This window comes from Lissotriton helveticus, chromosome 4_1 (genome assembly GCF_964261635.1).
Source record: "Lissotriton helveticus chromosome 4_1, aLisHel1.1, whole genome shotgun sequence".
Lineage (NCBI taxonomy): Eukaryota > Metazoa > Chordata > Amphibia > Caudata > Salamandridae > Lissotriton > Lissotriton helveticus.
Window position 1 is genome coordinate 2,084,265,701 of NC_136063.1, and position 144,179 is coordinate 2,084,409,879.

Below are 144,179 nucleotides of genomic sequence, written 5' to 3' on the forward strand. Positions count from 1 at the left end.
CATGACCAAAAAATGAAACAAACAACACGCCAAACGAGAGATCAATCACAAATTCTTGGGGTCTGCCACCAATAACCGGACACTACCCATGTTCAAACTGTAGTGTGTGCCATTTAACCAAACATACCAAGCAGCTTTCTCTGGAACCAGGCAGAGTATGGACCCAGAGAGCACATACAAACTGCAATTCCACAAATGTAGTTTACCTGATTACCTGCCCATGTCAAAAAAGATATGTGGGGATGACCACCCGCAAAATTAAACGTATTTGCGAGCACCGCAGCAACATCAGGTGTCGCAAAATAACAACCAAAATGAGCGAACATTTTCTTCTACAAAATCATACCCCAAATGATCTACATTGGACGATCATTGAGCAAATCTCCACCGGAAAAAGCATTACGAATGTGCTCTTTGAGAAAGAGCAACGATGGGTGTACAGATTGGGTACACACATCGATGGTTTAAATCACGGAATACCGTGGTCATCAGTACTAAAACACCAATGACTTTTATGTAACTAAGACCTTCCCGGCAGCGTAGTTTAGTCCCCCTACACAACGTTTATCTTTCCATGAACCCCCACGCTGAAGCTCTGACCCAATTTTTCTAAAAAAAAAACTTTAAAAAAAAACAACCTTTTTTTGTGGGTGAATGTAACTTAATCGCATGATTAATATTAAGCATGGGCGTAAAATCTGTTCCGCTCGCGGAATTTGCGGATTTTCGGTAAATTCGCAATCCGCGAACTCTAGCGAATTTGCAGAAAATCCGTCAATTCGCACGCGGCGGATTTTTTTGCTTGGTGATACAATATTGCGGCGCGCGGCATGGCGCACGGCGTTCACTTTCCGTCATTCAGCCTTTGCCGAGTTGTTTTTCTCGATATTTTGCGAGTGCTGCGCCATTTTGGATCTTGCTGCGGGATCCCGCGGGAGTTGGCGCCCGCGAATACGTAATCGCGGCTTGCCACCTTACCTTGCACAGCACGCATCGCGAGAGTTCCCAATTGCGAACACGTAGGTGTGGCGGGCAGGAACAATCTCGCACTCGCGAAATAGAGATTTTGCAATTCTGCACAAGAAATCCACCAGCAAACAGCATAAACCTTCAGAAAATGATGATTTTTATCAGAATCACTCCTCAGGTTGACATTTGCCTGCACTTTTTTGTTGCAAGGAGTCCATTTTTTTGGGGGGGGAGAGGAAGGTAGTGCCCCACAGTCTCCAACTTCCTGTTCCTGTCCAGCAGGCTCCTCCCAGTGCTTTCTTCATGTGCTGGTCACTTTCATTTGGACCTTGACCTGGAAGGATTACTTTTTGTGGGTGCTGCTGGATATTTGGATTTGAGGCCTTTTTGACTTTCTTTGGATCACTTTTGGATTAGAAATCAACTTTCACAAGTAAGTTTGTTGGGGCATTACAGTTGCTGCAACTACAATTTTGGAACTTTTTCAGAACATTAAATAAAATATATTGTGGGTAGCCACAGTATCCAGTAGGACCAGGGTTGGTTATGGGTGCATGCATTAGACAACTGTTTTGTTGAATTTAAACATCATTGAGGCCATGGATGGGCTGGGATTGTGCTTAATTTTGTATTTTTTGTCGATTTTTTGGGGCTGCTGTTGGGGCCTTTTGCCCAGGGGTAGTGAGTGGTGCATGGACTCAGTCTGATTGTGGGGTCTCACTCTCTTTAATGTAAACATCGTGGATGGCATTGGATTGTGGTGATTTTTGTGTGTTTTTCCTTTTTTTGGGGGTGCTACTGTTGATTTGGACTGGCCATGTGGGTGGTGGTGGTGGCCATCTTGAGTGCTGGTACAGGCAACATGTGCTTGGGGTGCAAGGGGCTATTTTGAAGAGAGGCAGTGTCTGAGGCCCGCACTTATTTTGCCTAGCTTTCTTCCATTATGCCCAGGGGTAGTGAGTGGTGCATGGGCCTAGTCTTTCTGTGGGGTGTCTTCTTGGATTTAAACAGCATTGAGGCCATGGATGGGCTGGGATTGTGCTGAATTTTGTGTTTTTTGTCGGTTTTTTGGGGCTGCTGGTGGGGCCTTTTGGCCAGGGGAAGTGAGTGGTGCATGGGCCTAGTCTTTCTGTGGGGTGTCTTCTTGGATTTAAACACCATTGAGGCCATGGATGGGCTGGGATTGTGCTGAATTTTGTGTTTTTTGTCAATTTTTTGGGGCTGCTGGTGGGGCCTTTTGGCCAGGGGTAGTGAGTGGTGCATGGACTGAGTCTGGCTGTGTGGTGGTCTCACTGTCTTTAATGTAAACATCCTGGATGGCATTGGATTGTGGTGATTTTTGTGTGTTTTTCCTTTTTTTGGGGGTGCTACCGTTGATTTGGACTGGCCATGTGGGTGGTGGTGGTGGCCATCTTGAGTGCTGGTACAGGCAACATGTGCTTGGGGTGCAAGGGGCCATTTTGAAGAGAGGCAGTGTCGGAGGCCTGCACTTATTTTGCCTAGCTTTCATCCATTATGCCCAGGGGTAGTGAGTGGTGCATGGGCCTAGTCTTTCTGTGGGGTGTCGTCTTGGATTTAAACACCATTGAGGCCATGGATGGGCTGGGATTGTGCTGAATTTTGTGTTTTTTGTCGTTTTTTTGGGGCTGCTGGTGGGGTCTTTTGGCCAGGGGTAGTGAGTGGTGCATGGACTGAGTCTGGCTGCGTGGTGGTCTCACTGTCTTTAATGTAAACATCCTGGATGGCATTGGATTGTGGTGATTTTTGTGTGTTTTTCCTTTTTTTGGGGGTGCTACTGTTGATTTGGACTGGCCATGTGGGTGGTGGTGGTGGCCATCTTGAGTGCTGGTACAGGCAACATGTGCTTGGGGTGCAAGGGGCTATTTTGAAGAGAGGCAGTGTCTGAGGCCTGCACTTATTTTGCCTAGCTTTCTTCCATTATGCCCAGGGGTAGTGAGTGGTGCATGGGCCTAGTCTTTCTGTGGGGTGTCTTCTTGGATTTAAACAGCATTGAGGCCATGGATGGGCTGGGATTGTGCTGAATTTTGTGTTTTTTGTCGTTTTTTTGGGGCTGCTGGTGGGGCCTTTTGGCCAGGGGAAGTGAGTGGTGCATGGGCCTAGTCTTTCTGTGGGGTGTCTTCTTGGATTTAAACACCATTGAGGCCATGGATGGGCTGGGATTGTGCTGAATTTTGTGTTTTTTGTCGATTTTTTGGGGCTGCTGGTGGGGCCTTTTGGCCAGGGGTAGTGAGTGGTGCATGGACTGAGTCTGGCTGTGTGGTGGTCTCACTGTCTTTAATGTAAACATCCTGGATGGCATTGGATTGTGGTGATTTTTGTGTGTTTTTCCTTTTTTTGGGGGTGCTACCGTTGATTTGGACTGGCCATGTGGGTGGTGGTGGTGGCCATCTTGAGTGCTGGTACAGGCAACATGTGCTTGGGGTGCAAGGGGCCATTTTGAAGAGAGGCAGTGTCGGAGGCCTGCACTTATTTTGCCTAGCTTTCATCCATTATGCCCAGGGGTAGTGAGTGGTGCATGGGCCTAGTCTTTCTGTGGGGTGTCGTCTTGGATTTAAACACCATTGAGGCCATGGATGGGCTGGGATTGTGCTGAATTTTGTGTTTTTTGTCGTTTTTTTGGGGCTGCTGGTGGGGCCTTTTGGCCAGGGGTAGTGAGTGGTGCATGGACTGAGTCTGGCTGTGTGGTGGTCTCACTGTCTTTAATGTAAACATCCTGGATGGCATTGGATTGTGGTGATTTTTGTGTGTTTTTCCTTTTTTTGGGGGTGCTACTGTTGATTTGGACTGGCCATGTGGGTGGTGGTAGTGGCCATCTTGAGTGCTGGTACAGGCAACATGTGCTTGGGGTGCAAGGGGCTATTTTGAAGAGAGGCAGTGTCTGAGGCCTGCACTTATTTTGCCTAGCTTTCATCCATTATGCCCAGGGGTAGTGAGTGGTGCATGGGCCTAGTCTTTCTGTGGGGTGTCTTCTTGGATTTAAACACCATTGAGGCCATGGATGGGCTGGGATTGTGCTGAATTTTGTGTTTTGTGTTGTTTTTTTGGGGCTGCTGGTGGGGCCTTTTTGCCAGGGGTAGTGAGTGGTGCATGGGCCTAGTCTTTCTGTGGGGTGTCTTCTTGGATTTAAACACCATTGAGGCCATGGATGGGCTGGAATTGTGCTGAATTTTGTGTTTTTTGTCGTTTTTTTGGGGCTGCTGGTGGGGCCTTTTGGCCAGGGGTAGTGAGTGGTGCATGGACTGAGTCTGGCCGTGTGGTGATCTCACTGTCTTTAATGTAAACATCCTGGATGGCATTGGATTGTGGTGATTTTTTTGTGTTTTTCCTTTTTTTGGGGGTGCTACTGTTGATTTGGACTGGCCATGTGGGTGGTGGTGGTGGCCATCTTGCGTGCTGGTACAGGCAACATGTGCTTGGGGTGCAAGGGGCCATTTTGAAGAGAGGCAGTGTCTGAGGCCTGCACTTATTTTGCCTAGCTTTCATCCATTATGCCCAGGGGTAGTGAGTGGTGCACGGGCCTAGTCTTTCTGTGGGGTGTCTTCTTGGATTTAAACACCATTGAGGCCATGGATGGGCTGGGATTGTGCTGAATTTTGTGTTTTTTGTCGTTTTTTTGGGGCTGCTGGTGGGGCCTTTTGGCCAGGGGTAGTGAGTGGTGCATGGACTGAGTCTGGCTGTGTGGTGGTCTCACTGTCTTTAATGTAAACATCCTGGATGGCATTGGATTGTGGTGATTTTTGTGTGTTTTTCCTTTTTTTGGGGGTGCTACTGTTGATTTGGACTGGCCATGTGGGTGGTGGTGGTGGCCATCTTGAGTGCTGGTACAGGCAACATGTGCTTGGGGTGCAAGGGGCCATTTTGAAGAGAGGCAGTGTCTGAGGCCTGCACTTATTTTGCCTAGCTTTCATCCATTATGCCCAGGGGTAGTGAGTGGTGCACGGGCCTAGTCTTTCTGTGGGGTGTCTTCTTGGATTTAAACACCATTGAGGCCATGGATGGGCTGGGATTGTGCTGAATTTTGTGTTTTTTGTCGTTTTTTTGGGGCTGCTGGTGGGGCCTTTTGGCCAGGGGTAGTGAGTGGTGCATGGACTGAGTCTGGCTGTGTGGTGGTCTCACTGTCTTTAATGTAAACATCCTGGATGGCATTGGATTGTGGTGATTTTTGTGTGTTTTTCCTTTTTTTGGGGGTGCTACTGTTGATTTGGACTGGCCATGTGGGTGGTGGTGGTGGCCATCTTGAGTGCTGGTACAGGCAACATGTGCTTGGGGTGCAAGGGGCCATTTTGAAGAGAGGCAGTGTCTGAGGCCTGCACTTATTTTGCCTAGCTTTCATCCATTATGCCCAGGGGTAGTGAGTGGTGCATGGGCCTAGTCTTTCTGTGGGGTGTCTTCTTGGATTTAAACACCATTGAGGCCATGGATGGGCTGGGATTGTGCTGAATTTTGTGTTTTTTGACGTTTTTTTGGGGCTGCTGGTGGGGCCTTTTGGCCAGGGGTAGTGAGTGGTGCATGGGCCTAGTCTTTCTGTGGGGTGTCTTCTTGGATTTAAACACCATTGAGGCCATGGATGGGCTGGGATTGTGCTGAATTTTGTGTTTTTTGTCGTTTTTTTGGGGCTGCTGGTGGGGCCTTTTGGCCAGGGGTAGTGAGTGGTGCATGGACTGAGTCTGGCTGTGTGGTGGTCTCACTGTCTTTAATGTAAACATCCTGGATGGCACTGGATTGTGGTGATTTTTGTGTGTTTTTCCTTTTTTTGGGGGTGCTACTGTTGATTTGGACTGGCCATGTGGGTGGTGGTGGTGGCCATCTTGAGTGCTGGTACAGGCAACATGTGCTTGGGGTGCAAGGGGCCATTTTGAAGAGAGGCAGTGTCTGAGGCCTGCACTTATTTTGCCTAGCTTTCATCCATTATGCCCAGGGGTAGTGAGTGGTGCATGGGCCTAGTCTTTCTGTGGGGTGTGTTCTTGGATTTAAACACCATTGAGGCCATGGATGGGCTGGGATTGTGCTGAATTTTGTGTTTTTTGTCGTTTTTTTGGGGCTGCTGGTGGGGCCTTTTGGCCAGGCGTAGTGAGTGGTGCATGGGCCTAGTCTTTCTGTGGGGTGTCTTCTTGGATTTAAACACCATTGAGGCCATGGATGGGCTGGGATTGTGCTGAATTTTGTGTTTTTTGTCGTTTTTTGGGGGTGTATAACTGATGTTCCTCTGTCTTCCATTGCTTGTAGGTACACAAGAGAACCACCAGTGCCAGGAAGAAGTCCTGCTGCTGTGTGTGCAGCACAACGTCACGTGTGGCCACAGACAACTCTGCAACTTGTGCAACTGCGGCCTGCTGTTCAGAGTGACATCTGAAGAAGATGGCCCCAAAAAAAGTTACCCGTAGCTCCTCTAGCAAGAAAGTTGCCAGTAAGGAGCAGAAGAAGCAAGTGGCGCCACTTGCCAAGGAGACTGGTGTGATGACGACCGCCACATTTTTTGGGAAAAAAAAAGTATGCCTGCTGCAGCAGCGGGGTCTGCTGGGGACCAAGCTGGGAGCAGCACCTCCGCTCCATTGGGCTCAGCACCACCACCACCACGCCAACTTAGGTCCAAGCCCTTGGGTGCTTCAGAGACAGCCAGTATAGTTCTTCAATCACCATCGACCAGTGATGTTGGCTCATTGCAAGAAAGCAGCAGCAATGTCCCTCAATCAACACAGGTTGTTGTAGCTCATCTGACGAGTGTTGAACAACCACAGCCGCAACAACAATCACATGTGCAAGTACAAGCCCAAGTACATGTGGAAGGAGAGGCGGCGCAAGGAGAGGAGCAAGCAGAGGTGCATGGAGGGGCACAACAAGTGGCCACAATAGTTGTTCCTCCAGAAGTAGGGGCACATCTGGAAATCGACAATCAAGCCGAGGTATCATTCGAGGAAGCCTCTCCTCCTGATGATCATTCATTGTCGTCCACATCCCGAGCAAGGAAAAGATCAAGGGTGTTGGTGTCTACATCTTCTTCAAGCCCACCTCCTTCTGATGATCTGGATCTTACTTGGGAACCAGCACCACTGCCGTCTGAGAGTGAGGTTGAGGAGGCACACCATGATCTGACAAAGGTATCTAAGCGTAAAAGGAACGTCGTCGAAACTCTCAAAGTTATGGAGTGTGATGACGCTCAACAAGAAGTGGCGTATACTCCTGCTGCTGAAGACTCTCACGACGACGATGCAGTCATCATCACTAACGTCACTGAAGCCCCAGCGGGCATGCAGCAAACAGACATTTTGACCCTAGCCCGACAGGCTGCTGAGCGTGATGATGAAGTCGACGAGGAGGCAATGGGAACACCAGAATCATTGATGTTAACTAGTACACCACAACGTACCGCTTCCATATTTCTTACTCGCCAGAAGGGACCTCCATCCACCTCGACCTCAATTAGTGGTGGTGAAAGTGCACAACATAGTAAAGTTCAGCAATACACATCCTCCACTTCATCTGGCATTAGCAGCACGGCCACCACCAGTATCGCCTCCTCCGGCCCCCACAGACATTTCAAGTCCGCAGTTTGGGACTTCTTTAGTGTTTCCACAAAAAGGGAAAACATAGCCATTTGTAGCATTTGTAAGCTTGCAGTTAGTCGTGGTAAGCTTGGTACCAACTATGGGACTGGAGGCCAGAGAGGTCATCTTAAGAGACAGCACACTGTCCAATGGTTGGCGCACCTAAAGCAGATCAAGGAAGCCCGAATTGCAAGTCGAGAAAACGTTGATGTTCCATCTGATGATGACGAGGAGGAAGAAGTGTCACACACTTCACTTACACCCAGTACCCCTGGGAGCCACACTAAGAAATGGTCCAGGGCAACGTTAAAACAATGTTGTTTTCAGACGCGCCATATGACCGCAACCACCCAATGGTGCGTCTGTATAACACTAAGCTGGCTAAAATGCTAGCGCTGGATCTTCTCCCTTTTTCTTTTGTCGAAGGGGTTGGTTTTCTCGAATTAGTGGCAGCGCTCTGCCCTAAATGGAAGGTTCCTAGCCGGTACTATTTTGCCGAGTTGCGGTTCCAGCACTACATGAAGATGTGCTGGAGGTGATTGGGGTAGCTTTGCAGAAGAGTGCTGTTCACACTATACATCTCACAACAGACATGTGGACCAGTGGCGCAGGCACTGATGACATGTGCATCACTTCACACTGGGTCTCTTTTTCAGGGGTTAAAGCAAAGCTAAACGCAGGTGCTGACCTGGACCAAGTTTTTAAAGCTGCTCGGAAACATGCAACACTAGCCATGTTTGGCTTGGAGAAACGTCATACAGCAGAAAACATTTTGAATGAGTTCAACACAAAGGTCTTTCACAGGCTGTCTCCCAAAAAATGCGGCATTGGTTATGTTTCCACGGATAATGGCGCCAATGTAGTTAAGGCCATGGAACTGGGTGACTATTTCAGAGTATCGTGTTTGGCGCACTGTATAAACCTGGTTGTTAAAAAATTCTTGGATAAAGAAAGTCCAGCATGCCAGTTAGTGGTCACCTGCCGAAAAATGTGCAACCATTTCAGCCATTCTTTTAAGGCCCGGAAGCATCTGAGGAGCCTGCTACATGAACGTCGAATGCCAGTGAAAGCACTCATCCAGGAGGTGCCAACACGTTGGAACTCAACCTTCTACATGCTTGAGCGTCTGTATGAGCAGTTTACGGTACTCGATCAGTATTTCTTAACAATGGGTACAGCTGTGAAGGAGGACCTGAGGTTAAATGCGGCGCAATGGGAGCTAGTTAAAAGCCTGACAGACATGCTTCGTCCTTTTGAGTTCTTCACGCGTGCAGTCAGCAGGGAGGACTGTAATTTGGGAAAAGCTATCCCATTGTTGCGCATGCTGGAGCACAAACTGAAGGCGGTGTCTTCAAAGTTTCAAAACGATGAAGAAAAGCAAGACGCTTTTCTTTTGGCGGAGAAATCATTAGATCGTCTACGTGGCGATGAACGTCTTCAAAAGATCCACTCAGAACAGCATTACATTTGTGCTACTATTCTGCATCCACGCTACAAAAAGGCGCTGGCAGGCTCTGCATTATTTCCTTTTAGTGATGAAGATGCTACAAAGCACAAACGTTGGGTAGCCTGGTCAGCCATCAGGTTTGAAAAAGAACGGAAGCAAATTGAAGGAAAAGGCAGTACATCAGGATCAGCAGGCCATCCCCAGTCAGAAGACTCCACTTCTGCACCTGTGGCTGTGGCACAAGTGACCTCTCAGCCGTTAAAGACACCGGCAACCGCATCATCTGCACCAGACACAACAGAAATATCGGGTGATGAAGACGATTGGCTAGCTGAGATTGGTTATGGTTCTGAAAAGGTCCAAGCAAAAATTCAGCAAAGTGGAGGAAACGTGGAGAACTTTCAGTCGATGGTGCAGGACTATCTGAATGACTCAACAGAGGTCTATGTTAATGCTGACCCATTGGCGTATTGGCATGGGAAAAAAGAATTGTGGCCAGAGATCTCCCGCCTGGCTATACATTACTTGTCTTGCCCACTCGCAAGTGTGTCTTCTGAACGTGTTTTCAGTGCTGCTGGTGGCATTGTAACTTGCAAACGGACCCGCCTCTCGCCCAAAAATGTAGAGATATTGACAATGATCAAGATGAATGAGCACCTCATACCACCAGATTTCAAAGTACCAGATCGCACGACGCAAGAAGACGAGGAGGACAGCAACTTAGATGAGGGAATATCTTCTGCGTTAGGTGACACTGACCTATTCCTGCCTGATCATTTCGCAGAGGATGAGGACGAACTCTTCTTCCCTGACACCGAGGCCTGAAAATGAGCCAATGAATTCAGACATTTTCTTTTTCGTACTTATTGACTTTTATTCCTGTGTTTCTGTCTTTCTTTGTTTTGCACAAGTTAATATAATTAAAACTTTAATCACCTGTACTTTTGCTTTTTGGCAGTTTGGGGGTCTTCTACTTGTTTTCGCCTGGGTTGACGGCTCTGGGGCCATTGCTGGGAAGGTCTAATACCGGATAAAACTGCTTTTAACAACATTCATGATGAAAAAGGTTTTGCATTTTCTGAGATTTTGCTCAATGTAGCGTTTTCGGGGGCCTGTTTGGGGGCCTTCCTGGTGTTTGTGGGTGGGTTTCGGGGTCTGGGAGCACTACTGGGTATGGATAGTTTAGATAGCAAGAGGTTTGAAGGAAATCCATGGCGGGAGAGGGGAGTTAGGGCCTAGCTGCAGAGCGCGCGCTGAGTGATTTGGCAAATTTTTAGAAAAGTGACTAAGTCCACATTTTTGTACTTTTGCATTTTGGCAGTTTGGGGGTCTTCTACTTGTTTTCGCCTGGGTTGACGGCTCTGGGGCCATTGCTGGGAAGGCCTAATACCGGATAAAACTGGTTTAAACAACATTCATGAGGAAAAAAGGTTTTGCCTTTTCTGACTTTTTGCTCAATGTAGCGTTTTTAGGGGTCTGTTTGGGGGGCTTCCTGGTGTTTGTGGGTGGGTTTCGGGGACTGGGAGCACTACTGGGTATGGATAGTTTAGATAGCAAGAGGTTTGAAGGAAATCCATGGAGGCAGAGGGGAGTTAGGGCCTAGCTGCAGAGCGCGCGCGGAGTGATTTGGCAAATTTTCACAAAAGTGACTAAGTCCACATTTTTGTACTTTTGCTTTTTGGCAGTTTGGGGGTCTTCTACTTGTTTTCGCCTGGGTTGACGGCTCTGGGGCCATTGCTGGGAAGGTCTAATACCGGATAAAACTGCTTTTAACAACATCCATGATGAAAAAGGTTTTGGTACTTTTTGTAACTTAGGGTTCGTTAGGGTTATCCCTAGCAGCAGGATTGCATGTGTTTCGGGGTGTTCTTGGTTTTTGCAACTGAGTTCTGGGGTTTTAGAGCACTCGTGAGAATGTGTAATTTTTGTTGCAAGCGACTTGAAGAAAATCCATGGTGGGAAAGGGGGAGGCACTTAGTGTTCAAAAGATTTAGCCATGTACCCAAAGATTTCTTTATCTTCAATTCTTGTTTGTCAATGTTGTGCTTTTTTTTTTTCTCTCAACAAAACCTACCCAAAAAGAAACCCCCATTCCCATCCATTTTCAAAACCCTAACCGTCTCCCCCCGGGCTGTGTGGTTTTGCTTGATGTGTGACTAAATGACATCAATAATTCCACACACTTGCTGGGGGGGATAAGGTCATAGCAACAGGCTGGTGAAGGAATCCGAGGATATATTCTAGACTTACTCAGCTAGCTTCAGTACTATTTCTTGTAGTAGTAGCCAATGTCAAAGAAATTCAACACAAGTACTAGTTATACTTTCTACTTTACCATTTGTTAGGCTCTGTGTGGCACTGTTCTAGTGAACTGTCACCTCCTATATTCTCTATCGTACCGTTGTAATGCTATAGTAAGGACAAACCAGGTTTCATTTTCTTTTTTTCCATATGCATGCAACTGCCACTGTGTCAAACCACTAGTACCACCGCAATGAGGACATTTAATCTGCCCAGGATTGCCAACCTTAATCGCCATTTCCTGTGGAGCCAGCCCTGGGACTAGCCCTACTTTCAAACACAAATTACAGGTAAGATAAGCGTTTGGTGGGAGGTAGTATAATGGAGTATTAGGAATAGACGAGAGATTGACGGTAGTACTACTAAAGTCCTAGGACTCCTCAGGAAAACAAACTTACTGTTAAACCCCCACCCACCAGACTCAAAAGCAGTAAAAAACAGGTATGGTCAGATAAAGTTTCAAAAAGTATATTTTAGTAGCCCTAACAAAATAATCTCCCGCAAGACCCTCCCTAACCCCAACGATTGTCCTTCAAAAGTCCCACAACCCAACTCCCAATTCCCACCCCCCAAAAGTCTCTAAAAAAGGGGCAAGGGACACTACACTACGGGAGGGTGCTGTTGACTTTAGCGGCCAGGGCATCATACTCCTTGCGGAGGGTGAATTGTTCGAAGCGGAGGCCCTCCACCAAGTTCTTGTAGGTATGGACCTCCTGCTCCAGGTAGGACACTCTTAGGGATAAGCGGCGCTGGCGTGCCTTGCAACTCCTGTGGGGGCCAGCTGGTGTCTTTGCTGCTCGGCGGTGGCGGTTGGCTTTGGTAGCCCGGCTCCGTACCGCTGGAGCACTGCGCTGGCTGGCAGCCCGAGGGGGCACGGAGGAGGATGCAGCTGTCCCAGTAGATGTTGTTGTTGTCGTACCGGTTGACTGCGTGTCCTCCTCCTCCAGGGCCACCAGCCGCCGATATTCGGCGACAGTGGCATCCAGCCTCCGTTGCCGGGCCACTCGAGCCTGCTCCCTCCGTGATGGTCCAGTTGATTTGGAAGGAGCAACTATATGAAGAAAGAAAGACATAGTCTGTAACCAATGCTCCTTAAGATTGATAACACAAAGTGATTGAGCACAAAGTTGTGTCACAGCACAAGTAGCAAATTGAAAGCACAGTACATAACTATTGAGCACAGTATCTATCTAACCTCCCACTTCTTCATCTTTGCTCTAACATTAGTGGGAGTTTAAGGAACTAATTCTACGAGCACTATGGACTTCCATTACAGTCGACTATAACAGTCCACCAGTCTTATTCTTCTTCTTCTCTCTTGTTTAGGAAAATTGGTCCGTTATCTTATGCAAGCCGGCATAATGCCAGCGCAGTGAACTTGCACCCGAGAAAAACAGACGCACACCATGATGAGTGAGACAGACTTGCGTTACTGTACCGGTCCAGTACATGCAGGTGGTGAAGCTCTTCCTTTTCTATTACGGGTGGCACTGAGAATACTCTGTTACAAGGGCTACTGCTTAATTAATTTAGCTTTCACCCTACAGTGCAAATGAATACTAGAAAAGGAAAATGAAGAAGCTAAATAATTTGATTATCTATCACTTCACATGGGATGTATTTGATGACATATGGGATGACTTTAGGTGCTTTGCTTATTATTGAGTGAACAGTGATACACCCACACATGAATGACGTACTACTACTAAACTTAAGTTATTAAGAGAGGTAGGGAGTGTCCACCGTAAGAACCGGATATATGCTGTGCTTGCAGTTGCAATACAAACTACTGCTACTATTCATGGTAGTATTTGGACAAAATTACAACTTCTTTTCCTTGCCTTTCCTACACTGGAACGGACTTGCGGGTGCGGTGTTACATGCTCTTCAAGGTAACACTTAGTTCATCCAGTGACCGTCTACTCTCTCTAGATACACATATGCTATCTAAGAGTCAGATAATACCATGATCCAGGCATCCATCCATTCAAAGTATATGCGCACACATACAGTTTCTGTTTCACCCACCCAGGCTGTTCTCCTTCCACCCATCCTTGCTTCATCATTCACCCAGCCATGCACCATACCATTTTCTTTCCTTCCCTGCCACCTCGGGGACCAAGCAAACACATATCATTCTTCTTTGCCAGCCATCATTACATTTCTCGTCCTTCCACACTTACTTACACCCTTCTTTCGCTTTTCATTCATCCCATCCATCAAGTTCATCTCAGATCTTATTGGGATTCTTCTCGCCAAAAACTTCACAGCTAAGTCGAAGTACATTTAGAGGAGGCTACTACCTGGTTGATTTATAATACACCCGTGCAGAAAGCACACTATGCAGTCTTCAATCTCAATAAGTAAGGAATATATAGCTTACCTCTTCCCGCCACCACCGTGTGAACCCTCACAGGAACGTCCGGCACTTGCACCGCCTCCTCCCCAGAGTCCTCGTCCAACACCACCACCTCCGCGCTGGCCCTGCCACCAGATGTCCCACCTACAAAGTACATTTAAGAATGTTAGAATACACCACTCACTACTATATAATATTTGGTCTAGGAGGAATAAAGAAATGTGAAAAAAACTAAATACAATGTAATAATTTATTGCATTATTTCGTGTCCATAGTTCTGTTTGTGCAGATTTGTCCCTGCAACAGTAGTAGAATGGATTGTCCTAGTATCCAAACCAAAAGTAAAGTAGTATCTTATTCTTTCTTGGTGGTCATTCACCTTTTTATTGTTGGCAATTGTCAAAGCATAAACATTTCGAAGACTTGAAAAGACATTATGGACTATCCCAGAGGACTGCACTCAGTGCATAGAGCTATTGCTGACTAGAAAGGGAGTCCAATGGAATTGCCAAATGTGCAATCTTAGTTAGCTACACAGACAGACTAATAAGAATAATCTAGTAATACCACAGGGAGTCATAGTCGAGGCAGGATAAGAATTTAGATCCAGTCTACAAGAAGATCAAAGACGATTTAGAAAAAATTAGAATGAGGAACGCTAGGAAAAAATAGGTACTCTATATTAAAATTAAAACTTACTGGGGCCAGCAAAGGAGCCCTCGCCTGCCCGATCCTGGCCTACATCCTGAACAGCACCCTCCTCCTCCTCCTGTGTCCTCTTGCCCCTGGGGGGAGCTGATGTACAACATGAAAGAAAGAAAGACCAGAAAACATGGATGATATTTGTCAACCAAATCAAACATTTCAAAATAACAATACAAAATATTTTGGCGAAATAGCAAATAGATAGACAACTATTCCACGGGTTATATTGACCGATCTCATGTGGTATACTACGTTATTAGTATTGCTTGATTTGCGGACCGTTGACTTTGAAAGTTCCTATGTAACTCACTAAACAGACTACTAAAAAGGTTTACCTTGGCCTGGCAGGCAGCAGTCCGCAGCACGCGAAGTGACAGACAAAGTCCATCGTGCTTGCAGATCACTGAATACTCAAACTATAAATCCACCGACCACCACCACTATTTCTTCTTATAGCCATGTGTCTAAAGGAAGGACTGGACTTGAGTCTGTAGGGGCTGATTTTGAAGCCCCTTGTGGCTCTTTTGCTCCATTGTTGCGTGGCTTTTGTGACGCAGCGGCAGAACAAAAGAGGCGCCATGGTGCGGCGTATATTAACAAAGTGACGCATATGGGAGATGCATCACGTTGTAAAGCCCTGCGCCATCAGGCGGCGTTCCGGCGCAAGGGAGGGCGTTCCTGTGCAGGAACGAATCCTAAAAGTGGCTGAGGGAAATCTACAAGATGTCAATCAGTCACTTTTAGGACAATGATGCGTGACTCAAACCCTGCGCCTGCTTGAAGCCGACGTACGGCTTGATGCAGCATTGGGGAGATCGGGAACCCCAGAGCATTGCTGGAGCTGCGCCATCGTTGGCACGCAACTCCAGCAATGCGCCGCCTTTACGGCACAGATGCGTAAGGCTTCTGTGACGTTTTGGGCCCATGGGTGGTGGTGGCATGGCGCACAATTACTGGCGCATCCCTGCTACTTTGCAGGGATGCGCCGGTAATTGAAAATATGACCCTTAGTGTCTAGCATTACGCAGTTCTTTACACTACACTCATACATAATTTCTCAGGCCAATGAAATGAACACAAAATACAAAACAAATAAGCATAGTAGCAAGGCTACTGAGAAGGAGAGCAGTGCGCCTGAAATGCACAGAAGATTTTCAAATATAATTTACCTACAATGTAATCGGCAGCATTATTGCTCTTGGTAAAAAACAAACATTTGCAAATAACAGAGCCGGATAAAACAGAGTAGTGATGAAATAGCTAGAAATAGCTACTACTACTCACCAAGCCCGGGGATCTCTACGCCAAGCACGTCCAGCAAGTCGCGTTCCCGGTCCATGACATCCGTCCAGCGGTGGGTGGCCTGGTTATAAGTGTGCCGGACCCCAGAGAGTTTAAACATGGCCCGGCACACCTTCTCCCACCGCTTCCGGCGCTCCTGGATGCCGTAGCCGGTTGCGATCTTGCCGCCTCCCATGATGGTCTTGGGGAGGCGGCGCTGGACGTGAAATATTAGTGCGGCCACCTCCTCCGCACTAAAAATCTCCCGAGCTATCACTGTCTCCCCCCTCAAACGCCCGCACGGGAGCCGGGCACGGGGTGCGGGACCCTTCCCCTTTGCGGGCTTCTTCCCGGCTCCCTTTGCCATGGTCTGGGCAGAAAGGAAGCAAAATAAGAAAGAAGAAATTGAACAGGGAAGAGGAAAAGAAAAGCGTTTAAAAAAGTAGTTCAAAATTAACAAAAAGTAGCAGAAAACACAAAAATATAGAGCTAGAAAAATAGAGGGATAGATAATAAGTAAAATAGATTAAAAAAAACTTCAAAAAAGCAAAGGATGGCAGAGATTAAGAAAGGATACAGAGAGCATGCCCAGAACCATAGCAATGAAGGAGAAACAAGATGGCCGCGCCCGTTCACGACCGCGTGGGTAAGTTCGCGCGAGATTTTCCTCGCGATCACGCGCGAAATTGTACTAGCGAGCCGCATACTTTGCGAGATTACACATAGCGGCCGGAAACGGAATTACGTCACGCAAACAAGATGGCCGCGCCCATGTACGACCGCTAGGGTAACTTCGCAAACGTAGCGCTACAAGCGCCTTGCGAACACGCACAAAATCACGCGAACATACACGCCGCAAAAAAAACAAATTGTGTATTCGCTCGAATTCGCGGCTTCCGAAATCGATCTCGCACGGATTCGCGCCCCGCAAATCGCGCGAAATTGCAGAAAAACGATTTTTGCAGAACTGAAAGCAATCAGCAGGTGCAAAAGTTCAATCTTAACATTAGTAACCATTCACTCTAGTGCTTCCTGAGGGGCCCCTCCAGAGTTCAGGTGCCTATTTGCAACTATTCTATGACCCTGCTCTGACCCAAACAGCAGGCTCATAGAATAGCTACAAGTAGGCCATAAAGGTCCTGTGAAAAAAAAATTGCACTGCAACAGAAAGCAAATTACAGATAAGGAAGGAAGCAGGTGCCTGCCAGACTGGAAGTTTCAAAATCACTGACACATTAATCAACCCAAATTAATTCATGGCAGTTGAAGCAGGGCAGGTGTGCTTGCTTTTTTTCACCCCCATAATTTACAGTGATAAACCAACCAGAGGGTGGCAGTGAGGATGTACCAGAGGGTGGCATGGGTGTACCAGAGGGTGGCAGTGGTGAAACAGACGGTGCTGTGAACCTGTGATGATGAACCAGACGTAGAAACAACATAGTCGCGGCCTTTGCGAGCCGACAAGTAAGTTCGCAATTGCGAACTGGCACACAAATCTTTGCGAACACTTGCGAACACAAAAAACACTAAAATCCGCAAATTCGCGAGAGTTCGCAGATTTTGCGGATTGCGAATCCGTAAATACGCAAGTTCGCGTACGCCAGATTCGCTAAATCTGCCCATGCTTAATTAATATGCGGACCCTAGCAGTTAATACGCTAATGCACAGGAGCATATGAGATACCCACATCATCCTGAGAACACAAGAACAATTCCCTACAAGGAACTGTCTGCGCCTTTTTGTTCTTAGTTTTTTTCCCACTCGTTCAGTCGTAATTTTACTTCTTTATATAAAAACACAGTTATTATATTTATGTACTCAGAACAGTACCGATCTGCCCTTTCTCTTTTCAATGCACCTTTGAGACTCTAGGCGAGTACTCTTTAACATGCAGCAGATTCTGTCAATAAAGTCTCAATCGGCTTGTGTTCCAAGCCTCTTTTTCATCCTTGCAGCCCATTGACTGCACGTGATACTCCTGACGCGAGAGCCTGAGTTTCAAGCCTCACTTTCAACCGCAGCCGCCCATTGGACGCGAAAACTTGAGTTCCAAGCCTCGCTTCCATCTACAGCCGCCCATTGGTTGCGCATCACTGTGACGACGCGAGGCACCGCGACCAGGCCGGCCCTCCTCCACCGGCAACTACTTTAGCGCTCATTCACCGGCCGAACCCCATCCACGAGGTCCGGTAGAGAGGCTGATCGTAGGTACCAAGAGGGTGCCAGGCGTTGCGGGCGTGAGTTTCGATCTACATTTCAACACTCAGTTAAGTGCTCCCCGATGCCGTGTGCATTCTAGCTTTTCTCATTTCTGTTTTCTGTTATTTTGCTATCTTCCCTCCTACAGGGTGTGCCATTTTTCGCCTTCACCCCCCTCCCGAGACCTATGGGGTTTGAATCATTTTATTAACAAGTGATATTCCTCACCGAACTTTAGTATAACGCTGGGTCATTTATTACGCACTGTACCTTCACTGGCCCCGCCTTTTGGCCCATTGATCTCTATGCACAAGTGTATATCTAGACGCCATTAACAGGCGTGGCGGGCCACCGGCTAAGCCTTTTTCTTCCAAGCATAGTGCATGTCCACGCATCTGCCTGCTTTGCAGACAGATGGATTAGGCACAACAATACTTACTATTACACCAAGGTCACGCAATTTTGATTAACCTCTAGTACGTTTACTCTGAGATCGGTCCTTTAGAGAACGCAAAAGACAGACTTCATTAACTCAGTGTTTGTCTTTCTATATGTCCGAATGTCTTTTTCTTTTTCAGACTATACAGGTTCCTCTGATTTGAGGTAAATCCCACAACTTGTTGGTTTGTTCTCTTTCACTGCACTTAATAGTTTTTACACAATTTTAACTTTCACGTCCTTAGGGTGGGCCTTAGCGCGTCCATACCGCCGAGGTACACTCCCCATGGTCCTGAAGAATGCCCAGTAAATCACACATAACGGGGTGAAACATGTCGACCCCACTATAAGTGGAAATATCCAATCAATCTACTAGGTAATTTCCCTACACATATGTTTTAATATGTCAGGCTGACCACTGATTAAAGTTTTTTTGTGTGTGGTATTCAACCTTGACATTTTAATTCACTTTTTTCACACTATCATCATAAAAAACCAGCTCCGCAGTATCCTGGAGTTGTAGCACACCAGGGAGGCATTCGGCTTCTCCTGGTGGGCCCAATGATGAAGCATGTCACCAACCAGGGTGGTGAGTGAGGGCTTCCTGAAAAATCCAATGTGATTTATCTTTCCCAACCTTTCTCACGTGTCTGTGCTTACACACATTAAAGACTGGCACTCTTTTGTTGTTTGAATACATTTACCTGGGGGACTGAGAGTGTCCTTTTTCCCTCTCTCTCCTGTTGTTGAAACGTCATCAGTAGAGTGGCAGGAATTGTTACTCACCCCTTTCGAAGACACATGTGATGAAGATGAGGTTCATTTAAACATAACCATAAACACCAGACACAAGCATGATTACAATGCATTGCTCTCCCCAATCAGACTCCAGAGCAAAAACGGCCTCACCATCTATAATAACACCCCTGAAGGTATGTCCTAAAACAACGAAATTCCAGCGACCAATGCCACCTCATTCACAACACAAAGCAAGTCAGCTTGGCCCTCTCCATCATCCTCATCACCCTGGTGGGCCCCATTTATAAACACAATGGAGGTGATTTTATTGGCTCTAACATTTAATTCAGAAACCTAGAAATCCAAAGGCAACAATGGACCTTAACCAGCGATTCAAATAGCTCTCCCTCAGAAACAAGTAATCGCAACCTCTGAGCACTCTCGTACACCTGTCTGCCCTGGAAGCCTACCCACTGGCAAAGTCTGGCTCCTGAGCATGGCCCCACAAGATCGTTGTATAATCCATCGTGAATCACTCCCCACAGTATCAGCCATAAGCCTGAGCAATGAAAACCTTCCACAGCAAATGCAAGAGGCACACAAATGGACCGGGGCACGGCTGAGACAATGGCCCATAAAGGTTAACCATACAACTCATTCTGAACCAAGTCTGTCCAGCATATCTCACCTGACTTGTTTAACCGCAACAGCACATGTCACAAGCCCAATCAATCAGAACTTCCTTGGACAATTGCCAGAGGCACAAAAAGGTGCTGGGGCCCGAAACAGCCAATTGGCTCACCCACTTTTTGAAGCTACCACGTCTGAACCCACCCAGTGCCTGCACCATTCAGAAGTACAAATCCGGGCAGGGGCCAGGGATAGTCCAGGGGCCATACACAACCACAAAGCTATCACGGGTGATGCCATACCGAGACTAGAAATGATTCCCTTCTATAGGTTCAAAGGACGCCAAGACACATTGAACAGAAATGCAATCCTGAACTTGTTATTAACACAATTGAAACCTTAAATCATGTAACAACTCACGAAATAGAAGTCATTGAGTTTGAATCCAAACGAGAAAGGGCAGGTCCTGAAGTAACGGTGATCACTTGGTCCAGCTCAAAAACAGCCACGGAGGTCTGGCAGCATGGAGGCTGCTTTCTAAATTGGGGTATTCTACTAAAAAGAATTGAGCCAGAGATGTATCCCAGCCCCCTACAGCCACAGCTGACCCATCCTTCAAAAACTGGCACAGTGTCAGCCAGTACCGTCAGGGGGCGCAATTGGCCCAGCAGGAAAATACCCCATTAGTCATGAAAATCTATGCATCATCCATACAGCAGCCGCCGGAGCTTCGAGGTCCATGAGACAGGTCTCCCTGCAAAGCTTACAGGGCCCTGCTCCTGTAAGAAGAGTGCCATGATTAAAACCCAGCACAACAGAAACATCTCCCAATCACCTTTTAAAATTCTGTTCTTGGAATGTGCATGGCCTTAGAAGCAAGGGGGGGAGTCAATTTTTATTTCTTTTCTTCATAACTTTGACATTCTCCTCCTTTTGGGAAACCAGGACCTAGTATCCCACAGCAATCATAGCCTTCAAGGAATATCAACAAGAAGCAACAAAAAAATCAAAAGAGGGCAGAGCTGCGGGAGGATGCTCAACTTATATAGCAACCCGTCTTTGGTGGCAACAAAACCAGGTAGGCCTCGGTGTGGCATGGATACAATGCACCAAACTATAATTATATCCAGATTTAGGACCCCAACTCAACACCTGCAACGCTAATCTGTTAATTTGCAATGGTTAAATCCATCCCAGCCAGAAGAGTAAACCTGATCACATTACCTCACTAGCAACAATCCTAAAATGACTCCCAAAAACATTTCCTTAACATAAAATGTTACCTTTGTGAGGCTCCAATATGCATTTTGTGAAAACAAATCCCCATCAACCTAATCAACAATACACTGCAACAGTCATGAAGTAATTACCCTCAATAATACCAAACTATTAAAAAACTGATCGCTATGGGAAATCTTGTACAACTGCCCTAGAGGAAATTGGCCTGTGCTCGCTCAATGGCGGCTTTCCACAAGGTCAACCAGCCACTTTCACAAGGATTTCAAACAAAACCAATTCCACCTTTGTCAACACATTCGTGGACTCAGGGATTTTCACCAATATCTTGAGTTACTGTATAAAACCGGGAGTTGAGAGTGACCACTTCCCCCAGCAAGTTGAGCTCCTATCACATCCCCTAAGAGCTCCTCAAAGCAACAATCTAATAGAACAACATAGAGCTTACAATATAAGATGCCTAGCTTGGAACGGAAGGATGGCAGATGCAATAATGAACCATATTATTATGTTCACTTCTCAAATAACCGCCATCCAACATGCAAAGTGGTTTAACTGGGAATCTCTCATTGCGATACATCCATTAAAGAGGCTCCTTGGTACCCCATAGCTCTTCGGTGAAAAAAGGAGAACTTAACAAGGAAATCAGGCAGCTGCGAAAAAAGGACCTAATGCCTAGCCATCCTACAAAGGTTTAAATTGCGACACTGAGGCACCCTTACAAAAAGGCAATTTGGTCAGCTAAAAAGACATATCAAGAAAAAATATATATAAAACTGCTGCACACAAGCAAAACAAGCATTTACAATGCAACGGTTTCGCCTTTGCAAAAGTTAAAGCTATTGGCATTGTAAATGACAACATTTTATTTATGTGTTGGTTTTGAAAACAGATAAATAAATGGCATTGTTATTTACAATGGCTTGGCTTAATCTCTCGCAAATGCCACCCACACACCCACAGAGAGCCCCTCCACACAGAGCCCCACCTAAACACACACACGGAGGCTCCCCACACACACCCACACAGAGCCTCCCACACATACCCACACAGAGCCCCCCACACACCTACACAGAGCCCCCCCCACACACCCACACAGAGCCCCCCCCCACACCCACACAGAGCCCCCACACACCCACACAGAGCCCCCACACACACTGCGAGCCCCGCCTCACCCACCCACACAGAGCCCTGCAGCGCTGCGCAGCCTTTCGGCGAACACCAGGGCTGTAAAGGTGTGTGAAATCTTCAATGCAGAGAGAATAGGGTTCATTGAATAGCCGCCAGCTCTGAGGGGCAGCGTCACGCAAAGAGCGCTGCCGGCGGTATTTAAACTTCTCAGCGGTACTGATAGGTCTGTGAGTAGTATTTAAGTGGCAGTAAAAGGATTCATGCCAACTGTTTGATATAAATTACAATTGTTGTAACGTGATCATCACCAAAAAGTAGTCCAAACACTGAAAAATAGCCGTGAATGGGTACCCCATGTAAATCAAAGTCCGAAACGACCGAGGTCATCAAAAATTCATGAAAACAAGAAGCTAGTAGTAACGTGGGGCAAACTACCAAATATGGCTAGTATTCGACCAAAGGTGTTAAAGAAGAAGCAAGCCAAAAACAACTCACCGTACTAAAGAAGTACATTTGAAATTGTCAGGAGGGTGCTTATCATTAACACGAGGAACAGTGGTATAAATCAGCGATAGAATAATAGTTAGTGGGATTCATGTAACCACCTCAGCACAGCGCATTGATAGATATAGGTGAGGCGTGCGTGTACCTACTTTGCTTACTGAACTTTTCATGCTGGTATCCCTCTCAAAAAACTTAAAATAACAAAAAAGAGAGTATGCATTACACTGTACATATAAAAAAAATGTAAGTACACTTGGATGCGAACAATATTTCCCCATTGATAGCGGGCGGGATAATTATTTGTTCCAGTTTATAAGATAACTTAAAAAGTAGAGCACCAAAAATAAACGAGTAAAAAGACCGATCTGTAAAGAACTGAACTTGAGCAGTCTACTATTGACATGCAGGGATGCTGAAGATTGCACTAAACGTGCTTTGGGGTTTTATGCACGCTCTAAAAAGTACAGAAATAGCACTAGTGGCCGGAGCCGTAAATATAGTTCTGCCCGGGCCGCAGCCGTTCTACTGTCCAAGAATACCACGAAACCTACCTTCAAATGATTCCCTTCTGGGTGTGAAATGTGCTGCAGGTTGGAACGAACGCTGCCCGACACCTTACACAAGAAGTAAAAAAAGTATTCTTTACCCGGCAAAGCAAAAAAATGCAGTCCCTATAAATAACGCTGGCTTGATGCCAGCTCACAGCCACTATATAACTCAAAACGACGTACACTCACTATGAATGTGTAAATATTTAAAACATATTCCACCAAGTATTGATCTGCCAGAGAAGGAAGTCATTTGCAAGTTGGAGCCACCAATTCAGGCAAAGTGTATATCCGACAAATAATTCGTTTTCTTTCCCAAAACCGCCGTGGCATGGTTTCCCCCTCTCGGTCTGAAAGATGTTTGCAACTTCTCTTCAGAATTTAAAAGGATGCGAAGAGCCCTTCCCGTACTGAATATTAAACGTTAACCAGTTTCATAAAAAACACCTTTCTTTTGGTACAGGTTCAGTAAACTTACCTGGGAAGAGGCGGGCGGAAAGGCAGTCTTTCTGTCGGGAAAGAGATGCGGTATCTTATTAACGGTTAAACAAAATTTGAAATGGAAAGCAATGAGGAACACAATTAATGAAATATATAGAGAGAACAATCAGCGCAATGTCCTAAAGTTCAGTATAACCATGACCAGCTGTCAGCGAGTAGGGCACGCGTCAGAGAGGCCAGGGGTCTGAAGCGTGGCTGCCGGTGCACCTGTACCCTCGATCCCTAGCACACTGTGAGCCCGAAGGCCCAGGAAAAGTGCGCAGCCCTGACCCCGGCCAGGCAGGCAAGGCTTCCCAGGGAGAGGCTACTGGGATATACGAGTGGTAGCTTCAGGAGCGAGTCCCACTGCAGGGGCTGCTGGTTGGGTGCGGAGAAGGCGAGACGGGGATGCCGGAGGCAGCAGACTAGCATCGGTCGCATTGGAGGGGGCTCTCTCGCCAAGCAATCTCAAGAAAGAAACACTAGCCATGAAGACTTGCGCATTCACAAGCCTCATAAAACGTGCCTGTTCGGATTGGCTGAAAGCCTGCAGTCTATTGGTTGCTGCTAAAAATGTAAAACGCGCGAGAAGCTTCACAAACACACCCATAAAAGTCAGGTCTCTGATGTGCGGTTTCGGTTTGTATTTCCTGACGTGTACCCTTGACTGTATCATTCGTTGTCGGCCTCAGAAGAGGTGAAATAGCTTTAAGCTTTAGCCTTGCGTTAGTGTGTATTTTTGCTGGGACGTGGTGAGACTAAGGCAGACAATTCAATAGGAAATGAAACAAGTCAGGTCCCGGGCCGTGCTGTGATTGGCTGACGTCACGGGGTGTCCCGGGCCGGCAGCCAATCACAGCGCGGCCCGGGAATGACGTCACGGGGGTGTCCCGGGCCGGCAGCCAATCGCAGCGCGGCCCGGGACAAAGGGGCGGGGCTTAAAAAAAGCACCAGAAACGCCCCCGAATCGCGTTTTCGAGAGAAAGCGCGATTGACAGCATCTGCCTCCCAATGGCTAGCCTCCATTTATGGAGCTAGCCAATGATAGGCAGAGGCGGGTCATCACCCCAGATAGAAATCAAGAGGTTTTGCTAGCGCATGCGTACTTCGTACGCATGGCTAAGGCAAAACCTAAAAACAATAGCAAACAATTCTGGGCAGAAATCAATTCACTCACAAATGGCAGTTTTTATCATCACAATGCCGCAATCTCAGAGTTAGACTGGATTACTTACATCAAAGCTGACCCGCCCAGGACAAGCTACAAACAGTGCAATTGAGAAAAGCATAATCCCACAGAGAACCCGCCAAAGGAAAAATGGTTGATAGGATCGCAAGTTAGGCAATTCCTGAAGAAACTAAGATCATATGGGGCACGGGACCAAATAGTCTCCCTAATGCCCTGTTCACGTACGACCAGGGCTTTTGAGTTTTGTGTCTTAATCCCTTACTTAATATGGCATTTACCACCAACATAATTCCAGCATCATGGAGAGTTAGCATTCTCCACCACATCTTCAAGTCAGGCTCAGGGACAAAGCCAGCGAATTACAGACTGATCGACCTGATCGATGTCAATCTAAACTCTACGCTACCAATCTTTTAACAGATCTAGAAGCATGGACAAAAGCCAAAAACGTCATCCCGGCTACTCAAATGGGATTTAGGGCCGACATGAGTGCAACCACCAATTGTCTGTCCCTCAGTCTCATGATAGAAAAGGCAAATTATCTATACACCTGCTTCATCGACTTAAAAGAACCATTCAACATGGTTCCAAGGGACCTCCATTGGGCAAAGATGGCTAGATGGGGTGCACCTCCAAATCTTCTCAAGGTCATTACCGAGTTACACTTAGACAACTGGGTGCAAATCAAAATAGGTAAGGGTGATAGAATACCTAGGAAGATCCCCACACTTATCGGCCTAAAGCAAGGATGTGTCCTCGCCCTTTAACATATACACAGCAGATATGGATGCCGTGCTATCTGAAGTCTCGAGTGATCCACTAAAACTTTCAAACAGACCAATGTGCAGTCTACAATATGCAGATAACATTGTTTTATGTAGCCAGACTCCCATCGGCCTTCAGAGCCAAATTACAGCCCTCCTCAGTTTTACTGAATCTTCAGGCTTGAAGTAAAATTACAGCAAAAAAAGTAATTTGCTTTCCACTGAAAAACAGCAGGCAAAGCACAAGGTTTAAATAGAAAGCAGTTGGAACAGGATCGACCGGGTCAGCACCTACAGATACTTAGGGGTGGAAATGGACTCCAGATTAAGTTTTGAAAGCATCTTGCACAAAGAAGGGACCTAGCCAATAAGTTATTCTTTGCCTTCAATCTGACAAAAAAAGAGATGGGGAGCTCCCCTCAACTATATTTACTGCAAATCATCAGCAATATTTCTACCCTCGCTGACCTCCAGTTCAGAACTCCTCAAAGGCAAAGATGCAACCATTCTCAACCTGTTCTGTTCAAATGCATTTTTCACCTTACCAACACATCCCTCAAGCTCAATTGCGCCTGGAATTCTGACTTTTTCACCAACCATGTTAAGAGTGGCCGTGATAACTAAATTGTATTGGAAGATGAGAGCTGCGCCACCTGAGTCACTGGATGCTTTGTGTTGGTCTGAAATGGAAAGCCAGTGTACAACCGGCTAACAGTGCTTCATCAAGCTTTGACAACCTTTAATCTATCTAACGCTTGGGAGTTAAACATCAGCTTCACAGCGTTTAAAACAATTGCCAACAAAGCAGCCAAGTTAAAATCTTGGGCACTTGACAAAGTTGAAATGGCCTGGAAAAAGTATGGCTGGACAGTCTTACAATCTTATAGTAACTGGGGGCCCCAAACATATCTTACGTGCCATATCTCTCGAACCATCCAGCAATGCTTTCTATTAATCCGCATGGGTGTTTTTGCCTCAAAAGATCAGGCCCCGTCCTGGAAACAAAGCTGGCCTAACTTCTTTTTCCATTTATGTGGATAATTTGACAAAAACCTATTACATTTTTATGTGTGTTTGTCCTGCACTTAATCAACTTACACAAAAATGACTCTACCCTGCCTTTCGGTCACTCAAGCTAAGATCCTGCCACTGTGTAGTGATGACATTATTGAATAGTAAATCAATCTAGCTTACTTGCAGGGCTGCCAACTTCCTATTGCAAGTGAACAAATTATTATCAGTACAATGTGCTACGTCAGACAAGAAATTTCCATCCCCAGGCATGGACACCATTGACTAATTAACTGGAACTCTCCAGCCAAATTTATACTGCCACACCTTGTTATTAGCTAATACATAGCCCTTATCCATCAAGGGACCCCTGGTCTTTAAAGTTTGGTTCTGACAAATCTATCTTTGCCCGGTTTGCAAATGTTGAGGACTCCTAACCAGCAGCTTGCACAAATACATCTAGAAACACAGGGTGCTACTGGCTATTGAGCACTATATTGGTCTATCGGTTTTTAACACATGAGGACATCTCTTTTGCACAGTATGATTTTTTTTAACCCCTTCGCTGCGGGGATTATTTACCTGCTGTGCTGGGGAGGGGGGGCGCACAGCGCCCGCATGCTCATGACGAGGCACGGCGCTCCTGTGCTCATGACGAGCTGAGCTCGTCACAGGTGCATTGGCTCCCGTGGAACGTTCAGCACAGGAGGGAAATTCTCCCCGCACCTGAGCGTTCCACGGGCCATGACGAGCTGAGCTCGTCATGAGCACCGGAGCGCCGTGGCTCATGACGAGCTCAGCTTGTCATGAGCATGGGAGGGGTTAACAAGTTTTCTATTTTATGATGTTTTTAGCAATTATTTCAATTGTCTTGCGTGGTTTTGCTTTGTAATGATTTTAATTAATCTGCAAATAAACCTATTTACTTACTGTTTGTATTTTTCCATTTGCATTTGTTGGTTTTTAAAGTCAACTCTGACAGGGTGAGTGAGAGATTGGGAGTTGAGCAACAACAGTGGTCAGAGGGCACATAGGAGCAGAACAGGATATGATACGTAGGGGCTAGTAGCTGGATGTAAAATCTTATGGAATTATATTAGAAATGTGAATAGGTACAGTAGTCTGCTATCAACTAAAAGCAACTTCAAGTGGTCAATGGCTAACGGGTAACCCACGAAACGTAGGGGATATAAGATATTACAGCAATATGTGAGCCATAATATTTGGTATCCCCATAGTAAAGGATGTTGGAAAGCAAAAGGAAGGGTGATAATTGACATAGAAATAGTGGTGGTTTAGCTGCACTTATTTCATTGTCTTCTAGGTTGATCTTAAAAAAATATTATACCAAATCGACAATTTCCATTTTTTATTGTTTTCAATACAAGGAACACAGGATATAATAGTTGTTCATTTTTATAATAATGTTTTTAATGTTTCACGACATGAGGTCATTGTATCCTTGGATAACGAGCTGAGGGACTTCATGAAGCATCTAGGCCGGGAGTGCTCCCTAATTTGGGCAGGGGATTGTAATCTAGAACCATGTGATCTTATAGCGGGAATTCAATGCGGTCATGAAGAAGAGCTAGGTAGTGCTTCTGCACACTTTCCACATAATAATTATGGGGAAAATATTAACCTCGTTATGTCTAAGTATAACCTGGAAATTAAGGAGAAATTCATAGAAGGGTGCAGAAGGGAAGATAGTGATAATATCGTTACCTTCGATGGAGCAAGGTCATCCTCCTGTATCGATCACTTTATTACATCAATACATTTAAGGACCTTAATATCAGAATGTCTTGTTTCCCCAAGCCTTTTGAGTGACCATCACCCGGTAGTAATAACTTTAAAAATTCCCCCCAGGAGACTTTCTCAAGCAGCTATCCATAATGTGGATATAAATACACAGGGGGAAAATGGGATCTCAATTAAATGGGCAGGTGTGGACCCAGAAGTTTTCACAAATAGAATTCTACTAAAAGTAAGAGATCATATTGGTATCTGTTTGGACGTTTCGACAAGTAGCACCAATATTGTCAAGGCCTTTCATTCTATCTCTACTGTAATTTCAGATAACTTACGACGGAAAAGTAAGAAAACTATATTGAATTCACCGAGATGGTTTGACAACCTTTGTTCTAGATTAAATAGAGAATTAAAAGCGGCACTTAAACTGATACCACGTAATAGGGAGGTGATTAGTACGCTATGAAAAGCATACAACGAAACCCTAAAGCAGAGAAAAATGGAGATAAGGGAAAATGCGTGGGAGTGTTTAATTAAAGCCGCTGAGCTCAAGGATTCGGTTCTCTTCTGGAAAACTCTGGATCAACCTTTCTTTAAAGAGGCAAATTCAGTAAAGATTGATACAGTAGTGTCCCCCGAGGACTGGCTAACCCATTTTGAATCAATTTCTAACGAATCCAAACAGGGTAATTTAGATATCCAGGATAACATCGTCATATGCATAAATAAAACAAATATAGGGTGTATTACCAAAGACTAAATCAGAATAGCCCTTAAGAATAGTTCAAGTGGTAAGGCTGCAGGCCCCGACGGCATCCCTATTGACTTATTTAAACATGACATGGACCTTTGGGTACCTGTTTTCTTTAAGTTCTTCAATGCAACAACAGATGGGGTGATACCGGTCACATGGGCCGAGAGCTTGATAGTCCCTATCTTTAAAAAGGGGGATAGAAGCAGTGCTATGCTATCGCCCAATATTCTTTCTCGACTCAACGTCTAAAGTCATGGGACGAATATTGTTGGCAAGATTAGAGCAGTGGTCAAATGATAACAACATTCTACCAAAGGCTCAGTATGGCTTTAGACGGGGGGGTTGGCACAATTGAGCAGTGTCTGAATTTGGACCTCATAATAGGGAAATAAACTCTCGCAATGAAGGGCTCATTACATCTTTGCTTTGTGGATTTATCAAGCACTTTCGACTTGGTGAACCACTCAAAGTTATGGGAGACACTAAGAGGTATGGGCACCCCGGAAGACATTGTTAATTTCCTGTCACAGATCTATTCCCAGTTATCCGCAAGGATACGATATGGAGTACATGGGGAATGCACAAAGCACTTTAAAATCACCTGTGGTGTAAGACAGGGCTGTACCCTTGCCCCCCTACTGTTTTCTCTTTACATAAATGGCGTCGATACCTTATTACAGAACAGTGGGGTAGATGTTCCAATGGCTGGTAAACGGGCAACACCCCTATTATTGTATGCCGATGACGCTGTACTGATTTCGAGGACAGCAAACGGCTTACAGACCCTGATGGACCATTTTAATAGTTTTATGACGGAGAAACACTTGAAAATCAACTTGAGTAAGACATTAGTTATGTCCTGTGGTATAGGGAATATCAAAACCAAACAGCATTTTATCAATGGGACGCGGATAGAGAGAACTTTTACATTTTCTTACCTAGGGATTCTTTTTAATAGTAAGGGGAATTGGAATAAGCAGATTACCCTGAGTAAGTTGAAATTTGTGAAAATCGTGAAGGCTATTTTTAGATTCTCCCAAAAGTTTGGGAATAAACCTGTCCGGGAGATTCTTAAATTGTACAGAGCAAAGTGTATTACAAGGGTGTTGTAATGGGGGTGCTCTATGGGGTCAGATTGAGACTTCTCCACTACAGATCCTTGAAAATAACTTCTTAAGACGCTTGCTAGCTGTCCCTGGTGCCACATCGCTGATTATTTTGCACAGGGAAACAGGAACTCCGTATATAAACGATCTAATTTGTGTGGCTGCATTAAAATTGTGGCATCGTATTTGGGTTAGGGATGAAACTCATTTTACGAGGGATATAATTTTAGATTGCATGTCCCAAGGTGGTTGTAAAAATAATTCCCTGGCTAGATTACATTGCTAGTCTTCTAGAGGAATGCAATTTAAACGTAAATGATTTTACCTCGGGTGATGTGCAATATATTAGTAAGGCGGAATTAAAAAATAGTTTTCTAAACGTAAGGGCCGTCCGCAGAGAAGAGGCTTCTGATTCTAAGAAATCAGTTATCTCTTACCTTGAGGGTCCCGTGGGCACGGGTTTACAACCATATCTTATTTATACTACCAATGTACCACATAGATTTTACCTAACCAGATTAAGATTGTGCACACTACACTTTTTATTTGCATTTCCTAAAAGGGGTAAGTTGTGCGCCATCATGCCAAATTGTCCGTGTGATGGCAGGTCCAAACAAAGCACCCTTCACTTTTTATTGTTTTGTAGGTTTTATACAGAAAGTAGAAAAACGTATCTCCGTCCAATTTTTAAAACTAATAGACTGTTTTCCTATGAAATTGCTTTTAATTACCTTCGGCTTCTGGATAATATTTCAGTATGTAATGCAGTTATCTGTTTTATAATGATGGCAATGAAACAAAGGACCGAACTTGTTCATCTAGTTTTGTGCCCATTCAAATTAAGTGATGAATTGAAGTTCTCTGATGTTTTTTTAACTTTGATTCGCTTGGTTTTTATTAACTATAAATTGATTTTAGATTTGTTTGTATAGTATGCTTTTGTGGACATTTTGTATGATCCGAATAAAGCTTGTTTGACTTGACTTGACTTGACATAGAAATACTGTGCTCACCCATCCACCACAAGACCATGTCAAGTTGAATCCTGGTAAGGTCAAACCAAAGAAACACAGAGCATACCAAATATTATAGGCAATTATATTTGGTATCCCCTAAGGGAACCAGATAAGAAGTCTTGGGGAATGATGTAAAAACATGTGAAAAGATTCTGTAGTTTGCTATCAAATACAAGGCAATTTCAAGTGGTCAAAGGCTAAAGGGTAACCCATAAAGCATACAGGATACAAGATATTACATCAATGCATGAGATATAGTATTTGGTATCCCCATAGTAAATATTGTCGTAAAGCAAAAGGAATGGCGCTATTTGGCATAGAAATACTGTGCTTATTCACCCAACATAAGACCATGTCAAATTGAATACTGGTAAATTCTAACTCGAGAAACACATGGGATGCCAAATTATAGGCGGAATAGGCCATTATATGTGGTATCCCCCAAGGGAACCAGATTTTAAATATTGTGGAATGATGTAAAAAATGTTAAAATATACTGTAGTCTGCTATCAAATAAGAGTCAACTTCAAGTGGTCAATGTCTAAAGGGTAACCTATGAACCTTAGGGGACACAAGATATTACAGCAGTGCATGAGCCATAATATTTGGTATTCCCATAGTAATCGATGTTGGAAAGTAAAAGGAAGGGTAACATTTGGTTTAGAAATACTGTGCTCACCTATCCAACATAAAACCATGTCAAACTGAATACTGGTAAGTTCTAACCCGAGAAACACAGAGATACCAAATATTATCAGCCGTATAGGCTATTATATTTGCTTTACCCTAAGGGAACCCGATGCAAAATCTTGTGGAATGATGTAAAAAATGTGACAAGATACTCTAAAAGGCAATTTCAACTGGTCAATGGTTAAAGTATAACCCATGAAACATAAGGAATACGAGGTATTAGAGCAATATCCCCATATTAAATGATGTTGGAAAGCAAAAGAAAGGGTGCGATTTGGTATAGAAATACTGTGCTCTTCCATCCAACATAAGGCAATGTCAAATTGAATCCTGATTACTTCTACCCCAAGAAACACTGGGGATACCAAATATTATAGGTCGTATAGGCAATTATATTTGGTATCTCCTAAAGGTACCGGATGCAAAATCGTGTGGAATGATTTATAAAATGTGAAAAGATACTGTAGTCTGCTATATAATAAAAGGCAATTTCAACTGGTCAATGGCTAAAGCGTAACCAATGAAACATAGTGGATAAAAGATATTACAGCAATGCATGAGCAATAATATTTGGTATCCCCATAGTAAATGATGTTGGAAAGCAAAAAGAAGGATGCTATTTGGTATAGAAATACGGTGCTCTCCCATCCAACATAAGGCAATGTCAAATTGAATCCTGGTAACTTCTAACCCAAGAAACACTGGGGATACCAAATATTATAGGCTATGTAGGCTATTATATTTGGTATCTCCTAAGGGTACCGGAACCAAAATCTTGTGTAATAATTTACAAAATGTGAAAAGATACCGTAGTCTGCTTTGTAATAAAAGGCAATGAAAACTGCTCAATGGCTAAAGGTTATCGAATAAAGCATAGGGGATACGAGATATTACAGCAATGTGTGAGCCATAATATTTGGTATCCCCATAGTAAATGACGTTGGAAAGCAAAAAGAAGGATGCTATTTGGTATAGAAATACTTTGCTCTCCCATCCAATATAAGGCAGTGTCAAATTGATTCCTGGGAACTTCCAACCCAAGAAACACTGGGGATACCATATATTATAGGCCATACAAGCTATTATATTTGGTATCCCCTAAGGGTAGTGGATGTAAAATCTTGTGAAATGATGTATAAAATGTGGAAAGATACTGTAGTCTGCTATCAAATAAAAGGCAATTTCAAATGGTCAGTGGCTAAAGGGCTACCCAGGAAAAATAGGGGATACGAGATATTACAGCAATGCGTGAGCCATAATATTTGTTATGCCCATAGTAAATGACGTTGGAAGCAAAAAGAAGGATGCTATTTGGTATAGAAATACTGTGCTCCCCCATCCAACGTAAGGCGACGTCATATTGAATCCTTGTAAGTTCTAACCCGAGAAACACAGGGGATACCAAATATTATAGGCTGTATAGACTATTATATTTGGTATCTCCTAAGGGTACCGGATGCAAAATCTTGTGGAATGATTCACAAAATGTGAAAAGATACTGTAGTCTGCTATGTAATAAAAGGCAATTTCAACTGGTCAATGACTAAAGCGTAACCAATGAAACATAGGGGATACGAGATATTACCGCAATGCGAGAGCCATAATATTTGGTATCCCCATAGTAAATGATGTTGGAAAGCGAAAGGAAGGGTGCTATTTTGGAAAGAAATACAGTGCTTCCCCATCCAACATAAGGCAATGTCAAATTGAATCCTGGTAACTTCTAATGCAAGAAACATTAGGGATACCAAATCTTATAGGCAGTGTAGGCAATTCTATTTGGTATCCCCTAAGGGAACCAGATGAGAAGTCTTGGGGAATGATGTAAAAAAAAAAGTGAAAAGACCCTGCAGTCTGCTATCAAATACAAGGCAATTTCAAGTGGTCAAAGGCTGAAGGGTAACCCGTAAAACGTACGCGATACAAGATATGACATCAATGCATGATATAATGTATTTGGTATCCCCATAGTAAATGATGTTGTAAAGCAAAAGGAATGGTGCTATTTGGCAAAGAAATACTGTGGTTATCCATCCAACATAAGACCATGTCAAATTGAATACTGGTAAATTCTAACTCGAGAAACACACGGAATACCAAATATTATAGGCGGAATAGGCCATTATATGTGGTATCCCCTAAGGGAACCAGTTGTAAAATCTTGTGGAATGATGTAAAAAATGTGAAAAGACACAGTAGTCTGCTATCAAATAAGAGGCAACTTCAAGTGGTCAATGTCTAACGGGTAACCTATGAACCTTAGGGGATACGAGATATTACACCAATTCATGAGCCATAATATTTGGTATTCCCATAGTAAATGATGTTTGAAAGCAAAAGGAAGGTTAAAATTTGGCATAAAAATACTGTGATCCCCCATCCAACAATAGGCGATGTCAAATTGAATCCTGGTAACTTCTAACCCGAGAAACACTAGGGATACCAAATATTATAGGACGTATAGGCTATTATATCTGGTATCCCCTAAGGGTTCCAGATGTAAAATCTTGTAGAATGATTTACAAAATGTGAAAAGATACTGTAGTCTGCTTTCAAATGAAAGGCAGTTTCAAGTGGTCAATGGCTAAAGGATAACCCATGAAACATAGGGATACAAAATATTACAGCAATGCATGAGCCATAATATTTGGTATCCCCATAGTAAATGATGTTTGAAAGCAAAAGGAAGATGCTATTTGGTATTGAAATACTGTGCTCTCTCATCCAACATAAGGCAATGTCAAATTGAATCCTGGTAACTTCTAACCCAAGAAACACTGGGGATACCAAATATTATAGGCTGTCTAGGATATTTATATTTGGTATCTCCTAAGGGTACCGGGTGCAAAATCTTGTGCAATCATTTACAAAATGTGAAAAGATACCGTAGTCTGCTATGTAATAAAAGGCAATGAGAACTGCATAATGGCTAAAGGGTAACGGATAAAACATAGGGGATACAAGATATTACAGCAATGCGTGAAGCATAACAGTTGGTATTCCCAAAGTAAATGACGTTGCAAAGCAAAAAGAAGGATGCTATTTGGTACAGAAATACTGTGCTCTCCCATCCAACATAAGGCAATTTCAAATTGAATCCTGGTAACTTGTAACCCAAGAAATACTTGGGATAACATATATTATAGGCTGTATACGCTATTATATTTGGTATCTCCTAAGGGTACCAGATGCAAAAGCTTGTGGAATTATTTACCAAATGGGAAAACATACTGTAGTTTGCTATGTAATAAAAGGCAATGAGAACTGCTCAACCAGAAACCAGATCTTATAGCAATGCGTAAGCCATAATATTTGGTAACCCCATGGTAAATGATGTTGGAAAGCAAAAGGAAGGATGCTATTTGGTATAGAAATACTGTGCTCTCCCATCCAACATAAGGCAATGTCAAATTGAATCCTGGTAACTTCTAACCCGAAAAACACAGGGGATACCAAATATTATAGGCTGTGTAGGCTATTATATTTGGTATCATGTAAGGGTACCTTATGCAAAATCTTGTGGAATCATTTACAAAATGTGAAAAGATACTGTAGTCTCCTATGTAATAAAAGGCAATTAGAACTTGTCAATGGCTAAAGGGTAACTACTGAAACATAGGGGATACAAGATATTACAGCAATACGTAAGCTATAATATTTGGTATCCCCATAGTAAATGATGATGGGAAGTAAAAGGAAGGGTGATATTCATCATAGAAAAACTGTAGTCAGCCATCCAACATAAGACCATGTCAAATTGAATCCTGGTAACTCCTAACCCAAGAAACGAAGGGGATACCAAATATTATAGGCGGTAAAGGCCATTATGTTTGGTATTCCCTAAGGGTACTGGATGTACAATCTTGTGGAATGATGTAAAAAATTTGAAAAGTTACTGTAGTCTGCTTTCAAAGAAAAGACAACTTCAAGTGGCCAATGGCTAATGGGTAACCCACGTAACGTAGGGGATTCGAGATATTACAGCAATACTTGAGCCATAATATTTGGTATCCCCATAATAAACAATATTGGAAAGCAAAAGGAAGGCTCCTATTTGGCATACAAGTACTGTGCTCACTCATCCAACATAAGACTATATCAAACTGAATCCTGGTAAGTTCTCACCCAGGAAACACAGGGGATACCAATTACTATAGCCGGTATAGGCCATTATATTTGGTAGCCACTAAGGGAACCGTACGTACTGTCTTGTGGAATTATGACATTTTTTTAAAGGTTACTGTAGTTTGCTGTCAAATAAAAGGCAACTTCAAGTGTCAATGGCTTAAGGGTAACCCATGAAACATAGGGGAAACGAGATATTACAGCAATGCGTGAGCCATGATATTTAGTATCCCCCAAGCGAACCGGATTTAAAATCTTGTGGAATGATGCAAAACATCTGAAAAGATACTGTAGCCTGCAATTCCACTTCCCCCCAAACTACGATCCATGTCATTTTATTCTGTAAATGTTATTCTATTGAAAGGCGGATGTTTTTAGTTCCTATTTTAAAGAGATCTGGATTACGTCAATGTCGCCCGGCATTACTGTCTTTACAGTTACTAGTCAATGAAAACAGTGTTCTAAGAATCTTAGCCTTTTTGAAAAAAGTGTTTTATCAAAGGAAACTAAGGGTCACTTGAATGCTCACTTTGCACAATAATGATGGTTGTAATTTTATGATTGTCATACTATAATTTTTTTATGTAATTACGCGTAATGTTTCTATCATGGTTTTTCTTATGAAATTGTCTTTGTATGTTATATTTGTGTGCTTTTATGATTGCTTTTAACAATCGAATAAAGCTTTTCTTGAACTTGAACTAATGTAGCCTAATATCAAATAAAAGACAACTTAAAGTAGTCAATGGCTAAAGAGTAACCCATTAAACGTAGCGGATATAAGATATTACAACAAGGCGTGAGCCATAATAGTTGGTATCCTGATAGTAAACAGTGTTGGAATGCAAAATAAAGGTAGCTATTTGGCAAGGAATTACTGTGCTTACCCATCCAACATAAGACCATGTCAATTTGAATACTGGTAAGGTCTAACACCAGAAACACAGGGGATACCAGATATTATAGCTGGTAAAGGCCATATTATATGGTATCCCCTAAGGGAACCGGATGTAAAATCTTGTTGAATGATGTACAAAATCTGAAAAGATACTATAATCTGCTATATAATAGAAGGTAACTTGAACTGGTGAATGGCTAAAGGGTAATCTATGAAACAGGAGATATGAGATATTACATCAATGTGTGAGCCATAGCATTTGGTATCCCCATAGTAAACGATGTTGGAAAACAAAAGGAAGGGTTATAATCAGTATAGAAATACTGTGCTCAACTATCCAACATAAGAGCATGTCAAATTGAATCCTGGTAAGTTGTAACCCAAGAGACACAGGGGATACAAAATATTATAGGCGGCCATAATAATTAGTATCCCCTAGGGGAACCGGATGTAAAATCTTGTGGAATGATGTAAAACATCTGAAAAGATACTGTAGCCTGCTATCAAATAAAAGACAACTTCAAGTGGCCAATGGCTAAAGGGCAACCCATGAATCGGGGGGATACGAGATATTACAGCATTGCGTAAGCCATAATATTTGGTATCCCCATAGTAAACGATGTTGGAAAGCAAAAGGAGGCCTCTATTCGACACAAAAATACTATGCTCACCAATCCAACATAAGACTATTTCAAATTGAATCCTGGTAAGTTTTAACCCAAGAAACACAGGGGATACCAAATATTGTAGACGGTATAAACCATTATATATGGTATCCCCTAAGGGAACCGGATGTACAATTTTGTGGAATGATGTAAAAAATGTGAAAAGATACTGGAGTCTGCCATCATATAAAAGACAACTTCAAGTGGCCAATGGCTAAAGGGCAACCCATGAAATGTGGGGGAAACGAGATATTACAGCAATAAATGAGCCATAATATTTAGTATCCCCTAAGGGAACCGGATGTAAAATCTAGTAGGAATGATGTAAAACATCTGAAATATACTGTAGTCTGCCATCATATAAAAGACAACTTCAAGTGGCCAATGGCTAAAGGGAAACCCATGAAACGTGGGGGATACGAGAACTTACAGCATTGCGTGAACCATAATATTTGGTTTCCCCATAGTAAACGATGTTGGAAAGCAAAAGGAAGGCCTCTATTCGACACAGAAGTACTGTGCTCACCCATCCAACATAAGACTATGTCAAATTGAACCCTGGTAAGTTCTAAACCAAGAAACACAGAGGATACCAAATTTTGTAGATGGTATGGGCCATTATATATGTTGTCCCCTAAGGGAACCGGGCATACAATCTTGTGGAATGATGTAAAAAATGTGAAAAGATACTGTTGTCTGCTATCAAATAAAAGACAACTTCAAGTGGCCGATGGTTAAAGGGCAACCCATGAAACGTGGGGGATACGAGCTATTACAGCAATGCGTGAGCAATAATATTTAGTATCCCGTAAGGGAACCGGATGTAAAATCTTGTGGAATGATGTAAAACATCTGAAAGATACTGTAGCCTGCTATCAAATAAAAGACAACTTCAAGTGGCCAATGGCTAAAGGGCAACCCATGAAACGGGGGGGATACGAGATATTACAGCATTGACAGAGCCATAATATTTGGTATCCCCATAGTAAACGATGTTGGAAAGCAAAAGGAAGGCCTCTCTTCGACACAGAAGTACTGTGCTCACCCGTCCAACATGACTATATCAAATTGAATCTTGGTAAGTTCTAACCCAAGAAACACAGGGGATACCAAATATTGTAGATGGTATGGGCCATTATATACGGTGTCCCCTAAGGGAACCGGGCGTACAATCTTGTGGAATGATGTAAAAAATGTGAAAAGATACTGTTGTCTGCTATCAAATAAAAGACAACTTCAAGTGGCCGATGGCTAAAGGGCAACCCATGAAACGTGGGGGATACAAGATATTACAGTAATGGGTGAGCCATAATATCTGGTATCCCTATAGTAAACGATGTTGGAAAGCAAAAGGAAGGCCTCTATTTGACACAGAAGTACTGTGTTCACCCATCCAACATAAGACTATGTCAAATTGAATCCTGGTAAGTTCTAACCCAAGAAACACAGGATATACCAAATATTATAGACGGTATGGGCCATTATATATGGTGTCCCCTAAGGGAACCGGGAATACAATCTTGTGGAATGATGTAAAACATTTGAAAAGATACTGTTGTCTGCTATCAAATAACTTCAGGTGGCCGATGGCTAAAGGGCAACCCATTAAACGTGGGGATACGCGATATTACAGCAATGCGTGAGCCATAATATTTGGTATCCCCATAGTAAACGTTGTTGGAAATCAAAAGGAAGGCCTCTATTCGACACAGAAGTACTGTGCTCACCCATCCAACATATGACTATGTCAAATTGAATCCTAGTAAGTTCTAACTCATGAAACACAGGGGATACCAAATATTGTAGACGGTATAAACCATTATATATGGTATCCCCTAAGGGAACCGGATGTACAATCTTGTGGAATGATGTAAAAAATGTGAAAAGATACTGTAGCCTTCTATCAAATAAAAGACAACTTCAAGTGGCCAATGGCTAAAGGGCAACCCATGAAACATGGGGGATACGAGATATTACAGCATTGCGTGAGCCATAATATTTGGTATCCCCATTGTAAACGATGTTGGAAAGCAAAAGGAAGGCCTCTATTCGACAGAGAAGTACTGTGCTCACCCATCCATCATAAGACTATGTCAAATTGAATCCTGGTAAGTTCTAACCCAAGAAACACAGGGGATACCAAATATTGTAGATGGTATGGGCCATTATATATGGTGTCCCCTAAGGGAACCGGGCGTACAATCTTGTGGAATGATGTAAAAAATGTGAAAAGATACTGTTGTCTGCTATCAAATAAAAGACAACTTCAAGTGGCCGATGGCTAAAGGGCAACCCATGAAACGTGGGGGATACGAGATATTACAGAAATGCGTGAGCCATAATATTTGGTATCCCCATAGTAAACGATGTTGGAAAGCAAAAGGAAGGGCGCTATTTGGCATTGAAGTACTGTGCTCACCCATCCAACATAAGGCCATGTCAATTTGAATACTGGTAAGTTCTAACCCCAGAAATACAGGTGATACCGGATATTATAGCCGGTATAGGCCAATATATATGGAATCCTCTAAGGGAACCAAACTTACAATCTTGTGGAATGAAGTAAAAAATGTGAAAAGTTACTGTAGTCTGCTATCAAGTAAAAGTCGACTTCAAGTGGTCAAAGGCTAAAGGGTAACCCATGAAACTTAGATAACATATAACAGCAATGCATGAGCCATATTATTTAGTATCCCCTCAGGGTACAGGATTTAAAATCTTGTGGAATGATGTAAAACATCTGAAAAGATACTGTAGCCTGCTATCAAATAAAATACAACTTCAGGTGGTCAATGTCTAAAGCATAACCCATGAAACGTATTTGGATACACGATATTACAGCAATGTGTGAGCCATAATGTTTGATATACCCATAGTAAATGATGTTGGACAGCAAAAGGGAGGGTGATAGTTGGCATAGAAATATTGTGCTCACCCTTTCAACATAAGACCATGACAAATTGAATATTGTTATGTTCTAATCCAAGAAACACAGGGGATACCAAATATAATAAGCGGTATAGGCCATAATATATGATATCACCTACGGGAACCGTACGCACAATCTTGTGGAATGATGTACAAAATGTGAAAAGATACTGTAGTCTGCTATCAAGTAGACAACAACTTCAAGTGGTCAATGGCTAAAGTGTAACCCATAGGGGATACAAGATTTTACAGCAATGCATGAGTCATAATATTTGGCATCTCCATGCTAAACGATGTTAGAAGGCAAAAGGAAGGGTGCTATTTGGCATAGAAACACTGCGCTCACCCATCCAACATATGACTATATCTAACTGAATCCTAGTAAGTTCTTAACCAAGAAAGACCATATATTATAGCCATTATAGGCCATTATAGTTGGTATCCCTTAAACAAACTGGTTGTAAAATCTCGTGAGATGATGTAAAAAATGTGAAAGGTTACTGTAGTCTGCTATCAAATAAAAGGCAACTTCAAGTGGTGACTGGCTATGGGGTAACTGATGAAACCTAGGGGATACAAGATATTACAACAATGCGTGAGCCATAATATTTGGTATAATCATAGCAAACGATGTTGGAAATCAAAAGGTAGGTCGCTATTTGGCATAGAAGTACTGTGCTCACCCATCTAATTTAAGACCATGTCTAATTTAATCCTGGTAAGTTCTAAACCAAGAAACACTGTGGATACCATATATTATAGCCGGTATAGGCCATTATATTTGGTATCCCTAAAGGAAACCGGATGTAAAATCTGGTGGAATGATGAAAAGTTACTGCAGTCTTCTATCAAATAAAAGGCAACTTCAAGTGGTCAATGGCTGAAGGGTAACCCATGAAACATAGGGGATACAAGATATCACAACAATGTGTGAGCCATAATATTTAGTATCCCCTAAGGGAACCGGATGTAAAATCTTATGGAATGATGTAAAAAATCAGAAAAGATAAGTTTTTTTGCTAGCAAATAAAAGACAACTTCAAGTGGCCAATGGTTAAAGCGCAAGTCGTGAAACATTGGGGCTAAGAGATATTACAGCAATGCGTGAGCCACAAAAGTCAGTATCCCCATAGTAAACGATATTGGAAAGCAAAAGAAGGTCGCTATTCTGCATAGAAATACTGTGCTCACCCATCCAACATAACACCATGTCACTTTGAACACTGATAAGTTCTAACAGAAGAAACACAAGGAATACCAGATAGTGTAGCCAGTGTAGGCCATTATATATGGTATCCCCTAATGGAACCGGTTGTAAAATCTTGTGGGATTGATGCAAAAAATCTGAAAATATACTGTAATCTGCTATAAAATAAAAGGTAGTACAAACAAAGCACTGCCAATGAGGCCGGGTGTCTATAGTGCTGCGTGGTCTGAGAGGTGCTGACAGCCCCACTCACTCTATGCCTGCAGGGGAGCACACATTGTGCAGTTACACAAAAACATAATTTTGCCCACCAGTTGCTGGGTCACTGGCCAATCATCGTCCAATCACTGACTTTGTGGAATTGAGTTAACTGTCACTGAAGTGCCATGCAGGTGGTGGCAGTTTTTTAAATACAACAGGGCAAGTCCCCGCCCCCTGGATTCATCATCACTCTCAGTCTGAGCAAGGGGCAGTGCACTGCAGTGTAGTCTCGGGGTTATTGCTACTCTCAAGAGAGGATGTAATTGTAAGCGTCTGTTTCACAGACTTATCCATGGGATGTCACATGGCTTGGTTCCTGAGGCTCAGCTTTATTTTGCACTGCAGCCAAAGCCTGGGGTTGCCCTATGCTGTGTGATGACAATTTGTGTTCATTATTAGTAGAGAAGAAATTCAACTTTGAAGATGGCAGTGTATAATGCAGGCTCACTAGCAGTACAGTTTGCAAAGCATTGCATGCAGGCACCCCGCTTCTCCCGGTTTTGCAATGGTCTGATTCTATTTGTAGTTTCTTATGCCTAGTATTGCCACTGTGATAGGAGGCGCTATAAATGCATGACTAAGCATTTTAGTGTGGTGATGAGGACTTCAATGCTAAACTGCATTTGTCTAACCATTGATGCATGATACTTGGCAGAGCTGTACCTCCATCCTGAAAAAAACTTGCTTTAATTCCCACACCCTTCATTGTCCATGTTGCCCCCAACACCAATTCCTTCCCTCCCTCCTTGTGTCCCCTGCCTTACCTCCTACCCCGCCAGTAATTTTAAAAAAGGGTTACGACTGTATCATATCTCTTTTTTAGGTCAAGCCTAGAGTCAGAGTGTATGCAGTGTCAGTTATATGTTTTGAAAACAGTTTTGTAAATTGTTCATTGTGCATAAACTGAAATGTTTTATTTCTCCATTTTCCTATCCTGCTTTTTCCCATTGCCTTTTTTCTATCATTCACACTTTATTATTCCTCCCATATTGATGGGTTTTACCCTTTTAGGTTTTTAATCCCTGCCATTGTTTCCCTCAACTCTGCCATGTAGCACACATCAGGTGTTAGACTAACGCACTTTAGTGTGGTGGTATGCATCACTGCGCTGAAATGGAAAGTAATGTATTTGTAGTGCCTCAGTATCAATCCAGAGTGCTATTAGTGCTCTGATAGAAACTTAAATCCAGATTGAAGCCCACGGTTTGCTCTGCTCGCGCAGGCTTGGGCGGCTGGTTTAGCTCGTGACTGGGCTGGCTTAGGCAGGCTGAGAGCAGAGGCTACAATGTAACAAGGTTTATTCACTTCCCCTTGACACCGGCTATCCATTCAGGTTAAACGTGTTACTCACTGTGAGACTCGTCACATGATGGCACCTCACAGTCAGTCTATCAAGAGACTCACTCTCTTTAAATATTGGCGACCAGGCACGTGCAAGCGGAAAACGTGACAGTAATGGAATAATGTGACAGTCTTTTGACACGTGGCCAGTCCCATCCCATTCCAGACAGCCGCAGGATTGGTGGTGTCTGACAGGCAGCACTGAACTCATCTCAGAATGCATGCTGTGGTGCAGCCGGCAAGGAGTCGTCAACTCGACTCCTGAAGAAGCGCGGCTGCAGCCGACTCTGAAGATAGCAGCACCCAGGAGGGAGAGAGTGTGACTACACCAGCAGCAGGTAAGGGAACCTGCGACCCCACCTTGAAACTTAATCTCACTCCACGTGGGCCAGTACTAGCTTCCCCAGACGGTTTGGTCTTGAATTCCCACAGAGCAGGCCAGAAAAACAAGTTAGGGATTATACTCATGCACTCAGCAGGTAAAGGCCGCCACAGCGATGAAGGGGTTTGCACTTAGCACCTAACCCCGAAAATAGCATGCTGCCCTCCCCGCGCTTCACAGAAGATAAACAGCAGTTATCTGCAGAGCCACAAGAAGTAAGGGATCCTGCATGAGAACCCTGCCTACACTGAGAATCTTTCGGCCCACACCCTCAAAAAACACCAGAGAAACCCATACACTGTCCCACTCTACACCCAGCATCCCCGCTTCCATACTTCCCTTCCATATAGGACTGCCCTGGCACACCCCCTGCACACAAGACTGCCACAGGTGAGTAGGCCTACACATAAACAAGCTGGAAGCTGAGCCCAAGGGAGCAATCACGAGGATGGATGCAGTGCAGACTCCCTAGAGCCTCAGTATGTTGGCGCCTGAGTGAGTCCGGCCCCTAGCATCGACAACTTGATACCTGGTTATGGTAAGGAGGGGCAGCAGTAATGGTGCTGGTCCAACTTTCAGCATGGTCAGCAGCTGTGTCATTTACAAGCCTGGTGTTTTCAATAGCTTTGGTACAGCTGCAGCCTGCTGGTGTGATCTGGTGCTGCGGGGTGGGGCAGGTAGTGGCGTACCAACCGGGCTGACACCACTCAGCTGCACTCCTCAGTTATCATTTTTATTTGGATTGATTAAACAGTACTGTCTTTGAAACAAAGAGCATCTTGGCTGGTTGTAAGGTGTGCGTCTCACTCTCCTGAGCCTTCTCAATGCCCGTGCTGCTGTCTGGGGCGGCTCGCGAGTACGAGGTCAGTGCCCTTCTAGAGCTGGTGCTTTGCAGTAATTTTAAGAACTTCTTAGAGTTTCTCTTTGGTGAAATGGGTGTAACTTCTGATATTTATATGCTCACCTCATCTGTATTACTTGACTTTGCTTACAAGAAAGAGTCACTCAGAGTCAACGTACACAACAGCAAAGAGCTCTTCAACATCGCGAAGGAACTCTCCAACCCCAGCTCCAACTCCAACAACATCCTGCCATCGCAAGACCTCTGCAACTCCCTAGCCACCTTCTTCCACCACAAAATCGCAGACATCCATGACAGCTTCAACACACAGACTCCCCCCAGCATCAACCGATGCCTCAGAATCACCGCCCCCATCCACACCTACCTCCTGCTCTCCTGGACCCACGCCAACGACAATGAAAACATCAAAATCATGAGCATCATCCACTGCGGATCTCTGGTCGACCCCTGCTCACACCAGGTCTTCAACAAAGCAAGCACTACATCGCACCCCACCTCCGCAAGATCATTACCACCTCCTTCAAGACCGCCACCTTCCCAGAAAGCTGGCTACACGCCGAGATCAACGTCCTACTCAAGAGACCCAAGGTGGACCCCAAGGACCTCAAGAACTTCAGGCCCATCTTCATGCTCCCATTACCAGTGAAAGTCATCGAGAAAATGGTAAACAAGCAACTGACACGGAGGGGCGTGGCCAACAACATGGCAGAGTAGGGTGTGTTTCTGCGCTGCTCCTGCAACTCTCAGCGATTCGACAACTTTAATGGTGGCCTGAAGTTCTGAAAACCAAAGTTTTACCATCCGCAGGGGTCCCTGATTCCCCTGACGACATCGAGTGTATTCTGAGTGCCGGGGTGTTCCTATTTCTGAGGCGGCGAAGAAGAGCTCGGAGGCCTCAGTACGCAATCCAAGATGGCGCTGCTGGGGGGCTGAGCCCGATCGCGGTGCGGCCGGAGATACCACCGATTGCTGGGCGCCTCGGACGTGCGGCTCCGTCTCCCTCCGGCTCGGATGAGATCACGGAGGTGGACCGGGGCTCCGTCGGGACACTGCATTGGTCCCGGGGAGCCAGAGAGGGGTCTAGAGGGGGTGAGGACACCTGGTCTGGCCTACCGGCCCAGCGGAAGCCTGCTGTGTCTCAAGGTGAGGGCTGGCCCCGGAGAGAGCGGAGCTGACAGTGGAGGCTTTGGAGGACCCCGGGCCGCGGCTGGACGCAGAGAGAGGCGCCCGCCCCATCTACTCACCGGGTCGGGGAGTGGGGGAACCGGCCTGAGCCCTCCGAGAACACTGACACTAGGAGGTCTCCTGGAGCTGTGGCGAGAGTGCGGGGATCCTGAAAAAGTCAGTGAGACTATACGGGGGGCCAACATCATTGCGGGCCAAAAATGAGACTTTGAGCGGCCCGTCTCCCACCCCCCCTCGCTTCACCGTCCCTGAGGAGTGAGAGATCGTGTCGAGAGGAGGCCTCCGATCGTTCCCAGGTGGCAGTGGAGGGCGCTGCTCGGTTCGGGGGCCCATATTGCACCTCCCTCCGGATAAGGGCGCAATGGCAAGAGCGGTGTGGGACACTCGAGGAAGACAAACACAACTGGGGGGGCACTGACTCTGCCTCCATCATCAGGTATTCTGCTCCATGTGGGCTCCGCGTGGTGCAGGGCACTGGGCAAGACCTCCTACGCATAAGTGCAGTGATTTCTAGCAGACCCTACAGAGATTGCCCGCGTGAGGGTGTGGAGCTCCCTGTTTGTCACCCGTGTCAGGTTCCACCCCCCCTGCTCGGATGGGGATACTGCTAGTGGCTATTCTTGGTGACCAGGAGGAGTGACCTGCACGACAGCTGGTGAGAGGCTGGGACCGGAGGGATTGCCTGAAGGGGGATTACGATTGTGGTGAGCTGCGGAGAGATTCTGAGTGGCGCCCAGTCAGCGTGGACCCTACAGGTGTGTGGCCGCGGATAGAGCATCATGGGCAAGAAAGACGAAGATCCCAACCCCCCCAGACATGGAACACTGGACCGTTACACCACAGCGCCCTTTCCCCCAGAAGATTACTCTTCCGGTGCTCGTTCGGACACAGCCCTACTGATGGGTGCCATACAGGCGTCTCGTGGGGCCCTGGAGAATAAAATCAGAGAGGTGGGCATGGAGATGACGCTGTTACGACAAGACCTCCGAAATCCAGCGGAACGAGTGACGGCATCAGAAACTAGAATAGGGGAAGCCGAAGATACCATACAAGACTTGAAGAAAGGTATGGCGGGCCTTCAATCCTCTCATAAACAGCTTCTGTGGAAGATGGACGGGCAAGACACAACAACCTCCACTTTCTGGGCTGTAGCGAGGGAATCGAGGGTGCAAACATGGCAGAGTTCCTGCACTCCTGGCTTCTACGCACCTTCCCAAAGGGCAAATTCTCGACTTTTTTCATAATAGAAAGGGCGCCCAGAGCGCTGCTAGCTAAGCCACCGGTAGGAGCTAGGCCTCGGAAAGGCATTGCTTGCTTCCTGAATGTTTTGGACAGAGATATGATTCTAAGGGAAGCTAGAAAACTTGGAGAAATCTGCCTAGAAAATGCCCAAATAATGATTTTCCCGGACTACAGCCAGGAAGTGCAGAGGCAGAGGCGCTCCTTCGATGCGGTCAAGGCTAAGCTGAGAGACATTCCCATCCAGTACATGCTCCTATTTCCTGCAAACCTGAAAGTACTATACAAGGAGAAATCATACTTTTTTTAAACCCGGAGGAGGCATGGCATTGGCTGGAGGAGCGCCCTCCTCTGACAAGACACACGTCTGGGGTTCAAAAGGCACCTGCTATGGGGAGATCCATGGAAGGCCCAAGAGGATCGGCAAAACCAACGAGGCTGAGGCAGAGACACAGAAGCTGGAACCTGGCTGGAACCCCATATCCCAAATCCGGATCTGTATGGCGGAGGAGGCGGAGCACGGCCTCTCTCGATTCTAATCAGCCGACGGGCTCCAGGTTCCACTGCCTTGCGGAAAAAGCACATTCGGAAGGGGAGGGAGAACCTGGAGGTACCTCCTCCGAGGGAGAAGAATCAGAAGAGCAATCACTACATCCCCTGGTAGTAGCAATAAATTATATGGAACAGGACACTACACAAGGGACGGGGGCTTCTCAGGGGGACCCCCTGGACTCCAATTCGTGAAGATGGGACGGTAATGGCTGACCGAGTATTAACTATGTGGCCAAGGAGCATACAAGTTGGATACCCCCTTCTGTTTGCTTTGTTCTTTTGGTCTAACTTTCTTTCTTGTTCTTACCTGCTCGTGCTTCTACCTTTACATATTCCTCTGTTATAGGTTTAGAGCGGGTTTCTCATATTTTGGGGGTGAGATTGGGTAGGTGACAGACCTCCTTCACCTGGAAAGCTTTATCTCTGTCTTTTGGATGGCGATGGGACTGGAGGGGAGAGGGAGGTGGGGAGGGTTTGTTATCGGGGTGGAGCTACATTTCTTTCGGGGAAGGGATGGGGAAAGTTTTGGATGAGTGTTGGGGGGTTCACAGTTAACTTTTTAAAGCATGTCACAAACGGAACTGATCCATACACCTGCATACCACACACCAGACGTCTGCCTTTGCATGAGCGAGTCAGGACTAATGTCCCCTGTGGTGTTGGGTAGCCCGGGAACATCCGCGCAGGACAGTGGCAGTGTCCGAATCCTTACATGGAACGTGAATGGCCTGGGCAACAAGATAAAAAGGGGGTTGGTTATGTCCTATGTTAGAAGGGTAGCCCCAGACATAGTCCTGCTGCAGGAGACCCATTTACACGGTACACGATGCGGGTTCCTGGCCAGGGGGTCGTACAAGGTTCTGGCCCATGCTGGGTACATGTCGGGCTCTAGAGGGGTTGCCATACTGATTAAGAAGTCCTCCCCTTTTGCAGTCACGCAAACATGGACGGACCCGCAAGGCACTTATGTGGGGATTACGGGAACATAGGGACGCCAGAAGATCACGATCATTTCTGTTTACGCACCACCAAAACTTCAGGCTAGAACCCTCGCTGGTTTAGCTGATATCCTCTTGAATACGCCAGACAAACTACATGTGGTGGGAGGGGATTTCAATGATGTTATGTACGCTCCATTGGATAGGTCAAGGGAGCGGACTGATCCCCAACCACGTTCCCCCCCTGGCAAAGTCCATCGACACGCTAGGATTGACGGACACCTGGAGATGGCTCCACTTGGACGCTAGAACTTATTCTTATTTTTCAGGGGCCCCAAAGGTGTACTCCAGATTGGACTATGTCTTCCTTCCCCGCCATGCTCTTAGCACGGAGGATAAGGCAGAATATCAGGTGCGGGGAATCTCGGACCACTCGCCTCTTCTGGTGATATTAGGGACCTGGCGACTGACGGCATAGGACCTCCAGAATAGGGACTTACTACGGGGATTTAGGGTGGACGTGAAGGTGTACTTCACAGAAAATCTAGGATCGGTACAGTCAGGGGTGATACTATGGGAAGCTTTTAAGACGGTCATGCGTGATAGGGCCCAGAACAGGTTAGCAGGGGAAAAGAAGAGGAAGCAGGGCAAACTACATGACCTGGAAACTCGTATTTTGGAGCTAGAGCAGCGGCACGTGGTAGATCGTGCCGCGCAATCTCTTAGACTATTAGTGGATACACAGCAGCAATACAAGGCCCTGCTGACGGACGAAGCCAAAACACAGGCACAGGCGACTTTACATAGATTGTATGATGTGGGGGATTAGTCTGGGAAACTCTTGGCATGGTTGAGTCGTAAAGAGCAGGATACGAGATGGGTGGAACAAGTGTCAGATAGCCAGGGTCATATTAGGCGGACTGATGTCCGGATAGCGCAGGCATTCACTGACTACTATGAGGAGTTCTACAAGGCCAGAGACCTAGGCTCGACAGAGGATGTAGGGCACTATTTAGACATTATTGAGACCCCCATTTTAGCGGGTGAAGATCAGGCAAGCCTGGAGGAAGAGATAACAGTCACAGAGGTCAGGGAGACCCTAGCCAGACTTCGCCCGAGGACATCCGCTGGACTGAACGGGTTCCCCGCAGAATTCTTTAAAAAAGAACGGCGGACCTACTTAATAATCACCTGCTGGCCTTGTTCTTGGGGACGGTTTAGGAAAGCACGCTGCCTCCGGATCTACTTATGGCCACAATTATACCAATCTATAAACAAGGTTAGCCGCCAGAGGAGTGCGCGTCGTATCGCCCCATGTCTCTTCCAAAAGTGGAGGTTAAACTCCTGGCGACGATTCTGGCGCTGCGGCTGAGATGCGTGATTCCAGATCTGGTCCACCTGAATAAGACTGGCTTCCTGCAAGATAGGGCAACCAGGTTAAATTTGAGGAGAACTCATAATTGGTTGATGGAGATGTGTGACCATCAGGACTCCCATGTGTTCTTATCTTTGGACGCCGAAAAAGCGTTTGATGCAGTACACTGGCCCTTCCTGGAGGGAGTATTGCTTAAGTTTGGCTTTGGTCCTAAGTTTAGGAGGTGGGTATGCCTCCTTTATACTGACCCGAGAGTGAGGGTAAAGGTCAATGGGGTGTTGTCAGCGAATTTTCCCATACGGAGAAGGACCCGGCAGGGGTGCCCTCTATCACCGCTATTGTTTGCCCTTACCATAGAAATAGTTGAGTGTGAGATAAGAGGGTTTAAAATTGACCAGATTGATACAGTTGAGGAGAAAATATTGCTATATACCGGATGACATCCTCCTATATGTCACCCACCCAGAGGTCTCAATACCACGACTATTTACCCTGCTGGGCCGCTACGGCCCCCATTCAGGATACACGATAAATTGGCATAAGTCACTCCTGTATAGCCCTAGGGAAGAGGAGGTATCCCTACCCTGCCTGACGGGCTTCAGGTCACGGGCGAAGGGTTTGCATATCTGGGGATATACGTGACGAAGGACCGATCACTCTCGTATCAGCGAAATATCCATCGAGTGTTCACAAACTTCACTAGTGACGCAGCTAGATGGAAGACCCTCTCCCTCACAATTCTAGGATGTGCAGCAATGTTCAAGATGATAACCCTGCCACAGTTCTTGTACGCCCTACAGAATGAGTATCCCCCCATCCCCAACAGGTTTTTAAAGATATAAATGAAGAGCTCCGGTCATTGCTTTGGCTGGGGAAACATCCTAGAATAGCCCTAGTGACACTGCAGAGGAACCAATATAATGAGGGATCTCCTTACCCAATCTTAAGGCGTATTATTGGGTGGAACATTTATCGCCAATAAATGACTGGCTCCATGCCCCGGCCGATCACCCCACATATAGATTGGAGAGAGGGACTATGGCGCAGCGCACCTGTCTGCATTACATATATGGAGGCAGGGGAAGGGAAAGACTACTCTCAGCAACGCGTGTCACTGTGGAGACATGGGAGAGGGTGACTAAGAGGATTGACTGGGTACACAAGCCGACGAAACAAACACCGATTTGGCACTGTACATGGTTAAAGGAATTGCATAAACTGAAGGGGTTTAAAAGGTGGGATGACATTCGTATCTCTGTTCTGGGAGATCTGCTGAAAAGGGGAGCTCTGAAATCCTTCCAGGCGTTGAGGGTGGAGTATGGATTGCATCATACTCAGTACTTGAAATACGAGCAGGTACGTCATGCATGGAGGGCATAGGCGGCGCTCACAGGTCCCCTGCCGGAGTAGGCACCGCTTGAGGGCCGTCTGCTGCAGGAGCACATCTCGACTAAACTAGTTTCCCTGACCTATGACAACGTTGATTAACAATATGCCTGACGGACTGGTGAGATTGAAAGGAACGTGGGAACTAAATCTGGGGGAGATGGACACACTTGACTGGGAGACAGCCTTGATGCACCCCAGGGAAGTCGCGATAAAGTCTCGGTTTAGGCTCATACAATTTAAAATCCTCCATAGGGTTTATTACGATAGATACCAATTGCACCGGATGGGGCGGGCCAGCGATCCTAACTGTCTGCGTTGTGGGTATGTGAAGGGAGACTTTTATCATACCATCTGGGTACTGTCGTGTAATCCAGGACTACTGGGCCAAGATATTAAGTGAATTAAGTGACATTCTGGAAACGACCGTCCCGGTGGAGCCTAAACTGGTTCTGTTGGGTATAACAAATGAAGTGGATCTGAATCGCCCACTCATGATTTTCCTTATACTGGCTTTGGTGGTAGCTAAGAGAGATGGGGCTAGAGCTTGGGGTGCTCCCATACCTCCTCGACTAGATGAATGGAGAAGAGGTATGGATATTTACATGGCAGTGGAGAGAGTCACATACAAAGCTAGAGGTTGCCCTAAGAAGTTCAATAGACTGTGGGGGAAATGGAGACGCTATTATGGTCTGGAAGGAGGACTGTGAAAGAAGGAGGTGAGGCCACCCTGTTGTCCCGGTGCATGCGGGGAGGATATAGACAGCAATGTGCAATGTTGCGATAAGTGGAGCACCACTGTATTCATGTGTAGTGTTTCCTGTGAGATTCTGGGAGGGGTGGGTGGAGGGTGGAGGGGGTAGGGTATGGTGGACAATTCCATGTGACATGCTTATGTTTATATGTTCTAAAAAAGCAAATAAAAATATATATTTTTAAAAAAATAGACTCATCGCTATCAATGACCCAGCAACACCCTCTGTATGCCCCGCAATATCTACAAATGGATCCCCACCGAGACCAGAAGGACGATCACCCAGGCCCTCGTCAGCAGCAAACTGGACTACGGCAACGCACTCTAAGCAGGAGCCCCGGCCAAACTCCAGATGCGACTCCCAACGCATACAGAAAGCCTCTGCACGCCTCATCCTCGACATCCCCTGCAACATCACAAAACACCTGAGAGACCTACACTGGCTCCCCGTCAACAAGAGGATATCCTTCAAGCTCCTCACCCACGCCCACATGGCACTCCACAACACTAGGCCACTCCGCTCCGCTGACCTTGCCCTTGCCACCATCCCACGCATCCGAAGAAGGCCCGCCGGCGGAAGATCGTTCTCCCACCTTGCCGCCAAGACATGGAACACCCTCCCCATCGACCTACGGCAGACCCAGAACCTACTGACCTTCAGGAGATGCCTCAAGACCTGGCTGTTCGAGCAGTAGCAACCGCCCAGCCCCCTACCCCTCCAGCGCCTTGAGACTCTCACAGGTGAGTGGTGCACTTTACAAATTATTGATTGATTGATTGATTGATAGTTGTTGAAATGTCACTCAAAATTACACTGAATTTATGAGAATGTCATACATAGCAATCTAAAACCTTTTCAGCTAGGTACCCTGCTCTGTCATTCTCTCTCCTCATGTTTTAATTTACAATGTGATTCCATCTCAAAAATAAAAATTCCATTCTTTCATTCCGACTCTGTGCATATGTTTAATTTTCACTTATTTCACTTTTCCTTCTTTGTACTACTTGCAATTTGTTTAAAAAATTAAAATTGCTTTCTTCCACTCTGACTGCGTACGTGTTTGATTTTAATTTATTTCATGCTTCCTTCTTTGTACTACTTGCAACTTGCTTCAAAAAATAAAAATTCCCTTCTTTCACTCGGACTCCGAACATGTATTTATTTAATTTTCATTCATTTCACTGCTTCCTTCTTTGTACTACATGCCACTTGCTTTAAAAAAAATCCATTCTTTCACTGTGACTCGTGCGTGCATTAATTTAATTTTCATTTATTTCACCTTTCTTTCTTTGTACTTGTTGCGATTTGCTTGGAAAATAACCATTCCATTCTTTCACTTCCACTCTGTGTATGAATTTACTGTTCATTTATTTAACCTTTCGTTTCGATTTGCTTCCAGTCTCTTGTGCAGCAGTGGCTCCAGTATTCAGAGAAACACGTTAATTTATAGCGTGAGCCTGTCTGGTATCCCATGAAATCGTGTATCCCCTCACTCAGCCCGAGCAGAGATCGACTGCTTCTGTCTGATCCTGCCCGGGCTGAGTTAATTCTCCGAAGACGGCCGAAGTGAAGGGGATACACGATCCCAAGGGGATACCAGATATTACACAACACCGGCACCAGGCATTTGCCTGGGAGGCTGGAAGGATGGGGGCTGGTTTTGGAGTGATGCTTCAATATCGGACCTCAGTAAAAAAGCAGCAGTGCTGGGGGCCCGTATTGTTAAGCAGCAGTGCTTCATGCTTGCCCCCCCCCCCTCTCTGCCCCCTTGGGTTATGTAGGGGTCCAACAAAATTGCCAGGGCTGCTTATGGTTCCCACCTTGGTTATATGAGAAATTGAGAGCAGGATTATTGAATATTGCGCATCTAGGACATTTACCAATCGTAGAATACACACAGCATTTTGGTGGCTGCAAATGCAGAGAGATGTTGACCAATTGGTGAAAAGGTGTGTTGTTTGTTCTAGTATTGACAAGAGCCTCAAACTATCTTCTCCTTCATGACACTCATTGACTCACCCTTCGGTCCTTGAAAAAAAAAACTGGGATACACCTAATGGGTTTCATTGAAATCATTGCCCCATAATTTTGTTTATGCTATTGGTCTTGTCACCTATCACACATAGGGGCATATTTGCAAGGCCCCTGCGCCACTGAAGTGTCACTTTTTTGGACGATCCGGTGGTGCACAATGCTGAGCCATATATTTACAATGCCATGGAAAACCATCCTGTGTGGCTTTCTGTGGCCTTGTAAATATGGCCCACTTTCACGCATTAATCATCGTGAAAGGAGCGTTCCTTGGGGGTGGTTGTGGGTGTTCCCACACAACACCCATGGATTCTGATGCATTCCCAGGTTTACAAGAATATGTAAACATGGGAATGCGTCAGATTCTAACATGTCCCCAGAATAGGCGTTAAAGTGGCACAACAAGGAGAAATACCTTTATTTCTCCTCGCTTTTTGCTCTTTCTAAGGAGGAAAATGCCATCAATGGTTTTTTTTTGTACAGGAAGGTGCCCCTTCCTGCACAAAAACAAATATCCCTGCAATGCAGGTGCCCTTGCACTATGGTACAAGGATGCCTGCTTTTGCAGCCAATTGTGCACCAGTGCAGAGGAAAGCATATGGATGCATCATATTGCTGTAAAAAGGATGCATCTATGCACTTTCCTAATAATGCAGCATGGTGCAGCAAGATGGCTTGCATCCCAGGGCTGCATCATTTTCTAGTATTCAAATTCAAATATTTCTTTATTCGGCATTTAAAAAATGCCATAAAAGTGCATAAAAAGTGTTAAAAACTTTAAAATACAATTCAATTCATTACATTTCATTTGCACAGGGTCACTCCGTTAATGGGCAATACAATCAGCTCCTCCCTCTCGAGTTCCTTATCCTGACCGCCATCTTGATAACATTCGTAATACAGAACAGAGTATAAGCATCATTAGCCTTTTGCAGGAACAATAAAGCTACCTTGGCGTGTTTAAACTTTGCTCTTTTCAAGATTCCGACCAGGAACTTGCGCCTAGGTAGTGTATAAAATGAGCAAAATAAAAGAAAATGAAGGGTATCCTGCGGAGGCCTATTGTCGCAGCCGCAGGTACCCTTCTGCTCAACCAATGAAGTAAAACCTGGGGGGTCAGCCAGTAGATGATGTAAATGGTTGAACCTAAAACGGGTCATAAAAAATCTGTCCTATGAGTTGTGGGTCAGTGAAAGATAGGGTTCCATACCACTCTCATTTTTCAGTAATCTATAAGCAGCAACTGTGGGTTTACGTTCTTCAATGGCCGCCCTGCTTGCAGTTGTCCATTCCCCAAACAATTTCTTAACTCTCAGTTTATCTTGGGTGGTAATGGCTTCAGGGTTAATAAAAAGATTCTTACAGCCAATGCCCTCGAGTGTGCCCTTTACATATTTTAACCAGAGAATGGAACTCTCTTTGTCTCTTTTCAGGCAATCTGTTATGATTTGTCTGCTTAGGTCTGCCTCCGGGTTAGTCCAGATCTTCACCCAGGCCAAAAGCGGCCTGACCTTGATTTGATCTTCAATATAGGCTTCTTCTAGTTCTTCATGTGTGATATAGGCAGGGATACTATGTGGGGTTTTAAGTATCCTTCTGAAGAATTTATTTTCCTCTGCTTGTACCTGTTGAATATTTACGAAGCCCCAAACCTCTGCCCCGTAGGCTACTTTAGCGCAACAGACTGTACAAATTCATGACTTGTTCAGGAGACCACCTGCCCAGCCTACGACTGTAATTCATTATTGCCCCGGTAGAGGCCACCAGTTTTGAACAGTGTTTTTTCCACCAAAAGGCTAAACTTTAACAACCTATCAAATAATAGGCCTAAATAAAAAAAGACTGAACCTGTCCTATTTTATGGGTGCCTATCTTGTAGGAAAACTTCTTGTCTGGTCTGGCCCCATCCAGCGTGACATAGGACTTGTCCAAATTTGCGGATAGGTCAAGGGTGTTCATGAAGTTGACAAACCCGTCAATCAGCCTCTGAAGCCCCCTGGGGGACCAAGCTAACAACACCGCATCGTCCGCATAAAGCAGGACGGGGACCGGGCGGCTACCTACTTGAGGAGAGTCTACTCCTAGTTTACATAGTTCGCTGTCTAGATTATTAATATAAAGCGAAAACAAAAAAAGGAACTAAAATGCAGCCCTGCCGCACCCCACTGTTGCATGGGAATGGTGGTGTCCTGCCTCCGTTTGGGATAAAACAAACAGAAGCAGTAGTGTTCCAATGCAAGGCTTTAAGAATGTTAACTAAATCCAGGTCCACCCCTAGGCCTATCATCAGGGCCCATAGCTTCTCTCAGTTCACGTGATTGAACGCAGCAGAGAGATCCATGAACCCTAGGTAAACCGCCCCTTTACTGGCTATACTGTACTTAGCAACTAGAAAGTAAAGGTTCAGGCATTGGTCCTTAGTTGACCTTCCCTCCCTGAACCCATATTGAGTGTCAGTGATTATCTGGTGCGTGTCCGCCCATTCTGTAAGGCGATTAAGGACAACACGACCTAACACCTTCGCCGTGACATCAATCAGAGATATCGGGCGATTGGGGGTCGTCCCTATTCCCTTTTTTATAAATCGGGACTATTATTGCGGAGGACAAGGAGCGCGGTAGACCGGCTTCCACTGCTGCGTTTAAGACCCTCGTTAGAATGGGGGCCCACATCTCCAGCTTGCTAAGGTACAGATCGGGAGGTATGCCATCTGGGCAGGGTGCTTTATTTTTGGATAGTCCTAATATGGCCCCTTCTACTTCTGCCAGGTGATTTCTACCCTTGCAACCCATCTTAGCCCTTGCCCCTCGTCATTATTGGTTTCGCCAGTGTGATTATATAAGTTTTTAAATTGGGAATGCCATTGTTCTGGCAAAATAGTGCTAGAAATCTGTGGGGCATTTGAGTCCTGGAAACAGGGTTTGTTTATAATTTTCCAGAACTCTGTCAAGTCCCTTCTATCGGCAGCCTCCCTTGGGTCCTCCCAAGCTTGCATTTGAAGGCTAGATTTCTGTTTTTTAATGCCTTTTTATATGCCAGCCTGCATTTGGTGATGTATAACTTATCCCTAGGTAGAGATTTTAAGCTAGATTTCAGCTCTTTGTGGGCCTGTGAACAGTCTTTATCAAACCACCTGAGGGTGGTGTTTAATCTCCCATTCTTGGTGGTCTTTAATAGTCCTTCAATGAGGTGCGCCATCTCCTCAAATGCGTTTACAACAGCAGCCCCCTCTATAGAGGAGTCGAGGTAAACATTGAATTCGTCTGCCCCTGTTGTTATTAGAGATTTATAAAAGGTGTCCCCATTTCTTTTGGACCATCTAAGTCTCCTCCCCTGGTCTGTTACGTTCTCTATGTGTTTTTAATGGTCGGGCCTTTTAGGTCTAACACAAGGGGATTGTGGTCACTATATATGCTCCATTCTATTTCTGCCCCTTTGAACCATGCTTTAAATATACTAGAGACCATAATATAATCAATATAGGAGCGACAGCCTCTGCCCTTAAAAGTGGGATTAATCTCCCCATCACTACCCAATTCTACAAGATCCAAGGTTGTGGACCAGATTGTGACCTTTCAACACCCTGTCTAGGTCTGTCCCTTCAGGTGAATGTAGGAAGTGCGGCCCTTTCTCCACTGTACAGCGGGACCATTCCTTGTTAAGAGGTCTTAGGTTCGGACACAGGTGACAGTTAAAATCGCCTGCTAGGACTAGGACTAGGGACGGTGCTACTGCTGTCTTCCCTACCGCCTGCTGGGCATTTAGGCGTGTGTCCAATTCCTTAATTGTATTACCCTTCCCGTTCACTCCCACCGCGTTATACCAATTAATCAAGGAGATATTTAAACCTTTTGAAAGCTTGCATATTGTGTGATGGCCAATTGAGGTTGGACCACACCACTTTTATCTGGAGATCCACATATATGATCAACCCTCCCATGGCTCTCCCTGATACTGACTTTTGGGCAGGCACTGAAAAACACTTAAAGCCCTCCAAAAAGAAAGGATTACAGTCAATCGCCCAGGTCTCCTGGAGACATATAACATGAAACCCGGTAATGTATTGCCTCCATTCCTGCTCCTCAAATTTTGCTGCGAGTCCTGCTATATTCCAGGATATCAGTTTTAGCCCATCCTGCCTATCAGGCCTCCTTACACGGGGTGTGGTGAGATTATTGCTTACATTCCTATCGGGAATTCCTTCAGTTCGGCTGGGCTCTATGATTCTAGTAGTTGGGTACATATCGCGGTGCTATCCGGGCCCTTTATTTCTGTTTCTACTACAGGCCTGGCTTGTGGGCCCTCTATTGTTATTGGCCGTAGTTCAACCACTCTCTGTGATGCCTCGCACCGGGCTGAGAGAGTAAGTAGTGCCTTGTCTTGTTCAGGGCTCTTATCCCTGTCTTGTCTCAACTGGGGGATTGTATCTGTCCTTAGTCAGTCCAGTTCTTTCAGGGACATCAAGGGATCAAATCTGTTCTGGAGATCTATCACTCCTTGGTTCCTCAGGGCAACGTGTTGGAGTCTACGACTATGCCCAACCAGTTTCCACTCCCTACAGCTTTGACCGTCCAAGGCCCACCCCCCATTGTAAATTCCCCTAGGGTAGAAAAAGCTCATGGGCAAAGATCTAATGTTGCTCGAGTCTGTAGTTGGACCCCACCTTAATATCTGGTCAACAACATTCTGGTTCTGAAAATTCACCACCACACAATCCCCGATCTGGTCCTTGTGCCTACTTCCCACCCAATTCACCTGGCGTACCATTAGGATTTCCCTGTTCATTGCCTACTAAGGGCCTGCGCTTATTTAACCAGAACATAGTTTTATTTTTGAGCTCGCCATAGGGCTCTATCTGATCTGGTCTCAACTCCAGTACTCCTGTAAGAATGATTACATAAGGGGGTAAATTAAGGGTTACTGGCATGTTGCAGGGTGCCCTGGTGGTGGGTCTTTCAGGTTGACACCGGGTCACAGGTGGAGGTGAAGATTGTCTATGGACCATAACTTGATGGGTGCCTTTTGGCGCTCCCCGGGAAACATAGGTGGTTCTGTAGATCAGATATGATTTGGGCTACCCACTTTGTGGGCACTTGTGTTTCTAGTTCGCCCCCTCCATAAGTCCTTGCCTCTATGAGAGAGTTGTCAAACGGGGCCTCATTTGGTGTAGCCCTCTTTCGCCTAGTTTTTTACCACTATTTTTCCTTATCTAGCCCGTTTGTGGCATTTCCCCCTTTTTCAGTGTCTCCTGTACAAATGATGTCCCCCCTTGGGCGCAGGGGATGTCAAATATCCCGGGGTCTAGTGAAGCGTGTAGTGGGGATGCTGGTGCTTCTGTGTCCCCATCCTGTTGCTGGGTTGTTAAATAGATCTGGGGGGTTAGTGAGAAGCGTCTCTCTGTTCGCTCGATCTCATTTGCTGCCTCCCCTAGTGCTTTGCACAACATTCTATCTATTGCAGTTGGTTTATCCCGAGTGGGGGGCGGGATTCCATTAGGATTACTACTTTAGGAGGGATCTGGGGGGGTGCGCTTAGTATGCTTAGAAGACCTTGTTTGAACCGCGCAAGCCATTACTATTACGGGCTAAGGGACAGTATATCTCTATCACTAGCAGGTGGGTGAAAAAGAACAGACAAGGGTACCAAAACACTGCCCACGATATGGATCAAACAATCGCAACCACCCACTACCACTCCCAAATATCAATAGTCTCAGTGCAAAGTCACAGAATGGCCCCTTAACGCAATAGGCAAATTCCCTCCTTGTACTAACCAAGAAAGTAGTCCGGAAATTTTCTCCAGTCTGTTCTCAGTCTGCAGTTGTTAGGGGACAGGGCCCAGCCCAGCCTCTGCCGGCCCCGGACGGCCACAGACGGCCCGCGTCCTGCTTACCGGGGACTATGGCTAATTAAATAGCGGGCGGAGGCGGGACCGACAGCTCCAACCCAGGTGTGGCTGTCCTCGAGGCTCCTGGTCCCTGGAGTCCTCGCCTTTCCTTCCCGGTAATAGGTGGAGGGTAGGGAGTCCCCCCGCTGCTGGCACACACCCAAATGCCTCAGTGGCATTTTCTAGTAAATAAGCCCCAATGTTACCAGAAATAAGGTTTATAAGTCAACATGATTGCAAAGTGGGTACTGATTTTTTGGGGGAAGGGTTCCCTGAGACTCTTGTTTGGAACGACATCCATGAGGGATAACATTGGGGATACACACCAAATTCAGGGAGACCAAATATTCTTTGATTAAAATCTGTAGATTCGACTTTACATGATTCTTACACCTCTACTCATTTTGCTTTAAGAAAATGAATTTTAAGTGAATTAATATTTACAAATTGTCAAAAACAAATAGCCAGTGATACACATTGCTGATTCAACAATCCACAAATCTTAAAAATACACCTGTAATAATACCACTACTACAGAATCTTAACATATTTAAACCCACAACATCATATATAAAAAGTCTGTTAGAGATGGGGGTCTCTAGTTGGCAGAGGTATGCATCTTTGTCCAAGTAGGGACCCTTCTAGTCAGGGTAAGGGGATTATGTACTTTAGTAAACCCATGCTCACACCATTGGTAGCTTGGAATAAGCAGACAGGCTTCTATCAAAGGCAATTTGTAAAGTATTTGCACCCAAACACACAGTAACACAGTGAAAACACCACAAATGGACACCACACCATTTTAGAGAAATAAAGTGTCTTTATCTAATCCAAACAAGACCAAAACGGCAGAAATACAAAATACACATATCAAGATAGGACTTAAAAAGTTTCAAGCAACTTGGTCCATAGAAAGCTATGGATGCAAGATGTTACACCAAAGTACCTGTAGATGCAACAAAATTGACAACGCCAAACAGTGACAGAGAAGGGAAGCATAAGAAAACTCAGTGATCCACCAGTTCCTGAGTCCTTGGGGAGGTGAAGTGACAGTTCTGCTTAACACAGAAGTGATTCATTGAATCCGGACTGTAGGGGGAAGTGAGGTGTTGAAATCCAAGATGGGTCTGGACTGTGGGTAATTCATGGATAAAACTTAATGCACAGGTATGATGCATGACACACCTGAGGTGATGCGTCGCTTTGTGAGGCTTCAAACCATCCAAGGTTGGTGCTGGGGCCTGCAGGGCTTTGTGTCGTCTGGCGTCGGTTCTGAGAGTCTGGCAGCCGTGTGGTGGGACTAAGTGAGGCTTCGCGTTATCCGGTGTCGGTTACTGAGAGACTTGCAGCTGTGCAGCCAAATTTGGCGAGGCTTTGCGTCGCCGGTGTTGGTTCCGAGAGACTTGCAGCTGTGTGGCAGGAATCAAAGAGGTTTCGTGTCATCCTGCATTGGTTTCGAGAGGCTTTGCAAGGTTTTGCGACGCTTCTCGCTGGTTCTTGCAGAGATCAGCGGCAAACCCCACTTCAGAGGTCCTTAAACTGGAGGAAGGCAACTCAGGCAAGGGTGGGACTCCCAGATGTCAGAGTCCAGCAGCACCAGCAGAGTTGCTGGAAGTCTCTTGTGTCTCTGAGACTTCTTAACTGGAGGCAAGGACACACAAGCCCTTGAAGAAACTTTGCAAGCAAGATACAATGCAAAGTCCAGTCCTTTGCCCTCACCTTGAGAGAAGCAGCAACTGCGGGGCAAACCAGCAAAGCACAGACAGAAAAGGGTAGTACTTCTCATCATAGCCTCCATATCTTCTCCTTGGCAAAGGTTCCTATTGATTCCAGAAGTAATCTTATTCTCTGGGGTTTAAGGTCCAATACTTATACCCCATTTTCTCTTTGTTGTCTTTGTGGCAAGGGTCTCTCAGCCCATTCAAAACCCGTTCTGTCCTCTCTGGCCCAGCTTCCCTACAGGAGGTGGATACAGCATTGTGGAAAGGAGACATAGCCTATTTAGGTGCTAGTTGAACTCCTCCCACCACTCTAAATGAAGATAAGGTCCATTCAGCCTGGCAATGAGTCCCTCAAGAAAGGCAGGACACAGCTCAACCCCCCCAGTGAATGCAAATCCCCATCTACTGTCACTCCAATACACAAACCAGCAGAGGCACACAGAATAGCTAAACAAGAATGTGCCTACTTTCCAAAAGTGGCATTTTCAAACACACAATTCAAAAATCATCTTTACCAAAAGATGTCTTGTTAAAAGTGCAGAGAGCCTAAAATGCATTTCTTTTTGGGTCAGATAGCCTTGTAATAGAGAAAAACAAAATTGACAGTATTCCATTATCAGGACATGTAAAACACATCAGCACATGTCCTATCTTTCACATACACTGCACCCTGCAAATGGGGATACCTTGGGCCTACCTGAGGGGTACCTTACACGTAAGAAAAGGGAAGGTTAGGGCCTGTCAATTGGTTGTACTTGCCAGGTAAACATGGCCGTTTAAAACTGCGCACAGTGACATGTCTGAGATACATTTACAGGGCTCCTGTGGGTGGCACAATCAGTACTGTAGGCCCAATAGTAGCATTTGATGTATAGGCCCAGGGCACCCACAGTGCACTGCACTAGGGACGTATTAGTAAATTAAATATGCCAATCATGGATAACCAATCACAATAACAACTTACACAGAGAGCTCTTGCACTTTTACACTGACCAGTAGTGGCAAAGTGCCCAAATCATCTAAGCATCTAGGTCCTCATGGACAAAACGGGGAAAACTCGGAAGTATCACATCTTCCCCTCGAGAAGAGTCTAACACAAAGGGTGGAGGACAATCCCTCTCTGCTAACAAAATGTCATATGAAGCAGTCAGATTCTCCCAGAAAACCACCTTAATGGGACGCTGTATATCACCATCAATTTGGAAAATGTCTATTTGGGGGATCAACCCGGGTATCTGCAGTCTCAATAGTAACAAATGTGTCAGTTGCTGTCACCTCCAGATGGGGACACAGAGCCTCCCTGACTATGGTAACTTCTGCCGCGCTATCGAGCAGAGTCACTGCCAATGTCCAATCCAGGAGTCGCGGTTCTCATCGTCTGTGGCATATCTCGCTGTTTAAAGCGGCGACCTTTTTCTTTTGAAAAGAAGGTCGGGTTCAAGGGAAATCACCCTGCTTATCCTTGACTTCAAACTGTTGAGACTGTTCTCGAAGTTGTGACATAGGTTGACATCTACCCCGATCCTGGCGATCACCTCCAGAAGCCTGATGATTCCTGTAAAGAACAATGAGAACGCTGATCAGGAACCTGAAATCTATCAGGAAACCTGATTTTAGCACAGTCATGCAAGTTATTAGTATGTTCAGAAGCATCAGGGATCGGTGAACTTGCACGCGATCCCTGCTTCTACTGTTGGGACCCCTATTTTTATTTCTTTGCCAATTCTTTTTAGGAAAAAAAGGGTTCCCATCCTTATCAGGGTGGGCTTTCTGTTGATTTTGAGACTGCGTTTGTGTTTGAGTCGTAGGCTTATTTCCCAGAACATTGTGGTCTATGGTTTTATAAGCCTTCACAATAATCTTAGGTACTTCTCATGGTTTGTCAGCTTCTGCAACCGTTTCTAAGCGGTTCGCCACTTGAAAGCTAACGGCATGGCCCTTGACATTTGCAAGGATCATATCAGCAACCACGTCGAACACTCCCACCAGTCTCATCCCAAGCTTGACAGCCGCTCTGGCTCCATGTCCATCTTGAACTCGCTTAATCACAGAGGGGAGTATGGTCATGTAGGAGTGCCAAAACACATAGAATATACCGCTGCAAACACCCTGCCCCAGGTGTTACAATAAGCCAATTCAGGAATTAAGTCTTTAGGTAAACTTATAGTCAAGATCCTGTGTTTCTCCACAGGAGTAGTATTAGGAAAGACAGCTTCTATCTGTCCAAAGTTCTCGGCAAGCCAATAAGGAAATTCATCCTTATTCTGTGGGTGCTTGCCCATGACAGAATTAACCATAAAGGGACTGATGGTCACGCCACCAGGACCTGCAGGTTGTACAGCAGCGCCAGGTGGACTCACCTGGACGGTGTGGGTTACATACTGTATTACAGCTCTATATATGCGTATTGACGATGTGTGAAATACGCTGAGCTCCGCCAGAGATGCAGATGTAAATGCACGTAGGTATGGTGTAAACTCAGCCAAAATGGGCCATGTGGCTCCATGTATAGATAAAGGGCCTAAACAGTCTGCCGTCATTGGGTGAGGAAGGGCACCATTAAACCAAATACAGAGTTGCCAAGCTGTAAGCGGAATCTAAAGACCACTGTAAGGCTGATACTGCTGAGGAATGGCAGTGGGAGATTGTGTGTGAAACATATCATCAGTTCCATCCACCGCCGGTAAGGTGACCCAAGACTAAAAAACTTCAAACTGGTGAGCTGGATCGGCTTCCACCATGAAAATAAGTGCAGCCCCAGCATCAGGGACTGCGTAATGAGTCAAGTGCGCCCTCAGCGTGGTTATGTTATGAGCCGGAATGTCAACAGCAGCCATTACTGAGAAAACAGTAGAACAACTTAAAGAGCTGCAGCGCAACTCGGATTATGAGAAAAGAAAAACCTTTTAAAAGTTCAAGCTTGACTAAACCTATAAAAACCTCAATGTAGGAGGTTACTCCGTCACAGCTGTCTCCGGAAACAGAAGTGAGGAGATTGTGGACCAGCACAAGCACTACTCAAGCGTCTCACAGATAAGATCCAGACCAAACATTGGCGGCGCCATGTTGGGGGTATTCTGGTCATACACAGAACTATATTATTATTATTATTATTCTGAGTTTTGTATAGCGCCTGGTTACCAATAGGCATCCCAGCGCTTACCAGAACATAACACTACTAAAAAGATGCAAGGATTAAACGGAAAACAAAAAAGTTTTTAAAAGCTTACGGAAGCGAAGAAGACTATACACAAGAAAACAGGACCTCAGTAAATAGGGGTGTATACCCTACCACCTTAGTACCCAATATCCCAACCGACTAGAAATAGTGTCAAGAAAAGGAGCACTCCCGACTCACCTCGGAGTCACGGGAACAAGACAATCTTTCGCTCTCTCGTACTTGTCCACAATAAGAATTATCAGAGTCACAAAATAAATTTAAAATTTTTATTTTGACTATAGTGATTCATAAAAAATTATGCAAACCACAACCAGCAGCACAATGCATAAAGCTAGCATCATCAGCATTGTTACAATACCAAAAGAAGTCATCATTTTATAAAGACTGTGAAAAAGGCAAAACATCTAAGCCTAATCACCCTCCCCTTGGCAGAAAGAAGTTATTTTATATAACAGAAGATCTGTAGGTGTTGTTAGCAGACCCTCTACCTGAAGTCTAAACGCAAAGGTTTACATCATAGGACCAGCAGAGCTCACCTCCATGGAACGGCTTTCTTCGAGTGTGTTTTAAAAACGCACAACAACGCTATATCAAAGCATGATTCTTCCATATTGTTGCTGTTGGTAACATGTTTAGTTTAGATAATAGGGACTAACCAGAACAGACTAACAAGAGACATTGTTGATCGACCTTGCACATTATGTTCAGACAGAATTGAAGGGAAAGCTGAGAACGTGAAAAACAATCTGTTATCATGTACGGGACAGAGGCAAAGTGTTGTGAAAACGAAGTCTTAGCAGAGGCGTATGCAAAAGCAGCAACATGGGTCATGCAAAAGTCATGCTAACTTAGCAATGTTGACAATGTATCTAAGGGCCACATAACCCCATATAACACTGCTGCAGCAGATGGAGAAGCTGAACACCCGTAGCTCCATTTGATAAGGGATGAAAACAGACTTAGTGCTCTGCCACTTGGGTCTATGGATGGGGCAATAAAAAATGCAAGTTGCTCCAGTGGATCGCTTCCCATCCCCTGGCCAATCAGATAGTTCAGTAATTCCGGGATACTCGAGGATACACAGATTATTACACAGAGCTATATACTCAGCAGATCGATCACACCAGACTCCAGCTCCCAATTTCTACAGGGTATCCCCCTTCCAGGGCTCTCAGAAGCGGAAGCTTGAGGCCTTGAAGAGTGCATCATGATAGAGGAGATTTGGGAGGCAATCTCATTATTCGCAACCCATACAACTCCGAGCCCGGACAGTTTTCCAGTGGACTACTATGCGACATTCTGAGAAACTCTGATCCCGTGCCTACACACTCCATAGGAGGAGGTAGTGGAGAGAGGCACCTCCCCCCCGGGAACTGACATGGCTATGGTAGTGGTCATACCCAAAATGGACCTGCTGTCAACCTCCCACTCAGACTACTGCCTAATTTTGCTCTGAAGTTAAAATATATGTCACCATCCTAGCCACCCGTCTCGAACAAGTAATCAACAACCTTATACACACTGATGTATGCGACTTCATTCTCCATCGAAGCACAAGACACTGTCTACGACGCCTATATGTGGCACTTACTCATCGCCACCTCCTCCCCCATATTTAGCCTAGTACATGGTTGACTGCCTGTTCTTGGGATATGAGCTGGGGAGGGCAGGATTCGGCTCGCATTTCAGGAAGATTGTAAAGGTCCTCTACTCTAACCCTTCAGTTAGGGTCCTCATCAATGGGGCACTCTCAGAGATCTTCCCTATCAGGAGAGGAACCTACCAGGAATGCCCTCTCTCGCCCCTCTTTGCTCTATGAATAGAGCTGTTAGCCTATCTAATTTGCGCTGACGAGTAGATACAGGGTTGGCACCGGCACGGTGCCCATTAGGGTTAAATTGCATTGTATCCAGATGATGTCCTGCGGCGCACTTGGCTCCTCTGTGCCTCCATGTACTCTGGTCATTTGGGGAAGCGTCAGGCATTCGTCTTAACCTGGCCAAATCAAAATTGGAGCCTCTTCACATTTCACAAGAATGTATGGACTGGCAAACAACCATCCTCCTACGACGCCCCTCCCTCAAACATCTCGGCAGCTAGGTGACCCTTTACCTGGAGTTGAACTGGTCCCTCAATGTCAACCCCTTACTTAAACTCACAAAAGAGGTCCTCCGTAGGTGGCAATCTCTCTCCCACAATCACCTCAGCAAGATTGCTCTGTTCAAAATGATGGTGCTTTCCCAGCTCTTATATGTGATTCAGACCCTCCCAATCCATCTCCCGTGCTGCTGGTTCCAAGGATTAGGCGCCATGATAATGGTATTTCTCAGGGGTAACTCAAGGTCATGACTAGCCCTTACTCACTGTCAGAGGACTCCATACAATGGAGGTATGGGGACGACAAACCCTTTCCTGGTAATACATGGCCACCTGCCTAATGGTGATAAATGACAGGTTTAATGGTGGGTAGTCCAATCCGGCCTATTGGCTGGAACAAGACAAGGTTTTCCCGGTTCCACGCCATGCTCTACAGGGTCCTGATTCCTTATACTCTTCCGGCAATAACTAGGGCGGTCTTGCTGGCATGGCGCTCTGCACTGCGATACACTCAGTGGGATGTCAAACTAACATTACAGATGTCCCTGTAGTATGGTACCTTGTTGGGTGAGATAGGGACACTGGAAGGGTCCATACGTGGGACCTCATAGGGATTATACACCTAGGGGATGTGTGGAAAGGGAGACATCTTCGCTCCTTTCAAAACTTACAACACACTACACTCCATTCTGTTCTATAAGTATCACCAACTCCGCCATGCCATTGCCCTTCACATTCCAGAGAATGCTACACTACCAAAGTTCAACCCACTAGAGGCCAAACTCCTTATGGGGAACCATCAGCTTAGGAAATCTGAAAGTACCTATATGTTAGATCAAACGTACTTAGGAACTTTGCAGCTCCCAACTGATCAATGAGCTCATCAGCTCTAGGGATGGGTTGTGTATTCCACAAAGAACCATATTTCAGCAGTGGTACCAGGTGCGGCAGCTTTTAGAACAAAGACCACTGGGCTTGCCCAGGGGCTGCTGGAGGGCTCTATCACCGCTAATGCCAACATCTTGGAAACTTCTCCCTTGATGCTAACATTGACCCTGTCAGTCAACCTGTAAATTTTGTGTTTCACAGGCAGACTGTCCCCGTTGTCCGCATCATGGACACACCACTTGGCTACTCCTGGGGTCAGGGAGAACAGGAAGTCAAACTTTCTCAGCTCCTGGGGAGAAGTCTCACTGGTGCTGTGGGGTCAGGGTGAGAGAGACGTTCAAACCATCCACTGACCCATCATGCTCCTGGGCAGACAGGAGGTCAGGAAGAGGCTCGCTCTGTTGCCAAAAGCATGGACACGTCAGACCTCCCAAAGTGAGGTTTGAGGCTGTACACATGCAAGACCCACAAAGGGTTCCTAGGAGTCTGCAAGTTCACCAGGTAGGTAACTCACTCTTGAGATCCTAGCGCTTCTACCAACATTCTGCTCAGACCTCTGATCACGCAAGCTACTAGCGTGCAACTTGGTATAATTTTAAACGATGGATTTTAAATTGTAAATTTACACTCTGCTTGCACTCAGCATACTTGGCACTCACTTGCCATTACTTTCGCCTTATTCAGACGGTCCCAGCCGATCTTAGGGCTGTAGACCGAGTGTTAGGGATAACATCCCCTACGGCGGCCATCTTGAGTGGGGGGCGAGAGCGGTGAGAGCGCTCTAGTGTCCTGTATTTAAGGAAACGGTTGCTCTCTGCGCTAGCGGTCGCGTTAGCGGTCGCACCTCATCAGCGCCGGAGTCACGCCTGAGTCAGCCCATCTGCGCCCGTCCGTGCCTCGGACTTGCCTCAGGGCCATGGCATCACCGTATGGTCCAGTCACCGACACTATACAGCTCCCACCTACAGCGGTTGCAACAACAAATTCAATAGCCTCCTCACATATTAAATACTCGTCGGCATATTTGAAGGCTTTACAACCGGCGACACTTCCCTCCTGCAGGTTGCTAAAGTTGGGGTGGGAGAAGGACACCTGTCAAACCTGCCAATTACATATTGACCCAGCAGGAATAAAATCCACTCGGATTGAATCTAATAAGAACCATCTTAAATTAAAGTCAAAATCTTTTTCGTTCCTCAGCCTCAATAGTCGCTCTTTATCAATGCATAAAACAGAAATATTCAACTTATTACTAGATGAGACACCCGATGCACTGTTTCTAACTGAAACATGGCTTAAAGAGAGCTCAGGTCCAGACATAGCCATGGCACTTCCGGACACTTATGCTATCACTAGACTCGATCGTGATAAGAAACCCGGTGGCGGAATAGCAATTATTTTTAAAAAAACCTTCAGCTGCGAATTTAAACCTCTCTCATGTGGTGGTTGTGAAGCCGCGACCTTCAAACTTACGCTAGCCCCTAATTTCACTCTATCCGGAGTCCTTATTTATCGGCCTCCGGGGGCACCATCCAAATGGATGACAAATATGTCAGAACTCATTGGACCGCTAGTTATGAGAACTGCCAACTTCACAATCTTAGGTGATATAAACTTACATCTAGAGGATGAGGACTGCTCCCTGGCCAAAGATTTTACAATTGACTTAGCATTTCTTAATCCGATTCTAAAAAACTCAGAGCCAACACATCGTGCTGGTCACCTGTTAGATCCTATATTTTCTAATCTCAACAACATCGTTACACATCCTGCCCTGCGCCTGCCCTGGTCTGACCACTACTTGGTTAAATTCAACCTTCAGGTTGATTTAACAAACAAAGACAATACATCTATACCTACTCAGTACATAAGGAAATGGAAACAACTTGACACTGAAAGTCTTAATGCTTTCCTGGAAGAGCATAGCCCTTGCACCAAGACAACAGTCCAGCAGCTTTCCTCTACAGTTCAAAATTGGCTCTTGGCAGCCATTGACTCCACCCTACCTAAAACAGAGCTAAAACAAAATACTCACCGTTGCCCTGCCCCCTGGTTCAATGAAACTCTAAAAAATGAAAAGACCAGATGTAAACATTTTGAACGACAATGGAGAAGGAATTACTCACCAGCAGACAAGAAAAAATATAAAACTCAGTTAATAAACTACCAAAAGCTGTGTGGCAAAGCTAAAGCAGAATTTATCTGCACTAAAATCACGAATGCCTTAGACCACTCCAAAACACTTTTTAAATTAGTAAAAGAGATGGCTGGTTCTAATACGTTACAACCTCCGCCTGAACTAAATAAAATACAATGTGACCTCTTAGCCGCCTTCTTTATTAACAAAGTTGACAAAATCCACCAAGACATTAATCAAGCTTCTAACAAACACCACTCAGCCTTTGAAGCTACATCCAATTGTGCATCATTTATTCCAGACAATGATACAAGTATTCCTGACTGCTCCATCCTGTCCGATGCTTCTCTCGTCACACTTGTTGAATGGCCCTTACTGAACCCTGACATGGTTCAAAGGTTGCTCAACACAATTAAATCAGGCTCACCAAAAGACCCACTGCCATGCTCAGTTTTAAAGCAACTTAACAGCAATGTCCTCGCAACCATCACTGATCTTCTAAATGCTTCGCTACTGGAAGAATCTGTTCCCAGTGAATGGAAGCATGCGATGATCAATCCTCTCTTAAAGAAAGCCGGCGCAGACCCCAAGCTGCCAGCTAACTTCCGCCCTATCTCCTTGCTGCCCACCTTTGCAAAGATTTTAGAGAAGCACGTACACCGTTGCCTTACTGATTTTATTACCATTCACGACCTGTTACCTTCCCACCAGTCGGGATTCCGCGCAGGCTTCTCTACAGAGACCACCTTGCTGGGCGTAACTGAAAATATCCGTCGTATGGTGGATCAGGGCGAAACAGTGGCACTTGTGCTGCTCGACCTCAGCGCGGCATTCGACACCGTGTCGCATGCGGTCCTCGCCCAGACACTCCACTCCATAGGCATCCATGGTGCAGCTCTCAATTGGATCAAGTCACTACTGAAAAATCGCACGTTCCAAGTCTTCTCACAAACCGCATGTTCTGACACTATGACATTTAAACACGGAGTACCACAGGGCTCTATTCTCAGCCCGTTGCTCTTCAACGTTTATATGTGTCCCCTTGCCAAAATAGTGGAGGAAACAGGACTCCTAATGTTTTCTTACGCTGATGATTCTCAGCTGCTCTTTTCTTTATCAGCTGCAGACTCCGACAACTCCTCTTCTCTACAACCTGGTGCGCCCCTATCGTCCCTCTAGGCTCTTACGGTCTTCCACGGCCAACCACTTTGAAATTCCAAAGATCAAGCTGTCACGCATGGGTGGCAAATCCTTCTCATTCCTTGGACCTTCACTTTGGAATTCAATGCCACATACACTGCGGTCTGAGCTGAGCTACATTCAATTCAGAAAGGCCTTTAAAACGTGGCTGTTTAATATTTAGTACTCTGAAGCCATATTAACAATTGGATCTACTGCGCCGGGAAAACCCTTTGTTGGGTAGCTGTGCGCCCTTATAAATGCAAGAAATAAATAAATAAATAAATATCCACCACCTAAAATGGCCCAGTCCACTTGCCTTGGAGCGCACAGTCTCCATTGTTGGCTATCACCCACACTTTCTGTCCATACTGAAACTCCACCTAATTGGTATTCTAGTCATATCAGCTTTTCATCTCTTCCTGGCTAGCTTCTAAGTTTGCCTCTGCAATCTTCTGAAGTGCTGAGTCTGGTTCCTGAAGGCCAGCATGCAGCTAAATACATCCTGGGGAGTCTTACCTGGAGTTTTCTCCCAGTCCTCCTTAACCAGACTGAGGGGTCCTCTCACAGGATGCCCATACAGCAACTTAATGGGATTGAACCCTAAGGATTTCTGCGGTACCTCCCTGTAAACAAACCATAGGCATGGTAAGAGCATGTCCCTCTTATGCCTCATAAGTTCTGAAAGACCCTTAATCATGCCTTTAAGGGTTCGGTGAAATCTCTCAACCAACCCATTCCCTTGAGAATGGTAAAGAGGGGTGAATTTGTACATTACACCACACTCCTCCCATAAAAACATCATATAACTAGATATGAAGTTGGTATGCCTGTCAGATACCACCTCTCTGGGGACCCCCACACAGGAAAAGCTCCCTATCAGCGCACAGCTCACCACAGGGGCTATAATTATCCTGCAAGCAACAGCTGCTCCGTACCAAGAGACAGTATCCACCAAGACCAAGATATACTTGTTGCCTATGGCTGTCTTGGGTTCCAGTGGCCCCAAAATATCAATTCACACCCCCTCGAAAGATGTGCTGATCACCGGGAAAGGTTAGAGGGGAGCCTTACACTTCCCACTGCTCTTGCCCCTTGCCACTTGCCTGGCAAGTCTGACAAGACCTACAAGGAGTATCAGTGTGCCTATGCATTTGGGGTCTGAAGAAATGGGTGGCAAGCCTATTTAAGGTCTTGTCAATCCCCAAATGTCCTGCCATTGGCATATCATGAGCTAGAAAAACACACAAGATGATGGATGGAATGTTGCACATTGGCAAAACATTCACCCCAGTCACAGATCTGGGTTTAATCCATAGATATTTTGCTCACCACGCCACCCCAGTTCAGACATGGCCATATGCAAATCAGTCTTGACCCTGTGCCTCATGGGAACAGTCTAGCCCGAACTTCCAAGCCATGTCTTCCCTGGACCGGAATCAAGCATCCTAGGACCGGTTTCTGGATATCAGCCATCATCAGCCAGGATAGCTTGATTCCAGTGGCGTAGTGAGCACGAGACCCACGTCTGGGCATACCCTTCCCACATAGGGCAAACAGCAAAACACACAAGATGATGGATGGAATGTTGCGCATTGGCAAAACATTCACCCCCAGTCACAGATCTGGGTTTAATCCATTGTTATTTTGCTCACCACGCCACCCCAGTTCAGACATGGCCATAAGCAAATCAGGCTTGACCCTGTGCATCATGGGAACAGTCCAGCCCTAAATGGCAAGCCATGTCTTTCCTGGACCTGAATCCTAGGATCGGTTTCTGGCTATCAGCCATCATCAGCCAGGATAGCTTGACTCCAGTGGCTTAGTGAGCAGGGGACCCATGTCTGGACAACCCTTCCCACATAGGGCGAACAGCAAAACACACAAGATGATGGATGGAATGTTGCACAGTGGCAAAGTATTCACCGCAATCACAGATCTGGGTTTAATCCGTTGTTTCTTTGCTCACCACGCCACCCCAGTTCAGACATGGCCATAAGCAAATCAGTCTTGACTCAGTAGGAAGATCCTGAAGTGCTCAGGTACCACCAGAACACGGGCTGACCCCAGCTCAGCAACCTTAAGCTCACTGTAGAGGAGATCATCCTCCCAATAAATCCAATGTAATCCAGACTGATCACCTGCTGCCTGGGCTGCAGCCTGTTGCTGCAAATCAAAAAGAGTAGGGCACTCCAACTGCACCTTGTAGAACTACTCCTTGGTGGGATCCACTTCCCGCTGCCAATGGGCCAACTGAGGCAGGTATCCCAGTTTGACCACCTGCTACCCTTTAGGTTCTAGGGCATTCCACTCATGGTCTGCCTCCTCCTGGACCATGGAAACCTCTTGTATGGGTTTCCTGTGCCCCCTTCCCCTCCTCTTTCTGTCAGGCACCTAGGCAACTGTTTCCGGCCCTGGGTTCTCTTGATCATCCCGACTGGCTGCCATTGACTGAGTGGTTAAACACACCCACTCGGGCAGATGCAACATCTCCAAATGAGCCAGGCGTTCCACCTCCTTTCAAGGGAATCTCTCCAGGTCATTGCCCAGTACACAGTCAACAGGCATGGATGGGCTCCAAATGACCTTCAAGGGACCTGAGACACCTCCATTCAAAGGGAACCTCTGTTACCTTACACAGACACTCAGAGTTGTCTTCAGCAACTACAGGGTGAAGTACATTGGGGATTACCTGCTCTTCAGACACCACTGACACCTGACAGATGTCACACTGGTGCCAGTGTCTCTCACAGCTTCCACCCTTGTCCCATTGATGATCACTCACATCAGGTACTTCTTAGTTTTATCTGGCAGACAGGTTTCCTGGACCATCTCCATATGTCCTAGCCAGATAAGGGTCATCACAGCTAGCTCCTCCACTTCAGTAGGAACCAACTCCTTCTTCTGAACTACACAAAATTATCCAGTGACGGTGCACCAGTGGGTGCAGGTATAGGCTTGGGATACTTGGGATCCCCTCTCATGTGACCTTCTTGTTCACATTCGTAACACCTGCGGGAAGGGGCTGGGGGTTCTTGACACTGGGGGGCTGGGAATCTTTTCCCTAGTAACTATTTTAGGGCCCTTTAGAGAACTCCTTTAGGTTATCCTTGTCCACACACTCTTTTGCTGGGTACCTTGCCTACCCTTGGCTGGGTTTCCACATACCCCTTGTTGACCCTGATACTTGTCGAGCGAGAGATTCTTGAGCAAGCTTCCTGCCATAAGTCAGCTTACTATCCATAAGATGCTGGCCCAGCTCTGGAACACAAAGGATATACAAATGCTCCCATGCAAATAAATTATACAACCCCTGATAGTCAGTTACCTTGCTGCCCTTTATCCAACTATCCAGTGCTCTGCAAACACATTCACACATTCCACCCAAGTGTTAGACTCAAGCTTCTTAAAAGATCAAACTGTTTCCCTGTACTGCTCGGGCGTGAGCCCGTTCCTGAGGCATAGAGTCTCTTTCATTTTGGGATAAGTGAGAGTATCCACCTCCTGCCAAAGGTATCAGGGTGTTCCACCCATTGACCTCAAAGTGTTTCTACAAGCTGGCCCCCCAATGTTTCTCTGGGACCTCATTCATGTGAAGTGCTGCCTCATAGGGTGCAAACCAAGCATAGCTATCCTCTCACCTATGGAAATTCTGTAGTAGATCTTTAGGAATTTAGACCTTTCCCCCATACTGTACTTGCTGTAAACTGCCACCATTTGAACTGGACTATGCATGTTTGGCTTTGATGTCCAGATCCCTCATGCTCAACTCATGGGACAAGCTATATCTCTCAGCTGCGGCCAGTAGTGGGAGTACCGGCTGGGCGGTGACGTGGGGAGGGGCAGGGTGGGGGTAGTAATGTATGGATTACGGAGTTTAACAGGTTAGTAAACATATAAATAAATAAAACAAATTTTGTTGTGCGCACTGCATCTCCTTTGGTGATGCAGTGCATGCAATGCAATTCATTTTATTTATTTGACATGTAAGACAGAGTGTGTATAGAAACAACTGTTTTATATACGAAATTTCACATTAGTTATACATTTTCAGTTCTGAGTGTCCCAAGTGAAAAAAGGGAAACCTATGAGTATTGATTGTGTACTTTTGTGATATAAAAACAAGTTTTCAATGTTGTTACAGAAACAACCATTCAATGGATACACAATAAATGTTAGCAGCCTCCTAGTATAATAGTAGGGACTGGAAATTGATTTGCTTCAAGTTGTTGACGACGTTTTGACCCAGCTAACAATGTGGGATCTCATCAGGACCTATCAATGTAGGGACACCTGAGAGATGATAATCAATGTATCAATAAAAAGCATTCTAAGGGAGGACAATTTCTACCTGATTTTCTGAACACAGCCAGTTTCATACCCGGTGGATGACTGACACTCTGTCTTATATGTCCTTCTTTCTCATACATTTCTATACCCCAATTTAACTAAGGATTTTGCTGATATATATATTGTAATATTAATCATTAAGTGCCAATGGGAAACACTGTTTTTTTGCCAGTAGGCCTACAGCACTGATTGTGCCCCCGACACAAGCAGCTTTGATCTGCCATTGCAGTGTCTGTGTGCAGTTTATTACTAACATGTCGAGCTGCCAAGTAACCCACCTTCCAGGCCCTAACTTTCTCTTTTCTCACATGTGAGTCATCCCTAAGGTAGGCCACAGTGTATGTTCATTCATTCAATAAACTTTATTTCGGTTATATTTTTAACCATCAAAGTACATAAAAAATACATTTCCACTTTTCTGCGGTTCATTGATGATTGTAAGTGTTTAAAATACATCATATAAATTATAAGTGTGTAGAATGCATCATGTAAAATCAGAAGAGAGAAGACAATTTATTAAGACTATAAACATTTATATAATTTAAAAAATGTAAAAAGAATTAAAATAGCATTTATTGATCAATTAATTTCTCAAGTCTCTACAGAATACATAGGTGTCCTTGTTAGGTAAGTAATTTCCTTCTAGTAAACCACATAGAGAACAGAAACTTAGTTATGGCAGACACTATCACTGGATTTGTGTCAGACTTCAAAATCCTAAAAAAAGCTAAATAGTCCCTTATGTCCAAATTGTTACATAGTTATATTATCCACTTTCTCCGTATGAGTGAATAGGCTGGACAGAAAAGAGTAACATGCAGAATGGTTTCATTTTCAGTTCTACAGCCAGGGCATAGATGTACAGAACCCCCAGTCCACCTGTCAGTCATCGAATAAAGGGGCAGTGTTCCAAATCTAAACTGTAAATAAAGCTTCTTCGCTAAAATAGGTTGGATTGCATCTATTTCTTGTTCAAAGCCGTAAATAGACTTATGACTCAGGAAGGCACCAGTCAGGCTGGTTGAAGAGACTGAGCGAAGTGTCCTCCCGAGATTAAAGTCCTTCACGGCGCTGGACAATGTTTTCTTAGAAATAGCCAGAAATTGGCCGGGAAAACCAGAAATAGTTGAGGATGTTGCTCAGGGTTTGTCCATACGTTTTCGGAACCAATTTGAGCAAGAAACTGTCCAACGAAACGTAGCCATGGAATTCTACCTGCTCCTGGGGAGGCTAGCACCACCTTTAAATCCTTTTTATAGCTTGCCAATTCTGGAGTACTCCACAGCCTCCTCCAGTAAAGAAGGGGACGTGAGGCGATAACATCGGCGATGGGCCTAATATTCAAGTATAGCCTAAGTGGGACTAGTGGAGTACTTCTGGGCAAGGTTAGGATTTGCCTAATAAAGTTATTTTCTGTAGTGGATAAATTAGTGGAAGGAACATGTCCCCAAAGTTCCGACCCGTAAAGGGAAGATGATCTTGCTTGAACTTTGAAGATTTCCAGTGGGGTGCTAATAATTTTGTGGACGCAATTTTTTTGGACTTTTAAAATTCCCCCAGTTGTCTGTGTGAGTTTTAGATTGGCCTTAGCCATTTGTGCACCCCACCCCATTCTGTCAGTTAGGGTTAAACCTAAGTAGTCAAATGTTGGGACTCTTTCTAGTGGTTTACCTTCCATCATGGGATGTGGACAATTAGTAGTGTTGGCATTAAATACCATATACTTAGTTTTATCAATGTTGACTACCAGATTTCTATGTTTGCAAAATTTAATGAACTGATCTAAGACCCTCTGCATGCCCATGGAGGATTTTGAGAGAAGCAGAGTATCATCGGCAAACATTAATGAAGGAAATCTCTGCGAGGCTAGTTTTGGGGAGTCAATAGCTTTAATTGATAGTAGATCTTCTATGAGCCCATTGAGAAAGAGGGAGAAGAGGGTGGGGGCAAGAACGCAGCCCTGCCTAACCCCCTTCTCAACCGGAAAGGGCCCGGTTAGTTGGCCGTACTTTCCAAAGCATACTCTGGCATAGGTGCCATCATGGATGTATTTAAATTGGTGACATAGATAAGCTGGCACCCCCATTGATAGTAAAATAGCCCAGAGTTGATTTTGATCCACCATATCGAAAGCTGACTTTAGGTCCACAAACGTCAGATATAAACTTCCCTGGTCCAGGACAACATGCTTCCAGTAAAGAACCTTGAGCCGGAACAGTTGATCGATTGTGGACGTTTTAGCCCTAAAACCTGCCTGGAGGGGAGTCAAGATATTGTTATCGTTTACCCAATCCAGTAGGCGTTGTAAGAGTAGTCTTGCATCCATTTTCTGGCTTACATCGATCAGGCTGATAGGACTATAATTTGATGGTTCGACTGGGTAACCCTTCTTAAAAATCGGTATTATTTCCGCCCCAACCATGTACCTGGGAGGGGTAGACCCTGCAAGATTGCATTATAGAGTAATAGATTACTATCGACTGGGCAGACTTGTTCCCTGCGGGCCGGGCTTAGCTCCGCTCATACCTTGTGGCCGGGCCCCCTCTCTGTCTGCAGCACCTGTGGGCCGGGCTTGGCTCCGCTCTCCTTCTCGGCCGGGCTTGGCTCCGCCGAGATACCCCTCACTGGACTTCATTTCCCAGCTGTCCCGCCAGCGGCAAGGATGCCGCGTCTGTCATCGCGTGGCGCCCGGAGGCGCATAAAAGGCACACTGGAGAAGCCCGGGACAAGGGCGGGGCCATCTGTGGCCGTCTGGGGTCGGACGAGGCCGGGCTGGGCCACCCCCCTGGCCCCTTGTCTTACTTCTGAAGGTACTTTTTATTGACTCTGCCCTGTCATTGGGAGGATACCATGACTGTCACATTTTCAAATTACTCGCTAAAAACTACACAAATATTATACTATTGTGGACTGGTGGGATGGGAAGGAAGAAACTGCTTTATTACCCTGATACCCATTGATAGATCGTCAGAGAAGGTCAGGGTCAGGCGAAAGCGCAGTTAAAATCTAATCATGTCTAAACCCCCCAAAATGCGCTCGGCTACGAGTAAAGCACAACTAGCCGGTACACCAAACCATGTTAACCCTGAGCCAAATGTCGGTCTATCTAATAAAACTAAAATTCCTACTGTGATTGAGCTGATGCTGAGGAAAGTCACAGGGGAGATTGAGCGCATGGAGAGGAGTCTGTCCTCTTCTCCAATTCCTTTACTAGTCACCCCCACAGAATCTAGGGATTTAAGTACATCTGTAAGTTCCAACATAGAGATAGTGAGCGACTCAAGTGAGGGTATCCCCTGCGCACAGTTGGCGGAACAGACAGGGGCAGACGATACCAGGGACACTAATCCAATCACATCTAAAAGGCCTAAAGAACAGGGGCGCAGGAAGGGCCAACCTAAGAAAAACAAATTAAACACACTGGTGTATCGATCTAAAAATAGTGAAGAGGTAATCCCTGTAGAAGTAGTGTCAGACCACTCTGGCCCACCAGGATGGTTAGACGAGGTAATTGGAGACCTAAAAAAGCAGCTCGAGGCCTTCATCACTAGCCAACTAAAACCGATTGTCAGTAGAATAGACAAAATAGCTAACAAACTGATTAAACAGGGAAAGACCAAGGGCCCGATAAGCAGTAATCTTACTCCAGGACCAAACCAAACTACCAACATGGTTATTGTCCAAAAAGATGTTAAAAACAACTGTGTCAGTAATATGCAATGCACGATCGCACAGGTACACGACTCACCTAAAACCTCAGTACACCCAGAAAGGGGAAATGCTCAGAAGGAGGGAACTAGGAATATAGATAAACTCCAACAGCGAACATCTACGCAAATAGGGCAAGAAGGGTATCACACAACTCAATGACTAATTAGTCTACATCGAAAAGACCATGCTTTGCATGAAAGACCAGAAAAATGTTCACCACACATAAATCTGCCCCCTGAAGCTTGCCCCTACGTAATTGTGTTCGCAGGGGTTCCAGAACTCAGGGCTGCAGAAGACAATCACACCTAGATCTAAAAACTAAAATAACCAAATGGCTGAATATTCATAGGCCCTTGAATACCGGGGAATGTGGTGAGATCCTCCATGTAAGACGAGTGAATTGGTTAGGTGGTAGAAAGAAAGACATCATAGGGGACTGTATTGTGGTGAATTTTAGAGACACCAACCTAGTGGAATATATACTAGGAAACCCAAACAGAAACCAGACCAGTACCATTCGCACCCTACCATTGGGATATTTTTACCCGAGGAGACGGAGTATTTACACTCGGCTCTATCCCAAGTGGAGTACAGGAAGGGCACCAACTAGACAGTGGGACAGAATGCCCAATCACCCAGGCCAATTTTCACCATCTCGAGACTACCCACAGTGGAGAAACAGATTCAGTCCCCTACAGTACCTTGATAAAAACGATTGACTACCCCCAGTAGGGAACGGGCATGAAAAGATGACCACAGGGGATGGACCTGAACGGACTAGGAAGGGGGCTGGGGTAAGCCATGAAGTAATGAGGACTGAAGAATCCCCAACACACTGTGGCGTGAGTGATAGCGGGGTAAAGTTGCTTAATATGGCGGGGTTCAGACCGAATGATCAGGACCGTATGGGTGGGAAAGCTTCCAGGGCAGGGCTAGCTCTATTGTCCTGGAATATAGCGGGCCTGGGGGGGAAATTTGAAAACAAGGACTGGAGGGAGTACATCTGCGGCTTCCATATAATAGCACTCCAGGAGGCCTGGACACTCGATTCTTCTCCCTATCAGTTAGATGGCTATAAATGCTTTTTCGTGCTTGCACAGGAAGGAAGATCAGGCAGGGCAAAGGGAGGGTTAGCCTTGTATGTTGACCTTGATCTAAAAGGCACATGGACGCAACCTCGTTGGGTATCACATACTTTGCAGGCAGTGGTATTCCAAGGACAAGGTCAGAGGCTGCTGATATTAAATTTTTATAACTCAGGACCGGTTGACTGGAACTATCCGGTCATAGAGGAATTAGAGAGCAGACTAAATGAAGAAATCGAGCAAAGGAAAGGGGGTGTAGAACCACCTATTTTGGTCATGGGTGACTTTAACTGTCACCTTTGCCCTAAACTTCTCCCCGTAAGCCCTGATTGGTCATCCTGTCCAACAGAAAGTGGACCACACCTCAAGCACAATAAAGAGCGAAAACTGCTAATGAAGCTGTTTGATAATTATGCTCTTACACACACTATTGACCTCTTGGCCCCGAGTATAGATGGCACTCTCACACCAACATACAAGGGAAGAGGCTGTTCATCTATCATAGATTTCATTCTTATATCCACCTTTGCAAAAGACCAGGTTGAAGAGGTGAGAACGGACTGGAGCCCTTTTAGTGACCACAATCCCCTAATCCTTGAAATTCTATTTAATGGGATCACAATAAGGAATGATCTCGTAGACACAGAGATGCGCACAACGGACCAGGGGAGGCGACTACGATGGTCAAAAATCAATGCTCAAGATTTTTACAGAACCTTAATAGAAAGAGTAAAAGAACAAATAGATGCCTGTTTAGAACTTACAGCAGAGGGCAGAGATGTGGTCTTAGCATTCGAGTCCTTAACCAAGGTGGTTGATGGTCTACTAAAAACTAAGCATCCTATAAAGAATACACTACTTCCACGATGGTTTGACTCTAATTGCTCACGGGCACTGAGGGAGTTAAAACTCTGCCTTAAGACTCCCCCGAGGGATAAGCAGAAAGTTGCCCTGTGAAGGCGTAGCTACAAAACACAGGTCAAACAGAAAAAGATCACGCTGCAAAAGGAAGTCTGGGAGGACCTGAGGGAAGCAGGTGAAAACAGGAACTACACTCAATTTTGGGAAATTATTAATAGGCCCTGTTTTCAAGATAGCAGTTCCCCGGTCATCAGCACTAACATACTCCCAGAGCAGTGAGTCAGCCATTTTAAGAGCCTCTACAATCATCAAGGTGACGCAGTTGTGGCAGAGTCCTGGGAGGGGCCGCGCCTCATGTATTAGAATTCTCTCTACAAGAAATCACCAAGGCCATTCAGGGTCTGACCCGAAATAAGGCACCAGGCCCGGATGGCACGCCACCAGATCTTTATTTAAGTAACATTGATTTATGGGCGCCCGTTATGACTAGGGTGTTAAATGCAGCAATAAAATCTGGGCTCCCGCGATCTTGGTCTACAGCATTAATTGTCCCTATCTATAAGAAAGGTAGTAGGGACAATCCGCAATGCTCTAGACCAATATCGCTGATAGATGTGTCAGCTAAACTGCTAGGTAGGGCGATTTTAGACTGCCTCACCGCTTGGACTGAAGAGCACCACACCCTAGTAGATACCCAATACGGATTCAGATCGGGCAAATCAACTAGCGATCAATGTCTTAACCTCTACCTATTAGTTGCTAAATATACAAAAGTCAGCAACGGAACAGTGTATATGGGGTTTATGGACCTGGCCGCGGCCTTTGATAATGTAAACAGAAACAAACTCTGGGCCTTGATGTCTAATTTGGGAATCGACCCTGGACTTATAAACATTTTAAAAGAATTACATTGGAACACCACTGCTAAGGTTCGCTATAGCCCGGGGGGTGAGTACCGATCCCTTCCCGTGCACTAGCGGAGTGAGGCAGGGGTGTATCCTGGCTCCCTTCTTATTCTCTCTGTACATAAATGACCTAAAAAGCACACTGATTGCTCTGGAGACTGACTGCCCCAAAGTAGGATCGCGCCATATACCAGTACTGTTGTACGCGGATGACGCGGTCCTGCTTGCACGAACAGCACTGAGTCTGCAACACCTTGTGGATGGATTTGTGAAGTTCATGGAAAGCTTAGATCTTTCCGTGAACCTGAGCAAATCCTTTGTAATGGTGGCAGGGAAAAAAAACCCTAAGAAATTTGTATTCAAAATAGGGGCCCATGTTCTAGAAACCGTTACCAACTTTTCATATTTGGGTCTCTTATTTGATGGGGAGATTAGGTATTACTTGCTCGAGGAAAGGTGTAGGAAATTGGTTTCAGCAAACGGTGCTATATTAAACTTTGCCCGTAGGCTGGGCCGCTGGACACCAGAGCAAGTAATGACTTTGTATAGAGCGGTAAAAACCGCCAAGGCCACGTATGGGGCAGAGGTCTGGGGCTTCAGGGATGTAAGACACGTACAAGTAGAGGAAGACAAGTACCTACGTAGGATTCTGAAGACACCACAGAGTATCCCAGCAGCAATTGTACATACTGAGCTTGGGATCCCTTATATCACCGACCAAATAAAGGTGAGACCTATCCTGACTTGGCTACTTATCTGGGTAAATCCGGAAGCGGAGCTAAGCAGGCAAATAGTCCTGACTCGTCAGAAGCGGTCGCTCCTTTTCACGCTGCCTCCCCGACCTCAGTGCGGTATTGTGACCTGCCTTGAGCTGCTTTGAACTGCGCCCGATTTTAATTATTTACTCCCACAGCGCCCGATTTTAATTATTTATTTCCATAGCGCTCCACCACCTCAGTAGTTGTGCAGTTTGTCTTGTAGCGTAGCGCTAGTCCCAATTGTACCAATTAGCATACTAGCACAGCGCTAACCTTCCATAGCACGCTGTAACGCTGAGCTTTGTCTGTATTGCCTTGCATTTCAATATTTTGATTGGTTGTGCCCATTTACAGTTTCTTAGCGTGTCATTAATATTCTGTGCCCCAATCACTGCATAGGATTTGGCCGACTGCCATCTTGTTTAGTTTCTTGTTGTTGTTTAGCCTTCCCTCCCCGGATATCCACCACGCCTCCCGCCTCCCAGCTGCTCCGCCCTCGCCCCTCCCCCTCCACTATCCATATATGACTGATGTCTCTCCGCGCAGCGTTCACGCGCAGCGGTCGTGCCCCATTCGCGCCGAAGGTGCACCAAAGGTAAGCCCGTCTGCGCCCGTCCGTGCCTGGCCCGCGCCCAGCGCCTGTCCCCCTGGTTCCCACCGCTCCCAACCCACTAGAGTCACTTATTACGCCGCAACTCTCCTCGCCCTCAACCCCGGACGAGCACCACAATGCTGCGAAGCCGTCCCAGGTCGTTCCCACGGACCTTTCGCCTGCCTCTCCTGCAAGTTCAACTGCTCCAGGACCCTCACCAAATCCAAGCCCTCCACACACAGCTCCGACTCTAACCGCCTGAAATGCATCCTGCTCAACACCCGCTCGGTCCACAGACACGCAACGGTACTCTGGGACCTACTCGACACTGCGTCACCGGACATCGCCTTCCTTACAGAAACATGGATGAACACATCATCTGCACCCGACATCGCCAAAGCCATACCGGACGCTTACAAAATCACCCGTAAAGACCGCACCAATCAAACAGGAGGAGGCATCGCCATCATCCACAAGAACACCATCAAAATCACGACCACCTCCGAGGATAATCTTGCAACCGCCGAATACCTCCACTTTCAGATCCATATCAACCCTAGGACCACTCTTAGAGGCACCCTCATCTACAGGCCTCCAGGTACCCGCAATCAATTCAGCGATGACATCACCGACTTTGTCTGCCCACATGCCCTCGCCTCCGAGAACTACATTCTTCTAGGAGACTTGAACTATCACCTTGAAAACAAACACGACAGCAACACCACCACCCTTCTGGACAACCTGGCCAATCTCAGACTCAAACAACTTGTTGACACCCCCACCCATGTTGCCGGACACACGCTCGACCCTATCTTCACCTCCAGCAAGCATATCTCCTTCGATCGCACCACAGCTCTCCATTGGACGGACCACAGCAGTGTTCACTTCAGCTACAAAACCACCCTGACCCACAACCGCACACAACCTATTCCTCGGAGATACTGGAACAAAATCACCTCCGACCAACTCCTCACATCACTCAACCAAAACCCTCCCACCCTCTCATTGGACCCAAACCAAGCGGCCACCAATCTCAAGCAATGGATCACCCACAGTGCTGACGAATTAGCACCCCTGAAAAAACACCAGATCAAATCAGACTGCAAAAAAGCTCCCTGGTTCAACGATGACCTTAAAAAATCTAAGAAGCTATGCCGCACCCTGGAGAAAACATGGAGAAAAAACCCAACCACCGACAACATGTCCATCCTCAAGGCTGCCACCCGCAAACACCACCAACTGATTCGATCCGCTAAGAAATCAGCATTAAAGGATCGTCTTGACAACAAAACAATCACAACAGCAAGGAACTCTTCAACATCGTCAAAGAATTCACCAACCCCACCGCAGCATCTAACGACATCACTCCCTCCCAAGACTTCTGCAATGCGCTATCCTCCTTCTTCTACAACAAAACTGCCGACATCCACAACAGCTTCGAGAATACTCCCAGCTCCCAACCCCCCCACCCCCCTCAGATCCTACTCCGCCAACTAACAACCTCACCGTCTGGAACCCAATCACCACTGAAGACACCATCCGCCTAATGAACTCCATCCACTCTGGCTCGCCAACCGACCCCTGCCCCCACCACATCTTCAACAAAGCGAACTCCATCATCGCACCCCATCTCCGTGATGTCATCAACTGCTCATTCAACTCTGCCACCTTTCCAGAAAGCTGGAAACACGCCGAACTCAGCGCCCTTCTGAAGAAACCCACAGCTGACCCCTCTGAACTTAAAAACTACCGACCCTTATCCCTCCTCCCATTCCCGGCCAAAGTCATCGAGAAAGCCGTCAACAACCAGCTCACCGCCTTCCTTGAATCCAACAACTCCCTCGATCCATCTCAATCCGGATTCCGAGCCAAACACAGCACCGAAACCGCCCTCATTGCAGCAACAGACGACATCCGAACACTACTGGACAACTGTGAAACTGTGGCCCTCATTCTACTCGACCTCTCCGCCACCTTCGACACAGTCTGCCACAGCACCCTTATACAGCGCCTCAGCAACATCGGAATACAAGGAAAAGCCTTGGACTGGATCACCTCATTCCTCGCTGGGAGAACTCAAAGAGTATGACTTCCCCCATTCAAGTCTGAGGCCACCGAAGTCATCTGTGGAGTACCACAATGATCTTCACTCAGTCCCACCCTCTTCAACGTGTACATGAGTCCACTCGCCTCCATAGCGCGTCAACACAACCTTAACATTATCTCTTACGCCGAAGACACCCAGTTAATCCTTTCCCTCACCAAAGACCCTAACACCGCCAAAACCAACCTTCACGATGGCATGAAAGAAGTAGCCGAATGGATGAAACAGAGCCGCCTAAAACTCAACTCAGACAAAACGGAGGTGCTCATCCTAGGATCTTCCCCCTCTTCCTGGGACGACTCTTGGTGGCCTTCCGCTCTGGGCACAGCACCCACTCCCACAGACCATGCACGTAACCTTGGCTTCATCCTAGACTCCTCTCTCTCGATGTCCAGACAAGTCAACGCAGTCTCATCATCCTGCTTCAACGTACTTCGCATTCTCAAAAAGATCTTCCGTTGGTCACCCACGCACTGGTCACGAGTCGACTGGACTACGGCAACACACTATATGCCGGAATCACAGCAAAATTACAGAAAAAACTCCAACGCATCCAAAACGCATCAGCGAGACTCATATTAGACATCCCTCGCCAAGCTCACATCACCGGACACCTAAAAGACCTCCACTGGCTTCCCGTCAACAAAAGAATTACATTCCGCCTTCTCACCCACGCACACAAAGGCCTTTACAATCTAGGACCCGAATGCCTCAACACTCGACTGTCCTTCTACAAACCCACCCGCCAACTAAGATCATCCAACCAAGCCCTCTCCGCCGTCCCGCGCATCCGAAAATCCACCATGGGTGGCAGATCCTTTTTCTTCCTTGCTGCCAAGACCTGGAACTCACTCCCCACTCACCTCCGCCTTACTCAGAACCACATCTCCTTCAGAAAAGAACTTAAAACCTGGCTATTCGACAAATAATGAACCCCCTACCCAAGCACCTTGAGACCCTCTGGGTGAGTAGTGCGCTATACAAATACCCGAACTTGAATTTGAACTTGAACTTAATAGTCAAAGACTGCCTACAGAAAGATAAGTGCCTCCAATTCCCATGGCTAGAATATGTTAAAGACACATTAGGGAGTATAGACCATCAGATACTGTTCACGGATCCGACCTTGATTGACACCTCTTGTAAATATCGGACCCAAAAGCTATTACTATCTAAATATGAACTGGGCAGACAATATTCTGACTCTCTAAAAACATCTGTAGTTGCTCATCGCTCAGTAAGCAACGGGGAGGGTATGGAGCCATATTTATTCTTAATGTATAATCAGCAAGACAGATTTTTAATGTGCCGTTTTAGGCTCAATTTGTTACCTAACATCTTAGCTTATCGGCCTGGTTTTACGTTAACAATTGAGCAGAAGGGTGCCTGCGGCTGCGACAATAGGTCTCCGCAGGACACCCTTCATTTTGTACTCTTATGTTCCTTTTATTGAACCCCTCGCCGTAGATTTCTTGTAGATATTTTAAAAGAGTTAAAATTCTGCCATGCTAAATCGGCGTTACTTTTTCTACAAAGAGCTTCTGACATGCGTACCTTATGTTCTATTATTAGCTTTCTAAAAGTTGCTGTTAACTTAAGAAACACGAGAGGCTGACCTATATGTTTTTAAACTGTATTAACTCTGTTTTTAATATTCTATGGTTCAGAAATGTAATTGATGATTTTGTACAATGAATTTTTATGATGGTTTTTAATCATCGAAATAAAGTTAACTGAACTGAACTGAACTGAGTAATAGAAGATAAGGGGCCCAAACTACCGGTTCTTCTTTGAAGAGGTCGCCGGGGTTCTGTCTAATCCAGGCGCTTTGTTTGATTGCAGGGTATGCACTGCAGTAAAAACCTCATACAAGGTAAAGAGCGGTGTGGGCCAATTAGGGTCCAAAACCATCAAAGCAGTAGGAGCTGAGCTTTTTGATGTTGGGGGAATAGAATAGAGCTCTTTAAAATGTAGAGACCAGGATTCTTCAGGAATATTTGGACCAATCGAGGTCCTGCCTTCTGGTTTCCCCGTATGGACTAGATTCCAGAAGGACCGTGGATCTTTGGCCTCGAGTGCGGATCTGATGGCATGCCATCGTTCTTCTTCCCACTCTTTTTTTGCGTTAAAAATCATTAATTTGTAAGCACGCCGGACTTCGGTCACGTCAGCCGGGGTGCCTTGTTTCAATGCCTTAAGTAACCCATGCTTTAGTTCTTTACAACCCTTATTAAACCAAGGGTGTTCAGTAGCATGGGTCTTGGGTTTAATAGGGGTTGTTTTATAAAAGGAGTTCGCCAGTAAGTTTATAAGTTCCTCATGTAAGTCTGACAGGGTCCTTTGTGCGCTGTTACCAAATGGGAGAGTCATGATAGAGTTAGCCCTTTCTAGGAGGGGAATTATGCTCAGATACAATTTGCCCATGTCTTCAGTGGATTTCTTCATATTTGCCCATCTGATTCTCCTCCCACCTTGAATTATTCTGAGGTCGCTGTTTTCGTAAATTACATTACCCTCAGTTATCAAATCATAGTTAATCTCAATTGAGAGGGGGTTGTGGTTGCTTTCCGTGCGACTAGAGATTTGGAAGTTGAGAATCTTGGACCATAGGGGCGTGCTAACCATAAAGTCATCAATTACAGAAGTGTGGCCCCTTCAACTGTAGGTTGGATGCCCTGATCTGTCCCCCTTAAATCGTCCATTACATGCTCTGATGGAAAAGGAGTAGGTTATAGAAGTTAGCTGGAGTACCTTGGCTGTCCATTGTTTGACTGGGTACATGTTTGGGTAGGGGATTGACCATATTTCATCCTCTTCTGTTGAGATTTGGGGGGACTCCAATAAGTGGTTCATAATGACAATTGAAGTCACCACCAATCATCAACGCAACATCCCGGAAGGGAGTGCAAAAGAGAGGACAAGGAGTCTAAGGTCTTAGAGGTGCCCCCGATCCTGCTGGCCTTGAGTAAATATTAATAAGTGCCAGTTTAGGTGTTTTAGTGTGTGACAATATGATACAGGTTAAGTCAGGGCTGTTGGTGTCTATTCTTTTCACGGAAAACCCAAGATGGGCACCTATCCAGATACATAGTCCCCCCGATGGTCGGACAGTGTATGTGAAAGGTAGGACATGTCCAAATGTGTGTGGTATGTCCTGATAGTGAAATACTGCCCATTTCATTTTCACTATTGAAAGGTTATCTGTCCCATAGGATAAAAAGGGGAGTTTGCTTATAACAATTTTTAAGTATAACTGCCCATGGGAACAAGATAGGAAAATGGAGTTTGGTGTGCCCGGATCAGAATATAAAGATTAATCTTTTAGTAAGGGTTTGAAAATACCACTTTTAGAAAGTGAGTTTTTTCTTGCTTAGCCATCCAGTGTGCCTCAGCTAGGTTTGTGTATTGACTCTCAGGCTTTAAAGTGACAGGGGCTGGGGATGTGCATTCTGCTCAAACAGCCACTTGGGGGTGGGGGGTGAGGTGGTCCTGCCTTTCTAGGGTGAGTCGGGACTTGGCTGAATAGACCTGTGCTGCATTTAGAGTAGGAGGAGGAGATTTCCTTTACAACTGAATGGGCCTGGTCTGCCTTGGACAATGCTAGACCAGGAAGGACATAACTAGTTTTTGAGAATAAAGGAATTTTAACTAAAAAGTGGGACCCAGACCCCAGATTTTTAGATTACTCTGGAATTCAAGAGTACCCTCTGCCAAGGAGAGCAGCTGGGAAAATTGAAGTAGAAGTACTGCCCGTTGCTGTGTGCTGTCTGGGGTTGGCCTGCAGTAGCTTTTTCTGCCGAGAAGAGGAACTGTGTGTGTATCCTGCTTTAAAGTATCTCCAAGGGCTTGAGGTAGTGCTTGCACCCTGTTCAGGAAGTCTCAGGAACAGCAAGGACTTCACCATTCCTTTTGGCACCATCTCTGGGATCGCAGGTTTCAGCCGCCACAGAAGAGAAGAGCAGCCGCCTCCCACCAAGTCCGTCGCTGGTTCCATGTCCTGGAGGCACTGCTGCACTTTGCATCACGACCCTGGTCTCACCAATGCCGTTGGACGACTATCTCTGAGTCCCTGCTTGCTCTGCGTCCTGTGGCACCGCACTCCATACTGCCTCACTTCACTCTGCTGCCCGTACCTCACCGTCACCATCGCTGCCCACCCGAATATCAACCAGCTCCGTCGCATGCACTGTGACCTGCCAGCACCGCATTGAGCAACACCTCACTCCGAATCGCAGCCCTGGTCCCCCGATGCCGTTGGATGACCATCACCGAGCTGCTGCCTGCACCACATCATGAGGACACTTCACGCTGCACCAATTCACTTCACAACGCAACCACGACAGTTGTCCCCAACCAATTTGTACCAACGGAATTGGCGGCAATGAAAAAGGTACTGCCCACGAGTCTGTCAATGCTACAGATGACCCGTACTGACACGGTCAGCTGGAAATGTTAGACTCTGTCATTTTTAGCATTATGGTAGCCCAATACGGAGCTACCGACTCGGAAGAACTGTGTTTTTGAGTCTTTTCCTAGAATATAAATGGGCTCCTAGATAAAGTGAAGCGTATAGCCATCTTAAAATACTCACCCCGGATGTCCTTTTGCTATGAGAGACACATCTCATGGGGAATCACTGCCCTTTTCTAGCGTGTCGGGGATTCAACAGGGTATGGCATTTGGGGTTCTCCCGGGGGATCCTGAGGAGTTGCGATCCTTCTGCAGTGCTCCGTTCCCTTTACACCGGTCCAAACAACCAGGGATCCTCAGGGCCGCTTCATGATCCTTACGGGGACCTTGTATTGCTTTATATACCTCTAGCGACCCTAGAGCCCATGGTACGTGCCACTGTAGAGGGGATATCCTCCCTTCCACAGGGTTTGACAGTGATTGGAGGGGACTTTATCACAGTTTCAGAACCCACTAGGGACACAACTGCGACATCCTCCTTCTATAGAAATCTAGGCAGTAAGCGAGTCGCAAACTGGACATCCAAGTTGGGCCTCTGTGATGTCTGGCGAGCTTGGAATTCCAGGACACTCCAATACACACACACATCTTCAGTATACCATACTCACTCCCATATTGACTTAATCTTTATTCCCGCCCCCAACTGCCGGACGGTCACCGGCATCCAAATACTAGGGCGTGGCATATCAGATCTCTCTCCCATCCTCCTCCAGGTGGGGGGGCCGTGCGGGTGCTCCATGTCCTCTTTGGAGGCTTAGCGCCTGCTCAGGAATATCAAAGGTCAATTGGAGACAAACACAAACCCTATTTCCAATCTAATGAGGGTACAGAACAATCTCAGGATACACTATGGGAGGCGAGGCAAGCCACAATCCGAGGTTATGCGAAAGGACATCTCAAACAAAAATGCTTAATGTAGGATCATCACCTTTCCCAACTGGAGACCCAGGCCCTCAGCTGTTATGGGGATTCTGGTCATACAGTGAACTCTGCACAAGAAAACAGGACCTCAGTAAATAGGGGTGTACCTCCTACCACCTTAGTACCCAACATCCCAACCGACTAGCAATAGTGTCTCATTCGGTCTCCTACAAATATCAAGAAGCTTCGAATGTTTAGATATCCCAGAACATGAGCACTCCCGACTCACCTCAGAGTCACAGGAACAAGACAATCTTTCACTCTCTCGTACTTGTCCACAATAAGAATAATCAGAGTCACTAAATACGTTCAAAATGTTTATTTTGACTATAGAAATTATTGAAAAAGTATGCCAACCATGACCAGCAGCAAAATGCATAAAGCTAGCATCATCAGCATTGTTACAATACCATAGAATACAAAAGGAATTGTCATTTTATAAAGACTGTGAAAAAGGCAAAACAACTAGGACTATTCCCCCTCCCCTTGGCAGTAAGAAGTTATTTTATATAACAGAAGATCTCTAGGCATTGTTAGCATACCCCCAGCCTGAAAGCCTAAACGCACAGTTTTACATCATAGGAACAGCATAGCTAAGCTCCATGGAACGGCTTTCTTCAAGTGTGTTTTAAAAACATGCAACAACGCTATATCAAAGCACGATTCTTCCATATTGCAGCTGTTGGTAAAATGTTTTGTCACGTCAATCATTGCTAAAGGCATGCATTCAAAAGCCTCATTCAGGCGATTACGGTACAGTTGTAGCTGGGCCGGCCTGTGCAGAGCCACAAAGTGAGCAGCCATTACGGAGCACAAACAGGAGAAGCAGGACACCAGCTACCAGCGCCAATATTAAGGGAAACCCTCCAAAAACTCTGGAAAATATAGAACTAATAAGCCGATATCCCCCTGAATATAGTTTGAAAGAAAGACTAGGCCAGAACCCACACGTTTAAAAAAATGTGCAAGGCCTGTCGTCTCAGATGCATTAAATATTTGGTGAATTAGTTCCCCAAAATAAAGTGAGAGGTTAGTGTTCCGAAGCGACTGTATCCCAAAAGCGACTGTATCTCACTCGAGGTCCGAGCCACCTGCAATCTGAATGTTTCTCGGGCGAAAGTGAGGGCCACCTCCTGTTGGAATAAAAGGGCTTTGAACCTGCTCAACTTGTTGAACTCTGCTTTCAAAGTCGTAATGGAAGGCCAAAGTGAAGAATATAAACTTTCTTGCGGGGTGGGAAAAGGACATTGCTACAGCAAGTTAGGTGTTGGGAAACTGTTACCAAGTATGGGACTCCCACCACAAACCACAACAGTCTTGATTGTTTAAAATAAGACAGCTGCCTTTAGTAAGCAATGGAAAGACAGGCGTGATGGATGATAATCGGGGCCCTTTCAAAAAGCAAGCTAGATTTGGCGCTGACAGGTTACACTCAACGTTTAATTTAACATGTTTGCACACAAGAAAGTGACCCACTGTCGAATCACACTCCTCCCCTGTAAGGTAAACTTCTTTATCCTCCCTCAGACACCAATAAGCAAAGGGCAGAACTCATAATCCATGCAGAAAAGCACTAGCAAGCAGTTCAAAGCAGCCTACAGGAAAGTGTTGCATACATGATTTACATTGAAAGAGCGAAAAGGGCAAAGTGATAACCCATGAATTACCCAAACAGCAGAGTCTGTTTCTGCCACTGAGAATGACAAAGGCTCCAATTGTTCAATTGTTCAATATGTAGCAGGGTGTATACAGCATCTTTCATGGACATAAACCTCTGTTTATCAGTCTGGTTAAAAGGCACAAATAAAGCAGTGGCATTCAAATAATCCCAAGGCACTATACCCATTTTCAGTGTCTGCAATGTCCAAGCAAATTGCATGACTGACCGTAGCTGATTTTGACCATGATATAACACAGAAACATTACTTTGCACAACATCTTTACAGAAGAAACAATATTGTCTAAGGTGTAAATGCGTGAAGAAAATGTGTTAATGCTGTTGTCCACTACAGCAACTACTTTTTCTAAATTAGCCTGATCAATTTGGCACAGACTGAAGGCTGCTTCGATCTGTGAAAGTTTCCAAATTTCATTAAAAGCGGCATAAATAAATCGATTGGCTCTTGGATTACATGGGCCCAGGAGAAATTCTTATTTCAAAGAGTTTTAGAACTCCCCTCTAAGGGAGTTGAACAATGTCCCCAGTGGGTAAAATTAAAAACAAGTCTTAACATGTTGGTCTTGTGTAAAAAATGATGCCCATAATGTTGATAACAGAAGGGATCACCGAGATTGGCAGAATTTAAATACAAATCTTCAGCATTTAATGGAGCATAATTTTTCAAATCAGAAAACAATGCATGAACTGCTTGTACATCCCAATCATCCGAATGTATGTCCCATGTCACCACATCTCCTAATGAGACGCGAAACACATATGCAACTCGAAGGACCTCAGTCGGACCATGATTTCTTAACCTACTGTGTCCCAAACAATGCCATCAGGAACTGGGAAAGCTGAAATGTTCACAAGAGACTGGTCACGTTTCATGATATGGGATGATGTGTGAGGAGCCAAAGTTCCAACGACCATTTTTACTGCAGAGCGTTCAGGGAGATAATGGGCATTTAGTAAAAAGAACATGGTTACAAATCCAATTGACATGAAGAGGTAAATTAGAATAAGCACCAACCAAATGAAGGTCCATGGGTGAGCGAAGTATGTCTTGTTAAAACAGGAGTAAAAAATACTCAACTTTGACGGTGGTGCATCAGACAAACTTGATGATGAGCTGGATGAGCAAGAAGAAAGGTTTGCCTGTTCTCCAACACAGGCACTCACCGGGCTTGCAAGCAAAGGTGAAAGCATTAAATCGTCCAGTCGTACTTGAGGGCTAGATGGCATCACCCTCATGGAATCCATAGCTGGAAGAGAGCACACAATATCCATTGCAGAAGAAGTTTGGTGCAACGGTTGAAGATCAATTACAGGTTCCATCATATGAGCAGACATCCGTGTGACAGCAGATGTCGACAAAGTCAATGGTGCTAAGGATATTGCGATGCACGAAACTGCAGGCGTCACACTATTCAGAATCAGCCACACTGTGTAACTTGACATTGTCCACTGAGATGTACCTGTTGTCTTTGCGAACTGGCAACAGTGTTAGAATGACTGTACAAATACCTTGCAGGTCCAAGTACTGAAAGAGGAGCACGGTAAGAGGGACCAAATTCTTTTTTGTTTTCAATCTTCTCTCATACCAGATCCCCAATTTTAGGCAGCCAACCGGTAACAGGAATCATTAGTGTATCAGCAGTGGAAGAGGATAAATGCTCAGTTGCCAGAGTATCATGTGTCTTTTGTAGATCCTATAATGTATCAGAATGATTAGCTACGTCCAACTTAGAGGCAGCCACCACAGTGTCCAGATCATCAAGGTCAGGAACAAAAATGTGATAGCCATCTCTAGAGAGATTATTTAGTGCACACTGTACCCCATACATGTGGGACAGCCAGCCCTTGCCAGTACCTAAGACTCTAGCTGTCAAGAATTGCTTTAAGTCACGGTTCATTCGTTCCACAACTGAATTGCTCTCGGACCTGTATGGAGACGAAAACTTCCCCTGTTCTTCCAACGACTTCCTCGCATCCTTGTAAGCCTTAGTGGCAAACGCTGGACCTTGGTCAGAATGGAGGGTACCACAGGCAAACATCCCGACAATGACATGCAAATCCCTGATGACATTTCGAGCGTCATTACTTCATTGTGGCCAGACCCACTGGAATCGAGTGCACAGATCAACCTCAACCAAGACATACTTGTATGCAGTATCAGAAGAAGGAGGACCGCAGTGATCAAGAAAGACACAGCCAAAAGGTCTATTAGAAATACACAGCTGAATTTTTGGCGGAGTGGGACCCTAGAAGGCTTGATTTGTTTACAAACATCACAGCAAAGAACACAGTTACAAGTCTGTTTATATAAACCACACCACCAGTAACATTGCTGAAGAATAGAGATTGTTGCCGACACACCAGCATGGGTCGAAGCAATGCCTTTGTGTGCAACCTTGATCAAAGCATGTCTGTGGTCAGAGTTGGGAATCAGCCGATCCCCAACCCAAGGAATGGTAACATAAGGAACTTGTTCGAGAGTTATATGATAAGAGTACTTAGAAGGGAAACCCGTAGGATAATTACCTCCCTCCCTAGTTGGAGTGACTGCAGCCAGAATCTCATTCTCTATCTTAGTCATAGATCTTGTAACTGCTGCTATGGAACACATGGCTACTGCAGAATTGGCTGCTTCATCAGCCAATGAATCACCAAGAGCGTGTGTAACATGTGTGAGAGGCAGACGTTGTTTAAGATCTGCTATTTGAACACAAAGCGTTTTATGCTTAATCGCACTTCCGATAGAATCACAGTAATCATTTTGAGACCAAAAGAATAAGTTGTCATTGACTGGACACAATGGTAAGAATCGCTCACAATGGGAATATTCACAAGAGGATCAGCAAACTATGGAGCTAGAACAAGAGCACGCAGCTCCGCCAATTGTGCCGTACAGTCCCCTAGTGCCTGAGTGTGCACAATGGAAGGATTAAACTCCCCATCTTCAATGGAGCCAGCCACAATAGTGCAAGTTGCTGAATAAGCATGTTTGGAATCCATGGGTGGTTGCACCAAGCCATCGGTATAAATGATGCATTTGTATTCACTCAGAGGAAGAAGCGAGAAAGGATGTGGATGAACGAATTCATACTGTAAAAATTCCTGAGCCTGAAGTGATGGATCAAAAACAAACGTGACATCCAAAGATGTCAAGGAAGTAGCCCACTGAATCCAACGTGGGTGTAATACCTTCGAGTTAGGTACACTTGTTTAAGTCACCGTTTCCAAAGCAGGGAAGTTGGTTACCATAAGAATGCGTTTGCCCTGCGCCAGTGAGCGTTCCTCTAGAATCGCCATCTGCACTGCATCAAGAATTTTTCAACAGAGGAAAAACACATTTCAGCTGCAGTGTACAAATGTGATTTGTGTGCAATAGGTTTTGGGTCTTCTTCATTGAATGTTAGGTACGTGAAACCTACTGCCCCATAAATGATACATATTACCAGGTTGGTGGTGTTTTCACGAGTCATTAAGAAGTTAGTCACAAGCAAATCCGCCTGCAAACACGGCAGACCAAAGTGTGTTCTGGAAGCCAGCTGGCAGATGTAAAATTAGGATGCATCACTGCATAAAGTAGTTTGATATGCTGTGCATAATTGGGAAGGTAAGTCCTCCCGAAATTCAAATAACCCAGCAGGGATTCTAACTTTTTCAAAGGAGAAGGAGGTTGCAAATGTGCACATTTCTCTAGGAAGTGAGGTGCTAAACCCGTTCCCTCCTATTGAGCTCATAACCCAAGAGGAGCACTGCCAAATTGGCAATGTGTGACTTTGCAAAATTGAACTTATAACCATAATTGGCAACTGACAATATTATGTGGTCAACTCGGTCAAGATGCACCGCAAGGTAGTCGTCAGTCAAATAGATGTCATTAAAGTATGACAAGGCTTCAGGGTCAATGTCATGCAACAAACAAACAATGCGTGCTGCAAATCCCCTTGGGTTATTCTTATACCCCATAGGCAATCGTGTACATTTTTCCTGCTTTCCGACGGCACTGAATGCTGTCAAGTCACTACTCGCACGGTCGAGATTGTGACTGTAGAAACCATTGGAAATGTCAAGTGTAGTTTTGTATTTTTTATGATCAATATTATTCACCAGCGCCGAGCTGTGTGTGTTTTGCACCGCAAAAGTGCGGCAATGGCTGTTCAGATTTCTATAATTCAATACAATCCGAAATGAACCATCAGGGTTAGGGACAGTAAAGAGAGGATTATTCATAGGTGATGTACATGACTCTATTACCAAGAGAAATGATGGCAGTGGTTCTGAGCAGTAGCCAGCACCTCTGTTGTGTTTGCACATAAGTTTATTCTCGATAATTATAAGGTCTTGTGGCGTGCTCAATGTCTATGCACTGTGCCATCCACAGTGCTAAATAATATATAAAGATAACCTCTATATATGTAGACAATAAAATAAATGACAGAGCACAGCACAAGATAGTATGTAACTGACTAATCCCAGTCAAGTTCATACATTTTAATGCAAAAAACAAATGTAGGAATGTCACACTTAATCAGCATACAGATCTTCACCACTGTTTCTATGTTGTTACAGCAATGGCACAGCCAACATGTGTTTCAACGCTATTGCGACTTTTTCAGATCCCTGTTAAGATGTCAATTGCGGACCGACATACAATAGTAGCGTATGCAGGTCCCGGGTATAGAGAAAAGTAGTAGATAGCTACAGCTGCACGCGATGGTATCTCCGTCTCAGGTGTATATATTCGGTATTTCAAACAGACAGGATTCGGCTAGCTATCTGGCCATACAGCTATTGACGTCTTAACAGGGATCTTGACAATCTTATCCATATTCTGTGCTCTTTTGGAACAAATACAAAGGCCTTAATTTTAAAGGCGAACTACTACATATATTTAGGCTATATTGAGCTTTGCTCTGTCATTTATTGTAATGACTCTATTACCCCCTGATACTCCAACTGTCTTAGAATCTCACAAATTGAAGCTTTTGCTTCACGTTTGATGGGATATTGAAGTTGAGGTTGTGGCATAGAGCGCAACGGTATTTCATGAGCCAGTGAATCAACATCCCAGCCCACCTGATTGCGATATACTGCTGGGGCCAAGACCAAAGCCCATTCCTCTGTAAAAGCTTGCACTTGGTCCTCATGGACACAACACGAAAAGCTCAGAAGTATCTCATCTTCCCCTCGAGAAGAGGCTAACACAAAGGGTGGAGGACAATCCCTCTCCGCTAACAAAATGTCATATGAAGCGGTTAGATTCTCCCAGAAAACCACTTTAATGGGACGCTGTATATCAACTTCAATTTGAAAAATGTCTATCCGGAGGCACCCCGGGTATCTGCAGTCTCAATAGTAACAAATGTGTCAGTTGCTGTAACATCCAGACGGGGACGCAGAGTCTCCCTGACTATGGTAACTTCTGCCGTGCTGTCGAGTAGAGTCACTGCCAATGTCCAATCCAGGATTCGCGTTCTCACCGTATTTGACATATCTCTTTGTTAAAGCGGCGACCTTTTTCTTTTGAAAAGAAGGTCGGGTTCGAGGGAAATCAACCTGCTTATCCTTGACTTCAAACTCTTGAGGCTGTTCTTGAAGTTGTGACGTAGGTTGACATCTACCCCAATCCTGGCGATCACCTCCAGAAGCCTGATGTTTCCTGTAGAGAACGAGGAGAACGCTGATCAGGAACCTGATATCTATCAGAAGACCTAATTTTAGCGCAGTCCCGCAAGTTATTAGTACGTTCAGAAGCATCAGGGGTCGGTGAACTTGCACGCGAACCCTGCTTCTGCTGTTGGGAACCCTGTTTTTTATTTCTTTGCCAATTCTTTTTAGGAAAAAAGGGTGCTCATCCATATCAGGCTGGGCTTTCTGTTGATTTAGAGACCGTGTTTGTGTTTGAGTCCTAGGCTTATTTCCCAGAACATTGTGGCCCATGGTTTTATAAGCCTTCACAATAATCTTAGGTAATTCTCATGGTTTGTCAGCCTCCGCAACCGTTTCTTAGCGGTTCGCCACTTGAATGCTAACGGGCATCGCCCTTGACATTTGCAAGGATCATATCAGCAACCACGTCGCACACCCCCACAAGTCTCATCCCCAACTCAACAGCCGCTTCGACTTCATGTGCATCTTGAACTCGCTTAATCACAGAGGGTAGTATGGTCATGGAGGGAATGCCGAAACACATAGAATAAACCACTGCAAACACCCTGCTCCAGGTGTTACAATCAGCCAATTCGGGAATTAAGTCTTTAGGTAAACTTATAGTCAAGATCCTGTGTTTCTCCACAGAAGTAGTATTAGGAAAGACAGCTTCTATCTGTCGTAATTTCTCGGCAAGCCAGTAAGGAAATTCATCCTTATTCAGTGGGCGCTTGCCCATGACAGAATTAACCATAAGGGGACTGATGGTCACGCCACCAGGACCCGCAGGTTGTACAGCAGCTCCAGGTGGTCCAACCAGAACGGTGCAGGTTACGTACTGTATTGCAGCTCCATATATGCGTATTGATGATGTGTGAAATACGCTGAGCTCCGCCAGAGATACAGATTTAAATGCACGTAGGTGTGGTGTAAACCCAGCCAAAATGGGCCATGTGGCCCCTTGTATAGATATAGGGCCTAAACGGACTGCCGTCATTGGGTGAGGAAGGGCACCATTGAACCAAATACAGAGTTGCCAATCTGTAGCGGAATCTCAAGACCTCTGTAAGGCTGATACTGCTGAGGAACGGCAGTGGGAGTATATGTGTGAAACATATCATCAGTTCCATCTACCGCCGATAAGGTGACCCAAGAAAAAAAAGTCAAACTGGTGAGCCGGATCGGCTTCCACCACAAAAGTAGGCGCAGCCTCAGCATCGGGAACTGCGTAACGAGTCAAGTGCGCCCTCAGCGTGGCTCTGTAATGAGCCGGAATGTCAACAACAGCCATTATTGAGAAAACATTAGAACAACTTAAAGAGCTGCAGCGCAAACTCGGATTATAAGAAAACCTAGAAAAACATCAATGTATGAGGTTACTCCGTCACAGCTGTCTCCGGAAACAGAAGTGATGGAATTCTGGACCAGCACAAGCACTACTCAAGCGTGTCGCAGATAAGAATCAGACCAAACGTTGGCGGTGCCATGTTGGGTTATTGTGCTCAATACCAGAACTATGCACAAGAAAACAGGACCTAAGTAAACAGGGGTGTACCTCCTACCACTTTAGTACCCAAAATCCCAACCGACTAGAAATAGTGTCTCATTCGTTCTCCTACAAATGTCAAGAAGCTACGAATGTTTAGACAACCCAGAAAATGAGCACTCCGACTCACCTCAGAATCGCGGGAACAAGACAATCTTTTGCTCCCTCGTACTTGCCCACAATAAGAATAATCAGAGTCACCAAGTAAGTTAAAAAATGTTATTGTGACTATAGTGATTCATAAAAAAAGATGCGAACCTCGACCGGTAGCAAAATACATAAAGATAGTATCATCAGCATTGTTACAATAACAAAAGGAGCCGTCATTTTATAAAGACTGTGAAAAAGGCAAAAAATCTAAGTCTAATCAGCCTCCCCTTGGCAGAAGATCTCTAGTTGTTGTTAGCAGACCCCCTACCTGAAGCCTAAATGCAAAGGTTTACATCATAGGACCAGCAGAGCTCACCTCCATGGAACAGCTTTCTTCGAGTGTGTTTTTAAAACGTGCAACAAAGCTATATCAAAGCACGATTCTTCCATATTGCAGCTGTGGGTAACATGTTTTGTCTAGGTAATAGGGACTGACCAGAACAGAATACCAAGAGAAATTGTTTATCGACCTTGCACATTATGTTCAGACAGAATTGAAGGGAAAGCTGAGAACGTGAAAAACAATCTGTTATCATGTACGGGGCAGAGGCAAAGTGTTGTGAAAACGAAATCTTAATAGAGGCATGCGCAAAAGCAGCAGCATAGGGCTAGCAAAACTCATGCTAACTTAGCAATGTCGACAATGTATCTAAGGGCCACATAACCCCATATAATGCTGCTGCAGCAGATGGAGGATCTGAACAACCGTAGCACCATTTGATAAGGGATGAAAACAGACATATAGTGCTCAAATCTGCCAAGTTGGAGGTCCTCCGCCACCCATGTCTATGGATGGGGCAATAAAAAAGGCAAGTTGCTACAATGGATCGCTTCCCATCCGCTGGCCAATCAGATAGTTCAGGAATTCCGGGATACTTGAGGACACACAGATTATTAAACTGAGCTATATACTCAGCAGATCGATCACAGACACCAGACTCCAGCTCCCAATTCCTACAGGGTATCCCCCTCCCAGGGCCTTCAGAAGCGGAATCCCAAGGCCTTGATGAGTGCATCATGATAGAGTGGATTAGGGAGGCAATCCCATTACTCACAAGTCATACAACTCCCAGCCCGGACTGTTTTCACTGGACTACTACGCGACATTCTGAGAAACTCTGATCCTGCGCCTACACACTCCATAGAAGGAGGTAGCGAAGAGAAGCACCTCCCCTCGGGAACTGACATGCCTATGGTAGTGGTCATACTCAAATCGGACCCTCTGTCAACCTCTCACTCAGACTACTGCCCGATCTCGCACTGAAGTTAAAATATATGTGACCATCCTAACCACCCGTCTCAAACAGGTAATCAGCAACCTTATACACTCTGATCAATGCAGCTTCATACTGCATCAAAGCATGAGACACTGTCTGCGATGCCTACATGTGGCACTCACTCATCGCTACCTCCTCCCCCATATTTAGCTTTGTACACGGTTGACTGGCTAAACTTGAGATATGTGCTGGGGAGTGCAGGATTCGGCTCCCATTTCAGGAAGCTTGTAAAGGTCCTCTACTCTAACTCTTCGGCTAGGGTCCTCATCAATGGGGCACTCTCAGTGATCTTCCCTATCAGGAGAGGTACCTAGCAGGGATGCCCTCTCTCTCCCCTCTTTGCTCTACGAATAGAGCTGTTAGCCTGTCTTTTCTGCGCTGACAAGCAAATACGGGGTTGGCACTGGCACGGTGCCCATTAGGATCGCATTGCATTGTATCCAGATGATGTCCTGCTTTTCTTCGCCGACACGGCACACTCGGCTCCTTGGTGCCTCCATGTACTCTGGTCATTTGGGGAAGAGTTAGACATGCGTCTTAACCCCGCCAAATCAAACTTGGAGACTCTTCACATTTCACAAGACTGTATAGACTGGCAAACAAACATCCACCTACGACGCCGCTCCTTCAAATATCTCGGCATCTGGGTTACCCTCCACCCAGAGTTGAACTGGTCCCTCAACGTCAACCCCTTACTTAAACCCACAAAAGAGGTCCTCCATAGGTGGCAATCTCTATCCCTCAATCACCTCAGCAAGATTGCTCTGTTCAAAATTATGGTGCTTCCCCAGCTCTTATATGTGATTCAGACCCTCCCACTCCATCTCCTGTGCTGCTCGTTCTAAGGATTAGACGGCATGATAACAGCATTTCTCTGGGGTAACTCAAGGTCATGACTAGCCCTTACTCACTTTCTGTGGGCTCCATACGATGGATGTCTGGGATGACAAACCCTTTCCTGTAATACATGGCCACCCACCTCCTGGTGATACATGACTGGTTTAATGGTGGGTGGTCCTATCCGGCCCATTGGCTGGAACAAGACAGTCTTGGGTTTTCCTGGTTCCATGCCATGCTCTACAGGGTCCCGATTCCTTATACTCTTCTGGCAATAACTCGGGCGGTCTTGCAGGCATGCTAACATTACATATGCCCCTGTGGTATGGTACCTAGCTGGGGATGATAGGGACACTGAAAAGGTTCAGAAATAGGACATGATAGGGATTACACCCTGAGGGGATGTGTGTAAAGGGATACACATCCAAAACTTACAAAACTTTCAACACACCTATTCACTATACTCTATTCTGTTCCATAAGTATCACCAGCTCCGGCATGCCATTGCCCTTCACATTCCCTGGAACGTTACACTACCAAACTTCAACCCACTAGAGGCCAAACTCCTTATGGAGAACCTGGTGAGGTGGGGCAGTATCTCAAATCTATAGTTCCATGATAAAAAACTACCCATTCACCCTATATTCTCTCAAAACTCATTGAGAGAAATGGCTGGGCCCTTCAGAGGAAGTGGACTGGAGATATGCCCTGATGGCCCTCTGTGTACTCACTGTCTCTAAATGAGATCCCCCTTGGACACCTTAAATCCTAAGCATTCGCTCAGCTCACAAATTTTAACAGAAAAATCTTTTTAACTCACATGCGATAAACAATGAGGAGATGTAAAAACAATATATATAAAAATGTATACAATTTATTCAAAACAAAGAATTAAAAACAATTCAGGTTTGTAGCAAACAGACCCATCATGAATACAGTCTACTTAAAAACAATAAAAATACAATAATGTTGGCCTAAACAAAGTATAGGGACAGAAAATAAGGAAGAAATAATTCCGATTTGTACACAGGGAGATACAAAAGTAAAACAGGAGATCAATTCTGATCAATTCTGATCAATATTTCAGCTTTCCGTCAGAATTATTGTCTCCAAAGACTTAGAGTAGTTCTCCCTTTCTTGAGCATCGACGCGTTTCGGTGGGCAATCATTAAGTAGCCAACACCTTATTCAGGAAAACAATATAAACCATCCCATAAAAACATGAATCTGAAATTTAAGAAAAAGAAAAATAAGGACCAACAAATATATCTAATCAAATCTTAAGAATACATTACATTTTGCATAACCTGATTGTTATAAATAGAACACAGTGATACATAAAACATTACATTCAAACCAATCAATAAACACATATTTCTACTAAAATCCTCATAATGGACACAGAGTTTCAAAAATGAATACATATGTGGTATACAAAGCTCCCCAGAGTCAATATCACTTTCCCCATCCACTAAATGTCTCATTGAGATCAATATACCTAGGAGAAAGTAAGAATAAAGACCGACGGCGGACTCCAAATGCCGCACAAACCTCAATAAGTTGACCCAAATTTGTTGAAGGAGTTCCAATTTAACAGATGGTGTGCCACAACAACTCCTGCATCTGCTGTCAGGGGATGCAATCCGATACCCAGAAAACAAAACTTGGTACTGGGTGGAGTGGTGCACTACCAAAGTTCAATGATATTCAATCAGGAGGCACAATCAGTTTCTTCTTAAGATATATTCTTTATTGAAGTTCATCAGAAACTTGTATGAACATAAAACCTCAGCCAACACGTTTCGTTCTAGACGTGAACTTCGTCAGGGCAAGGTATTTGAATGACGTGTTAGATTCAAGATACGGGTGATGAGGATCCGGTATCATCCCAGATTCCACCAAATCACAAATGAGTTCTTGCTGCCGCCATGATAAAGGCCAATGTGTAGCTCAATAAGGAGTATACGTGTCTCGTGTCTTCTCTGTGTGTAAAAACAGGAGATCAATTCTGATCAATATTTCAGCTATCCGTCAGAATTATTGTCTCCAAAGACTTAGAGTAGTTCTCCCTTTCTTGAGCATCGACGCGTTTCGGTGGGCAATCATTAAATAGCCATCACCTTTGTCAGGAAAACAATATAAACCATCCCATAAAAACATGAATCTGAAATTTAAGAAAAAGAAAAATAAGGACCAACAAATATATCCTATCAAATCTTAAGAATGCATTACATTTTGCATAACCTGATTGTTATAAATAGAACACAGTGATACATAAAACATTACATTCAAACCAATCAATAAACACATATTTCTATTAAAATTCGCATAATGGACACAGAGTTTCAAAAATGAATACATATTTGGTATACATAGCTCCCCGGAGTCAATATCCCTTTCTCCATCCACTAAATGTCTCATTGAGATCAATATACATAGGAGAAAGGATTAAATCATCATCAGTAACCAAATTCTGACAAGATCTCATCACTTTGTCATACAGATATTCTTCTTAAAAATGATTGATGTAATTGGTACATAGCAGCTTATTATATGTAAACATACTATTATCTGAGCCCTTTATATACCGATTATTTCATAAAGGTCACTAGACATTCCTTGAGTTCCTGTTAGCTTCATACCAGCCTAGAAATGGCATATAATATATATATTTAAAAAAACAACAACAAAACAACCTCCTTTTTATCAGAGAATACTGTCAATATCTAAAGTTTTTTGGTGCAATGCGCCTATCTTATCAAGGCAGGATTAATCTACATGATTTTACCCATATTAAGGTTCAACATACCTTAAATATTCCAATAAATCGTCAAATAGAAACACGACTCGAAATGTAGACAGCCTACTAATCAGGGTTCTGATAGGAACATCACCTCAAGCGCGTGTCGCTGTCGCCTAATATCAGACAGTCTAAATGGACCAGAAATACAAACATATGAAGCTATATTGCATAGATATATAGCATGGTGGTAAGTCAAGTGTTAGAGGGGTATATTGTAAAAACTGACCTTAAGATTCTTGTAGCCAAAAATATAGCGTTTCACTATGCACAACGGCAAAAATGTATTTCTTTGAAAAGTGGAGATGTTAACTTTCCACTTTAACGAACCCCCAAATTCAGTGGCGTTCTGAAAACGATACAAAAAGTAGAGAGAACAAGAGTGTTTAAATAGGTATCCCTCAACGGTCTCGGAAACCTAATTGATATCATCCTGGTCCCACTAAATATACCTTTTAGAATACGGCAAAAAGGACGGGGCATACGCCTCCGAATCATGTTTCCTGCTATCTAAAAGCCGTGCCGGTAGCGCACTATATATATGCACGACGCGCTAACAGATACCACGCGACCACGAAGTACTTCCGCATTTAGGAGGGAACTACTTCCGTGTAAACATCAAGGGCCAGATGTAGGAACCCAAATACCGGTCGGTAACAGCCGAATTCGGCCGTTACCGACCGGTATTTGGGTTTTCAGATGTAGGGGCCATTATTTTACAGAATACAGAATCGGTATTTTTACCGATTCGGTAAATCCAAATGTAGGTGACACTCCTGAGAGTGCCACAGGTCCTTTAGAGTCGGTATTTTACCACACAATTCTATTCTGTAGTAAAATACAGAATCCAGGTGTGCATGCACATCTGTGCATGTACACTGTGCAATGTGACACACAGGCATGCCCCTAGGGCATGTATTTGTGCCACATGTTACACGTGCCTGTATTCGGGGTGCTAGAGGGTGTCAAAGTGACACCCCCTGCACCCTTGCAGGATTCGGTATTTACCGAATCGGTAAATACCGATTCGGTATTGCCCATTGATTCCTATGGGCTTCAAGGCCCATAGGAATCAATGGGCAATACCGAATCGGTATTTACCGATTCGGTAAATACCGATTTTTACAGAATCGGTAATTGAAATACAGAACTTACCTACATCTCCCTCCTTCTATTTTACCAATTCATAAATACCGAATCGGTAAAATTCGGTATTTATGAGTCGGTAAAATAGAATTACCTACATCTAGCCCCTAGACCACTAAAGTCTTCCGGTCATGCCGCCATTACTTTGAATAACTAGACCGCTTCAATCTTCCAGTCATGACGCATTGGCTTAGATTTAACTCACCGCACCAGTGGCAGCCACCCTGTATTAATATAAACGAAAGACTACCATCGATGTAAGAATAAGAATTAAAATTAAAATGAAAAGTCAAGAGTGAATATGAATGTGGAAACAGTAATTACTATTCCTCAATTAACTACACAAACTCCAACTCCAACTGGAAAAATATTTGCGCTCCTTTTTTAGGCAGGTAAGACAATGTATCCAGCCTAAAACCAAAGTCAACATTTACTCCGACATTGGGTATGGTTGGAAAAAATATAGAAGCATTTCTCTCTACTTTTTGTCTCGTTTTCAGAACGCCACTGAATTTGGGGGTTCGTTAAAGTGGAAAGTTAACATATCCACTTTTTAAAGAAAGAAATTTTCGGCGTATTGCGTAGTGAAATGCTATAATTTTGGCTACAAGAATCTTAAGGTCAGTTTTTACAATATGCCCCTCTAACACTTGACTTATCGCCATGCTATATATCTATGCAATATAGCTTCATAAGCTTGTATTTCTGGTCCAGTTAGAATGTCTGATATCAAGCGAATATTTAAGGTATGTTGAACCTTAATATTGGTAAGATCATGTAGATTAATCCTGCCTTGTTACGATAGGCTCATTGCACAAAAAAACTTTAGATATTGACAGTATTCTCTGGTAAAAAAGGAAGTTGTTTTTTCGTTGTTTTTTAAAATATATATATTATATGCCGTTTCTAGGCTTGTATGAAGCTAACAGGAACTCAAGAACTGTCTAATGACCTTTATGAAATAATCGGTATATAAAGGGCTCAAATAATAGCATGTTTACATATATTAAGCTGCTATGTACCAATTACATCAATCATTTTTATGAAGAATATCTGTATGATAAAGTGGTGAGATCTTGTCAGAATTTGGTTATTGATGATGATTTAATCCTTTCTCCTATGTATCTTGATCTCAATGAGACATTTAGTGGATGGGGAAGGGGATATTGACTCTGGGGAGCTATGTATACACATATGTATTCATATTTGAAACTCTGTGTCCATTATGAGAATTTTAGTCGAAAAATGTGTTTATTTATTGGTTTGAATGTAATGTTTTATGTATCACTGTGTTCTATTTATAACAATCAGGTTATGCAAAATGTAATGTATTCTTAAGATTTGGATAAGATATATTTGTTGGTCCTTATTTTTATTTTTATTAAATTTCAGATTCATGTTTTTATGGGATGGTTTATATTGTATTCCTGAAGAAGGTGTTGGCTACTTAATGATTGCCCACCGAAACGCATCGATGCTCAAGAAAGGGAGAACTACTCTAAGTCTTTGGAGACAATAATTCTGACGGAAAGCTGAAATATTGATCAGAATTGATCTCCTGTTTTACTTTTGTATCTCCCTGTGTACAAATAGGAATTATATCTTCCTTATTTTCTGTCCCTATACTTTGTTTAGGCCAACGTTATTGTATTTTTATTGTTTTTAAGTAGACTGTATTCATGATGGGTCTGTTTGCTACAAACCTGAATTGTTTTTAAGTTTTTGTTTTGAATAAATTGTATACATTTTTATATATATTGTTTTTACATCTCCTCATTGTTTATCACATGTGAGTTAAACAGATTTTTCTGTTAAAATCTGTGAGCTGAGCGAATGCTTAGGATTTAAGGTGTCCAAGGGGGATCTCATTTATTGACATTTGTCTTCTGGTAACCTACCCCTTTGGTTGTTTGATCCCTCTCTTTTATTAGAGATACTCACTGTCTCTGCCAGGCTTTGCTTACTACCCGTAAATGCCCGCGTTGTGCAGTGGACCCCACTGATTTCTATCACATGGTCTGGTCTTGCACTTCTCTCACCAATTATTTGTCATCGATAGTGGCTGAATTGAGCAAGATATTAGGTTGGACCCCTTCCCCTTCTCCTAGGGGTAACTACCCCTCCTGTTACCTCCAGCAAGTCCCAACGGTGAGTTTGCTGAGAAGATTTTGATGGCTATACCCCCTTTCTCCATCACTCTGCAAAGCGCCTCCTGGCCCATGACTAGTGTGGATGAATTCCCTTTGGCCTCTGTGGGTCCTTGGGGGTCAACTAGCCCTCCATTTACCTCCAGTAGGACCCACACAGCTGGATTGCTGAGAGGTCATCAGAGCTGCAAAAAACAGGAGGTGGTCGGGAGGGATCCATCTCAAATTCCTACAGTGTACAGGGACTACTAATTCCCCTACAGTGAGCACATAATTCTTTCCATATATTTTGAACTTTTTAACCAATGATCACATGCCTAGTCGTCAACAAGATTACTAATTTTATTTGTAGCAATCTGTACTTCAAAGTAAAGTTTTTTCATATGTAATATCGTTAATCATACAAAGTACACATATACACATACATTTCTATTACACAGTCAAATACAAATGATATATTACAACAACAAACAATATTCTACTAAGACAAGAATTCTTTTTTCACCCAAAAGATCATTCAAACTCAATGGAGTGTCCCCCCATTAGATCAGAGGGTACACTAAGAGGACGTCCTGTACTCACACAATCAGTTCTATTCAATTCAGAACCTAAATTCAAAGATTGTGTACAACCAAACAAATAAATCACGTACAAAAATATCAAAAGACTCCTCTTGTCTGAAATGGCATGTTGACGCGGAAGTGTTTCGGCCTCCAGGAATCTTGGCCTCCTCAGGAAAAGGGTGAATAAAGAGCTATTATTCCAATCTTCACGTTCCGTAACAGTGCAGCCGGGGACTCCACCCAACTTTTCTCTGCCTGCCGTCTCCAATCACACTCTATCAGCTTCCGTCCAATCATAAAGGACCACCGACACCTCTTTTGTTCATATGGTGACCAATAGTTCTTCTTACTCCACGACTGAAACGCGGAACACAGCCTTAGTTCTACGTACACCATCAAGGCACACCAAGAGGTCAGCAGAGGCAACACCCTTTTTCTCCACCACTCTGCAAATGCACCCCCAGCGCACTGCTGCTTGGGGGACGATGTCCTGAGGCCCTGAGAATGCAAGGAGGCCTAATGCCCCCACCAGCAGTGTGGTGAAAAAGGGGGCATGGCCTTTGACCACCTCTCAGCAATCCCACTGTGTGAGGCTTACTGGAGGTAACAGGAGGTCTTCATGGCCCATAAGGACCCTCAACAGCCAAGTGGACACTATCCCCAACAAGGGGCACGCCAGGATGTGCATTTACAGAGTAGTGTAGTAAGGGTGCGGGCATCAGTGACTTGCAGCTTTTAGAAATGTTTACTATTTTTTATGAAGGGGGCTGAGTGGCCCCCCTCCCCTAAACCATTTTGGGCCCCAGGGACCTTCCCCCGGAGCCAGATTCTTTTTTTCTCAGAAAGGGAAGGGGGAGAGGGCGCAAGGCCCCCTCCTCAGGCTGATTTTGGCCCTCAGGACCCCATCCTCCAGGGCCCAGCCATTTAAAAAAACAAAACAGTTCTTAACAGAGAGGTAGGCTGAGCGGCTCTCTTTTAGGGCCATTTTGGGACCTGGGGACCCCATCCCCCTGGGCATGGCCACTTCATTGGGTACCGCGGAGGGAGCCTGAAGGCCCCTGCTGGAGCCGCCATTGCTTTTTTCCACCCAGAGAGATACTAAAATTCAGCTTTCAGGGTGTAAAACGCAAAGTGTGCTCTGCATAATGTTCCCGCTTGCTCAAAGCGGAGCACACTGTTTGCTACAGCAGTGCTCTCGCCATCCTATATCCCATAGCAAACTGCAATGTCCTGGAGTGGGCACCCCCGGACATTGCTGGAGCCAGCCCTGGAGTGTGGTGGTCCCCAGGGCCCTGTAGGGCTCCAACTTGACCCCCTCCCATCTTGTACATGGATAGCCCTGGGAGGTGGAGGTCCCAGGCACTGGGGGTCTGCAACATACTCCCTTCATTATATTTTGGCATCCCAGGGAGGTGGTGGTCCCCTGGCTGCTTGGGGGGGATAGAGCCTCCCCACACATCATTATCTATTTATTTTAGCCCCTATGAGGTGACAGGCTCCAGCGCTATGGGGGAGGCCATAGTGCCTTCCTTGCTTTTTTTTTGTTTTTTAATATGCATGTGTCCCAGGGAGGTGGCGGTCTCTGGGGCAGGGGGGCCTGAGCCCCCACACATAAGACACATTAGCCCGAGGTGCCTGGGCAGGTGTAGGAGGGAGGACTCATGAGCCTCCCACCTACATAGATATATATGCCCCCAGGACCTGGCCTACCCAGGGGTTATTTTAAAGCAAGCTTTTTTTTATTTTTGCTGCAAGTGTTTTGCTTTATTAAAACTGCTTTTTAATGCCGTAGCACCATCCCAGTGGGACTCCAAGACCATGGCTTGGGGGTCAGGGTATTTCTATGCAGTCCCCTTTTATTTATTGCTTGAATCATAGCAGTGCATTTCCCGTCACAAGCTCATCTTTGTTTGCTAGGACTTCGTGAGATATCACTATAATTTTAAACATACATTTCTCAACAACTGAATGGATTTACATCAAATAAGCAAAAGGCACTTCCTGAACCAACATCTACCTTTCTGCCAAAATTTAGGGTAAGTCAGTTCAGTAGTTCGGGGTGTAGCTGTGGAATTTGGCCTGAACGTAGGACTAGGCTACGCTCGCTGAGCGTGCGTAGTTTTCGCTATTATGTGCTACGCTAATTGCACGTAGCACAGTCCAAAAGCGCGTAGCAGGCATTTTTAGCTTGCTCACGGTCCTCAACGTCAAGTTGGTGACCACGAGCGAGCAAAATCAACAGCCCGGCGAGACTTTTTCCTCGTTCGCGAACAGGAACATCAAGTTGCCCATCGCGAGCGTGGGAAATAAACCTCCCAGAGAGATTCTCAACGCGGAGAGGTCAGGTTTCTCATTGCGTGTATGCTCGTGACCGCTCACGATGAGAAACTACCAGTCCGCGTTGAGAAAGCTGCCTCTCGAGTACAAATCTACTCGAGCGGCAGAAAACGACCACTTGCACAGTGCAAGATGCCATTTGCAATGATTGCACAGTGCGGACAAGCATCCGGCACTGTGCAATCAGTGCGAACAGCATTTTCCTTACCGCACTACGCAGTTTGCGTAGCTTGCGAAGTGCACTTCGTGTAGCTACGCGCTGCTACGCAAACTACGCCCAGGGTTAATCGAAATTAACATTACAAATGCACCCTTATTTTGCACCCCAAATTCTCAGTCACCACTGTTTGGCTCATTCCCAAACTTTCCATGGCAACCAGAACCTACCTTGACACTTTTGGGGAAAAATATCATGAAGATTGGTCAAGCAACACCAAGTCAAAAAAATTTTTTCCATGAAAACTAAGGGCCCCATTAGGATGACGGGCGGAAAACCACCCTGACCGCCATGGAGGCGGGAAACAACCGCCCACCAGGACCGTGGAGAAACCGGCGGTCAAATTTGGAACAACCACCAAAAAAGACCAACTGCGGCAGTAGCGGGCCAACGAAAACCGCACGACGCCGACGCTGCGGAAGCTACAACCCACTGCAAGCATACCAAAGACACCGCATGGGAAATTAGTATATCCCCGATGGTCCCGTGGTACGATCCAGTGTTTCCGACCGCCGCGGTCGCATACAGGAGTGAATGTGAGAGACAGAGGAAGAGCTGCAGCACAGCTACCACAGCGAACGATATATGAAAAACATGGCGGTCCAAGCAAAAACACTGCTGCAATGCCAAAAATTGCACAAACCAAAGTAACCATGCCCCCCAAATACACAAAACACAAACAAATTAAATGGAAAAATGCCAAACTGAAACCTACAATTCCCAGAACAACCCCCAAAACACACCTGACAGCACAATCCCATGTGGACACATCCACACAGCTGTGTATAAAACCAGCCCCTTCACTGACCGCAATCTGTTGCAACACTCCAGAAGAGAAGGGCATACACCAGATCTGACAGGAGAGGCAAGAGAACACAGCACACCCACCACTACCACCACCATCACACCAGCACCAACAATCCCCCAGCACATGACACACCTCACACAAAAACACCACACCCACCACCCACACCCCTGAACCCACAAACACTTCAACCACCACACACCATGGCATCACAGAAAATGCCCAAATTCACAGAGAGTGAGTTGACAGTCATGGTAAATGATATAGTCAGAGTGGAACCACAGTTGTTTGGTAGCCTGGTCCAACAGACACCATTAGCCACAAGGACTCAAATGTGGGAAAGGATAGTACAAAGGGTTAGTGCAGTAGGGTCCGCCCCGCGATCCAAGAAGGAGATCATGAAGCGGTGGCATGATCTCAAGAGGGTTTTCAAAGAGAGGAAGAGCAAGAACTGGGAGCTGGCTAACCGTACTGGCCCTCCCATCCCACAGAAAACATTCACACCATGGGAGGAGAAGGTGCTTGCCATACTGCATCTTGATAGTCTCACAGGAGTATCCAGGGGAGTGGAGGCTGGTAAGTACAAACAAATGTCAACCAACACACTGATATGTACTGTTTTGCACATCCAAAAACACACACCACACCAGACAAATCACATCTATTTGCACCACACACCCACAAAAACCTGTCTCACATATCCAACAGATACCTACTCCCAAGTACCCTAAACATAGCTAGCAATATAACCATGGGAGCATGAGCACAGTCAGCCTGCACTAGTACTCCCACCATGCCCCCTGTCCCACACCCCAGCAAGATGGAGGCCACCCTCCCTCCCTCCCACAAGCACTGTGAAGCCATTGCATTGTTCACCAAACGTACTAACAGGTAGGTAGCCATTTTCTCTGGGAGGCCTGTATGTGGGAGGGAGGCCTGCACCACTACCCCCAACATGCCCCCTGTCCCACACCCCAGCAAGATGGAGCCCTCCCTCCCTCCCACAAGCACTGTGAAGCCAGTCCATTGTTCACCAAACAAACTTACAGGTAGGTAGCCATCTTCACTGGGAGGCCTGTATGTGGGAGGGAGGTCTGCACTACTACTCCCACCATGCCCCGTGTCCCATACCCCAGCAAGATGGAGCCCTCCCCCCACGCCACCCAGGACCACATGAAAGCCATTGCATTCTTCACCCTCACCATACAGGTAGGTAGCCATCATCTCGGGGAGGCCTGTATGCGGGAGGGATGCCTGCACTACTACCCCCACCATGTCCCCTGTCCCACACCCCAGCAAGATGCAGCCCACTCGCCCTCCCACAAGCACTGTGAAGCCATTGCATTGTTCACCAAACGAACTGACAGGTAGGTAGCCATCTTCTCGGGAGGCCTGTATGTTGGAGGGAGGCCTGCACCACCACTCCCACCATGCCCCTGTCCCAAACCCCAGCAAGATGAAGCCCTCCCTCCCTCCCACAAGCACTGTGAAGCCATTGCATTGTTCACCAAACAAACTTACAGGTAGGTAGCACTCTACTCTGGGAGGCCTGTATGTGGAAGGGAGGCCACACCACCAATTGCATTCAATGCATCGATACCTGAGATGTACGAGCAATTTATGTACCTCTGCATCATGTAATGAGGCGCAGTATTGCACTTACAATTTTTTTGATGAACTGTCAATTGTGTAGTGTAGAGACATTGGATGACACACAGCTAACAGATTTTTTGCACAGTGGACAACACTGACCATTCCCCCATCTAATCCACAGGTGACCAAGAACTCACTGCTGAGAATGACAACAATGACCAGCAGAGCCAGTCTCCAGCCCCGGTACATGGACGCTCGGATGTAGACTCCCAGGATTCTTTGGACTATGAGCTCCAGGCCGGCCTATCTGGAGTGCCAGGGAGCACCAGGTCCCAGGCCCCCATCCTCCCCACCACCACGTCTGCTGCAATAACAACTGCACAGCAGACCCCTGGAGTTACGACCTGTGCCTCCACCACAGCCACCGCCACCACCACCACGAGTGCCACCTGCAGCACCCTTCCTGTCTCAGTGGCTGACAAGCCCACACCAACTACTGTGGACAACAGGGAGAGTGTGCGTGGACCCATAGTGGCTAGGCAACAGGTCCATCGCAGCAGGGCAGGTGGGAGGGCCAGGGTCATCCCCAGACCTCAGGAGGTTGGCACACCATCCCTGGACCACTTCACCAGAGTCATTGATGCCTACGAACAGGTCCAGGGACAAAATGGCCAATCTGAAAAACTATTACGAGAGCTCATCCTGATGATGAGGTTCATCGACACACGCATGGGACAAATGGTGGACCTCATGGGCCAGCAAGTTGCGTTACTGAGGGACAGGCCTGTCTCCCAAACAACACCTCCGCCCCCCTCTTTTGTACTACAGGATGGCAGTGCACCATCCTCCCCTGCGGCCACAGAGAGGGGTCAGTCCTCAGATGCCGCTGGCCATGCAGCAGGGCACCCCGCCCAAGCGATCAAGGGGGCATCCAAAGAAGAGTCTGGGAGTCTCTGGAGGCAAAGCACCAGCCAAACGCCAGTCACAGAGACAGCCCTGATGGCAACCCTCTTCCCACTGCATTGACTGTTTGGACTGTGCTTCCCCACACTGCCTTGTGAATGGCACCTGTCTGTTGGACTGGGTCACCACATCCACGTGGTGTCCACTCTTACATCTCATTTACCATGACTGTCAACTCACTACTACATCATCAACTTCATGTAAATCTGCATGCAACCCACACATGTCAACTATGTCAATTAAATCCCTTACACAATTCAATTGGTTCAACTTTGTCTTTAGTTCAATATTTACAGTGTTCAAAATGTCCATAATGTATCCAAAAGATGTACAGTATGTAGGCATTGAGAATTTCAAGGCACCTAGGGAGACATAACAGAACAACAGTCACTGGTGTGAATGTGGCATCACAGACAGTACACTACACCAACTAAGGTGTATGACATTACAACGCACACTTTTATAACACATACCTTTACAACGCATTTTTTACAACGCAACATCCATTACAACGCATTCCATTACAACGCATGCCATTACAACGAAATTTTAAAAACTACATTTACAACGCATTCCATTACAACGCATACTACCTTTACAACGCATACCATTACAACACATTACATTACATTGCATGTTTGGTAAGTATTGGATAGTGTAGGGGTAACATTTACTATTCTAACTCCAGGGGGTGCAACAGTAGGGTAAGTGTTGGATAGTGTAGGGGTAAAAATTACTATTCTAACTCCAGGTGGTGCAACAGTAGGGTAAGTGTTGGATAGTGTAGGGGTAAAAATGACTATTCTAACTCCAGGGGGTGCAACAGTAGGGTAAGTGTTGGATGGTAATGTTATGCGTTGTAATCGTATGCGTTGTAACGACTGAGTTGTAATGACATGCGTTGTAGTGGTGTGCGTTGTAGTGTCATGCGTTGTAATGGTTGCCTTGTAAATGCATGCGTTGTAATGGATGTTGCATTGTAAAAGTTTCGTTGTAATGGTAGTGCGTTGTAAAAGTTGCGTTGTAAAGGTTGTTTCCCCACCAACCATCTACATGAGTCAACAGGCAGGCAACACAATGTGCAACAAGTGTGAACAAACTGAGTCCCGTATATGTTCACAGAAGACATGTCACAGCCACATTTCCACACACAGGTGACTTTGCATGTGCCTGTCTGTACCATCCGCACATACTCCTTCACGACCACAGAATCACACCATACATAGTACAAGTTGTACCTTGTCACCCACCTTCAAGTGAAGTAGCGGTTGATGATCTGTTGACGCATGTCAACTCCTCCTCCTCTCCACTGTCCTCATCGCTGGACTCAGGTCATTGGGCAGGCGGGGGCCTTGGGTCCTCATCATCTTCAAGGAGCAGGAGAACCCCTTTGTGAATGGCCATGTTGTGGAGCATTCAGCATGCCACAACGATCTTACAGACCTTCCCAGGCGAGTATGACAGTGCACCTCCAGTCCTGTCAAGGCAGCGGAATCTTGACTTGAGCAAGCCAAAAGTCCTCTCAATGCCACAACGGGTCCTGCCATGGGCCTCATATTACATCATATTAGCCAAGGTCCTGGGATTACGTAGTGGGCTCAGCAGCCATGGACGGCTAGAATATGCAGAGTCACCTAGGAATGACAAACACACATTGCAATGTTGCACAGGCAGAGGGCAGCAGGTCACACACACAGCACGCCATATTATTAGGCTTACTCACCCACAATCCAAGCACACTCTGGAAGCAGATTTGCCATCATCCGGAGCACAATGCTGTTCCTCAGGATGTAGGAGTCATGGGCCGAGCTGGGGAATCTGGCACACACATGCAAAATGGTCATGTCTGCCAGACACACCGCCTGCACATTGATCGAGTGATAATGTTTTCGATTGCGAAAAATGCTCACTCGCCTGTGGTGGCACCAGACCGACATGTGTGCAATTAATGGCACCAACAACATGGGGGATGTTCCCAAGCGGATAGAAGTCTCCCTTCACTTCCAATTCTGCACCCCTGGGGAAATGTTTGTATCTGTCCCTATAGATCATCATGGCTGCAAGTACATCCCTCAGCACCAGGCTAAACATGCGTTGAGACATCCCTGCAGCGCTGGCCATGGTCTCCTGGAAGGAACCAGTTGCAAAAAAATGGAGGGCTGCCATCACTTTGTACGTTGGTGTGAAAGCTGTTGGGTAGTGGCAACGAAGCTGCAGGTGGGGCTCCAACAGATCACAAAGGGTCTTCAGGGTGGGTCTGTCGAGGTGGAATTTGCAAATTATCGCAACATCCTCCATGTCCTCCAGCAGTGTCAAGTGATGTAGGATATTAGGCCTCCTCCTAGTTGAGATGAAAATGGACACATGTCATTGATCAACCATCATGTCACGGAAAAACAAAGACTGCCCTGAGAAATGCGTGACACACCAGGTTACATGGGTGGACGTATGAGCCACACAGAGGGAACACCTCTCCATTTACCATACACAAGTGCCTCAAATAACACATAGGTCAATGTGAATGCACACATACTAAAACCCACATTTCATGTATGCATGCCTTGCAGCTTACCATCAAGCCAATGTGTGTAAAATGAACATGACTATCTCATACTCATCTGCTGTACTTGTCACACCTCAATGCATCATTTAAACTTGGTACACATCCACAACACAATGAACGCAGTAGTCCGCAAACTATCAATTGTATGTATGAGCAGATAAAAAAGCACAAGTAAGTAACAACATCATACAGTGAGACAAGCCATGTCACGGTCATCACTGACCCCAACACATTGATTAGTGCATACATTTTTGAGTCCACTTCAACACTGTCACGCACCATCAACCATCAAATGCACAACTGACATGGCAGGGACTACAGACCAATGTACGTTACACATACCCAACCATGGCATGTGCAGGTACCTGTGGAATCGATGGAATAATGGCATTGTGTGGACGATGATGTGCCCTTCACCATGTTGCCACTGTGTACGTTTTCAACAGTTCCTGATGGACATTCCCATTGCATGCCACCCTATTTGTGGCAGCTACCACCTAACCCCAGCGGTGTGTCACCAGCACCACCCCTAACACAAGTGCGGTAGTCATTGGCATGGAGACATGCCCAAATGGCGGTGGGCATGCTCCGCCACCCAACTGGCAGTAGCTACCGCCTGGCCCAGGCTCCCCATAAACAACTCCGGTGGTCATTGGCATGGAGACATGGGAAGATGGCTGTGGGGATGCTCCGCCACCCTACTCACGGTAGTTACCGCCTGGCCCCGGCGGTGTGTCACCAGCACCACCTCTTACATGATTGTGGTGGTCATTGGCATGGAGACATGGGAAGATGGCGGTGGGCATACTCCGCCACCCTACTCATGGTAGCTACCACCTGGCCCTAGCGGTGTGTTGCCAGCACGATCCCTTACATGAGTGCGGTGGTCATTGGCATGGAGACATGGGAAAGATGGCGGTGGGCATACTCGGCCACCCTACTCACGGTAGCTACCGCCTGTCCCCAGCGGTGTGTCACCATCACCACCCCTTACACTAGTGCGGTAATCATTGGCATGGAGACATGCCCAAATGGTGGCGGGCATGCTCTACCACCCTACTCGCGGTAGCTACCGCCTGGCCCCGGCGGTGTGTCACCAGCACCACCCCTAACACAAGTGCGGTAGTCATTGGCATGGAGACATGCCCAAATGGCGGTGGGCATGCTCCACCACCCTACTCATGGTAGCTACCGCCTGGACCTGGCGATGTGTTACCAGCACCACCCCATACACAACTGCAGTGGTCATTGGCATGGAGACATGCCCAAATGGCGGTGGGCATGCTCCGCCACCCTACTCGCGGTAGCTACCGCCTGACCCAGTGGTGCTTCACTGCCATGGAGCATTGCCTACAGCCAATAGGAGCGATGACTGCGGTGGCATGATGCAGTTGTGAAAATCGCGGAAGGCATGCTCCGCCACCGCAGAGGCTGTCATTGGATGCTTTTGAACGATGCACCATCGCGGTAGCGCCACCCGGGCCCCTGCGGTGCATCACTGCCATGGAGCATTGCCTACAGCCAATGGGAGCGATGATTGCGGTAGCATGATGTACTTTTGAAAATCGTGGAAGGCGTGCTCCGCACCGCGGAGGCGGTCATTGGATGCTTTTGAAAGAGGCAGACCTGGACAACCAATTGTTGCAGCTTGGCACCAAAGAAATGACCCCAGGGGGATATAAATCTGTGGGAATGAGCCTCACATTTCCACTGCTCACAGAGTCTGCTGCCTGGGACCCTCTCCTGCCTACAGAGCCTGCTGCCTGGAACCCCTCACCACCCACTTCCACCACAGGTGTTTCATGTCCACAGGGATGGCAAGGACAGAGAATATCCGTGCCAGTCCATTCACAAGTGAGGAGCTGGAGGTCCTGGTGGATGAGGTGCTCGCACAGTACCCAAGGCTGTATGGTGCTCCCAATGTTGTGGTAAGTCATCGTAAAGGGAGGTGTAGGACAGTGGGGGCAGACATGTCGTTGTACTGCTGCAGTACATGCCTGAGGGTGTGGTGTTGTGTCATACACTGACAAACATGCTGTCTCCAGGGAGACGCCATGTGTGTGTCCCAATGTCACGGTTTTCCCTGCCTGCAGTTGTATGTCTGAGTGGAGTGTGTTACATTGTCAGCCACAGAGAGCCACAGGATGTTGGACATGCAGGTGCCAGGACAATAATTGCTTGGCTGATTATGTCTGTGTGCCCATGTTGTCCGACTCAGTGTGAACCCAGAGGCTATGCACAGTGCCCGCACACCAAGACGAGATCACATCACTGCACTTACTTTGCCCTTACTCTTGTTCATTCACACTGAAATTGGATTATGTGCCATCTCAGCCCTGTATGATTGCACACGACCACACTTGTGTAGATGGATATTTTGTTGGTGAGTCCATGTACCCAGATGCCACACACATAACATACACATATGTACACAGGACATGCTCATTGAATGCTGCCCGGTCATGCACACAGTCGTTCTACACACATACACAGGTCGATATGTGATGTATGTAGTGGCCAAACATGCATGGTACTGGAGATGTGTGCAAGCCACAGAGGGGGTTCAGTACAGTCATCCTGCATGTGTGTGAGATTATCAGGGACCCTGTACACCCTCATAAATGTATGCAATCACATCTACTTGGCCCATGCAGAGTGCCCTTCTGAAGTGTACCCCAGTTTGGGATGGAAGTAGATTACATTTGGTAATGAACCTGTGTCTTGCAACTGTACTGATAGATGTTGGTACATGACACTGTGTCACTGATCATTTCCCTTTCTTTTTTCCCATGCCTGCAGCTCAAGGTACACCAGTGTAAGGCTGTGCGGAGGGCCATTGCTAAGGTGCGAGCCCTAGGGTTATCTAACCGACGACGCACCCATTGCCACAAGAGTTGGGATGACATCCGTCAGCTGGCAAAGAACGTGGCAGAGATGACCTTGTGGCTGCTACCACGCACTGGGCATTTGTCACTACGCAGCATGACACCACTGATGGGCCTCATCTTGGCTGTGACTCATCCTGAGCTGGAGGCACGTCTGAAGGAGCATCGGCAGAAAGGCTGGGGTGAGTATTTGGGGAGGGTGACTTTGGCTGGGAGCAGATGCATGTGTACAGGGCCTGTGGCTGCGATGGCCCATGTGATGTTCGTGGGGTGGAGCAGTGCTGAGTCATGTGAGTGGCTGCTGGGATGGGTGCCAGTGTCATGCATTGACCCAAACTGGCCTTACAAAGCTGATCCTACCTGCTGTGCATTCCCATAGCCAGATATGTTAGTATCTACATGGTCATTCAGCATTGGGATAGTGTGGGCAATGTATTAGGGGGTGAACAGCAGTGTCCATTATCTCAGTGTGACTTCATGTATGCCTACTTTGCATGCACCATGATCGTTGAGGCCCACACATCTGACAACAATGTGCCCCAGAGTACCACATGGTGTTTGTTATGGGCTACTTGCCATTGTGGACTGTCAGGTCCTAATAGGTGTGTGTGTTGTCCCCTCAAGGTCTGTCAGTGGCAATAAGTGGTGTCCCCACATCTTGTCCCTAGGTGTGTGCAGAGCAAGTTGTATGTCTGGTACACTTCATCCACGGGCAGGGTGATGTGCTGGGTGGCCTCAACATTGCAGATATTCAGGGCCGCATATCCGGAGCTGGATGCATGTCTGAAGGAGCATCGCCAGCAAGGCAGGGATGAGTATTTGGGGAGGGTGACTGGCTGGGAGCGGATGCATGTGTACAGGGCCTGTGGCAGCGGTGGCCCATGTGATGTTTGTGTGGTGGTGCTGTGCTGTGTCTTGTGAGTGGCTGCTGGGATGTGTGCTAGTGTCAGGCTTTGGGCCAATACTGGCCTTACAAAGCTGATCCTCCCTGCTGTGCTTTCTCATAGCCAGATGTGTTAGGATCTACATGGTCATTCAGCATTGGGATAGTGTGGGGAATCTATTAGGGGGTGAACAGAAGGTTCCTCTATCTGAGTGTGACTTCATATATGCCTACTTTGCATGCACCATGATCGGTGAGGCCCACACATCGGACAACAAGGTGCCCCAGAGTACCACATGGTGCTTTGTATGACCTATTTGGCATTGTGGACTGTCATGTCCTAATAGGTGTGTGTGTTGCCTCCTCCTGTTCCCTGAAGGTCTGTCAGTGGCAATGAGGGTTGTCCACACATCATGCCCCTATGTGTGGGCAGAGCAAGTTGTGTGTCTGGTACACTTCATCCATGGGCAGGGTGTTGTGCAGTGTGGCCTTAACATGGCTCAGTCATGGCAGATATTCAGGGTTACAGGCATTGTTGTGGCCTATGTAGTGTGTTGCTGCAATGTGATTGAAGGGTGTGGTGGTCACCGTGTCGATTTGGGCATCTCCTGTACTGCATTGATTGAATGACTTTGTCCTGCTGATGACACTAACACAACCCTGCATCTCTTTCTCATGCATAATCTCCAGTGGACATGGAGGAACAGGGGGTGGAAACCAGTGGTGACGAGAGTAGCACTACAGCTGCACTGGAGCCCAGTGACACAGAGCTCACCAGTGCATCTGAGGGGGACCGTAGTATGCCTGAGACACGGAGTACAACATCATCTGATGCCAGCGGCGATGAGTCCATGTTGGAAGGCACAGGGAATGGGGACTCTGCATCATCTACTACCACACAGCGGCCAGTGCCCACCCTCCCATCCACATCCTCTGATGCTGCCCGTGTCTGAGTCAATAAGAGGGGACGAGTTAGATTCACACCTGGCACCGCTGAGCCTGCACCTGTCCCCCCTGCTGCCCTCAGTGCTGGGTCTGTAGAGCTCCTGCACCAGCTTTGTGTGGGCCAGACAGCCCAGCTCAATGCCTTCAGTGACCATGACAAAAAATTAGGCCAGGTGGTTGCCTACATGGAGGGCATACACTCTGACATTGGTGGGCTGCACCATACAGTCCAGGCTTCAACAGGCACATACTTCCATTCCTGGTCCAGTGCCTTTGTCCAACACCCAGTCAGTTTCCACATCGGATGATAATGACCACGGTTCCCATGCGTCACAATCACGATACAGCACAAGAGCACCCAGCAGAAACAACCCAAGCGGGCCCACCCACAGACACTATCCCCACAGAAGAGCAGAGCGACCCCAGAATGCAAAGACAAGAGCCCTTCAGGGAAGAGCAATGCCGAAAAAGCAATGAAGCAGACATCAGGCTCACATGCCTCAGAGGCATCACCAGCAAAGGACTCTCTTGTCCCTGAGACTTCACGCAAAGCTAGGCGTGCAGTGTCTATTCCCATTGAGGAGGTGTTGTATGGCAAGGGTACACCTAGGAAGGGCTCAGGGCCACATTCCCCCAACACATCAACTCCAATTCCAAGCCCAGTGAAGCAGGTGAAGGAGGGCACTGTAAGGGCTACCTCTGGCAAACAGGCAAAGGAGGGCACTGTAGGGGGGACACCTGGCAAACAGGGGAAGGAGGGCACTGTAGATGGTACACCTGGCAAACAGGGGAAGGTGGTGCAGAGGCGTAGCCAGACAAAGCATTCCGCAGGATCCAGCACATCACCCCGACACACAGCCAGCTCCAAGTCTGCCTGACAATCAAGAGTAAGTGGTAGTCTCCCTCATACACCTGACTCCCATACAGGTATGCTAGTCATGTCATTCACTGCTGTTCTGCTCTTGCCTGTGCAGCTTCTCATGTCCTGAGTCTGTACTTTGCCATGCCCACTGGCCTTGTCATTCACTGCTGTTCTGCCCTTGCCTGTGCAGCTTCTTATGTCCTGACTTATGTCCTGACTCTGCACTTTGCTATTCCCACTGGCCCCGTTGCTCTGCTGTGTTGTACTCTCACCTGTGCCCTGGACACTGGCCCTGTTGCTCTGCTGTGTTGTACTCCCACCTGTGCCCTGGACACTGGCCCTGTTTCTCTGCTGTGTTGGGGTCTCCCCTGTGCAGCCTCACATGTACTTGCTGGGCCACCTGGCACAGACACTGGCCCTGTTGCTCTGCTGTGTTGGATTCTCACCTGTGCCCTGGACACTGGCTCTGTTGCTCTGCTGTGTTGGAGTCTCCCCTGTGCAGCCTCTCATATACTTGCTGGGCCACCTGGTATGGACACTGGCCCTGTTGCTCTGCTGTGTTGGAGTCTCACCTGTGCCCTGGACACTGGCCCTGTTGCTCTGCTGTGTTGGACTCTCACCTGTGCCTTGGACACCAGCCCTGTTGGTCTGCTGTGTTGTACTCTGACCTGTGCCCTGGAGACTGGCCCTGTTGCTCTGCTGTGTTGGAGTCACCCCTGTGCCATGGACACTGGCCCTGTTGCTGTGCTGTGTTGTACTCTCACCTGTGCCCTGGACACTGGCCCTGTTGCTCTGCCTTGTTGGAGTCTCCCCTGTGCAGCCTCTCATGTACTTGCTGGGCCATCTGGCATGGACACAGCCCTGTTGCTCTGCTGTGTTGGAGTCTCACCTGTGGTCTGGACTCTGGCCATGATGCTCTGTTATGTTGGTTCTCACCTGTGCCTTGGACACTAGCCTTGTTGCTCTGCTGTGTTGGAGTCTCACCTGTGCCTTGGACACTGGCCCTGTTGCTCTGCTGTGTTGTACTCTCACCTGTGCCCTGGACACAGGTCATGTTGCTCTGATGTGTTGTACTCTTACCTGTGCCCTGGACACTGGCCATGTTGGAGTCTCCCCTGTGCAGCCTCTCATGTACTTGCTGGGCCACCTCGCATGGACACTGGCCCTGTTGCTCTGCTGTTTTGGAGTCTCACCTGTGCCCTGGACACTGGCCCTGTTGACCTGCTGTGTTGTACTCTCACCTGTGCACTGGACACTGGCCCTGTTGCTCTGCTGTGTTGGAGTCTCCCCTGTGCAGCCTCTCATGTACTTGCTGGACCACCTCGCATGGACACTGGCCCTGTTGCTCTGCTGTTTTAGAGTCTCGCCTGTGCCCTGGACACTGGCCCTTTTGCTCTGCTGTGTTGGATTCTCACCTGTTCCCTGGACACTGGCCCAGTTGCTCTGCTGTGTTGGAGTCTCCCCTGTGCACCCTCTCTTGTACTTGCTGGGCCACCTGACATGGACACTGGCCCTGTCGCTCTGCTGTGTTGGAGTCTCACCTGTTCCCTGGACACTGGCCCTGTTGCTCTGCTGTGTTGGATCTCCCCTGTGCAGCCTCTCATGTACTTGCTGGGCCACCTGACATGGACACTGGCCCTGTTGTTCTGCTGTGTTGTACTCTCACCTGAGCCCTGGACACTGGCCCTGTTGCTCTACACAGTTGTACTCTCACATGTGCCCTGGACACTGGCCCTGTTGCTCTGCTGTGTTGGAGTCTCCCCTGTGCAGCCTCTCATGTACTTGCTGTGCCACCTGGCATGGAGTCTGGCCCTGTTGCCCTTCCGTGTTGCAGTCTCACTTGTTCCCTGGACACTGGCCCTGTTGCACTGCTGTGTTGGAGTCTCAACTGTTCCATGGACACTGGCCCTGTTGCTCTGCTGTGTTGGAGTCTCCCCTGTGCAGCCTCTCATATACATGCTGGGCCACCTGGCATGGACACTGGCCCTGTTGCTCTGCTGTGTTGGAGTCTCACCTGTGCCCTGGACACTGGCCCTGCTGCTCTGCTGTGTTGTACTCTCACGTGTGCCCTGGACACTGGCCCTGTTGCTCTGCCTTGTTGGAGTCTCCCTGTGCAGCCTCTCATGTATTTGCTGGGCCACCTGGCATGGACACAGCCCTGTTACTCTGCTGTGTTGGAGTCTCACCTGTGGTCTGGACACTGGCCCTGTTGCTCTGTTGTGTTGGACTCTCACCTGTCCCTTGGACACTGGCCCTGTTGCTCTGCTGTGTTGCAGTCTCACCTGTGCTCTGGACACTGGCCCGGTTGCTCTGCTGTGTTGGAGTTTCCCCTGTGCCATGGACACTGGCCCTGTTGCTCTGCTGTGTTGTACTCTCACCTGTGCCCTGTACACAGGTCCTGTTGCTCTGCTGTGTTGTACTCTCACCTGTGCACTGGACACTGGCCCTGTTGCTCTGCTGTGTTGGAGTCTCCCCTGTGCAGCCTCTCATGTACTTGCTGGGCCACCTGACATGGACACTGGCCCTGTTGCTCTGCTGTGTTGGAGTCTCACCTGTGCCATGGACACTGGCCCCGTTGCTCTGCTGTGTTGGAGTCTACCCTGTGCAGCCTCTCATGTACTTGCTGGACCACCTGGCATGGACACTGGCCCTGTTGCTCTGCTGTGTTCTACTCTCACCTGTGCACTGGACACTGGCCCTGTTGCTCTGCTGTATTGGAGTCTCCCCTGTGCAGCCTCTCATGTACTTGCTGGACCACCTCACATGGACACTGGCCCTGTTGCTCTGCTGTTTTGGAGTCTCGCCTGTGCCCTGGACACTGGCCCTTTTGCTCTGCTGTGTTGCATTCTTACCTGTTCCCTGGAAACTGGCCCTGTTGCTCTGCTGTGTTGGAGTCTCCCCTGTGCAGCCTCTCATGTACTTGCTGGGCAACCTGACATGGACACTGGCCCTGTCGCTCTGCTGTGTTGTACTCTCACCTGTGCCCTGGACACAGGTCCTGTTGCTCTGCTGTGTTGTACTCTCACCTGTGCACTGGACACTGGCCCTGTTGCTCTGCTGTGTTGGAGCCTCCCCTGTGCAGCCTCTCATGTACTTGCTGGACCACCTCGCATGGACACTGGCCCTATTGCTCTGCTGTTTTGGAGTCTCGCCTGTGTCCTGGACATTGGCCCTTTTGCTCTGCTGTGTTGGATTCTCACCTGTTCCCTGGACACTGGCCCTGTTGCTCTGCTGTGTTGGAGTCTCCCCTGTGCAGCCTCTCATGTACTTGCTGGGCCACCTGACATGGACACTGGCCCTGTCGCTCTGCTGTGTTGGAGTCTTACCTGTGCCATGGACACTGGCCCTGTTGCTCTGCTGTGGTGGAGTCCTCCCTGTGCAGCCTCTCATGTACTTGCTGGACCACGTGGCATGGACACTGGCCCTGTTGCTCTGCTGTGTTGTACTCTCACCTGAGCCCAGGACACTGGCCCTGTTGCTCTACTGTGTTGTACTCTCACATGTGCCCTGGACACTGGCCCTGTTGCTCTTCTGTGTTGGAGTCTCCCCTGTGCAGCTTCTCATGTACTTGCTGGGCCACCAGGCAGGGAGTCTGACCCTGTTGCTCTTCTGTGTTGGAGTCTCACTTGTGCCCTGGACACTGGCCATGTTGCTCTGCTGTGTTGGAATCTCCCCTGTGCAGCCTCTCATGTACTTGCTGGGCCACCTGGCATGGACACTGGCCCTGTTGCTCTGCTGTGTTGGAGTCTCACCTGTGCCATGGACACTGGCCTTCCTGTTTGGAGTTTGCCTGTGCAGATTATCTTGCATATGATCAGCATTGTGTGCTTTGCTCTTGTCTACTGTTGTTCGACTGTCACATCTATGCAATATGTGAATAAAGACAGTTAATCCTGGTGTCTGTTTTGTCAGTGTCCTTGCTGATTAAAGTTCTTTTGGTGTGTGCATTTGGTTGCCTGTGCCCCATGCTCTATGTGTCACTTAAACATTGCCAAGCTCTTTGCCTGCATCACATTTTTAAACAGGGTGACAGGATCTTCAGTACATTCAGACACTGATACTGGTGTTATCTGTGATGGCTATTTTACCTGTCATGCAGTTCTCTTTTTAGTAGTTTGCTATTGTTGGCTACATTGTTCAGATGTCAGGTTGGGGGACAATGCTAACACAGGGTGTAGTACTGTGCACAGGTTTGCATACAGGCTGGGCAATGTCATGATGTATGTGTGTTATTCCTTTATGTGTGCCCAGCTATGTATTTTGTTGGTCATCTTGTGTTGACCCTTAGTCTTGGTCACATGGCCTACATGAGATGTATTGTCTTGGGTAGTCAAGAGGTGTGCAGTGTTAAGGGTGTGACTTTGTAGGGGGTGTGGATGTGTGTGTGCCCCTGGATAGTGAAAGATACACATGTGTCACCCATGAGTTGTGTGCCTGTTGTTTGGATTATTCTGCCCTGTGGATATGGTGGTTTGCACATGTGTGAGTTGTCTGTTGTGAACTGTGCAGTGTGTAGGTGTGTCCGTGCTGTTCTGTCTGACTCCTCCTTGTAGTTTTAGTCACATATGTTTGTGCAAAGTGTGTGACTTGCACATCAGTTTTGTGTTTATTTGTTCATTCATGTGTCTTGAGTGTGTTTATGTAGACTGTGTAGCCCTGCTGCTCCACACTGCCATTGTGGTTGTGTTTCTCATGCATTGCAGGCACATGGTGCCATTATCCTCCTGTATGGAATGGCGTGTGTGGTGTAATCACACTGAATCAAAGGAGAGAGGGAGGACTAGGTAAGCTAGTCCGGATCCCCGCTTTTATATGTCACAATCAAGAAGGACTAGCTAAGTTTACAAAGGAAAGACTCAATGGAGTACGTATGTCAAGGAAAAACAGTAGGTTTTTCAAAAAAGCCCTCACCCACCAACCTAGTTGGTGGCATGCTTCATCATCGGGCCCACCACAGTGGCACCTAGCGTGCCCCGGGTGTGCTTCGACGCCAGATTACTGCGGAGCAGGTATACTTGCTGAGTGTGCAGTGTAGTGAGAAGGTGAAGATTAAAAAACCATACAGAAGGTCCCAGCACCCGAGGGTAAAAACAATATTTTAATATACTGGGTCTCTGTTGGTGTATTAAAAGGCAGACGGACACGGTGGAGTATGGATTATGACCTCCAGTGTCCTATGTGGTCTACATGTTTCAGCCTGGCCTTTCTTAATTTAAAACAGGCTTTCCTCAGGACCAAGTGAGTATGTGTGGAAGTGAATAAATAAACTAATTTACAGTGAGTGTTTTTATTTCAATGTGTAGCACTCCCTAAGGTGCTATATGGGTGAGAGGGGGGTCCCTCTCGCTTTGCTACATATAACATAAAAGGGAGACAGACAGACGTACAGGGTAGAGTCATATTAGCATATTATTGCAAAATAAGCCGTCATTCAACCGTCTTGTAAGGTGAGTGAACGAACTATGCATGGCTAAAGTGTGGCCTTGTCAGTGGCAAGACTCATGTGATTGTTATTTAGAAGCCGGTTGTTGTGGTGAGCTAGAAAACGGAAAATACCAATGTGAGGTTCAGGTAAGTGAAAGAAAATTATCCTCACACAGTATTTTGCTGTTCAAAGCCTCCTTGGGTCGCCTGGCAGAGAAAAAGACCCTAAAAGAAGGTTGTAGTGGCTATTAACATCATCCGACCTGTAAGGGAAGACCTCAACACCTTACCCCAATAGTAGCAGTAGTGCGCAGCCTCATAACTCATGAAATTATGAGTGTGAGTATGAGTGAAGTCATTAGGGGTGTGATGTTGGGACAGGAAGTGGTCTGTCAGTTTACTTATATTTTTGCCACATCGGATGGTGCTTCGGTGTTCCGTCATTCTGGTCCGTACTTTGCGGGTGGTCATCCCCACATATCGTAGGCCACATCTGCATGTTATTAGGTACACCAGGTTTGATGAATTGCAGTTAGTGAACTGACGTTGTGTCCATGTTTTTCCCCCTTCCTGTCCCAACATCACACCCCTAATGACTTCACTTGGACTGTGATTGAACAATTTGCCGTAACTGAAAACAATGACAGATATCTCCTTCAAAAGGAACAACGTTGGATCTACAGATTGTCCACTCATACTGGGGGGCTAAACGATTCCATACCTTGGAATTCCCTAAACACCTGATTCATGATGTTCCCTTTTCTTCTCTTCCTTATACTGTGCATTAACCCAATCCAATTTACCATTATTTATCAGTAGTGCCTCCAAATACTGTATCCCCCTTTTTAATTCCTTATTATTTTTCTAAAGCTTCTTATGCTTTTTTACTCCTCACGTGCAATAACGTGTTTCTTATGTCCCCGAGCGCCACTCTAGGATCAATGAACGCTCCTCCTTGGTCCCCCGCGCATGCGCGGAAGCCGGGCACACCCACTGCTCCTTCGCGCATGCGCGGAGTACGGCTCGCATGCCGAGCATGGGCCGCTATTCCCCAGAACATGCACAGAGCTTGAATGACATGGCGCTCTCGCGCAAAGGCACCCCTCCCTTTATTTCCACTCTCACCCAGGTGCAGGCAATCACGGAGGCTTTAAAAACATACCGACCAGGCCCTCCTTTCACAACCGGGCGCCGCAGAAGGACGACAGGTCCAAGGAGGAACCAGGCCGATAATTTCGTGAGTTATGAGGCTGCGCACTACTGCTACTATTGGGGTAAGGTGTTGAGGTCTTCCCTTACAGGTCGGATGATGTTAATAGCCACTACAACCTTCTTTTAGGGTCTTTTTCTCTGCCAGGCGACTCAAGGAGGCTTTGAACAGCAAAATACTGTGTGAGGATAATTTTCTTTCACTTACCTGAACCTCACATTGGTATTTTCCGTTTTCTAGCTCACCACAACAACCGGCTTCTAAATACCAATCACATGAGTCTTGCCACTGACAAGGCCACACTTTAGCCATGCATAGTTCGTTCACTCACCTTACAAGACGGTTGAATGACGGCTTATTTTGCAATAATATGCTAATATGACTCTACCCTGTACGTCTGTCTGTCTCCCTTTTATGTTATATGTAGCAAAGCGAGAGGGACCCCCCTCTCACCCATATAGCACCTTAGGGAGTGCTACACATTGAAATAAAAACACTCACTGTAAATTAGTTTATTTATTCACTTCCACACATACTCACTTGGTCCTGAGGAAAGCCTGTTTTAAATTAAGAAAGGCCAGGCTGAAACATGTAGACCACATAGGACACTGGAGGTCATAATCCATACTCCACCGTGTCCGTCTGCCTTTTAATACACCAACAGAGACCCAGTATATTAAAATATTGTTTTTACCCTCGGGTGCTGGGACCTTTCGTATGGTTTTTTAATCTTCACCTTCTCACTACACTGCACACTCAGCAAGTATACCTGCTCCGCAGTAATCTGGCGTCGAAGCACACCCGGGGCACGCTAGGTGCCACTCTGGTGGGCCCGATGATGAAGCATGCCACCAACTAGGTGTGTGGGTGTGTGGTGTAATGCCATCCCCTATGTGTGCCACTTATGCCTACCCATTGAGGGTCTGCACTCCCTCTATTTGTGTATGGTACACCCCTTCCATGTCTACTACTGACTGCAAGTCAGTTAACTTTGATGTCAGCTGTCCCCTTGGTTTACATGTGTGTGTGCCTCCACATCACTTAATTTGTGACACTGTGCTTTGTGGTGCAGTTCTTGGGCCAGGGCAAATGTTCTACTCTGGACATTGCCCCAATGATTTATATGTGGTGTTCTTGTGCTATTCATCAGTGAGGATTGCTCATGTGCAATTCAGCTGTGTGTGCTGCCTAGTGCTCTGGTCAAGATGGTTCTGCTCTTGTGCCCCAGAGTGGTGCATCTGTTGTTGTTGTGGTTGTGTTGGATGTATGTGTGTTATCTGTGGTATTGCTTCACTTCCTGGGTGTGCTGTTGTGTTTGTGCTGTGCTGATTTGTGTTGTGTGTGTTGATGTTGTGTCAGTTATGTCTGTGTGTGACTGCTCTGCTTGGTGTGCACACACTGCTTGTTGTGCATACGGTGCTGTGTGTTTGTGGCCTTGGCATTGCCTGATGTGCAACGCTGATGTCCTGTAGTGTTTGTTCATTTTTCATTTCATGTGCATCTGTGGTTGGTTTCATGCAGCAGTGTAGTTCTGAGATGGTGCACTTCTTGTCTGATTTGTGGTATGTTGTGTGTTTTTGTTCCTGAGTGATGGGGTTGTGCACTCCTGTTGTGTCTGTGCTCCCATTGCCTTTCCACAGTTGGGCTGATATGGTATGTCTGTTTCTGATGGGGTTCTGTGTGTGTTTCTGTAGTTCTGTGTGTGTTGCTTTTGGGCAGGCATCTGTTCAGGCATCCCTGTGTGTTATTTTGTGTTTACACCCAGGGTGTGTGTTTGTTTGTGTATGTATGTATTGTCAAGTATTTGCAGCCTTCAGTGTGTGTGGCACTGGTGTTGTGTGTTCCTTTGCAGCCACTCCTGCAGTGGCTGTCTCCCTGGTTGTTTGTTGTGTGGTGCAGGGTGTTGATTGTGCTTGCTTGTTGCTGTGCTTGTTGCTTGTTGCTGTGCATGGGGGTGCACAGGATGGGCACATGGCCTGTGACTTTATGGGGTGTGTTTATGTGTGGTTGGAGGAAGTGTGTCCCTGTGGTCTTTGTGCCCTGCCCATGCGTTGAGCTGGCCCTGCCTTCTGCATTGTGGCATGTGTTGACCGCTGCGGTGACGTGACCGGGACCGGGACGTTGTTGCAAGTTTGCGGTTGATGTGTGTCCAGGATGCAGTGGGGTGACATGGTGGCAGGTGGGCTCTTGTGGATGTGTTGTTGCCCCCAGCAGGGTCTCTGTTGTGGAATTGTACCCTGTGTCAGTTCGTGTGTTGTGTGGTGTAGTTGTGTTCCTGCGGCAGCGTCTGCGACCATTTATTGATAGTGCTGTAGCAGGTACAGCACTGGATACACATGTAGAGCTGGGTCCATGGCGGTCGTGACCGGGTGGTGTGGACCGGGTCTCTTGTATCATGCTCTGCTGTCGAGTTTCCGCCGTCTCTGGTTGGGCGTTGTCTCCGTTGCGGTGCGTCTGCCTGTTTGGGCCATCCTAAATTGTGGAGTGGGGCGGACGTCATTCCCCATGGCGGTGAGTCTCCATTGGCTCCCACCGCCGCGGTGGAGGATGGCGGTGTGCGTCGCTCCGCGGCGGACAGGATTTGACCTATGTTTTACTATATTAATATGGTGGACATGTTTCCCGCAGCTCACGGGCGGAAAAAGGCATTTTTCGCCCCCAGCACCGCGGTGGTGCCCTTGCCCAACATCCTAATGGACCCCTAAGTCTGAACTATAACTACCAACTGGCAGTCTGCAGTATGTAGTTAGAGCTAGGACCTTGTTTCCATAGGAAGAGCTTATGTTGTTTTGCCAATAACTTTGGTACTGTATGATGAACCCTCTCGAAATTTTCAAAACTATTATGATGATCACTTCAGCTGCTGTTAAATTGGGGCCAAGAAAATAGGGAGCTCCCAGAACACATTTTCCCCATGGCATTTTCCAAGGGGATTTTGGACACTACTACAGCTCGAACTGCTGAACGGAATTACAACAAATTTGGCTGAGGGGTAGCTGTTGGTCCAGAAAGCAACCTTTTAGTAAATTGGTGTAAATCTGTTCAGTAGTTTTGGAAATTTTAAGGGAAATCCAAATTGTATATATAGGGAGATGGATCCTCAAAGGATCCAACATTCCCCGTGCTCAAATTTGATTGGCTGCCAACACTTCAACCAGGAAGTGTTGGCAGCCATCTTGGGTCTGTGAATGGGTATGTGGGTTTGTGAGTGGGTGTATGGAAGGTTGTATAGGGGTGTGTCTTGGTGTGTGTTTGTGCTTCTGTGGATGATGTCACAAGTGATGTTTTTTGAGTTGTTATCAATGATGTCATGAGTGATGCAATATGTGAGGTTAAAAGCAGTGCTTGCAGGGGTGCAAGTTGTAGTTAGCTCAGGTAACTATAACTGCTGAATTTCACAGGTTTTGTATGCGTGAGAATGTGAGCCTAACTATACCGTAGGTGCAACCTTTGTTTTTTAGTGAATATAAGGAGAGAGAGAGAGAAAGAGAAAGAAAGGAAGAAAGAAAAAAAGAAAGCAAGAAAGAAAGAAAGAAAGAAAGAAAGAAAGAAAGAAAGAAAGAAAGAAAGAAAGAAAGAAAGAAATTGTAATTATTGAGTGGTTATTGTTCAATATTGACTTTCTTAAAATTTGATCTTTAAAGCATGGCAGAAAATAATTACCAAGAGGTGATATTTTACTGGACTACGTAGCAGAAAATCTTAAATACACATTGTGTGAGTTGTAATAAACTGGACAATATTTTTCTGCCTCAATCCATATGCCTAAGATAGCACAGGGATTTATACATGTAAATTAATCATGCTCTGTAGATTGCAGGCATATTGCAAGTACAGCAAAATATAAAACAGTTTCTTATGACATTCCTCGAGGGCATAACTGTAGGAATGCAAATGATTTATAATTAGCACTTTTATGTGGCATTAACAAACAATCTTGTTAGTTCATTTGTTTTTCATATTTGCAAAAGGAGTCTGAAAGCAAATTATGCCAACCATAATTTTCAAATGTAACATTCAGTCAAAACAGATCAAAGAGTATTCTCTTTCATCAAAATGACTAGTACTGTTTTATATCTTAAAAATCTCTCTTTAAATAGAGCCTAATGAAATGCTCATTTAAAGTAATAATGCATGTAATCAATTTGTCCCGTTCATTTCAGTATAGAGGACTAAATGACACCTGCCAAAGATTGTGTTGCCAGTCCCTATAATGGATACAGAACTGTTGAAAAAGTACATGGGATGTTCACCTGTTATCTTCCTGAAAGGTTCAAAGGTGTGAATTCTGATTGTTTAAATTTCAATTCCACATACATTTCAGATTAGCAGCAAGATTTCATTGAATAATAACACATTTTAAGTGAGCAACAATAAATGACAGAATATATTTGTGCAGTTTTTGATAAAAGAGAAGCCTTTTAGGTTTTCCATTGTGTAAGAAGCAAATAGTATGAGTATGTGATTCATATTTTCTCTTTGATAGTCATATTTTACTTACTGCAATGCAGAAATGCAAACAATTTCCCAGTACGACGTATGTAGAATGTACAAATTACTGCAACTGTAACTGTCTACTCCTAATCAGTTTGAAATGAGACTTCTGCCCATTTTATTTATTTATTCATAAGGCACACACCACAAACTATATTTTCTTTTGTTGCCAGAATGAAGAAGGGCTGAGTGAGTTCACATGAGATACCACAAAATGGAACCATGAAAGTGGTTACAATGGAGAAAAATAAACATAGATATAAGTTAATTGCTTTCATCCTAAACCGTCTGTTTTATTTAGGTAGTCAGTAGTTATAAGTCAAATGAGCTGTAATTATTAATATTATTATTATTGTATTATTGCCCAGAAAGGAAAAAGGATGCATAAATAGCATACAAGGTTATCCTCAATAATAAATATTACATAATTCATAGATTAATACATAACTTAATTGGGCCACTGAGTTTATAAAAAGACAGCAAAAGACAGCAAGAAAAAAGGCTAAAAAAGCTTATGACTAAAAAGCAGCACAATGCATTCTAGATTCCCTTCCTTAGCTTAATGCATTTCTAAATCTAGTTAACTAAGCAGCTTAATACCCATACCTGGTGCACCATACCTCACCATAGTACATAAGTACTTGCATAAACGTGATACAAAAGGGGAGGGGCTAGTTTTCCCCAAAAACCATAAACCAAGATTCTCAGTGCGGTATTAGACCTGTCATTATTATCTGTGTATTGTAATACATTTCAAATCAACAATATATTAGTATGAGCATCATTACCCAACTGCATATTTGCTTTAAAATCTAAAACAAACTTAAAATGCTGCATGCACAAATCGTTTTTAAAATCTTATAAAGAGAATCATTTCATTTGAATAAACATTTTAAACTTTAAATTCCGTGAGAGATATTTTTTATTCAATACAGCTCTTTTTAATCATATGTCACCCTTTTTGCTTCATGGACTCATGCATACACGCGTCTTAAGTACTGTGATTGTTACTAATCTTCCTTCAGTACACACTGTCATTGCCTAACCTGCATTATTGACTGAAAGTTCATACATCTAATATGGTCCACAGCCCAGTCAGTGTTGTTGTACTCCCTGCTTTATTAAATATATAGCAGTTCTGATGGCATCCACAGCCGATCAGGAGTACAGCAGCCTCAGATGAAAGTTACTCACTTACATTTTCATAGGTTATGTTGCTTCTGGAGCAAATTCAGATACCGATCCTAGAATGTTTGTTTCTAGTCCAGGATCAACCTCATTTGGCAGTTAGGGCTTGACTATTCCCATGGGGAGCAAAGTCAAACCTGATTTGCATATTGCTTGGTCGAAACTGGTGTGGCATGGTGAGCAAAAGATCGATGGATTAAACCCAGATCTGTGACTGGGGTGAGTGTTTGAAAAGTTTCAGCATTCTGTCCATCATCTTGTTGTGTTGGTATGTTCGCCCTAAGTGGCCAGGATATGCTCAGACATGGGTCCCTTGCCCACTGTGCCACAGGATTCAATGTAACCTGGCTGATGAGGATTGATACCCCAAAACTGTTGCTAGGGTGCTTAGTTCAGGTCCAGGGAAGATCTTGCTTGGCAGTCAGGCTGAACTGTTCCCATGGGTAGCAGGGTCAAGACTGATTTGCATAGATATGGTTCCAAACTGGGATAGCTTGGCGAGCAAAAGAAACATGGATTGAACTGTGGTCTGTGACTGAGGGTGAGTGTTTAAAAAGTTTAAGCACTTCGTCCATCATCTTGTTGTGTGCCAATTTCAGATATAGTCACCGGTAAGGAGGTTTGTTTGCCCAAATGACGATAGTGTGCTCAGCTCAGGGGTAGGCTGTTCAAAATGTAAAATACCAGAGCACACCTGCATATGGAGCCAGTAGCTCTACTATCAGCAATTTTAAAAGAGTGTTCAACTCCCTACAGCATCCCCCTCGTTCCTGTCCCAGCAACTCAGTTTCAAGTTTGCCCCCAACTATGGGCAAATTGGCTTTAGGGCTTGTCATCAAGAGTGTAACCCGGACACACCTTCCCTAAAAAGATACATGATTGACTTTGCAGTGGCTCATCAGCAGTCTTTCAGCAGTTCATCAGAGGGTCACAAGCAGCACCAAAACATCCCATTTACAATCACATGAAGGCATGTGTAAAGTGTCCATAGTGCCACCTCACACAAGAGATGAACTTTCGATTAATACTCTGATGTATAAATGGTTATGATTAGGACAGAGGGAAGACTACAGAAACCTGGTGAACACGTCCCATAAAAGGCAGACCGGCATCTCATGTAACACCACTTGACATCAGCATTGGCCCTACCCTGAAGCGCAGTTCTGAATAGTTGAACACTGACACAAGCTATTTGTTGGCCTAACAGCTAAGGCGCTCGACCTCGGACCTGGGGATCTGGGTTCGAGTCTCGGTAACGATGCCAAAAACCCCCTGTGATTCTGGGCTAATCACTTAGGGGCCAGATGTAGGTAGGACTCAGTTACCGATTCTTACCGATTCTTAATTACCGCATTTTACAGATTCGGTAATTAAGAATCGGTAAATAAGAATGGGGGACATGTAGGAACATCCAGATGTTCCTTTTACCAAATCGGTAAAAATCTGTATTTACCGATTCAGTAAATACCGACCGGTAATGCCCATTCATTCCTATGGGCTTTGCAGCCCATAGGAATGAATGGGCATTACCGATTCGGTATTTACCGAATCGGTAAATACTGAATTCCACAAGGGTGCAGGGGGTGTCACTTTGACACCCTCTGGCACCCCCAAAAGAGGCTCGGGTGCCATGTGGCAGGCATACCTGCCCTAAAGGCAGGTCTGCCTGTCATATGGCACAGGTGTGCATGCACACATGTGCATGCACACCGGAATCGGTATTTTACCATCAAATAAATTTGATGGTAAAATACAGATTCGGTAAGGGTTGTGGGACTCAGAAGAGTCCCACCTACATATCAAATTTATCGAATAGGTAAAAATACCGATTCGGTATTTTACAGATTCGGTAAATTTACCGATCGGTAAATTTACCGAATCTGTAAAATATGTGGCCCTACATACCATTTCGTAAATACCGGTCGGTAACGGCCGAAAGTACCGATTTGCCTGACATTGCCATTGACTTACAGTGGTGTCTTAGGCCCAGATCTACAAAGCATTTTACCATTCGCAAATGAACTATCGGGCTGTTTTCGGCCAGTAGAAAGCATGTTGCTATGTACAGAAGGAAAAATGTGACTCATTAACTTGTTAACAAATTGGATTTTGCTTTTGCCATTCGGTACTAGGTAGGGGCGTGTTTAGGGTGTCCTTTCTTAATACCGAATAGCACTGGTATGGATGAATGTTTTGCGACCAGTAATGCAGTTGCAAAACATTAGGAGTTACCTGCAAATTCAAGTTGGTGGTAACCAATTCGCACACGGGAAGGGGTATTCAAGGGACCCATTCCCATCTGTGAATGTGGGCGGCAACATCATTTAAGAGCAGGCAGTGGTCCCAGGGATGACTGCCTACTCTTAAAAAATATACACATAGCTTTTCATTTTTATTATTGAAAATTCATCCCATTTTTCTTTAGGGGAAACGGGATGCATTAGGAAAAAATATTGCTCTATTTTAAAAGCAATCACTGTCTTGGTGATCTGCTGACCCTCATCAGACCACCATCCCTGTGATTAAAGCCATTCGCAATGGGTTGGAAATTTCTACCGGCCTCGTGAATATTGATGAGGCAGGTCCATATGCGACCCATTATGATTCACTAACAGTGTCAAACACAGTGTCTTACATCGCAGTTTGCAATTTCCTAATAGCGAATCGCTAAAATTCGCTATTAGGAAATGCCCAACACACAATTTCGCACATCTGACCCTTATTTGTTTTCATCTTCCTCTGTTGGAATATATTGCCTCTCTTTTGGTTTTTGGAAGAAATGTAGTGTTCATGAGAAAATAAAAATGTTAAGTGACTTCCAAGGATTGACACCTACACATTTACTCATCCATCACGTCATTCATGTTACATTCCACAAGGCCAGGAAAAAAATTGAATGTGGGTGTTCATGAGCCACTCCAAATCCATCCAGTAATATAGAACCGGTTGTATAATAATTTTTAGCATCTTACAAATGGGAAATCGGCCCATTTGCAACCGCTAAAGAGGGTTGTAACATTTTCCAAACCAATTTTGGGAGTTCGTAACTGGTTACCAACTTGCAAAATTGGGTTTATGAGTCCCTATTAGGCAGGGGCGTACCAATGTGTCCCTTCCTAATACTGAGTAACAGGGGATTTCAGATTGTTGTGCAACAAACAATCGCATTTACCATCGATATCAAATTGGTGGTAAGTAAGTCTCAAACAGGAAGGGGTCCCCAGAGGACCGCTTCCCTTATGTGATTGGCAGCGAAAATGTTGTTTTAGAGCAGGCAGTGTTCCCATTTTCATTTTTATTTTTTAAACGCATCCCGTTTTTTATTAAGGAAAACTGGCTGCATTAAAAAAAAAATGCTTTACTGAAAAAACAGCCACAGACTTTGTGGTTTGGTGACCCAAGCAGTACACCATCCCTTTGAGTGCCAGACAGTCCCTATGGGTCGCAAAATGTGACCTGCATCATGAATACTAATGAGACAGGTGTTTTGTGACCAATTTTGGAATCCCAAACAGTGTCTCAGACACTGTTGTATATCAGTGTTTGCGACTCAGAATTTGCGACGTGCATATTGCGAGTTGCAGTTGCGAGGGTCGTACATCTGCCCCATGTGTATGTGTTGTACTTTCTGCTTGCGACACTTCACCTATTTGGCATTCACACTATGACATTTCCTTGCCTCCAAAAAGGGCATCTCAGCATTGCACCACAGGCAGGGATAAATGCATAATGAGATGGGGCTGCCTTTTTTTTAAAGCACTGCCCACAATTGTTATGAAAAGTGCAAAGAGGTGGATGGTGTGCTGCTACAGGGGAATACTCGATGGTTCAATCTGTAGGCCCTACCTTTTATCACTCTGGTCACCATCGTGGGCTTTGATTGCATGCATCCAGCAAATCAGTTCCCATGACACCTATGATCAACATATTAAGGAGCATATTTACAATGAAGTGACGGAGTGAGGCTTCAGCCTTCCTGGCTTAACGCTGCACTCCACCACTTCAGAAATGCAGGACTGCACCATATTTACCACAGTATGGTGCAGACCTTCGTTTTCCCCTGCGCTGGCACTAAACTTAGCGGCCTAGTGCAAAGCAGGCACCTCTTCACCGTAGTGCAAGGGTGTCTGCGTTGAGGGGAAGATTGTTTATGTGCAGTAAGGTCTCCTTTCCTGCACATAAACAATCAATGGCAATTTGCTGCACATATAGAAACAGCAAAAACGAGGAAAATGAAACATTTCTCTTTGTTGCACCTGTTTAGGACAAGGTTCTCCCTGGCCTTAATATTGACACTGCTTCCTATTTACGCTACCTTTGTAAATAGGATGCCGCGTCAAAATCAATGGGTGTTGCAGTGGAACATCACCACAACACCACCCACTGCCCTCCCCCTTCACGTTAAATACAGTGTGAAACAGTGTCTTATTTAAAAGGCAGCGTTAAGCCATGTTAAGTGGCTTAACGCTGCCTTGTAAATAAGGCGAGGCCCCTATTGCCACCCCAACGTGGCGATAGGGGCTTGTGTAATTTTGCCCTTAAGTTTGGCGAGGATTAAGCTTCCACCACTAACTACATCTAACATTCCCTGACGCTGTGGGCTTGCAACATACTTCCAGCCCACCTATACTGCTTGGAGTAATTTTCTTTCATCCATAACATTGTAGGAGTCTGGTGAAAGCATGAAATATGCACTAAATTAATGAACAAAGTAGTGCTATTGACATAGAAGGCATACATTTACATAATTCCGACCCCAACAACATATTTGGTAAACTGTTTTAGCAATTATAACTTCCTCTTAGATTCTTAATAACCCTGTTAGGAGCTTCTCTGACCCTCCTCTTGCACGACATCAGCAGTAACTCGAGGCGTGTGGTCTAGTAGTAAATGCAGCTGTCTAGAGCATCACCACGAGCATGACAGTGGCAAAAGGGATTTATTGCTGCATAGTTGACAGCCACAAATTGAAATTATCACTTTGTCACTTCAAAGTGCCTGCTTTAGATCACATATTTTGGCTCATTTTCATTTAGTTAATTAGCAGTGCTCCTTCATCGGTTAGTTACACTTAACTTTTTTATTCCCTTAATACATTTTGACACCTCCATCGCTTATATTTTAATTTCTGTTCATGTTAGCATCATGGTTTCACATTTACAGTGATTTTGTCAAAAATATCTGATATACAGTGCACAGCTAATATCATTTTTATTTGAGGAGTATTGCAAGCATGAAGTGTTATGTGTGTTTGTATGTTTGTTGACAGGTATAGGTAGGAGCGATTAACAAAGATAAACTTATACGTAAACAAATATACATTTACATTTACTCTAACACTTTGTAGTAAAATTACTACTTTCTACTTTTAACCATTATCAAGTGCAAACCTACACAAAATGTAGACTTACATGTCGCCATCGCTTTAATTCAGGGGGTGGAGTCTAATGTACGTGTGTGAAATCTACTACTGGTAACTTCTAACACATAGGTAAAGATCTCTCCCATCGAAATCGGGTTTACGCTATGGTAAAGTCCAGGGTAATTTAAAAAAATGTATTCAACGTCTAAACAATTAGTTAAAATATTTTAAGTTAAATATTAATGGAAATTAAAGTATATACTTATTTCAAATATTGAACAGAAACAAAATGCTGCAGTTTATGTTTATGTATACTTTTAATAAATTTAATTTAAAAAACTATATATGTGTGTGTATGTAAATATATATTACCTACTGGCGGTCGCCAGTAGGTATATATAGTTAGGATTTTTTCTCTATGGGTTTTTTGAAAATTCTATGTCTAATAACTTTGGCGTTTGTGGACGGAATTGGCTGAAATTTTCAGGAAAATGGCACATTTTGTTTCTGAGCAGCCCTTGAAAATTTGGGGGGGGTTCGTCAAGGGGGGGCCGAGAAAAAAGGGGGGTCCCAAAACGTGTTTTTAACATTGAGTTTTCCATAGGGCGGTTGGCCTCACTTTTAGCCCGAACGGCTGAATGGATTTGCACGAAACTTGGCAAAATTGTAGGGACTGGTAGCCCGATGTGCCTTTTGTAGGTCTCAATATATGTGCTCCAGTGGATTTTGAGAAATTAACGTTTAAAAAAATATATATATCTGTAACAGCGGACCGGTTAGCGCTCTGGTTCGCGGACTTTTCGCGCAACGGAGCTTTGTGAAGCGAAGCTGATTGGTTCTCCGGCGTCTGTCAACATTCCAAACAGTCCGTAGCGGCCGCCATCTTGTCTCTCGGTAGGATCGAGAGACAAGAGGAGGTCAAAACAAAGGGGGAAATAACTATAAGGGGGCATAGTAGATCCTCGCTGACCCCCTAGGTTTGATGTGGAGGTTTTAAAAGGGCCCCGCGGGGCAAAAAAAAATAATAAAAATAATAATTGAACGGCTGAATGGATTTGCACGAAACTTGGCAAAATATTAGGGACTGGTAGCCCGATGTGCCTTTGCTAGGTCTCAATATATGTGCTCCAGTGGATTTTGAGAAATTAACGTTCAAAAAAAGATATATATCTGTAACAGCGCTCCGCTTCGCGTAACGGAGGTTTGCGAAGCTGATTGGTCATTCTGTCACTGGGCTATAGTTGGGCTACATCTGGCTGATATTTGGGCTACATTTGTTTTTTTGTGTGTCTGGCGGCCATCTTTGGGCTACATTGGGCTACATTGGGCTTCATTGGGCTACATTCGGCTAATTAGCAAATAGCTCATCGCAAACTAGGAATGGTAAAGAATCGCTATTTATTCCTTAAAGTTCGCTATTTAGGAAATGCAAATAACTTTGATGATACATATGGCGGTTCATCTCTAACAAGATAAGAAGCATAGGGATAGATTTATGATGACTGGCGCATCACCAGGGATGTGTTAGTCATTCTGTGCCGCTGTTCCGTCACCTATGGTGTGCTGCATTTACAATGCGGCGCATCACGGGGCAAAAACAGCACAGATGCGTGATGTATCTGTGCCGTAAAGGTGGCGCATTGCTGGAGTTGTATCGCAAGTGTGATGAAGGTCCAGCAAGGGTCGGGGGTGCCCCTGTCGCAGGGTTTCTGTTCTCACACAGAACTGTGGACAGAGGATTGGAACCTCGGCGAATTAGGGTGTCCCAAAACTCACGTTAGTAATCAAAAACTATTTAGCAAGCTAGGTACAGTGTCACATTGGATATAACAAACTCTCAATGTTTAGACAATCCAGAATATGAACTTATAGTACCTCAGGATACGTGGAACTCATGAACAGTCGGTCGTTATATATTTCTTAGAAACCAGAACATGGAGTTAAGAAGAACACATGTGTATTTGAAATGTTTATTTACTAATGCCGTCTTCTCAGGCGTAGTACCTTAGATAATAAAAGTACACATATTATCAGTAGCAAAATTACCAGCATAGTTACTAGTACATAAAAAGTGAATGGTGATAGTATGTTAACATGCTGTAAATGAATAAGAGTTAGCAACACTTATAAGCAGCCGCGGGCCGTGGAGGGAGTTACGGTGAGGCATGGAGGCGGGGAGGGGGAGAAGCAGGGTGGAGAATACAAGTACACATATTATCAGTAGCAAAATTACCAGCATAGTTACTAGTACATAAAAAGCGAATGGTGACAGTATGTTAACATGCTGTAAATGAATAAGAGTTAGCAACACTTATAAGCAGCCGCGGGCCGTGGAGGGAGTTACGGTGGGGCAGGGAGGCGGGGAGGGGGAGGGGCAAGGTAGAGAGGGCTCCACCCTGCTTCTCCCCCTCCCCGCCTCCCTGCCTCACCGTAACTCCCTCCACGGCCCGCGGCTGCTTATATCTCACCCTCCCTAATACACATATTATATTATTTGCTAAGAAGGTCTCTTTGTGTTGGTTTAGGGCGTGCCCATACTTTAGTGTCTTAGATTTGAAGGAATCACATCAGCATACACCAGCTCTCTCTTCATGTGAACCGCATCAACTGTTGTGTATGTGTGTTCGGCAAAGCAATATAAAACCCGCCTCATGCCCAGAATTGGCAGAAGTTGCACTTATGTTATGAGTATGAAGTCGTGGAGATCAGACCTCATAACAATTCTGTACCGTGTTGTTCTTGAAACTTTAGCACTCGCTGTACAGATATAGTTTAACAAGTAAAGCAGATAGTAGACCAATAACATATTATTCTCATGTAAACCACGATGAACTACTAGGTGGAAAGCTAAAGCAACAACTAAATGTCGTGTGCAGAAGTTGCAAAAAAGGAAAAATGGCGTTTAAACCGGTAATGAGCCCATGCTAACTTAACACGGTGTAAAGATATCCAGGACCTAGATGACACCTCCTCATGATCCGGAAACGAACTGAATAAGATAATAGAAGTGCCATCTCATGAGAGCAGATTGCAAGTTTATATGTGGACGGTCCGCAAGGTAAAGCATTAAAAACTAGGAAAATTCAATGCTAAAGAAAAATAAAACAGCCAAGTACTTTATCGAGTCTTAAGCCAATAGGCAAGGTAAATAATAAAAACTTGACAATTAAGTCAATGAATTGTCAATGAAATGCTAGTACTCAGCATATGAAACATGAAAAAGGTCTATGACATAACTGTGTATGCAAAATAAGCTGCAACAGCCTCCAACAGGAAGTCACCGTCTTCATCCGAAAACAGTTCAGCCATCCAATTTAAAAGCGGAAAAGAACATACGTGCTCTCCCAGCACCGGATCCTCTATCACCATCAGAGGACAGCTCGGTGGGTTTTCAAGAAAGCTGTGTTCCAAGAAAGACTGTGCTGCCGCCAGTAAATTCCAGGGACCAAGTAGTCCATGCATCAATGCCACAGCCATAATCCTTTCGCCAGGACAAATCAACTCGTGAGTAATGATAGGAGTCATCAGCTGATTAAAGTCGACGTCAGGAGAAACCGGTCCGCAGAGACACAAATCAATGGCCCAATCGAAATCACAGGTCAGGCAGTGAAATACAGGCTGGACACAGGTGAAGTAGGAGAACCGAAAAGATAATCCATATGCCGTGCTTAATATCGCCAACGGCATTGTGCCATAATATTCTAGCATGCGATTGCGGAACAGTGTCAGCAGCTGCAGGGTCGGAGGTTGCATAGGAGGGACATCCATATTTAAAAATGTAAAAAAGTACAAGAGCGTCCGCTGGTAATGCAAGTAAAAATGCAATCCACGAACCAGAGTGGAGAAAATGGAATGAAAGGGAGCAGGGAT